This window comes from Lissotriton helveticus, chromosome 7 (genome assembly GCF_964261635.1).
Source record: "Lissotriton helveticus chromosome 7, aLisHel1.1, whole genome shotgun sequence".
Taxonomy (NCBI): domain Eukaryota; kingdom Metazoa; phylum Chordata; class Amphibia; order Caudata; family Salamandridae; genus Lissotriton; species Lissotriton helveticus.
Window position 1 is genome coordinate 599,950,451 of NC_136068.1, and position 144,179 is coordinate 600,094,629.

At 46.1% G+C, this 144,179-nt stretch overlaps 1 protein-coding gene across 1 annotated transcript; it reads right to left on the minus strand.

Annotated features, from left to right (window-relative positions):
• Nucleotides 1-8,879: 8,879 nt before the first annotated feature.
• Nucleotides 8,880-85,289, minus strand: ZNF346 (zinc finger protein 346). Its single transcript, XM_078652793.1, has 7 exons — nt 85,140-85,289; nt 84,554-84,657; nt 79,643-79,741; nt 53,845-53,992; nt 42,914-43,150; nt 41,616-41,709; nt 8,880-12,094 (listed from the first exon to the last, which is right to left on the minus strand). Exons 1-7 carry the CDS (start codon nt 85,189-85,191, stop codon nt 11,947-11,949), a joined length of 882 nt encoding a protein of 293 aa, XP_078508919.1. The 5' UTR covers nt 85,192-85,289; the 3' UTR covers nt 8,880-11,946.
• Between the last annotated feature and the right edge of the window lie 58,890 nt (nt 85,290-144,179).

Genomic DNA, 144,179 nt, shown 5'->3' on the forward strand with positions numbered 1-144,179 from the left:
GCTTTGCGACCACTAACCCAGGCCCGGTCTTCTGTCCAGCTGACGCCTGCTTAGACCCTTCGACGGTCGTCTTAGGGGCGAAGGCCTTAGGCACCACTTTCGGCGGCAGCGTGAACTGGATGGGCGCCGGCGACTTTTGAGGTTTAGCAGCCGGCGTCGATGGAGAAGTATCCTTCGGACCGACAGTGGAAGTTTTCTCATTAATTCGCTTCAACGACTCCGACACCTGCTTCGAGAAGGAGGCGGACCGCTGCGTCGACTTGACAGGTTCCTTCGATCCAACGCCAGGCGTGGACTCGAGGGTTGTAGCGCTTTTGGCCTTGTCCGTCCGACGTGTAGGATCGAGAACCTTCTGCGGTCCGAGTCCTTTGTCTGTGTCGACGCTCCTCGGCGCCGATTTTCTCGGGTCGACGTCCTTGACCTGTTTTTTGCTTGTTACAGTCTTTGGGTCGACACCCATTAGCGACCTCACCGGGTCGATGACACCTTTAAGCTTTTTCGGCGCCGATAGTTCAGAGGACTTCGAGCCGATCAACGCAATACGCACTTTTGGTTTCGATGCCGCCTCCAGTGCTTTCGATTGCGTAGACACCGATGCTTTCTCTTTCGGTTTCGATTCCCCAACTTGTGGCTCCTTAGAAGTGTCCGAAGCCGGGCCTTGAGGCGAGGCTGTGGAACCCATTATGAGATCTTGGGTAAGGCCATGTGGCGATCCCTCGACCTGAGCCTTAGTAAGTCTTTCGGCCCCCGTATCGACTGTTGGGCCTAGCTCCTCGCCTGAGCTATCTTCTCCGGCCCCAAAGACCACATCGTCGTCTCCTACCTAGTCGACGACGTTAGTAATATCGATCATCTCGACATCTGCGTCGTAGTTGGAGTCGTTCTCCGATGCAGGATCAGACTCTCGAACCTCCTGCTCTACTCCCTCATCCTCTTCGGTATCGCAAATGTTCACCGGGTCAGGTGCCGACTGCTGGGCCTCTTGGCGCGCTGCGCGCCGAAGTCGAATCGTCTTCTTGGATCGGAAACGAGAACAAGCCATACAGCTTGCTTCATCGTGATCCGGCGACAGGCACTTGTTGCACACCGGGTGGACGTCGATATGAGGATGTTTCGAGTTACTTACGGGACACCTCTTGAACGGGCTCCGTTCCATGATGTGTCGTCGATAAGCCTCTGGCGGTGACTGGGCCTTCAGCGCCGAGAAGTCACGTGACTCCTCAGGATGTTCGACTCGGGAACTGAGTTGAAACAGACTCGGGCACCGATCGCAAGACAATACCGACGATATACTAAAGGCCTTTTGGCCATAAAGAAAGTTTTATATATATTCGGAACTTGAGGGAACAAATATGCATCCGAACCCAATGGCGGAAAAAAACAATCTGGGGACGGAGTCGATACCCATGCGCACTGTAGTCCAGGGGAGGAGCCACCTATCTCGTGATACTTCGAAGACTCTTCCAGGACAACAATGTGCAATCATCCGGACCCAACACTAGGCGGCGATCTATGCAATAGATCTGAATTCAGCAGCCCACATGCCTCGAACCCTAGCATACCTCTGCATTACCTGTAAGCTCCCTATTGTTGCACTGGAATGTATTTGTCAACTGTGGACCAGGCAAGAACCAGGCAAGATGGCCGCCCGGTAGGAGCTCTCATCCGGAGCTCCTAGTGCTCGGGATCCCTCGTTTGGATTTATCCCGGATGGCACTCATCTTCTTGCGTGAAAAATAAATACGAGTAACTGGATTCCTACCGAGTAACTGGATTGGTTCTTAAAAGTAACTGGATTGGACAGCAACATCGAAAAAAGACACCTACCTTTGTCACTGGCGGACTTGCGACTATCACCGGAGCATCGGCAGAGCACGAGATAGCGGGGGAGAGCCACGGTGAATGCTGCGGGTGCTGGAGGCTGGTGGCGGCTGGGGACCGGGAGGCTGTGGGCGTCGGAGAGGCACTACTGTCTGGTGCACCGGCGCGGCCGTGGCTGCCTGCTGTGAAAGCCGATCACTGGCGGGCATAGGAGGATTGGTCATCTCATCCGCTCCGGTTCCCCCTGCTGACGTTTTGAGGACTGTCGGGACCATCGGCCGGGACGCCAGCCACTGACGGGCACTGTGGAGGTGTTGTAGGCGAGGCGGGCAGTCTGTGGTGGTTGAGGAGGTGCCCCAGCACAGTGGTGCGGAGCGGGACGACGGGGCCGATCCTCCTGCTGAAAGAGCCTGTTGGAAGACGACTAGCGCGACGGAGGCACTGGAGGATTGATCTCCGCACTAGAGCCTCGGTCTGAGCGGCTCACGACGGAGGTGTGTCTGGCCTCTCTCGACTGCACACCGGGAGCTGTGGAGGTGAGGGGCAGCTGGCGGGAGAGCTGGGCGATGGGTCGGCTGAACGTCACGAAGCCTGCACACAGAGAAGACGCCTAATAGCCCCCCCCCCCCAGGAAATGCCCAGGAAATGCGTTGAACAACTGGAAAGATCTATGTTAGCACTAACATCGGCTACCGCTATGTACCCCTCATCTGCACAAATATACCTTCTGCATTCTGACTTGAACAGCTTCAGTGCAGCTCGTCTCACTCGTTTTTGCCGATATGTAAACGCTGAAGATCGTATTTGCCCCTGAGGCTGGGTCTGCAGATCGCATGCCGAAGTGAACGCTGATAAAGGTATTTACTGTGCCCCACTCGTTTTTTGCTAGATAAGTCACATACTTATGCCCCATTCGTTTTCATTTTGAAAAGAAAAGAAAAAAAACTGTCTTTTGTTCAAAATGGCCGGGGCCATAAACTGAGCATTTAATGCCCTCCTGTACCCACGAGGCCCCTCAGCAGCTCCACTTAAGATAACAAAACTGAGATAAGACTCCCCATGGCATGCAAGATCCTGAGCCAGCCAGAATAGAATGTGAAACTGCTCTTCCCTCCTATGAAAACAGCAACAACTAAAAGAGGACTAATGATTCTATCCTCCCTACTTGGCGGCCATTTTTAGACTACTCTCTCTCTCATTGGCAGCCATCATGGACTAGTCTTTCTGGCTATCATTTACTATCGGTACCACAGACTTTACATAGCTCTGTATTGAAATCTTTGTGTGCTTAAGTGCCTGCCTCTTATTGCAGTGTTATATTACTATTGGTATTCTGCACTTTATGTAACCTGGTGTTCTTGATGTGCTTAAGTGTCAGCCTTTTACTGCAGTATTATATTACTATTGGTATTCTACACCTTATGTAACCTACACCCATTTTCACCTTTCCTCACCGACAGTGCACTGATTGCTACCTCATTTATGGGATTTAGTAACTCATTAGTAGTTTAGCCCTATTCTAGCCTGTATTTTATATGCGGCAAACTGCACATATCTCACCTCTATCCCCATCATCCACTGTCCGGTACCGCATTTATTTATTTACTTATTGGTTTTTCATTGTAAGCTACGTCACGATATTGCACTGATTATTACTACCTCATTCAATTCGCTCTGTCAGGCAAGCTGCGCCCAGCCACTTTCTAAGCCTAGACTACACTGCTGCTACCTTGTACACTCTGATATGTAACTTAGCTTCCACCTAATAGGCCTTACCTCGCATAGTTGGTCACACGGTGTAAGCTGACTGCTACCTTGTATATAGGATACATTTGGTAAGATGCTCCCACGCACTGGCTGTTCGGGGATCACACTGACTTCTACCTCTTATATCTTTGCCCACTCACTAGTGTCTTCCTTGGCCCTGTAACTAGCGGCTGACAGTTTGTACTATCGCCCTAGTTCATACACCTAACACCACAGCCTCTCTAAAATGGAGCTCAACGGCAAGCACACTTTTAGAATTAACTACCCCTCCACCCCTCTCTCCAAAAATGCCACTAAACGTTTTAAACACAACTTCTTGAGGTCGCACCCGGAAACACCCTTTGCTGACACCTACTTCTCATCGGGCAATGGAGCCCTGAATACTGATATCATCTTCCACACCTCACGCAGAGCCCAATGGAGAAAAACTTTCCTATCTCTACTCACAGTCTCCACCACCAGGAAAACAACCCATGGCTTAATTCTCACCATCACACCTTCCCACCTCTTCCCTGGCAGGTCTACCATTACAATCTACAATAACGGGATTGTCCTGATCCAATCCACGGACAAGAACATGGAAATACTAGACAACCTGTTCCCCAAGTTCAAAGAGCACCTCTCCAAGCTGCGGACCCACACCCAGAACTCCGCCAGCACTATCCCCCCTGACCTCGCAGCCACCACCTAATACACCTCTAACCCCAGCACCCCAGTAAATGGCCCACCTGCTGTTAACGCCCGCCACTCCCCAAGGACAGTCACAAATATCTCCACCGCACATACTAGCAGCCCCTCTAACATGACCCTTCTTATCCCCACCCACACCCCCTCCATCCCTCTCCCCCCGGACAGAACATCCCCCACCCACAACACACCACCATTTGAACAAGCCACCGCCCAAAGTTTATCCACCCCCCCCCTCCCATCCCCCCCTCGACAGACACCTCTCCCTCCCCATCTCCCTCTCCACTCCCACCCACGTGTCTCTCACACCCGACACAACAACTCCCACCCACAACACGCCTACATCTGCACACACCATCACTCGGAGTTTATCCACCCATCCACCCCATCCCCCCCACGGCAGACACCTCTCCCTTCCCTGCTCCCGCCCAACTCCCACTCACAACGCCATCCCCCTCCCAACACAAGATACAGAACAAACCTCCTCCCTTACCCTAGCACCCCCCTCTCTCCCACCTCCTATTCTTAGCCCTCACTACCCTCCTGTCTCCCCCACTGTCTTCAACCTTCACTCACTCTTCTACTCACCTGTACCATCTCCCACTGAAGTCACTACCTATGCTTCCCACTCACCGCCTGCCTCACCTTCACCACTCACACCCCTCGCCCACAAACACGTCCACACCTTGAATACCATCCCACTCATTAGCACCGCGGAACACCTCAGCAACCCTCCTGACCTGACTTTATCCACACTCCAAGTCAGAGGAAATTTTACAAATCAAAAAAGACGTCCACGCAATCAAAGACCTTCTCTCCTCACAGCCCAGTCTACCTCCCACCATCCCACTACCCTACAAACGACGCACCCTTCCTACATACACTCGCCCCCGACGACACCAGCAATGGTCTACTATCCCCGTTCGCAATAATTCCCACCGCCCCCGTCGTGTTCTCAGCCCCTTGGCGGACCACGACCTTTGCTCTCTCCTACGCTCTTATGGCCCAAGTCCGGTAAAAGACTTTTCCAATTTGCACATCCCCATACCCACAATTCCCACAAACCCTCTGAGGCTCCCAACACTCAACAACAGAGGCTCCGTCCCTACCAACCTCAGGAAAGTTTCCCTCACACTAGATAGCTCGACCACCCTTCTCTCTCCCAAACTCAATTGCATCCTACTAAACTGCAGATCGGCCCAGAGACATTCCACCGACATCGCGGATCTTGTCTCAAATAGGGAGCTAGACCTAGCCATTCTAACGGAAACGTGGCTCACTGAAGCCTCTACCCCGATTATGGACATACTAGTCCCCCCCCAATTATCACATCATTAGGCTGGACAGGTCTACTGGCAAGACGGGCGGGGGAATTGCATGCATTTTTAAGAGCAACCTCTCCGTTACTCAAGTCACCTCCCCCTCCCTTTCCTCCTGTGAACTCCTCTGCCTAGACATCACCAGTGAGGGCAAACAAGTCTGTACTTTACATCTCATCTATCACCCGCCTGGTGACAATCTCATATTCACCCAACAAGTCATGGACCTGATCACTTCCAATGCCGGTCGGCAGACCACTCAAGTCTACCTGGGTGACTTCAATCTCCACTGGAACGATCAGAAAGACACCGTGGTGAATAGTCTCAAAACTTTCCTCAATGCACTTGACCTCACCCAATTATGCGATAAACCAACACACGACAAAGGCGCGATACTCGATCTCATCATTGCCAAAGAGAACGCTATTCAACTGGAGGCGATTCTACCCTGCGATTGGTCAGATCACCACATTATCACCTTCTTTATCAACGAAACAGTTAAACCTAACCCTACTCAACCAATCAAATCCAAAACATGGAAAAGGGATCTGAAGAATCTTAACCCCTCCACCCTACCTCCCCACATCGGCAACCTCCTCCTTCCCCCTTCAGGTGCCTCAGATGTTCAATCACTGACTGACCACTACCTTGACTCTATGAATACAATAGTCAATGAAGTCGCCCCTCTGCAACTGAAGAGTCTCCACCAAAATTTCTAACCCCTGGTATGATGACAGACTCAATGACGAAAGGCGTAATATGCGAATGGCAGAGCGCACCTGGAGATCGGACCCTTCAGCACTGCATCTCAAAAAGCTTAAGAACAAGAGAAATGCCTACTTTAGGAAAATAAAGCGCACAAAGTCGGACTTCTTCAGCCGCCAGTTGGACCAAGCGAAGAATAGGCCAAGAAAGCTGTTCGAGCTAATCAAGACCCAAACAAAGGCACAACCCACACAATCAAATAGCACAACAAATGACACCCCACACTGTGAAGCCTTCTCTGCTTTCTTCAAACATAAGACTGACAACATAAGAAATGACCTCATCATGGATGTAAACCGATACTCCAACTACACCAGAATGGCAGACACTCAACCTAAAAACAAGGCATCCTGGCAGTACTTCGATACCTATTCGGAAGAAGCTATACACAAACTGCTCTGCACCTTGAAGCCCTCTAATCACCTCACAGACCCTCTACCTGCTAATGCTGTAAAAGACTTTATCCCCTTGCTCCTCCCTCTCTGGACCAAGATCATCAACAGCTCTTTGCAACAAGGACACATTCCAGACTCCCTTAAGGTGGGGCAAGTCACGCCTATACTCAAGAAACCTACAGCTGATCCGTCTGACCTAAACAACTATCGGCCCATCACCAATATCCCCACCCTGGCCAAATTGCTGGAGAAATGTGTCCAACTCCAACTAACAAAACACATTGATCAATTTGACCTCCTCATCAATCAGGCTTCAGAGCGAAACATAGCACGGAAACAGCTATGACACACATAATTGATGACGCCCTCCAAATTCTGGATCGCAATGAGTCCTGCCTCCTCATCCTTCTTGATCTCTCGTCAGCATTTGACACGGTCAAACATGAGAACTTGCTGGAGCTTCTAAGTACTAGAATGGGGCTATCGGGAACTGTTCTCAAATGGTTTTCGTCTTTCCTTCACAACCGGTCTCAGAGGTTCAAGATCGACAATGTACTATCTACACCTGTGCCTGCAGATCTAGGGGTTCCACAAGGATCCACCCTCTCCCCTACACTGTTCAACCTCGTTATGGAACCCCTCGCCACCTTGCTTCAAGCATCCAATGTTCAATTCCATATGTACGCTGATGACACACAACTCTACCTAAAGTTACAATCCCCGGAAGATATCAAACATCTGAATTCCACGCTTATTAACACCCAATCTTGGCTGGCTGATAATCACCTCAAACTAAATGCTCTGAAAACTGAGTTCCTACTCATCTCACCCCCGGCGAAAATCTCCACCACCCAAACCTGGCTCAACAACCTAACAGCACTCAATGTCCAACCTACCATCGTGGACTCGGCGAAATCCCTAGGCATCACACTCGACGCCAAGCTCGACATGCAGCAGCACGTCAGCAAAGCCACAAAAGCAGCTAATTTCCAAATTAACACGCTGAGGAAAATTAAACCCTTCCTCCCGGCCAAAGACTTCCAAACTGCTGTACAAGCTTTAGTCATCCCTCGAATAGACTACGGAATTGCGACCCTCAGCGGTCTCCCACTATCCACAACAGCACCATTAAGAGCCTCCCTGAACGCTGCCGCGAGACTCATTACTGGCTCTAGAAAGCATTCGCACATATCCCCAGACTTAAAGTCTCTAAAATGGCTGCCTTTTGAAGCCAGAATACAGCTAAAAATTGCAACTATGACACACGCGGCCGTGCACCACAAGGCACCCAACTACCTCGCTCAAAAGCGGTCTATATCAGGAGGTTCGAGATCCAATAGGAGTACAAAAAATCTACTCCTGAAACCTCGTAGATTCCGGAAAGTGAAAACTTTCAAACGCTCCTTCTCAGGAATGGCACCCAGGATCTGGAATGCGCTCCCTCCTGAAACCAGGCTAATCTCCTCCACTGCACTCTTCAAGAAAGAGGTGAAAACAATCCTTCTGGCCAAGATCTCCTGATCGCTACAGATGTTGGTTCAGAGACTCTGCATTGCTTTGTACCACTGCTCAGCCTATCCCCTGGCACTATACTCGACTTGTTGGGGGCACTACTATGATACTCTCTTACTACCGACCAAGATATGATACACGCTGGTTTACTGATCCACCTGTACACCGTTGTAGTGGGATCAATGACTTGTGCTGTTCTATATTACTTCCTTACCTGATTGTATATGTATTGGTTTTATGTATGTTTTTATTATCCATGTTATTGACTTTTATACTGTTCCCATTATCTCTGTTTACTCCTACTGCCCCTTCCCTGTCTTTGTGAAGCGCTCTGATATCTGTAAGGATCATGTTCGCGCTATATAAAACTTTGAATAAATAAATAAATAAATAAACTGATTTCAAATAGCCCAACTTTGATTCAAAGTTCAGTTTCTTAAGTGTCCTAAGTAGACTGCATACCAGTGTTTTCCTTTATCATTCTAACATGCTTTAATATGTACGGCACTCTCAATAGACAGTCATGTGAGCCGTCGTACACCGCCAAACCTTGCAATCGGTCGGCACATTTACCCCTCCCCCCCCCCCCCCAAATACACAAACCAAGAAGAAGTTTCTAAGAAAACAAAATGCTCTTTTATTCTCTAAAACAAAGCAAACTGTTTATACATTTGCAACACATGGGAAAGGTAAACAGCATCAAGCAGGCATACAGAAAGGAACCAATCCAGCGAATCAAATAGTGCATGTGATAGGCGGGAAGGGAGAAAACACAAACAGCATTACAGGTCAGGGCTTGCCTCTGCACCACAGCTCTGTTAACAGGAATAATGTTTTTATCCTTACCAGGAGGCAGAAGTTCTTGCCAAGACTGCCAAAGACTACAATAATTATTTAGGGCTCTGAACTTTCTTAGAAACCAAGGTAACGCTTTGGAGCAGGAGAGAATAGACCACCAGAACAAATCCCAGGCAGGTACTCTCAAATCAATGACTAATTTCCCTGGAATGACAAAGATGGAAAAGCAATCCGCCTTACAATAATGAAACATTTGAGACAGACGCCAAACTATCCTCGGTATGTGGTGGCCATGGATCCCATGACAGCATTGCCCACTCAACGTACGCTGGTTCAGCGAGCAACACTACAAAAAAGTGAATACCCTTTTTTCTCAACAGCCTTTGAGTAGAGCCTGAGGTAAAGCTAAACAGGAGTCTATGGAAGCAGAGAACAAGAAAGCTGTTTACACTACCTCCCAAACTGGAATCTCAACGGAGCAACTCGTGCTGATCTCTGCCTATCATACCATAGTTAAAGATGTAAAATCCATTGCACAATGATCCATGTAAATCCACAGAACTATACTACACCATGAAAGTAGTGGACATTCATGTTGCTCACCGCCCCAACGCAACGACAAATACCCATAAGCATGGTTTTCAAAGGTTGTAATCGTAACCCCTGTCTATGCCTGAACAAAATCACAATAAAAGAGCTAGAGCCTGAGAGAGCATGTCAAACATCCAGTACCTGGTCCTTGCTTCCCCTCCCACAAAAATAAAAGTCTAATTTGCCTAATATGCACAGACATCTGTTAGCATTAGGTGATGCTGGAATGGTTTCAATCTTGTGGAAGGACACTAAGTGGATACAAAAACCTAGAACAACCAAAAACAAACTGTACCTGCCAGCCGTCTTCAAACTTCTAAACCGAGGATCATTGTCATTAGTGAAACATTTTCTTTAAAATTCAATATCAAGCTTAGTCAACAGAAAATTCTGGAAAAAAATATCCGTTGCTATTTAATCTCCAGCACATAGCTTCTAACCAAAACACATTGAAAACAGAAGCATGCTGTCTTCACAGTCCTAACTAAACTGACCACTATACTCCGCATTTTCCATAAAGTACAATGAATTGGAAGTCTACATAGTTTGGAGGCACACGCTTGTCCGACACCCAAAATGTTCTCCCCAAAACCAATTCTTTTCCATCTTTGTACAACCGCTTGTTTAGAAACAGGAACTTTATTTAAAACTTCCACTGAGTGGAAGTCAGCTTAACCTCAAGTAGGAGCTGAAGCTGGTAAGTTACAGGCTTGCGCTCCTGACTGCGCTACCAGTCTGCAGATTGTACTAGCTCCAATCTATACGAGCCCTACACCCTGGGGTTTCCTCAGTTCATCACCAACACACTTTATAACAAGGTCATGGTCTAATCCTGGAAGTTACGAAAGTTATGGAAAGTTAGCGCCTTTGGAACACAACAGCCTAACATCCCTTCCTTCAGCAAGGAAGCATGAGGCACCCTCCACAAACAGACTGTAAGCATAGCCAAGTGTTTACACCCACAACTTCTACAGACAGAAGATAGCAAGTTCAAAGGGAACCTTTTGCTGCTGTCTGCACTCTGCTGTACCTTTCTCAACCCTACCATTTAAAAGGGCATAATTGCAGGCATGTGTTTCAATATTTCTTTTGTTGGGGTCCTTATGTCCATGCTGGTGGCGACAAGTGTTCATTTATAGTTCAACAATTTGGGGCATCAATTGTAAATGGTGCTTATGCTGAGCTGGGCTACACCAAGCACTTATTTTTTTATAAATAGTTGTTACTCCAGAAGCGCACAATGAGCAACTTCTTGATTTCAATACCGTTTCAATAGTTGGCATTAAGTGAGATTACATTTCATTCATGTTTTAATGAGCTTCCTTTTTTTGATAATTCTGTATTCCTGAAGTCTTTCACATTAAATGTATGTTTGCAAAGTAATGCAAACTTTTTTTATACAATAAATATGCATGTGTTTCACCCATAGGAGCACCAGCAAACGTCATATGTTTTTTCACTTTGCGTGAGATTCTCACATTACCTGTATCTGGTGCTGGACATTAAGACCTGATCCATGCTTGAATAGAAATTTGAAATTCTGCACCCAAGTGACAACAGTGGTCATATGGACATGAAATTTTTAAATGAGCATCAGGACTAGACGACAAAACTATGGCCTATTAACAGCTAAAAATGTAAACACATTGCAACATTATTATATGCCAACTACGGTACAAGAAAATCAATGGAAATGAAAATAAGTACACTATACCTCAAAAAGGTATTGTTCACCACCACCAGTGCCTCTGTAATGTTAAAACAGCACTACAATATACAAGGAATTCAAAATCACATCATCTTAGGCAGGACTGCTCACATGGCTGGACTGTTATATACCAAATTCTGGCTTCTCATACGAGCACATTCAAGCTTTACCCATGTTACACCAGAGCACTATTCTACAATGACTCATCCAAGTGCTATTGGCAATCAACAGCCTCAATAAAGGCGATGTAACTAGTGCTGGCTTGTTTGACAGGAAGAAGCTAGAATCTTCAGGCCAAAAGGTTACCCTTGTCAGGCAGACATGTGGTAGCCAAATGTTACAGAGAACGTGAAAGCAATAAACTGATCAGATGGGGTAAGCATATGTATGAAAAGATTACTCAGGTTGGGACAATCCAGCACTATTGGAGCCCTGAAATGAAGGAGATATTCAGACCTATCTGATCAATGTAACCAGAGAGGGTGGGGGTTGGGGGAGGGAGCATCTCTCAACAGGAACTGTCCATTGTGTGCCAACAATGGAAAGTCAGGGTTGTGCCTCTGACATCTCTGTAGGACTTGCTCTAGTAATCACGACTGTAGTAGCCATCATCCCCACGGACGTTTTCTGGTTGATAGGGATTCGGATACCATTTATCCGGAGGTCTCATTCTTTGAACTGGATCCCCGTGCTCCACGTAAGGAACTCCACTAGTCCTCTTGGCGTGTACACTGTGGAAAGATAGGAATAACATTAACAAAGGCCTGTGATTTTAACTAGAACCTTCTTTTATAACTATTATAGGGAAGTTTGTGAAGTACTGTTAAGGACATGGTACAAAGAAGCTGCATATTCATTAAAGTTTGCCATCAATACCCCATTTGCCCCCCCCCCCCACCCAATGCAAAATCAGCTACATTTGATATGCTTTCCAAGTGGCACTAACGAGTAAGAACCTTTTTTCCATACCTTCTTTAATATAATGAGCCTAGAACAAAGATACGTGCTTACAGGAAGCAGAGGGCTAAACATTTCACTACCAAGGTGTTTGAACACCCATGTGTCAGCAAAGAATCGGTGGTGGGTTGTTCAAACATGTACACCTCTTGGTGTGTTTGTACACTCATACCATCTATTTTCCCCTAGCACACACAGGGATAGGTTTCTGTGCAACCTCTGCTTCAATATCTACTTGCAGCTGATATAATAAATATACATTTTTTGCCAATAAATTTGCTTAATATTTTGTTGCATTTCTCACATGGTCACACTAGCCCTGGAACGCTAACGAAAGGATATGTGGGTCTTTCATATATTCTATGTATTTTGAACATCTAAATTCTAAGAGTTCCGGTCGCTGGATGCCAGACATCCTTCAAGAGAATGCATGGAACATGATCCAAACAAGATTTTCAGGCATTTTCCCCCTAAACATGGTGAACTCTTTGAGGTCTTACTCAATAAGAACATGCCTGCAAAGGTTTGACTCCCACATCTATGTTCCCTTGGGCCTTCTGAATTTGGGAGCACAAAAAGTGGAGGGTTTCAATGTGTTTGAGCAGGGATTCACCACTAGGCCACAGGGAATATTTATGATTTGGGGTGGGGCGCGGTGGTGGTCTGTACTATTAGCAGGGAGGGGGCGGGCTGGGCACAAAAGGACACATTAACACTCATGCATTCACTCATGCATCAATTCACTAAATTCACTTCCATATATTCAAGCATGAAACAAAAAAAAAACAACAACAAAAAAATTGCCTGTGCAGCTCTGCCTCGAAGATCCTACGAGGGTTGGGACTGCTGCCTTCCCTCATTGGCTGACTTTAGATCAGCCAGTTAGGGAAGGCAGCAGTCCCTCACATGTAACAGAGTGGGATGAGGCACTGAGACAGACGAGCCCCCCACCCACATCTGTGACGAGGTGTCAGATTGACACTCAGCCCTGGGCACTCAAGGGCTTAGAAGTGAAGCGCCCAGGTCCAAGGCAATCAGCGACACTCTCTCTCATCACGAGGGGGTGGGCCTCGAGGTGCTTTGCCAGGCAGGCTGAACAGGTCACGCCCAGAGGAGTTGACACTTCTTCATCCTGGCAAAGTTCAGCTCAGGTAGCCAGGAGTCTGTGCATTTAGCGCATTTTTAGCTCTTGGTTGCCTGACCTGAAAATAAAGTGTGTATCAGGCTGAGCTTTTCGCAGCCTGACAGACATGCTTTATAAAGGTCAAAAGGAAAGGTAAGGGGGGCATTGCCCCTCAGGACATTAAGAAGGGCTGGGGTTGGTGGGGTGGCTGGGTCGGGATTGCAGGCAAAGAAGCTTCCATGGAAGAGAACAGCAACATTTGATCCTGATATAGACCTGCAAACTTTATTCTTAAATTGACACCATGGGCTTAAGTTGGCAGCGCTTACATATCAGATCTTTATGGATTCATATTGACCTTTAAGCCGAGCCTGCCATTTTGCCCGAAAGCATACCACTCCAGAGTATGGTCTTGTCGATTTTGTTTTTAGCTTAGAGACGGAAACATCAGCGCAATAGCCACTTTTTGCTTCGCTCATTATTTATTTATTTATTTGAAGGTCTTATATAGCGCGAACAAGATCCTGCGGATATCAGAGCGCTTTACAATCAGTTAAGCTAGGTATACAAACGTGTAAATGTAGGCACATCAAGAATACAAAGCACATAGTACAAAAGTGAGGCATAAGGGTACAACATGAGAATGTTGAATTAGGTAGTGGTCAGCGTGCGTACCTAAAAAGCCTGGAGGCCCTTTGTCCAAGTGGATGGCAAAGGAAAGGGGGTGCTTGGTCAAAGAGATACCTTGGATTATGGGTAGGTGAGTTTTGCCATGAGGAACTCTTTCACTTCCTTTTTGAATGAAACAGTAGAGGAGTTTAGTCTGGTTTCTGGGGGCAGTGAGTTCCAAATCCTGGGCGCCATCCCAGAGAAGGTTTGTTTATATGTTTTCTTCCTGTTGAATCTGTGGGGTTTCAGTAGCAGGTTTTCAGCGTTTCTTGAAGCTCTTGATCCACCCGAGATCGTCAACTTCTGTGCGAGGTAGCTGGGTGCTTTGTGGTGTAGGGCCTTATGAGTCATGCATGCTATCTTTAGGTGAATTCTGTCTTCAAACGGAAGCCAGTTCAAGGCTTTTAAGTCTGGGGAAATATGAGAGCTTCTCTTTGAGCCAGTGATGAGTCTTGCTGCTGCATTTATAGTGGCTCTTAGGGGTGCGGTTGATGCTTTAGGGAGGCCACATAGGGAAACACTTCCGTACTCCACCCTCGGGATAACAAGCGCTTGAACTGCCAGATTAAAATCGTTAGCTGGCAAAAATGGTTTCAGCTTCCTCAACGTGTTGATCTGGAAGTGTGCTACTTTTATTGCATTACTAATGTGTTTTTGCATGGTAAGGTTGCGGTCAAGAGTTATTCCCAAGGATTTAGCAGAGTCTACAATGTTAGGTTTGACATTGAATGCAGTAATATATTTGACCAGGTCTTGCATCATGGGGACTTTGGCAGGTGGTGCAATAAGGAGGAATTCAGTTTTTTGAGCGTTCAATTTGAGATGGTTTTCTGCCAACCAAATCGGAGTGTTCCTGAGCGTTGTGTTGAGCACTGTAATGTCTTCTAAAGAGTGGATCTTGAGATAGAGTTGTGTGTCGTCCGGATACATGTGAAATTGGACGTTAGATGCATGAAGCAATTCCGTGAGGGGTTCCAGGAAGAGATTGAACGATGTTGGAGATAGGAGTCCCTCAAGGCTCCTCCCTAACGCGACTGGTATTGGATTAGAGAGAGTGTCGTTGACCTTGAATTTTTGCGTTCTGTTATGGAGGAAGGAGGTGAACCAGTTTAGAATAGATCCAGATATCCTAAAACAAAGAATGGGGCTATCTGTCAAGTTTTCATGTTTAACCGTATCAAAGGCTGAGGATAGGTCAAGCAGGATGAGAAGGCAAGCTCCGTTCTGATCTATGATCTGAAGCGCATCATCAATGATGTGTGTCATGGCTGTTTCGGTGCTATGACCTGCCCTGAAGCCTGATTGGTGTTTGTTAAGCAGGTCGAAGTGGTCGATATGCTTAATGAGTTGGAGATGAACGCATTTTTCCAGTAGTTTGGCCAAGGTAGGAATATTGGTGATAGGACGATAGTTGTTTAGGTCAGACGGGTCAGCTGAGGGTTTCTTTAGTATAGGAGAGACCTGTCCAATTTTGAGGGAGCCTGGGATACAGCCTTGTTGTAGAGAACTGTTAATATTTTGGTCCAAAGGCTCAAAAGCCATGGGGTCAAGTCTTTGACAGAATTTGCAGGGAGAGGGTCAGAGGAGTAATTGGACAGCTTTAGAGTGGTGAGAATCTTGTCTAAGGCTTCTTCGGAATAGGTATCGAAGGATGTCCATGCTGCGTTGCTTTTTAAGTGATGTTGAGGTAATTTGGTGTGATGCTGAAGGGGGTGTAAGTGCGATGTTCATCTGCGATCTGGCGTGGAGTACTAGGTCATTTAAAAGCTCCTTCGTGTTATCAGTTTTCTGTCTGAAGAAGTCAGAGAATTCTTCACAGTAGGGTTGCAAGCAAGCTGAGTTTTGAAGTTGTTGGGGAGCAACCTTAGTTTGGGTTTTGATGAGCTCAGAGTTTTTTTGGCCGATTTCGTGCCTGGTCTAGTTGGTGGCTAAAGAATTCCGCTTTAGTGCGCTTGATCTTTCTATAGTACGTGTTTCTTTTTCTCCTAAGAGACTTAAGGTGCAACGAAGATGGGACTCTTCTCCACATACGTTCATGAGATCTGACAGACCGTCTATCCTCGTTAAGAAGACCGTTGTACCAGGGCTTAGAATCTTTAGTGGAGACTCTTTAATTGTAAGGGGGCTACCTCATTAATTAACGAGGTCATAGAGTTGAAGTAGTGTTTGGTGAGATCATGTACGTCCAGGGAGCCTGCGAGGGGCAGAAGACGGTTAGAGCAGGCAGCGGGTAAAGTGTTGGGGTTAAGTTTTTTTGGTCTCTTTTCCAAATCTTTGGTTTTTTGGATTGAACTGAGTTCAATTGCAGAGTTTCATTGATAAAGAAGTTAATAATAAAATGGTCTGACGAGTCACAGGGTTGGATCGAAACAAACTGAATGGCGTCAGTTTTGGAGATTATTACATCCAGGATTGAACCTTTGTTGTGAGTGGGGGTGTTACAGATTTGGGAAAGGGTAACGACATTGAGGAACTGTTTAAGACTATTAACCACATCGTCATTGTGGTCATCCCAATGGAGATTGAAGTCGCCCAGGAATATTTGGGTATTCTCCCTTCCTGTGTTCGAGGAGATGATGTCCATGAGGTGTTCGGTGAAGATGAGATTGTCTCTAGGTGGATGGCAGATGATGTGTAGCAAACAATTTGATTTGCCATTACTGCTAAGGTTGAGGCATAAATATTCGCAAGAGCTGAAGACAGGGGATATGGCCCCGTTTACTGTAATATTGCTCCGATGTATGTAGGCGATACCACCACCTATCTTTTCGATCCTGTCTAGTCTCATGATGTCATAATTGGGGGTCACTAGGATGTCGAGGAGTGGGGTGGAGGATTCGGTTAGCCACGTTTCGGTTAATATAATCTAGTCAAGCTCTTGTGAGATGAGGTCAGCTATGTCTGCTGCGTGTCTAAAGGCAGATCTACAATTTAGGAGTATGCATTTGAGACGGGGAGTGGTGAGGGGGGAGGTGGGATCATGAGTGATAGGGACTCTTAGGTTATAATCGATGATGCCTCTCGTTTTGTGTGGCGGGCCTGTAAGGGTTGGGGGGATAGTAGGAATGTGCATCTGCGTAGGAATTAAGGTGTTCGAGAGTTTGGGATCGTATGAGTGAAGAAGAGAGAGGAGATTGCTCTCGGAGAGCGGGTTGATACTGTGTCACAGAGGGGTACTGTTTTGCAGCTGAGTAAGGTGGGTTTCGATAGTAGAGAAGGGAGGTTCCGGCCTTCACTAGCAATCAAAGTACTAGGAGGAGTTATGTGCCGGGATTGTTTTAGAAGCACATCCTTAAAAGATTGGAGTTCAATTTTGATTTGTAGTGCAATCATAATCTCATCCAGTCTAGGATCTGGTGCGCTGATAAATGAGGTTGGTGACTGGAGTGAATGTGGAAGGCTGCGTAGTGACTGGGTTGAGTGAGTGGTCGAGTGTGAGTAGGCGTAGTGTTGAATGAAGAGTTGTAATAAAGGGTGGATGAATTATGAGTGTGGATGGTGAGCTAGACATTTTGATGGGGGGGCTTTTGAGGGAGTGGAAGGGGGTGTTATTGCGGTAGATAGCCTTATATTAGGGGTGGATGACTGAGGTGTACATGTGGGAGGGAGAGTAGGGAGAGGGGTGAAAAGAGGTAATGGCGAGTTTTGAGAGTTGCAGAGGGGTGTCCTATTATGTGCCAGCAGATGACTGGGGAGGGAATGGGCGAGATGGGGTGAGGGGGAGTGATGTGAAACATTATGTGGCAAGGCAGAGGTTGTGGGAGAGATGATTCTAGGGGGGATGCGGTTAGAGGGGGCGGCAAGGATCTTGGTCTGAGGGGGATTCCATATCTAGCGGGTGGGTGTACGTTGCATTAGATGAGCTAAGCGGTGGGGGAATGCGTTAGGGGGAGTGAGGAGCGGAGCGGAGATCGAGGTCCAGAGGGGTTCCCTATCTTCAGATGATGCGAGATCTGAATCCAAAGAGTTGGGCGGCAGGATGAGTGTTTTGGAGGTATGAGGTGCGGAGTGTTGAGGAAGGGGTGGACTGGGTGGGGGTGAAGTATGAGTCAGGTATGGCTAGAAGATGGGGTACTGGTGGGATATGGTTATCCGCTAGGGTTGGAGATGTGGCATCTGATGTGCTGGAGATGAGGATCAATTGGGTAGGTGAGGGAAAATATCAGATTGGTATAGGTAGAGGATGGGGTGGTGGAGGGGCAGGGTTATCAGATGGGGTGGGAGATGTGGCATTAGGTGTGCTGGGGATGAGAGTCGATTGGGCAGGGGATTGGTGAGTGGCCACTCTTCTTTTAATGCTGGGGAAGATGTTGTATAGGAGATTGAGACTGCGATCCGTGGCTTGAATGAGGATAATACCGTTATTGTAAATGGTGATAGTTGCAGTGGCTTGGAAGAGCTGGGAAGGGATACAAATAATAAGCCCATGTGCGGTTTTCCTCGTGGAGGAGATGGACAGTGCATCTAAGAATGCCTTCCTTCATTGTGCTCTTCGTTCCGTGTGAAAAATTATGTCCATGGTGGTAATCCGGTTGTGCGGTGAGAAGTAAGGGTCAGCGAGGAGGGTTTTTCGGGTGACGTTTTATGAACTTGTGTTTAAATCGTTTGGCCGATTTTTTAGAGAGGGTGGGGGGGGGGGTAGATGATGATGTAGGTGTGAGCGCCAGAGAGCTCCATCTTAAACCCAGCTCACAGTGGAGTGATAGAAGTGACGCAAGGAGGGACGAAGGGAGGAAAGAGGGGGATTAGTGTAGTGTGGGTGGGGGAAGAGGAGTAGGGGTGGTCGGCGAGACTTGTGGAGATGGGGAGTATCCTGGTGGATGCCGGTAGGGTGGGTGAGGCAACAGGTGGCGGGCGTGTTGAGGCGTGCTAGGTGAGTAAAGAGGCTGAAAGGGGTAAGTGAGAAGTGGCGAGGGGAGAGGAGGTGTAAAGTAAGGTAAGTGAGGAGGACAGGGGAAGGGGTGGAAAGAGACCTGTACAGGAGGGGAGAGGTGTCCTGGTGAATGGGAGAATGGGGGGAGGGGGTGGGTAGCAGGTTGGGTTTGAGCTAAGTGTTGGTGCGTAATGTGCCAAGGAGTGTACAGGTGGGAAGGAAAGGTTAAGGTGGGAAGGCAAGGCTGGAGGGGGACGAGGCTTATTGAAAGAGTATGTTAGAAGGAATAATTGGAGGCATCTAGAGGGATGAATGAAGGGAAGGGTGGGATGAGGCTAGAAAGAGACTGAAGTGGAGAATAAAAAAGTAGTATGAGGAGGTGTAGGTGAGAGGACATTCTGATCTAAAGCGATAAATCAGAAAAAGCTGGGATAGCGGTCTAGATCTCCAAGGAAGAGGTAGCCTAAGATGGCCGACAAAAGGGGATGTCCAGATGTATAGTCCTTTGTTTGTGTTCTTGGGGAATGACTAGTTCTATAGTCCTTTGTTAGTGTTCTTACAAGGGTAAGGGATCCTGTGGTCCTATGTCTCTGTCACTTCCAATTGTGAGGGACAGTGGACTAACCGAGGAAGTCCTGTTTCAACCGTAGAAGGGAAGTTGTGGGAGAATAGTCCTCTTTCCATTTTGCAACTTGTAAACAGAGGGGAGGAAGTAACCGATAGGTGGCAATGACCAGAGGTTGGGGGAGATCTCTTATCTTGTTGTTTTATGTTTCGGCCATTTTGGGAGCGAACAAGAGAAAAAAGTTAACCCAACAGCAACTCCATAGAATATAGAAAAAGTACGAGTGCGTAGTATCAAGAATGATTGAGGTCAGTTGTTAGTTTATGAGGGCATTAGGTCGAGTGGATCGTTGAAGTACAGACCCTCTGTAGTGTTAGGCGTGTTTTGCCATGGGGTCATGAGCTCTGAGCAATCTATACTGTTCGAGGTAGAGGCAGCAATCGTAGTTAAGTGCCGAAACGAGAGGGGCAGGGGCACGAGATGCCTATTACAGTGCAGCATAAGGCGGCTTACTTGTGATCTTGCTGCAAGGCCCACGGGAGTCTGCTGCAGTCACGTCCCGAGAGGCTTTCCGACTAGTTTATCCTATCCGCCTCAGCTCAGCAGGGGACTTTAGTTGCGTCGTGCCGGTTGAGCAGGATCTTCCTGTGTGCTCTACTGCCCCTCAAGTGTTGGACTCCGCAGCGGAATCAATACACTTCTGCCTCCACAAAGGGGGAAACCGCCGCAAATCAGATTGGCGGAAGAAGAGCCTCTACGCCTGCGGGCATCCGGGGCTCGGCGGAGAGGAGCCTTATCGCCTGCAGTCATGCGAGGCTCGGCGGAAAGGAGCCTGATCGCCTGCAGCCATCCGGGGCTCAGCGAAGAGGAGCCTTAGCGCCTATGGTCATCCGGGGCTCACTGCCATATTTCACAGGCAGATCAGCAGACGGCAAGTGGGGGCCGCCAAGTGTCTGCTTTGCGGACCTGCCTGGTTCTCGTCCTGGGGGTCGCAGGGTGCTCCTGGACACGGCAGGGAGATTGGGTGCGAGCAAAATGCAGGATGCCAGAGGAGACCAGGGCAAGCTAAACCATTCTCCGACCTCCGGATCTTGGCACTCTTGTTACATTGTTACATTATAAATGACCCCCTTTAAAGTACTGAAAGCATTGAACCTACAAGGTCAATTTTACATGAAATGAAATGAAATAAAAAGAAACTTGCTAAAGCGCACTGCGACCAAGCGGCTTCCTGGCGCTGAGAACTGGGCCTGACTCTACGAAGAATCCAGAGGGACTAACAAGGGAATGCCTGGGAAAACAGAAACGTTTTCAGGGCTTTACGGAAGAAAGTATAGGTGGGGATAGAACGAATAGAGAGAGGAAGACTATTCCAGAACTGGGGAGCAAGAACAGAGAAGCGGGTGCCCCCAGTTCTGGATTTACGGAAGCGGGGAACTTGGAGGAGAGAAAGAGAGGAGGAGCGGAGGGTGCGGGTCGGAATGTATGGAGTGATCAAGGAAATAATGAAGAGGGGAGCTGAATGGGTGTAGGCCCGAAAGGCCAGGCAAGCCAATTTAAAGAAGGATCTGAAATGCACGGGGAGCCAATGGAGGGACTGGAGTACGGGCGTGATGTGAGAGAATTTGGGGAGACGAAGAATAAGGCGGGCTGCCTGATTTTGAATGGCCTGTAGACGTCGGGTTTCGTAAGCAGGTATGCCCACGTAGAGGCCGTTCCCATAGTCAAGGCGAGAGGTGATAAGGGCCATGACTATGGATTTAAGGGCATCCGTGGAGAAATACCGGGAGATTTTCCGGATGAGGCGAAGGGATAAGAAACAGGAGGATACGACGGAGCTGACTTGGGCATACATGGTGAGGTCATGACTGACCTTGATGCCCAAGGTTCGGACGGAGGAGACCGGTGAGGGAGGGGGACCTAAGGAAGGGGGCCAATGAGTCGGGGACCAAGGATTGGAGGAGCCGCCCGTGAGGACAAGCTCCGTCTTATCCGGATTGAGCTTTAGATGGTTAGTGCTCATCCATTCAGAAATGAAAACTAAGGTAGAACTAAGAAAAAGAGGGGAGTCCGAAGAGGTAGAGAGGTCAAAGACGAGCTGGAGGTCATCCGCGTAGTTATACACGGAGACCCCCTGCTCGCGGAGGGAAAGGATAAGAGGGTAGATATAAAGAATAAAGAGGAGAGGGGAGAGAGAAGAACCTTGGGGCACCCTGCACATGACTGAGCGGGGAGGAGCGGAAAAGCCCGCAAGATGGACCGCTTGGGACCTGCCTTGGAGGAAGGACGCTAGCCAAGAGTGTGCTGTGCCCCTGATGCCCGCTGCGCTGACACGGTCGAGAAGGATGGCATGGTCGACCGTGTCAAACGCAGCGGACAGGTCGAGGAGCACCAGAGCTTGGGGAAGATTGATGTCAGCTTTCCCCTTAAGTTCGTCCAGTACAGCGATGATCAGTCTCCGTGGAGTGTCCTGGTCGAAAGCCCGCCTGATGGGGGGCCAGGAGGCAGTTTTCCTCGACGTACGAAGACAGGCAAGATGTTACATGGCTTTCAAGGATCTTCCCCAAGTAAGGGAGAAGAGAGATAGGCCTGAAATTAGAGGGGAGAGAAGGGTCAAGTCCGGGTTTTTTTAAGAATCGGGAGAACCATGGCGGTTTTAAAAGAAGTAGGGACAGAACCCAGGGCCAGAGAGGTATTAAGCAGGGCGAGGGGGGGAGCAGGACAACTGGTGAAGAGAGCTTTAAGAATCCGTGCCGGAGCACAGTCAGCCGGGGAACCGGACTTGACTTTTGAAAGCAAGTTGAGAAAGCAGTCAGTGGAAATAGAAGGAAAGTGGTCCAATAAAGAAGGGGGCAGAGGAAGGGAAAGGAGAGCACAGGGTTGGCGAACCACAGGAATGTTAGCTTTTATGTTGGCAATCTTGTCAATGAAATACTCATTGAGTGAGGAACAGAGGGACTGAGTGGGGGCAGGACTAGTGCTCGTGCGATCAGAGGTGGCGAGATGATGGACGAGGGAAAACATTTCTCGGGATTTGTTGGCTGAGAGGGCAACTCTCTCCGTGAAGTAGTTGGTTTTGGCCGTCAAGATCACTTTTTTGTAGTTGTTAAGAAGGAGTTTGTATTTAGCCCGGAGAGTGGGGAAATAGTTTCGTCTCCAATGGCGTTCCGAACGCCTGAGATCGAGTTTAAGGTCGCTTAGATTGCCTTTCTTCCACTAGCTCACATCTGCATTTACTGTTGTATTAAGCTGTGATTTTATCACCTCTCTGAACAACTTATTCTAATGATTATATATAACGGAGTACATAAACCAACCTCTTGGCAACACAGAGTTTTGTTCTCTGTACTTACCCAAATTCTCACGCTGTTTTTGGGTTGCCATTTCTTAAATACATTTGAGGATGATGCTGCATGTTTTTTTCCTGATCTTGGTGATGATCCTTCGAATGAGGGGAGGTGGCAGAAAAGCACACGCAAATTCCCAATACCAGGCCATCAGAAAATGACACCCACCTTTACCAAGCCATCAGAAAATGCCACCCTCTGTTGCCATACCTGCTGGTATAGAACGGGCATCTCTTGTTCGCTTTGGAGGTAAAGAGTTCCCCATTCCTCTTGCATCAGTGGCATTATGCATGGTAGGCTGAGCTTAATTCTTCATGCCAATTACTTTAGCTAATCAAAAATCAGTGCAGTCCGTATCATTTTAAATTGGAAAAAAAGAGGTTGATGTTGGAAACTAGAGAACGTGCTTTCGAAAAATCTTTCATCTCTGTAATTTCAAATTATGCATATGATGCCTCCAACATCGGGGCATATCTTAATTTCTGTCACAAACTAAGACAAGCGGACCCCAATACATTAGAATCCCTAGTCTGGCAGGAAATAACCCAGAATAACCCAGGCGGAACATACGGCCGTCTCTTTAAAGACGCCATCCAGCAAATGTCAGCAAGTGATTTGTGGGCCCTGAATCCTAGTCAGACAGCATTCAAAATAGGGATCAAAAAGGGTGTGAGAATGACATCAAGTATCACCGACAAATCACTCTTTTTGAAACGCAGTCATGCCTGAGCCCTTGTAAACTCTTATAGACGGCTAGCCCCCGCCTCCTATCTGGCCTGCACATATTCACTCCATCTAAAACGCAGCCTTATCTCCATTAGAATGGGCGACTGGCGATTCCTGAAAGATCTACCCCCCTGGCGATGCACCGCAGAAGATTTAACTTGTAGAGGGTGTGGCAAAACAGCTGAAACTATGTCGCATGTGATCTGCCTGTGTCCAGTTTTTAACTCAGAACGCAGGCGGAGACTTAAACCAGAATGGAATAGGCTGGGTGTCAGGACCTGCAGGCAAGCTATCATGGTAGCCTTGAACCCGGAGAACACCTTGTTAAACATAAGACTCCTAAACTTCATTCTGCAAGCATACCGTAACTTCAATCAAAAGAGGCCCTGTTAAAGTCTCCCTCCCACTTGCCAACTCTTAGGGAGGCTAAAATAAAATGAGCTGTAGCCTCAGGAATGTCGGTTACTTCCTAAAAGCAGGATATCATCAATGCCGAGTAGAACATAAAAGGGTGGAAGAGACTACTTTCCCTGTACATTATGCTTCAAGCTATTCTATTTTATTTAAAGAGGCTTAAGAGAAGACCATTCCTGTTTTTATAAAGACTGTTAAATGACCATGCTTTTATTCTTCGCTGATTTTTATCTTGTGTATGGATACACAATGGGAATTTTGTAACTTTCTTTTAAAGATATATGGGCTATATCTAAATAAAGATATTTGATTTATGCATATGAATATTGTGGTGGAAAATGTATATCTTTTAGAGTCACTAGAAATTCTGTGGTTAGGAATTTTTCACGAAGGCAGTATCAAAGTGTTTGAATACACTTTGACATTCTCCTTTTGATCTCCTGAGCCAGTCAGCCCAATTATTGGTGATGCCAGGCAGATGGCCTACATACACTATGTAGTGCTGACCTTTATGTGAGGAATATCCCAGTTGCTAGAGGTGAGCCTCCTAATGGGGCGAGTGGCATTGTACCTCCCTGCTTTTTGAAAGAAAATGGAGGTGGTGTTGTCTATGCATAGGAGCACTGGTTCCTCCAAAGAAATAGCCAGAGGCCTTGTCTGACGGCCCAGAATTTTAGAAAAGTGATGTGCAGTTATGCTTCTTGGTCTATCCTGCTGTCCTTGGTATATCATTCCTGAAGATGGTAAACACAGCTGTTCACTGATGTACCTATTGTGATTACAAAAAGAACGCCCTTAAAAAGGAACTGAATAGTTTGAGAAAGTGCACCTCAAGGCCCACCAGAGGAGATGGATTTCTGAAGTAATGCTGTCTGGTCATCAAAAAAATCCAAGTTTTGCACCTACTGACTGTGCAATTTGTTCAGCAGTGGCAGGCAGCACAGTGATGAACGTTGTAGGCGAGTGGAATACAGAGGACATCTCTATATATGGCGCAAAGAGGCATACGGAAGGGCTTTACATACTTTTAGAATTGCCAAACTATTTATTGAAGTATCAGAGGCACTCCTCCGGAGACAAGGCGGTCAGTCTAATGGAAGAAAATGAAGTCAGGCTTCTCCACCGAAGCTAAAGGTAGCTCTCCAGCTACCTGCAAGTAGCTCTATTGTGAAAAGTTCAGTTTACGAAATTTTAGACTTTTGCTTGGCTGAATTAATAGAAGAATCCTAAAATTAAAATGCTTCCATCGGAGACAAAATGTGTGCATTTTCAGACCTCATAAGCGAGTTTGGAGCAAAGTGGTTACATTTCAAAATATATTTAACACGGATATTTATGTTTTGAATCATGTGGCGCTGGGTGAAACTTATTGCTAACATTATTAACCGCATCGATGCGGTACATTTTCCCGCTGTACGCGGCAATTTGAAAATTACCGCGTTACATGACGAGCTCAGCTCGTCATCAGCACACGGCAGGTAACGCTGATGACGAGCTGAGCTCGTCATCGGCATGGAAGGGGTTAACTTGACCTTGGTGCAACAGATTATAGCTAAGCATTACCCATGTATAGGAATTCCAAATTGACAAAGTCTTTTTTACACTTCTTATACCAAACCTACCTGATGTACTGAAGTGATCATTTTTGGCATCCCTGCACTGAGGTGAAACTGCCAGTAATTATGCATTGGGCGGCACAAATTTAATCTTGTTGGATGTGGTCATTGTTACAACACTGATGACATTAATAGCTCGGGATGATTTACATTGAGCACAGGTAGGTCTAATTACAGAAAAGGATGGAGACCCCTGATATAAGTAGACCAGGTGACAGAAGATTTATCACTGCTCAGAGTCAGTCCCACTTGCAAGATACCCGACGGAAGGCATCTGTGGCTCTCTTTGCCTAGATCAGACTTGCAAATGAGGAGTGAATCAAATAGTATAGAATACTTGAAATCTCAGAAAGTTTGTTGCAGCACTTTGAGCGATTTTTTAGTGCAGGTTTCAGTACAAAGGGTAGTAACTGAATTAATTACTAGAAGTAACCCCCAACCACAGAAACTTGGCAATTCTGTAGATGTGGTCGTGCAAGGCCAATGTCATTGAGAACTCTCCTTCCTGTAGAAACCAGAATCGGGGCCGCTCCTTGAAGGGTAACCAAAGATTATTTCCATTTCTAATCAAACCAGTTTTCACGCTGAAAACTGCACGGGACAAGGAAGCCAATGATAGAATTAAGGTAAAGATAAAGCTCCTGGTGTCCCTGATTATGTCTTACTGAAGGAGCAAACAGCAACAGTGTTCGCTCAATATCACCTTTGAATATGTGCTGCAATGCAGGATATGATAGCATTTGCTCTGGAAACAGTATTTTCTAATCCACTACATTGGCACACACAAATCTATCAAATGCCTTTTTTGGTGGGGGTTTGGAGGCAGGGAGGAGGGAAAGAGGAAGGTTGAAGCAAAGCACGTAAATAAAAACGGAACATAACCCAGAAACGACCTATCCTAAAGAAGTTTTGGTATAACAAAAAAATAGTTTACAAAAATATTTTGAGGAAAAAAAAAACAGGTTGGTGCATATGCCTGTGTTTGAAGATCCTACAAAAAAGCCGAAAAGAAGATCCAAGCGGTGTAGAGCTCCTACGGGGTCTTAATCAGTGTGCATTATTGCTTTTGCGAGAATATGCTTACAGGAACAACTTCTTTACCTTCTCTTAAACGTTACATACAGCATAATATACAAATCCAATTTAGTTTGCAAGTATCCAGGACACCATAAACAAAATTCTGATTTATACCTAACATTGATCGGCCTCGTTCAACTAAAACACAAACGGTACCCCTGGAAGGTCTTTGTGGTGAGCGTATGGCAATAGTATTGGGTAATATTCTTCCGCATAGTCTACGTATTTCCATTTTTTACTTTTGAGTCGGATTCCACATACTGCTTGATAGATGTTCTGCAGGTCATTCAGTCATACATTACATTTTTCATACAATGCCACCCGTGTCATTTTCTCCATTCAATATCAATCTTCGGTGAATCCCTCTGTTCACACAGTCTTTGGTGACAGTTTTAATGAAGGCAAAGATTTTCATAAAGCCACCTCGCCACAGGTGGTTTAATCTCTGGAACACCCTTAAAGGCTTGAATTCGAGCCACTTTAGGCTTCTTTGGAATGGTTTAATTAATGTGCCCAAAATATCCTCCTACCACTCATCACAATTACATATAGTATGACTGTCCTTTCCTCATCACATTTCCAACAAAAGAATCACAGCTTCACACAACACATTAGCTTAAAACCGCAACAGGCTTTGTTCTTGCTCACTCCAAACTGCTCTCTAACCTGCTAAAATGTCCTGCAATTCTCATCACCAACGAAACCAGCTTAACTGCATTGTTTCTCCATTTGGGTGAGCATGTAGGTATAGATTCAGCTTTAAAAACGTATGTGCTCTTCCCGCACCTGCCAAATGCGATCATTGGGGTATTCAGGCTTACCCCAGTGCCTTACAATTTATTAGTGCCAAACATTGCATCTACTGCTGCTCTGGTTCCCAGTAGAGCTTTCTCTATCTGAAAGCATTTTGGTAGGCTTTTTAGTGTTAAGATTGGGGCACAGTGAGCTAGGTGATGCACGAAATAGCAAACTTGCATGTCCCCTGCATGCACTTTCACATACCTTCAACCTTACAAGCCATGGCTTGACATAAACTCTTACAAATTTTTTAACAACCCCACCCCAAATTATCTTTTTGATGGCGCACAGTGGTATCTTTAACGGTAACATGGCAGATGGTTCAACTGTGGCATCAGCAACACATTAACAATAACAATTGGGATTCTTTCACCCATATTAATAAACTATATGTTGCTTCAGTTCTGTAGTTCCATGTACAATCCCCTATTCAGTTTCACTCCCAAGTACTGATTGCGCCATGTGACCCACCAAACTCATCTGTGAACAATCGCCTACTTATCCAGTGTGCCCATTAGTGGCAGCACTTTACACTTTATCCAACTGACTTTATTATCCGAAACGCAGGATGTCAACTGCGAAGATTTGGGCTTACCTTCCCACCCTTCAAGTCTTAACACTTATGTGGATTTTGTTCCTTATATTGAAGGCCAACATTTCCAAGGCAGGGAGTAGTAGTAGGAGCAGGTACCGAGACCAACCATGTCATGTGCCCATGCCAGCTGGAAAGAATCAGGCAATCTGCCTTAACATTCAACATGCCACTGGGTCTGGCACAATAGCTCAACTTTGGATATGGTCCCATTCGATTCCCATCAAAAGCTTTGTCTGTGTCCAATGACTCTGTTACTCTAGAAAACCCTATTCCTAAGCATCCATAACATAAGCTAGTTGTCTTTAGGACCATTCCTAAAATCAAAAATACCTGGCTTTCTGTACGTAAGCCTATTTTCTAACACTTAACTTCTGCATTTATTAAGGCACATTTGGTTCTGCCCAATCCAGCTAAGGGAATCCAGATATAATTGCCCTCTTTAATTCATTTTTCAGTCTGCGCCATCTGGTGCCTTTTAAACATCTTGGCCAGTATTTGCCCAATGTCGCCACAGATTTAATAAAATTAGCAAAGGAAGCCATCCACCCTCGAAACCCTGCATACACACCCCAGTCTATGGCAGCCTCCTTGATTTTATCGAATTATCCCTTCTCCTATGTTCTTGCTGAACCAACTAGCAGACCTTGGGTACCGTTTTTTCTTCTTTTTTCCAAAGTATTCAAGATTATCGTCTGGGACTTATGATCGGACATAGTGTCTCATTAAACCAGGACAACTGCCCCCGTATGGTGTCCTGCAAGTTACTATTTCACAACTTTCCTTCTCAGTGGGATCGCCACTGCTGCCTTCCTGGCCTTCAGTTGTCCCCCTAGAAACCTTGCCATCTTCTGCGCAAGCTGGAACGGCAGTTGCTTAATCTAACAGAGTGCACATTCTACTTGACTACTAAGTATATTCAGATCAAATGTTGTTACTGTTAACTCCGGTGGTATCTTGACTTTAGGACTTCTGTTACAGTCCTTGACCAAACTTTTTTTATTTTGGCAGATTTTATAAATCTTTCAACATACCACAAGGGCAGAGCCCAGCGAGCAAAATTCAATCGGAGTGCAGAATAGAGAGTCCTCGAGTACTGTATAACTCCCACCCCAAAAGTCTGCAGAACATAAGACCACGAGAAACACCCATTCCACCCACCCCCGTGAGCGCACCATACATACTTTGATAGCATTTTATATATAAACCAAAAGAATTCCCGCCCACATCTTAGCACCAAAACTTTACACACGTAATTCACCACGAGTCGTTCAATATGGTCCCTGGTACCAGTGAGACAGTAACACTTTAAGTGCTGCCGTCGGCCAACGGTCGTCACGGGCACTACCTCCCCAGTGCTGCGTGCGACCGCTGGACGTCCAGTTCAGCACTGGATAATGGAGAGCGCAGCACTGGGGAGGTCTATTTACGAAGCTCCCAAGGTGTTAAGGACAAATCAATACCACTATACTTGGCACACCTAGACCAGATCTTCCCATGCTTCTGGGGACACTCCCTCGCCTGGAACACAGCAACCTCCGCTGACATACACTTATCCAGGGCATTTTTCGAATTGGTTATACAGGGCGGTGACGTATCCTTCCAGTGCTGTGCTATGTCCCGCTTAGTCAGAGTGATCCCCAAGAACAATAGGTGTTTATACCTGTTCCACCGATGTTTTCTGTACTGTGTAGGAGAGCCAATCTAGGGTCTGTTGGGACAACCCCACCCCATGCACGACAACACATCAGACCAAAAGTGCTGCAATGCCCCGCTGCTCCCCACCGTGTGCAGGAACGAGAGACCCCTCTCGTCTGCGCCATTTCGGAGACAAATAGGGGACTGAATTGCCCCCATTTTCCAAAAGGCGGAGACGTGTGTAATATACCCTGTGGAGGTATTTAAATTGAATTAATCTGTATCTGGTGGAGACGGCAGCGTACCGAGGGCTAGCCAGCCCCCCCCCCCCCCAAGTCTCCCATCAGTAAGCGACATCCTAGTGGGTGGAACTCCGGCAGGGATTCTAGTCGCCGAATCAGGGGGGGTGAGTGCGTGATGAAGATGCAGACAGCGATGGAACTGTGATGTATGATGGTCAAAATCAACCTGCAGCCTTTGAAAGTATTGGAGGATTGTTCCCTGCATACTATTTCAGAGCGTGGATATACCGATATTTACAAACACAATTACAAACAATTGTAATTGTGTGAACCATACTATTTACACTCTATACCTCGTGATCATAGAGTCAAAATCACATATATGTCATCACTATACTTCCAGATATTCTGCACATTTCCCACTTGGACCTGAATAGGATAGACTGAAGTGTATGGCCTGGACTTCCACGTGTAACTATGCCCGAAATGTCCTTGATTCCATCCGCCTACAGTAGGAGGTGAATTACTATTGTGATTTAATAAATAGTATTTAAGGAGTAGTGTAGACATACAGGTTTGAAAGATGGAAGAGATGCGTAGTGGTAACTTGTAATGTAGTAAGATCGAGGGGAGATCAGTAACTGCTACGTGCTAAAAAATAGTGTTTGATCACATGTCAGTAAAGTGAAGAGACTGGGGGGTCTGATTTATGTGGTTGTAAACGGTGGCTTATATAAAAAAAAACTCTGGTCTATGTTTTGAATTAATCTATGAAGGCGTTGATGACATTTAGCGTTCTACAAATCATTGCTAATCAATTATTGTTGCCCTTTGAACTATTGTAGGACCCTGTAACATTAAGCTACACTTACTGACGTGTTTTATTGTTCAGGTGGTCCTAACGGTTCCAGTTTTAACTTATATGTTTGTGAGAGTTACAAAAAAAACTCAGTCTTGATAAAGATGGCAGTATAAAGTTCTCATCGAAACGAGGCGACCCTTAACAAAGGAACACAATCTGTGAAGAGACTGGGACCTTTGAGTGCTCATTATTTACATGGTATCGGGTCTCAGCCTTAGAATGAAGTAATCATGGATGTGGGCCATCCAATGACAGTTTTTGTCTCTTGTATGTACTCTCCCTTTTAAATGTTACATGTTTTTAATATGAAATTGTATGCAACTGATGTTTATGTAAACGATGTTCTGATCGAAACAGAATATAAATTGTCAAGCTTATGCTTTAACAAAACCCTGGATAAAATTGTTGAATAAAGTGATATATTTTTGTGAAACAATCGCTTTTGACTTCTAAGTGAGGGTTCTGGGCGTGTAGTCATACTGCTCCCCCAACGAACGATGGTAGTTTGAAAGAGTGTGAGCCTGGAGTTTAATAGGATATACAGTGAACAGTATTAGCCTCAGAGTTCTTTCCAAAGGAAACATTTTTGCTGACATGACAGTTCTGGAGCCTGTACAGTAGGTGCGGCAAAGTCCCCATCTTAAAAAATGTTATACGCCCAGGCGTCGCTGGGAGATGGCATTATATTGACCCCTAGACCCTCGCCCGCAATGATCAGTGGTGACGCCCAGGTTGGACTTCGCTGTTCACCATAAATAGGGAACAGTGTAGATTTGGATGGATTGGCACAGAGGTCTCCCCGAAGACTTGATGGATTTGGAGGACAAAAGGCCCAGAGGCCCAAGGGTCCGACATGAACAGGACGTCGGCAGGGTAAAGCGCAATCCTGTTAGAGTACTCGGGCGTCCAGTCTCCTTGATCAAACTCTTAATTTTAAACTCCGTACCACCAATCTTTCTCAGGTTCATCTCTGGGCCTCTGCGCATATCTTTACTAGCTTTATTCTGATTCTGGCCGTGGTCGCTACCTAAAGTAGAACGGTTTCCTGAACTCTATCTGCGCTACTCTCTATCAACTCTCAGCAACTGCAATAAGGTATTCGTTTTCTGGCCTTTTATTTCTTACTATATTCAACTTCCAAAGCCTTCACAATCTTTCGGCCATTCTCACTTCTAAGTTACTGGACAGAGATAGTTTAAGTCTCCACTTTCAAACCCAAATGAAGCGCTCTTCGACGCAACTGAGTTGAGTAGCAAGCTGAAACGTATTCTAGGAAATGCTCCATAATTGCAGGACTGGAAGGTGTGCTTACTGTTGCTAGGGTGAGCGAACCTTCGTCCTTTCACTAGGCCTAAAGGTATCAAAGCTTTAAGACCCTCAATGTCTTCATTTCATCCCATGTTTGGTCATCCCGATCGGTTACAATTCTGGGTTAATCAATAATCAAATCACGTCCAGCAGAGCTTATAAAATCTCCCTTTGTAGTCCAGCATACAATTCTGGCTCGTCTGCCATGGGAGCACAACGTTATCCAACTTATTTCTGAGCCCTGAACCTGCAGCACTACCATCGCAATCTTTTGGCATCTTTCTGGACCTTTACTATATGGCATGTCAATTTTTTTGCTGATGAACAGAGCCACCCCCCCCCCCCCCCAAACTACCAACTGATTGGCAAATATTGACGCACCTCCGAAGCCAACCCCTCAAGTTTACCTGCTTATTTTGTTTTTAGGGATCTCCTGAATGAGCTGTTTTGTAGCGGAGCAGTTTACCTGTTTTTTTTAGCATTAATAAAGCGTCCCAGTTAATTCACAATTAACAAAAACACATACACATTTTCAACTAAATCCTTTCTTTATGTCACTTTGATTTTCACAATTATCCTCCCCTCACCTTTTAATGAGTTCACTATTTACAGGGTCTAAATTTAGCACTCCCTCCATCGTAGATGAGAATCTTGCCAGTTTTACTTCTTCACTCAGATTGCTGGCATTGAGTTTTTTTCCAGTTATTTATTGGCCCCCACCACTTTTTTTGCAGGCACTTCAGAGCGTCACTATAATTTGTCTTTACTATTCCTGCTATGCCATGCTTCATTCCAAACGGTGTCGCCTCTGCTGTGTACTAACTCTTCAGCAAATCCTCAATTGGGTTATTATCTCCGTCAATGCCTCTCCCCTTTTTCCAACGTGGTACTCGTCCACTGAAAATCCCATCTTGCTACTCAACTTCCTTCCTTCCAGAGTGTTCCTTTGAGTCCTGCCTCACTGGCTGGTTGTCTAGTCAAGAGTCCTCACCCTGCCCTTGGCACCAATCGGCAGCAGCCTCCATTCCTGAGTGCCAGCTCACGTCCTGGCACCTACCTACCAATTTACGGCTGCAACCTGAAGATGGCGGTACCTTCCATCACAGAATGCCCCTGTTGTGCCATTTTCCTTACTGCTGCACTGCTTGCACACGGCAACCATCTACCAAGTGAGGTAACTCTATCCCCCAGGTCAATTACACAAGGCAACTCCCCACCACTCGATAAACATCTACAACTATTGTAGTCTCAGGCTAGACTGCAAATTGTTACTTGGTCTCCAAACCGGTAGCCCCATGGTCCTTCAAACTACTAGCTATCTTCTGTTTAACTGCTTTTTCTAGGTGTCACCAAACCTGTGAAGTTTATCTTTACAGAGCAACAAGAGGGTGGTCTACTTAGCAAACCTACATTTTAGACTTCCCTGCGTCCCTGCGTCGAGTTTATGATCCGGGGCTGAAGAACAAGTTACTTACCTTCGGTAACGCTTTTTCTGGTAGATACAATATCTGCCTGTGGATTCCTCACCTTGTGAATATCCCCTTGCGCCAGCAACATCTGGAAATTCTTTTTGTAGCTTCGCGCCTCCGTCACAGAGGCACGGCATCGCGCGCAACTCCGCTGACGTCACTGACACCATAATAGGCCCACGCCGGCGTGATGACATATGTTCCGCCCTTTTTTCCGTGCCTTCGAGGCACACGGACGGACCGATGAAAGCAGATATATACACAGTACACAAATGTCAAGATAACACCCAGTGTGAAACCAATGCAGGAAAACAAATTACAATAAACATTTCCTTTGACAAGTAAAATATATACATTACAGTAACTCAGGCATAGAAGAGTGGACAACGGGGAGGCAGGTGGGTCAGTGAGGAATCCACAGGCCGATATTGTATCTACAAGAAAAAGCGTTACCGAAGGTAAGTAACTTGTTCTTCTGATAGATACATCTGCCAGTGGATTCCTCACCTTGTGAATAGAGTCCCACAGCAGTCCCCACTCCCGGAGGAGGGTGTCCACTCTCCTATACCAGAAAGTCCTGGAGGACAGATCGCGCAAAGTGGCCCTCCCCCCTCACTTCGGTATCCAAGCAGTAATGCTTCGCGAAAGTGTGGAGGGAGGCCCAAGTCGCCGCTCTACAAATATCCTCAACAGGCACACCCCTAGACAAAGCAGATGTTGAAGACTTTGCTCTAGTAGAGTGAGCTCTTATACCCTCTGGAGGTTCCTTACACGCCAGGGCGTAGCAGATCTTAATGCAGAGGATAATCCATCTCGAGAGCGTGCGCTTGTGCACCGCCTTCCCCTTCTGCAGCCAGCAAATCCAACAAACAGCTGGTCACCCAACCTGAACTCACTGTCCAGGTAAAAGCTCACCGCCCTCTTAGGGTCCAAGCGGTGAAGTCTCTCCTCCTCTTTGGAAGGGTGAGGGGGAGGATAAAAGGAAGGGAGAGTAACGGACTGCCCCAGATGGAAAGGAGTTACCACCTTAGGAAGAAAAGCAGCCCTGGTCCCGAGAACCATTCTTTCAGCATGAATGGACAAATATGGGGGCTTTGAACTAAGAGCTTGAAGCTCACTTACCCTCCTTGCCGAGGTCATTGCCACTAGGAAAATAGTCTTAAAATACAAAAGTCTCAAGGGACACTTGTGTAAAGGTTCAAAAGGCGAACCCATCAAGAATGTAAGAACAAGGTTCAAGTCCCATTGAGGCACAATAAAAGATGTAGGAGGAAATTTATTGGTAAGGCCCTTAATGAATCGTAATACAATAGGAGATTTAAACAAAGAGGGCTGGTCCGGGAAACAAAGGAAAGCCGATAAGGCCGACAAATAACATTTGATAGTTGCCACCGCAAAACCCTGCCGGGCCAAAGAAAGTGCAAATTGAAGTATATTGGACAAACAAGCCCTTAAAGGGTCAATGGACTGCTCCCCACACCAAGCAACACATTTAGACCATCTATAAGAATAAATGGACTTGGTGGAGTCACGCCTGGCCGATAAGATGACATCCACCACATCGTGTGGGAGAGAAAAGGAAATCAGGTTGCCCTGCTCAATCTCCAGGCATGAAGGTGCAAGGTCTGGGGGTGGGGGTGTAGAACCTGCCCCTCCATCTGGAAGAGGAGATCTGCCCTGTGAGGGAGACAGAGCAGAGGGCACGAGGAGAGGTGGAGAAGATCTGTGTACCACACCCTTCTTGGCCAATCCGGGGTGATCAAAATAACTTGGGCCCGGTCTTGGCGAATCTTCCTCAGAACGCGATGAATCAAGGGTATGGGAGGAAACGCATAAAGGAGTGGAGTCCCAACTCAACTGAAACGCGTCCCCCGGGGCTCCCTGCATTGGAAACTGGAGACTGCAGAATGACGGGCAGTGAGCATTCTCGTGAGTGGCGAACAGGTCCACCCGAGAAGTTCCCCACGTCCGAAAGACGTGATGAACTACCTCTGGATGAAGCCTCCACTTGTGGTCGGCTGAAAACTGACGACAGACTGTCTGCACACACGTTCAGAACTCCGGCCAGATGATTTGCCATCAGACAAATCTGATGATCCTGAACCCAGGACCAGCGACGCAGAGCCTATCTGCAGAGACACTGCGACCCTACTCCTCCCTGCTTGTTGACATACCACATCGCAGTGGTGTTGTCCGTCAGGACCTGAACCGACCGACCGCGAAGGGAAGGGAGGAAGGCCTTGAGTGCCAGACGTATCGCCCGCAATCCCAGGAGGTGGATGTGAAGCAACCTTTCCTCTGGAGACCAAAGACCCTTGATCTCCAGATCCCCCTGATGAACACCCCACCCTAGAGTGGATGCATCCGTTATTACTGTGGCCACCGATGGAGGTAGTTGGAAGGGCTTTCCTTGTGACAGATTGCCTTCCACGCTCCACCAAGACAGACCCGCTGCCGTTTCTCTCGAGATCCTCACTGACTCCGAGATCTCCGCTGTGCTAATACCACTGCCTGCGGAGGCACCACTGGAGTGCCCTCATGTGCCAGCGTGCATGGCTGACCAACAGAATGCAAGAAGCCATCAGACCGAGCAGACGAAGGACCTTCAGGACTGGAACGACCGCTCCATTGTAAAATAAAGGAATCATTTCCTGTATGTCGCGAATCCTTTGAGGAGGAGGGAATGCACGACACACAGTAGTGTCCAGTACCGCACCTATGAACAGGTTGCGCTGGGAGGGCACCAGGTGAGATTTGGGTACATTTATCGAAAAACCCAACCTGTGCAACAACTGAGTGGTCTCTTGCAGATGATGGAGCACTATCTCTGGAGATTCTGCTTTGATCAGCCAATCGTCCAAATACGTGAATACCGGTATCCCCGATCTTCTGAGATGTGCAGCCACCACAGCCATCACCTTGGTGAAGACTTGAGGTGCAGAAGTAAGACCAAACGGAAGGACCGCAAACTGGTAGTGTTGCGATCCAACCGTGAAACGGAGATACTTCCTGTGCGACTTCAGGATGGGAATATGAAACGACACATCCTGTAAGTCGATTGACACCATCCAGTCCTCTTCCAGCAGCGCTTGAAGAACCTGTGCAAGGGTGAGCATCTTTAACTTCTCCTGCTTCAGGTAAAGATTCAAGATCCTGAGATCCAGGATTGGACGAAGTCTGCCATCCTTCTTGGGGATCAGAAAATACCGGGAGTAGCATCCCTGACCCCTCTCCTGCTCCGGAACCACCTCTATCGCACCCTTTCTGAACAGTGCCAGGACTTCTTCCTGCAGGAGCAGCAGGTGGTCCTCCGAACAATAACCCTAACAAGGAGGGTAATTTGGGGGAAATTCCCGAAAGGGAAGAGCATATCCATTCTCCACAAGATTGAGAACCCAATGATCTGATGTAATCAATTCCCAATCTCGCAGAAAATGGGTAAGCCGACCCCCCACTGGACCCACATGATCCGGAATGGCGGATCTAGGGCTGCTTTGCTGTGTTGGCAGGAGGCTGGGAAGAGGAGGGGGAGAAGGAGGCTTGGCGACCTCTAGGACGAGCTCTTTGTCTGCCCCTGTACGACTTGTACAGCGTATTTTGCTGCTGCTGCGGCTGTGATTGTTTGTAGGCCCGAAAGGAAGATCTGCCAAATCCTCTGAATTGCTTTCCAAAAGAGCCCCTGGTCTGAAGGCCCAAAGACTTTGCTGTCGCTCTGCTGTCTTTAAACCGCTCTAAAGCAGCGTCAGCTTTCTTCCCAAACAACCCTGACCCATCAAAGGGCAAATCCATCAACGTAGACTGAACATCCACAGAAAATTCTGAAGATTTCAACCACGCAGCTCTCCTAGTGGCCACTGAAGAGCCCATCACTCTCGCCACTGAATCAGCCGTGTCCAGCCCACTCTGGATTACCTGCCTTGCCGCAGCCTGAGTGTCAGAAATCACCTCCTGAAAATCCTTCCTATCGTTCTCAGGAATTTTAGGCACCAAATGTTTGACGGAATCCATCAAAGCATGGATGTATCTACCCATCAGGCAAGTTGCATTTGTAGACTTTAGCGCCATGCTGGCTGAGGAAAAGATTTTCTTTGCCGCCTGGTCTGGTTTCCTTGTTTCCTTTTCCCCAGGAACCTGTGGAAAAGCACCCGTAGACTTCTTTGAGCAGGCAGCCTGCACAACCAAACTCTCTGGCAGGGGGTGCGTCAACAAAAAGTCTGGGTCACCAGGTGCCACTCTATACCTTCTCGCAACAGCCCTTGAAACAGCAGGAGCTGTCAGAGGTTTTTTCCACGCCTCATAAACAGGCTCAGCCAAAGAGTCGTTAAATGGGAGCATTGGTTCAATAACAGAGGAAGGCGAGTGAAGGACCTTAGTTAGAATGTTAGACTTGTATTCAGCAGTAGGCAGAGTACTATTCAACAAGTCTGCAGCCTTCTTAATAACAACGTGATAAGGTTTTACATCCTTGGAAGGTACGTCGGATGCAGAGGCCAAATCCCACTCAGGAAACAGCTCAAGACCACTAGCCTCTCTCAGGTCATCAAAAGGATCCTCCGAATCCTGCAGTTCACCTTCCTCCAAATTTTCATCACAATACCTCTCCTTTTCCAGAAGCCTCTGTGCCTCACGCCTCGACCTCTCCTTCATAAACAAAGTCGACTGATCCGGGACCGACTCCACCGGAGCCGACGCCGAACTCTAAGTCGGAAGAGGCAGCTTAACCAGAGGACGAACTGGATTCGGCATCGAGGGTATCGGCGTCGATGGATTCGGCGTCGAAGGCTTCGGCGGCGCCGGAAAATGCCAATGCGGAGTTGGAGCCGGCATGAAAGGCGCAGGAGCATAAACCTGGGGGAAACCCAGATTAAATGCTAATGGACCCGTGGGACTAACTGGTGCACCAGAGGGGTATTCAGGAACTGAGTAGGATCTTGACCTGGAGCCGGAAAGGCTGGATAAAAGCCCCCAGGTTGCTCTTGAGGGAGCAGAGTCTTCTCGACCTCGGCCTCCACTTCAGGCTGGTGCACCGGGGTCGACGAACCCGCAGGTAACGAAGCCTCGCCCTCTCCTTCCTCTTCCTCTTCCTCTTCCTCATCACCTTCATCTTCATCTTCTTGACCAGAAGGATGGGATGGATTCGGAGAAGGATTCGGCAACTGCTTCGGTGACACAGGCGAATCCGCACGCGAAGCCTCACCCTCTGAGACCTGCACCTCCGAAGGGATGTATGACGGTACCACGCGTACTTTTACAACGCGTACCGTTACAACGCTACTTTTACCATGCAAGTCGTTACCACGACTTGCGTGGAGGGGCGCTGGATAGTACATTTTTTAATTTACTATTCCAACTCCAGTCCCCGTGGACTCTAGGGAAGGAGTTGGATAGTAAATTAAACAATTTACTATCCTGGAGCGCCCCCCAGCGCAAGTCGTGGTAACGACTTGCGTGGTAAAAGTAGCGTGGTAACGGTACCGCGTTGTAAAAAATGCGTGGTAACCGTTGTATACCCCTCCGAAGCCACCGCCTCCTTTCGAAGTAACTTCACCTGTGACTTCGGCCTTGAACTCAAGTCTCTCAGAGTGATGGCGAGTTTCATGACTCCTCTTATGCTTCTTCCTCGAAGACCTCGAAGCATGCGCCGAAGACTACTCCGAGTGCGACCTCGAACGCAGAGTTCGTGACCTCTAACTCTATCGTTTTTGCTTTTCAACTTCACTACGAGGAGTTTCGTCTCCCTCTCCCGGAGTGCCTTCGGAGTCATCTTTTTACAAGAAGGACAATTTTCGACGACATGATCGGAGCTCAAGCACCATACGCAGTACTCGTGTGGATCAGTGATAGACATCATCTTGCCACATTCTCCGCACGCTTTAAATCCAGTCTTCTTTGAAGACATCACGACAGAAGACAAAGAAAACACCAGTAGAAACACAAAGTAACAAAGTTACTATACAGCTACAGACGATCCCTTGAAAACAGTTAGCGTCGACGACGCGGAAAAAAGGGAACTGATGTCATCACGCCGGCATGGGCCTATTATGGTGTCGGTGACGTCAGCGGAGTCGCGCGCGATGCCGTGCCTCCGACGTCGTCCACGTCGGCGCGAAGCTACAAAAAGAATTTCCGAATGTTGCTGGCGCAAGGGGATATGCACAAGGTGAGGAATCCACTGGCAGATGTATCTATCAGAAAGGCCACGCTTTCCAGCCAAAAACCTCAGAGAGCAAGGTCTCCACAAAATTTTCTGGCTTAACGTCCTTAACTCAACAGCAGCAAAATGGATGTGACTTCTACTTCCCACTTTTATGCCCTAAACCTCGTACTACATCGTGTCCAAGGAATCCTGTAAACCTTCAGTTTCTCCTAATTGGTCATTTGTAGTTTCACATGCATGCACGATCCTCTCCCTGTAGCTGTAACAGCAAAAACGGCTTTATTTCTTGTGAATCCATCCAAAATTCTGCTACATCTGTTGCCAAAGTGTTTAAAGGATATGCAGCCTTTTTATTTCTTTGTTTAGATCAGACTTGTTGCTTCAGATAATGTGGTTCCTTAGCCCTGGCCTGCCATGTCTCCAGGGATGCCATCACCGGCCTTCCTCTCCCCTTCCTATATAGTTAATCTTTCTTTTCCATAGCTGCCCTCTGTAACCAAACCCTTCTACACTGCGTTCCAAATCAGTTTTTGCCTTCAAAATCCAAGAATGTAATGTAAAATGCATGGGTCTGGACTCACATTTCGGAACTGGAGAGAAAGGGAAGCAAGTCTCCCAGTAGGTTTTTTTTATGTATACATACATATAGTTATTTTACTGAAAGATTAAGTTTAGTCTTTTGCAAGCCATTGATTATTTTTATAATAAAACGTTCAATACTTTATATGATGCAAAACATGGGCTAGGACACTGCACATATTGCAAGGCAGAATTTATCATTTAATAAAATTCCATGATGGAGAACTCAGATTCTTTTTTTATTGAAGATGGCTTAATCACTTTATGGCGGAAGGTGTCTGGCACTAAAATAAAGTTGGTAGGATACAGAGAAAATGTGTATAAATGTGTGGGGGGAGCTTACAGTGAAACAGGTCACTGGTGTTCTAGTTATCTAAATATTATACCATCAAGAGGAGTGTTAATCAGATGGTTATTAGTACTATAAAATGAAGAGTAGTTTCTTGCCCACCCTCGGGCAGCATGTGGCGCATATTTCAGGATGCTTGTTTCCGGTCCAGGGAAGACATGGCTTGGCAGTTCGGGCTGGACTGTTCCCATATGGCACAGGGTCAGACTGATTTGCATATAGCCATGTCTGAACTGGGGTGGCTGAGTGGGCTAAAGAATGGTGATGGATTAAACCCAGATCAGTTGACTGGGGGTGAGTGTTTGATTTGCTCAAACGCTCAGTCCATCATCCCCTTTTGTTTCGCTTTGTTCGCCCTAAGTTGGCAGGGTATGCTCAGACGTGAGTCCCTTGCTCACTTGGCCACTGGATTCAAGATAGCCTGGCTGATGAGGATTATGAATCCGAAACCGGTCCCAGGATGCTTGTTTCCGGTCCAGGGAAGACATGGCTTGGCAGTTCGGGCTGGACTGTTCCCATATGGCACAGGGTCAGACTGATTTGCATATAGCCATGTCTGAACTGGTGTGGCTGAGTGGGCTAAAGAATGGTGATGGATTAAACCCAGATCAGTCGACTGTGGGTGAGTGTTTGATTTGTTCAAACGCTCCGTCCATCATCCCCTTTTGTTTCGCTCTGCATATTTCAAAGGGGCATTCTGTGATGGAAGTGAGTTGATTTGGCAGATGCATAGGTATGGGACAGCTTGAGAAAAAGTCTATGTAGTGCATGTACCATGGTCTCCATTAGACTATAGAAGGAAAGTAGTAGGCCTGTTTAAACAGAAGTGTTTGCTTGGGACCAGTGATTCCAGTACTGAAATAAAATGCAAATAAAACAAGTGTCACATACTTTGCCTTGTGCTTGCTTCCACTAATATGTGCCTGGTACTGCTCCGTCGAGTTGAGGGTAATGTTGCAGTCCTCACAAGGGTACGTCTTCTGATCTGAAAAACAGTCACTCATCAGAAGAAATCATAATGATTGCTCATCTCAGAACAATGTGTTAACTGGACAACATCCAAGGCACATGCCACAGAAGGCTGTGGCAGCAAGAAATGTGTCAAACAGCCTATTGCAGAAATGTACTAGGTGTGCCCTTGACTAGTTCAAATATGGCCAAAGCACTTGTTTTCAGTAGAGACACTATGGAACATGCTCAGACCCTGAGATTTCCCCAGAAATGAGAACACACATGAATAAACATCAGCAGTGAGCCAGATTACCAAGAACCCGGAAAGGTCAAACGCGACAACAGTTAACTGTCCAAGCAGGTTTTTCAAAAAAGGACATTTGTGCATCTATGGACAATGTGCACGATTCCTTTGCAACTGAATCAGAGTGCCCACCAACCAAATACAATAGAATTCAACTTTCCACTCAGCAAAGAACATGGAAAACCTTCTTCATGCTCGAGAATTAGGTGACTCATATAACCCCCCCAAAAAATCAAACAAGCAGTAAAAGCAGAAAGCAACAGCCTCATGAATAACACTGCCCACTATCGAGGACAGATATCAAATAACATAGAACATACCCATTTTTTCCTCATCCTAGACAACTGCAAAGAGCTACATATCACTACAGAAACATTTCACACATCTTTGACAGCATAGTTATTGGCCTCCAGCGGATGAAGCTCAGAATGGCAGGATGTAACAAGCAGGATAGATTCCATATTTTCACATCCACACAAAACAAGTCAAAAGCATTACCTCGAGTGGACCCAGAAGACATTCAATGAGACCAGAATGTACTATGTACCCAGGCAATTTATTGTGTACAGTTAACTCAAAATTAAAAGTGCCAAAAGTTCAAACGGAAATGGCAAAACAGCAGGTTTCAATCATGCATGGTCTACCAGTGGGGCATTGTAGACCCATTGCCTTCTGCAGCAGGTCTGTCAAGTTGTTGGCGCACAAAAATCAAAACATAATAATCCTTTGGAAAGCATAGACATATGTGCGCAATGTGGCAAAAGACCAAAAAGCATTGTGAAAAATAATTTAATGTCTGCCTCAAAACAGAGGCGCTCTTGGAGCCAAAACAAATCCCTGCCCTCAACCACACTGAAGGACATTTCAGTCAACTGTATGAAAAACCCAAACTAAAAGACATAGTAAACTTGCATCTAAATGACCACACACTTACTTCCAGATTGTACAGGAGGAGGGACTTGACTGGCAATAGCAGCAGCCACACTGGGTGGCAGCTGAAATCCCCCAGCCAGCTTGTTTTTGGACTCTTGCTTTTTATGCTTCTTGCCAGAGTAATGCTGTTGAGCCATCAGAGGGTTATTGAACGAAGCACTGCAGAGTGTACAATACTTCTCCGGATCTAAAGGGTTGTTAGATGAGCGAATTGGAGTCGTTGGTACTCGGGCCATGCCTAAGAAAATCAGAATTATAGTAAAGAAGGATCAGACATTCCTGTAAAGCAAACAGTTGTGACAGAACACAAGTAGAATGACGATATGGTCAGATTACCTTTTCTTTTTTAAACTGGGGTGAAGCCAAACTGCCTTGTGTACATAATAAAGCAAATTAGGTCACACATCAAAGGGCACCCCAGGTATAAGCCCCACAATGGCGAAATGTGTCTTCTAGCTAAAGGATTACGAGGATCAGGAATGTATGGTTGCACAGTACTTGATTATGGTAATGGGATACTTCAGCTGAGAAACAACCTACCACAGTGCAATCGTGGCTCAATAACTTTTAAAAAACTCTTCTCTAAAATTATTTTCACATGGTGTTGCAAGTCAATGGTTACCTTAAGACTTGGTATAACCTCCAACATTGTATCTTAGACTAACCTAGATTTTCAGGCCTCATTTATAAAGCGGATATTTGACTTTCTGACAAGGGATTTACGCACTATCAGACATGTGTTCTGGGAAGGCGATGTATAAAGCACAAACCGCCCCGAAAATCCCTTATGTACTGCAGTACAATAAGTGCATGTTAACATTTTTGAAAGAAAGTCAATTAAAGCTCTCTGGATTCCAGAATGTTAAAGATTAGAAAGACGGCTGTTCTTAGTAGTGCAACTTGCACTAGATCTCTGAAATGCTGCATCTTCAATTCAAACAAATCATATTACATTTCTGCAATAAAACTCCTGGACTCGATATTAAAATGCCTCAAAAATGTTCGGTCCTAGCAATGTGCAGGCCTGATCTGTAAGACATTCCAGTAACTAGCAAAGGACTTAAAGCCCACACTGAAACCGAATACCCACAGCTCAAATAGAACAGAAAAATTACCAAGAACAATACCTGTGAAACACCACATGCTCACACAGACCTGGTCACCTCTGATGTAGTCAAAAAAATACCAGTCCGCTGCCATCTCCACTAGGCCACACCAATGGCAAAATAGAAACACAACAAGCACAATAACATAGGATGTTGCCAGTCAATGCATCTTCACATCCACCAATAACTTTTAACAACTAAATAACTTTCATTGATCTTCACATCTACCAGAATCCCTGGTTAAAGAAGATGCGATGAATAACAAATAGGTAGTTCTGACTCTTCAGTCCCAAGAATGAGGTAGCCATTATTAATTATTGAGAACTTCTGTGCCCCAGCTGAAGACACTCGTGGAGGGAAACAGGGTTAGGACGTAGGCTAAAAGGGGGTAGGGTGATTGGGGCTTTGAGGCAGGAATACTAGGGAATAGCTTCCATCCATGCCATGAATATCTGAAGTTAGGTCATGTTTATTTATAGAGCACAACAGAGGCTGAAGATTCTTAGCATTAAATATAGAAGTAAGCGATATATACAACATAAAAAAACAAGCATTTGCAATGCAACGGTCTCAGCTTTAGTTAAGCTTAAGCAATTCTGTTTGTAATTAGGTGGCTTTTTAGCTTTGCTTTTATTAGTGTCTTTCAAGCTTTCACATACATAACATGCATATATGTATATGTATGCATGCATTTATATTCGTATTTATATATATATATATATATATATATATATATATATATATATACACACATACATATATATACACATACATATATACACATACATATATACACATACATATATATACACATACATATATATACACATTATATATATATATATATATATATATATATATATATATATATATATAAGCATATATATACACACATATATGCATATGTGTGGAGGTCTGGGGCAGAGAGAGAGAGGCGCAGAGAGAGAGGCGCAGAGAGAGAGAGAGAGGCGCAGAGAGAGAGAGAGGCGCAGAGAGAGAGAGAGAGAGGCGCAGAGAGAGAGAGAGAGAGGCGCAGAGAGAGAGAGAGAGAGGCGCAGAGAGAGAGAGAGGCGCAGAGAGAGAGAGAGAGGCGCAGAGAGAGAGGCGCAGAGAGAGTAGTAGAGTGAGAAGTAGATAGTAGAGAGCGAGTAGTAGTGAGTAGTAGAGAATGACGAGTGTAGGAGAGAGAGAGAGTGTAGGAGAGAGAGAGTGTAGGAGAGAGAGAGAGAGTAGGAGAGAGAGAGAGAGAGAGTAGGAGAGAGAGAGAGAGAGAGAGAGAGTAGGAGAGAGAGAGAGTAGGAGAGAGAGAGAGAGTAGGAGAGAGAGAGAGAGTAGGAGAGAGAGAGAGAGAGAGAGTAGGAGAGAGAGAGAGAGAGAGAGAGAGAGAGTAGGAGAGAGAGAGACAGAGTAGGAGAGAGAGAGAGAGAGTAGGAGAGAGAGAGTAGGAGAGAGAGAGACAGAGTAGGAGAGAGAGAGACAGAGTAGGAGAGAGAGAGAGAGTAGGAGAGAGAGAGAGAGAGTAGGGGAGAGAGTAGGGGAGAGAGTAGGGGAGAGAGTAGGGGAGAGAGTAGGGGAGAGAGTAGGGGAGAGAGTAGGGGAGAGAGTAGGGGAGAGAGTAGGGGAGAGAGTAGGGGAGAGAGTAGGGGAGAGAGTAGGGGAGAGAGTAGGGGAGAGAGTAGGGGAGAGAGTAGGGGAGAGAGTAGGGGAGAGAGTAGGGGAGAGAGTAGGGGAGAGAGTAGGGGAGAGAGTAGGGGAGAGAGTAGGGGAGAGAGTAGGGGAGAGAGTAGGGGAGAGAGTAGGGGAGAGAGTAGGGGAGAGAGTAGGGGAGAGAGTAGGGGAGAGAGTAGGGGAGAGAGTAGGGGAGAGAGTAGGGGAGAGAGTAGGAGAGAGAGTAGGAGAGGGGAGTAGTAGTAGAGAGAGAGGAGTAGTAGAGAGAGGAGTAGTAGAGAGAGGAGTAGAAGAGAGAGGAGTAGAAGAGAGAGGAGTAGAAGAGAGAGGAGTAGAAGAGAGAGGAGTAGAAGAGAGAGGAGTAGAAGAGAGAGGAGTAGAAGAGAGAGGAGTAGTAGAGAGAGGAGTAGAAGAGAGAGGAGTAGAAGAGAGGAGTAGTAGAGAGAGGAGTAGTAGAGAGAGGAGTAGTAGAGAGAGGAGTAGTAGAGAGAGGAGTAGTAGAGAGAGGAGGAGTAGAGAGAGGAGTAGTAGAGAGAGGAGTAGTAGAGAGAGGAGTAGTAGAGAGAGGAGTAGAAGAGAGAGGAGTAGTAGAGAGAGGAGTAGTAGAGAGAGGAGTAGTAGAGAGAGGAGTAGTAGAGAGAGGAGGAGTAGAGAGAGTAGTAGAGAAGCGTGGCTCAGTGGTTAGAGGCGGCAGACCTGGAAGCTGAGATCGGCCGTGGACCAGGTTTCGATTCCCCGCCTCGGCGGGTCTCGGGCTCAAAATTCCACGGACTCGATAATTCTCGTTCCGGTGCCTACTCGACTCACGGGGTCACACTCTGCGACTCTGGGCAATAGCTTGCTTAATCTCCACTACGGCCCCTCGCGGCGGGATGCCTGGCTTTCACCTTGTGGATACCCTGCCGGGGTATCTCAGAGGGGAATACCAGGACGGGTTCCCTAAGCAAGCGCTTAGATACTGTGTCGGTGATTTGCGCTATATAAATACATGTACATTTAGTAGAGAGAGGAGTAGTGAGTGAGTAAGAGAGAGAGAGAGTAAGAGAGAGAGTAAGAGAGAGAGAGAGAGAGTAAGAGAGAGAGTAAGAGAGAGAGTAAGAGAGAGAGTAAGAGAGAGAGTAAGAGAGAGAGAAAGAGAGAGAGAAAGAGAGAGAGAAAGAGAGAGAGTAAGAGAGAGAGTAAGAGAGAGAGTAAGAGAGAGAGTAAGAGGAGAGTAAGAGAGGAGAGTGAGAGTAGGAGAGAGAGTAGGAGAGAGAGTAGGAGAGAGAGTAGGAGAGAGAGTAGGAGAGAGAGTAGGAGAGAGAGTAGGAGAGAGAGTAGGAGAGAGAGTAGGAGAGAGAGTAGGAGAGAGAGTAGGAGAGAGAGTAGGAGAGAGAGTAGGAGAGAGAGTAGGAGAGAGAGTAGTAGAGAGAGTAGTAGAGAGAGTAGTAGAGAGAGTAGTAGAGAGAGTAGTAGTAGGGAGTAGTAGAGAGAGGAGGAGTAGGTAGAGAGGAGTAGTAGAGAGAGGAGTAGTAGAGAGAGGAGTAGTAGAGAGAGGAGTAGTAGAGAGAGGAGTAGTAGAGAGAGGAGTAGAGTGAGTAGTAGAGAGTGAGTAGTAGAGAGTGAGTAGTAGTGAGTGAGTAGTAGAGAGAGCGAGAGTGGAGAGAGTAGGAGAGTAGTAGAGAGTGAGTAGTAGAGTGCTGCTGAAGGCGCTGGGGTCACCCAGTACGTACCAAAGGCCCAGACCCCAGCAGCCGTCACCAATCCCAGAGTGGGCAGCCCAAGTATAGCCCTACAGACCCGTGACCGGAGGACAAGTGCGCGCTTCTCTTTCACCCCAGCTCAAGGCTTCAGTTTTTCAACCACTTTCTCTACCGAAAATAGTTTAGTTTCCAGTTTGCGTCATTTGGTACATTACAATCCTCCATGCACCCCGTGGAAGTGTGGGCACCCCACGCAGCTTCCTCAAACAGCAGAAGACCCCAGGCGGAGCTCGGAGTTACAGACATGAAACCATGAACGCAGGGGTCTGAGGTGAGGGGTCAGATTTGGAGTACCCCCGGCTCTGCCCGGTCGAGGGCACAAGGGATGCCCAGGGGCCATAAAACAATGGAAGCGACACCGGCTTGCATGCCGGACTCCCACCTGCACACGTTTGTGGCAACAGAACAAGAGAAGGTACAAAGGAACACCTAAGGAGCAATCAAGGACAACTCAACAGCAGCGAACATTAGACAAGGGGCACAGAGAACACGAACGAGAACCAACGATATTTGGTATAATTGCGGCACCCGCGCTTTACTTTTAAAATGTTACAAGTAAAGCGCGGGTGCCACGATTATACCAAAATGAAAGAAAGACAAAACATCCATTTCTTTCATTTTGGTATAATCGCGGCACCCGCTCTTTACTTGTAACATTTTAAAAGTAAAGCGCGGGTGCCGCGATACTAAAATTAAAGAAATTTCTCTTTTAGAGCCGTCCCACTCGGACGGGCTCGGCATGACTTGCTGCTGTGGTAAAAGCTTTATCTTCTTTATGGGGCGAAATAGATGGCCCCATAAAGAAGATAAGAAAGCTTTCACCACAGCAGTAACTCAAGGAACCCAGTCTGAAAGGGACGGGGCTAAAAGAGAAAGAAGAACGTCACTAAGACATCTTTTCCAATGGCTGGCCACCGTTTAGAATGAACGGTGATGCCAGCAAATGGAAAAGAGGGGCGGGGATTAACCTCGCTAGTGAAAAATACTCAATCATTAAATCTTGCCAGCTCGACTGCGCATGTCTGCACAGGCATCGCAGGCCGAGACCTAAAAACAACTAAAGATTGTGGTTTTGTATCTGGCGCTCACCACAGCCTTTTCATTTTCTGTATGTCTAGAAGAAAGATGCTAGACAGCCCAAGAGTGGTAAAAGTTATCTTTTTTGTTAATCTAGTAAAACTGAGGTTTTGGCACAGATTTCTTTTTGAACAATGGTCATAGCCTTAAACATGATCTTAGATCGAACATGGAACCCATGCAGAGATCCCAACCCAGTAGTAAATAATGTGGCTATGTCTCATTACCTTACAAATGTTTTAATGAATCAGAGCATGGAGTAATTTTATAAGAGCAACCAGATATACTGCATTGTATTAGCCTAACCTTGATCAAGCAATACATTAATATTAGAGATATGAAAATTAGGCGTTAGGAAAGGCAAGATCTTTAATAAAAAAATGTTTAGTTGAAGAAAATCATGTAGACAAGAGGTGTACACCCCAAGAAAGCTAGCCACATCTCTGGGGTGGGCTACCTGGTCTGTACAGCTAAGAAAGGTTTCTGCCGTTTTTTTAAAATGGCAGAATAGAGAGATCCGAGTAGAAAAGGTGACACACCCAAATCCCCCAGAAGTGGTCACCACAGAGGCTGAATAGATGCCGGGACTCGTAGCCAATTGGCCACATGCACCCACACCACTAGGATTTAAGGGGCACCCGAACCACAGTTCTGATGTGACTGAACAAAGGACACAGAAGAGACCAAAGTCTGCCAAAACAGGAGCTGCACAAACCAAAGGAATGATACTCTGCACCTGTGGCAACCCTCCTAGAACTGCAAGACTGACTCGTCTGGGACCCAAGACCGGTTCCCCCAGACAGAAGGACGCTTTGAGAGCCAAAGGCAACTCCAGCCTCCCATGAACTAGTGGCACTAGTCCCCTGCATACCGCAGGTAAACGCACCTTACTGGAACCAAAGAATAGCTGGCAAACAGCTAAAAGTAGATGGTCCACGGCAATTGAGGGAAAAGTAGTCCTGACCTCCACCAAGTTTCAGGCAGCTACTGTTTTCCCCAGGACCTCCTGATGTTGAAATAACGTCTCGCTGACCTAGCCGCTGCCACGGCTGGACGGTGTGCAGTCCGGCAACCAAAACTTTTACTCGATGCTCCAACTCAAAAGAACACCGCACACCTTCATCAGACGCCAGCTCGGACCTCAACTTTTTGCACCCGTTTCCTCACCGGCACTGTGTAAGCGGTAAAACCAGCCCCTGTGGCTCCCACTTCAGCACCACAGTCAGCCCGTACAACTCTGAACCGGGGTCTCTCAATTCAGGTAAAAATTCAACCGATTGTCGTGGCTTGCTCCTGGGCACGTATCGCCTTAACCCTCCTTGGGTTCCACGCAACTTGACCTGCAAGTGACTGGTTTGTCACTAGTGATTTTTCCCCATTGACAGCAATGCTAAAGTTTTGCAGTCCTGATTTGTTATTGCTTCTAACATCCACAACTCTAGTTGCAATTATCCGATTCACTTCGTCTTAGTGTCTAAATTTAAATAAAAATCAGCTTTATCTTTATAAATTGGCATTAGATTTCTTTTAAGTTCTGTCAATTACTTTTCATACATGTTGATACTCTGAAATGCTTAATACAGGTTTCTAGAGTAGAGCTTGACAGCTCTTTGCCTCTCTACCAGGAATGAACTTAGGATTTATTATGGTGTATCCAAGGACCATCTAAGGGGTATTGTGAATATTGGCAAGTGAAACCTAACCAGCATCCCATACTCCACCTTCCTACAAACTACCATTAGATTTCTGTCAGTCATGAAGGATTTAATCCAGTGTAAAACTTTACCTGAATCTCCAATGTAGAGAATAGAATGTTCTGATCAATGGTGTCAAAAGCTGCAGATGGATCTAATGGGGTCACCATTTTCATTTTCCAGTACCAACTTGGTTTCTTAGATAACCTAGGGCAGACAGTACTACTACTTTGTGTCTACTATAATTGAGCCAGGACATTTTTTTTTTCATTTGCTTACGTAAGGGAGAAAATTAAATTAGGCAAAATGGTTTTACAACACAATACGAAGAGTAGGAAAGATACCTTGAGAGAGTTGATATTGTTCAAAAAAATATTTTTCATCAGTCTTACTGAGACAATATCAGATGGGGAGCTGGAAGGGCTGCTATTCTGATGACTTTACAAATCTGTTAATTGGCGATGGACGAAAGTTAGTCATACAAGGTTTATATAAGACCAGATGTGCAGAGCCAACTAGGATATCCAGGTCTAGGCATACTCTCTGTAGTAACCAATTTTCTGACTATTGGAAATTTTGCTAAAAAAAAAAAAGGGGGGGGGACCATGTCATCACTCAATTGATTAGATGAAGAAAAAAATATGGGGGCAGTCTTGCAATTGAGAAGTGTGAAAAATTCACCCCAACGGAGTTAGGCACTGTACTGGACATTATGAAAGAGACTTGCTTGCCGTGCACAGCTTTTTACACACTGGGTTGAGCTAGTCTTCCAAATCCCTCTTTCCTTGACTTTTCTGCCCATACACTAGCAATGCCATGAATTGATTTGAGTGCCAGTCAATGGGTGAGTATGTTTCGTGGCTGGCTGGGGTAAAGAGAAGAGATTTAAAATTTCCTCAATGTTTTCAACCTGCTGTCCCATCATTCAATGAAGAAATTACATACATGCATTCCCTCAATATCCTATAAGAAGAGAAATATTCATATAAATGCACTACATAGATATACTTGGATATACTTCTATATCAAACTCTCACTTTAACAAGCTGCCCGAGCTGCAGAGGCTTCCAATCTGACGTTGTGTGGACAAGCTTAAACAGCTGTTCAGAACCAACGTAGAGGTCGCAGCTTACTTCATTGCTCCTGGGAGGATGCAAAAGTATTTCCCTAACTGGTGGGATGTTGCGGAGGATTTGATGCACTTACCTTTTGCACTGGGATTGTATATGTTGTCATTTTGTATGTAAAGGAAACAAATTGGTTTGGTTCGCTAATAGGTAACCAATTTTTGTTTTGAATAACGATTTAATGTGATGAGGCAATGTAGTTTTGAAATGCAAACAAGCCCATCATATTGCAATGAAAGCACTTCATAGCAAGCGGAAGGATGTTATCTAGCAGTTACCAGCATGAGGCAAGAGGAATACTGCTCTGGGTGAAGACAACCCCATTCTGAATTTTAAAGACTTGGTAACAACAAGTCTTTGTAGGAAAGTGCCCCTTTTTGACGTGGTCACCCCTACTTTTTGCTTGGTATCCAATCTGATTTCGACTACAGGTGCACTGGGTTCCTGCTAAACAGGTCCCCAGTGCCAGAATGCTTTCCAAAAACTGTGTCTTTGTACCCCCAATTGCCAATACCTTCAGCATCTCCTAGTAAATGGTTCTCCTGGTACCTAGGGCAAGGAGGCTAGAGAGTCCTTAAGGGCTGCAGCACAAATTGTGACACCTTAAAGGACCTCCCACCAAGCACATAGACTACCACTGCAGGCTGTGTGTCTTGGTGCAGACGAAAGTGACAACACAACCTGGCACACATCACTGTGCTGTGCGCTATGCATGCAGACACTACATGCAGTGTAGGTAAGTCACCCCTACAGCAGGCCTTACAGCCCTATGACAGAGTGCACTATACTACATGTGAGGGCATATCTGCAGGAGCAGATAGACATCTGTACTGGTTAGCTCTTTTGCGGTCAGTACAAGTGAACCGGGAAGACATTTTAAGTACATGTGCTGGACATTGATGAAAACGAGTTCCCCGGCTACAGGATGGCTTTACTGAAAACAGGGATGTTTGGTATTGTATGCCAGTGTCGGATTTATTAATACATGCACACAGAGAACACCTTAGAGGTGCCCCCTGAAAACCTACCATCTACTGGTGTGCTGACTCACTGGGGAACTTCAAAGAGTCCAACGCCTTTGGTATGCAAACCTGGCTTCCCCACAGGAGAGGATGCCCCCCCACCCCCCTTTGCCCAGAGCCCTTTGGCACCTGGACAGGTGGGGAAATTAGCTAGTCAGATAGGGGTCCACCCTCTCACTCTAGTGAAGGCGACTTTTCATAGTTCGCCATCTTGGTGAGGGCAAACTTAGGCTCTCTGGCCCACTTCCCACAGGAAGGGGTCATATACGGAGTGTGGTGTCCCCAAGAGGATAAGTAGCTCCTTGCCTACTACCCAATACTCCCCTAACACCCTTAAATTCAGTATTTAGGGGAGCCCCAGACACAAGGAAACAGATCCTGCTGACCTACGGACACTGCAGGGATGTGAAAGCAAAGGATGACCAAGGAGCCCCAGCATTGATGGCCTGTCTGATGTTACCACCGAATTTGCGCCAAAGTGATCTCGTCTTGCAGATGTTGTGTCTCCCAAAGTCTGGGAGCACTGCCTCCCTTTAACAAAGACCCAGGCCTCCTGTGGAACAGCTGAGCTGATCTCCGGCATCCTGCAGGCACCCTAAGAAGCACCGTGAGGAATTCCAACCCCCAATACCTGATGCCTCCCAAGCACCACTCCACATGAGCACCCCCCTTATGAATCGTGTGCATCTTTTATTGACTATTATGTGCATTTGCAGATATTCAACACTCCTCCCTGATAAGCCAAAAGCTGATCGACCACACCACCCCCTAGAAGACACAGTGGGATTGCTACAGCAAGCCTCTATCCATTAGTAAGGGAATACGAGGTGGACATCAATCCCGACATGGTGAATGACTGGCGCCACACAGCTTAAACCCTACCTTTTAGAGGTCATTCGACACACAATGAAAAAATCTTCAACAAAAAGTCAAAAAAAGTCAGTCGAAAAGAGACGGAGAGGTAGATCTTTTCAGGATAAGCGATAACTGGTGTGAAAAGAAAAGAATTGCCATCTACGCACCCGGATGGTGCCTATATAGGTGACCGCATTGCCATAACTGGTGCCAACGAGGCAGACGCCACACAGACCCACCCGTCTGACCACAGGTGTATTGCTCACGCAAAGGTTTCCAGTTCCAGTCTGATGCCCGGGAAATTCAAAGGTAAGGAAACTGCAGCTAGAAGTCTATCAGAGATACCTTTTTGATTGGCATAAAGAGCCAGCTTCAAACAGTCTTGCAGACAAAAACAAAGACAATGTCAGTATGCTCGAGAGGCATTTGGAGAAAAGCAAGATTAACACAAGCATATGTGCAGCTGAACAAACTCCTGAGCAGTCATAAGCAACTGATCACATCTTTCAACCAGAAATTGATGCCATGAAGAAAGGCCAATTTGTTAATGTAAGAGTCCCATATTTATTTTCCCCATGCCTTGTGGATAAGCCCCTAGAGCATACCAGTTTGCCTGTACATTGAGGACCAAGGCCACATACCTGTCACTGGAGGACCTTGCTCCTTCAGCCGGAGATTCTTCGAATGCGTTTTACCTTCATAATGCGAAGCAGCCACCACAGGAGCAGAAAAGGACATGTTGCAGATAGGGCAACACTTGTTCCGGTCTTCTGCACCATTGCTACTCGACTGGAGACGCAAATGGAATATGTTAAGAGTGGCTATTATCACAAAAATAAGATTTAAAATGCAATAAACTAAGAGGACTCTGATCATCTAAAGGCTGGGAAATAATATTTTTATCTAAGCAGGGAGATTATTTTTCCTAGATCTATACAAAGAACTACCATGATTTAACATGGCATAGCCACAGAATACACAAATGTGAAACACACAATGCAGTGTTAGTACAAATGTTTGGAATTGAGAAAGTTTTATAGGCAACACAAGCCACGTGTAAAGCAATCAGTTTATTGTTCAGGCCTACACGCCCCAACTGAAACAAAGGGGGTTTGGTAAGGCATTTGCAGCTTGAAAATCTGTAATAGTTGCAAAGATACAGCGCACAATGCCAACATTTAATCAAACATTGAACTTTAAGCCTATATAGATTTCAACCAGTACTTCAAGAGCTATAAACTTGTAGCCAAGTTGGCTTTATGGCTCGTTCAAATGTCAAGGCATGATAATATGACTAAAGAATATATGTCCAAAATTCAACTAAAATTAACCATGGTAAATAAAATTGCCTCCACTCCACAATGCCATTAACTTCACTGATGAAATAACTGGGAGTGCATTAGCATGTAGCTCATTACAATAGGCCATTGTAAGCAGTTTTGGGACTTCTTCAAACTTAACACTCCTCCTCAATTCACTCATCCAGATGATTGCTTAATCCTGGACATATGTAGTAACATCCTATATTCATGTACACTGCTCATCCTGCATTCTTGAAGGCACATACTTCATAAACATGCAGCCACGCAAACCACTCACCCTGTAATCATAGGCGCTTCCCTAAACCTGGGCACACAAACTCAATACCTGCACTCAGCCATAGGCACAGGGATGCTAAGGTGAAGAGTAAAGACATGGTCAACCCAATAAGATTGAGCCTGCCGCCACATTTCTTGGATCCTCTCAGCAAATCATAGTGCCTTTTCCTTTGAATGCTGCTGACACCTTAGATGAGGGATACTCTAATAAAATTGCAACTTATGCTCTATCACAACCTGTACTCAACAGGAGGGCCACATTAAATTCCCCTCTCAGAAGTGCTTTTTAAAGCTCTTCAATCACATAAGACGACCCAAGAACAGGGATTCTGCTGTGGGTGGGGGAGGGTACTAGCTAGACCCATGGGTATCAGAGCGCTTTACTGATACGGAGCCAGCATTTCAGGGAGAGGGTCAGTGAGTAGAATCGTAGTCCTTTTTCAGTCGAAATTTCTTCGAATGACAACTCCTCTTCCAGTGATTCACAGTACCTTGGCCATGATAGTCGTGATGTGCCTTTGCAAGCGCAATCTGTGCAGTGGAGAGCCAGTGGCTAGGTAGATTAGAGAGAGCAGGTATGTACCGCATCGAGTTCAGGCAAAAAGTACTCACTTGACAGCCTCCTAAATTAGTTAAACTACAAATTCCCCCATTCACAGCAGTTGATGGATGTATGTTCGATATTGCAAATTTGTACTGATTGACTGCATCTTTTTTCTGGATGAATGCTTTGAGGAAATTGAGCATCACACAAAGCTGTATGTCGAATGGTTTCCGAGGGAGCACAGAGGAACGCTGGTGGTAGGAGATGTGTAGGTTCTGGAACTTTCCCTCGCAGAAATGTGAGTAAAATGCGTTTCTTTAGCCAAGGTTTGAGGTTTGTAAGAGTTTCTGGGTTAAAGGAAGGAGAAAGGAAAAGAAAAACAAGCATTGGCATAGCCAATAGTTCTCGCCTTTGGGACCTTGTAAGTATTTAGCCATGCAGCACATTATCCTTGGTACTCTGCCGCCATGAATTGAAGAGCTATATAATTACTGTACACTGGGTGATGCAGTCCTTCACTACTGTGAAATTTTAGGTACAATTTCTTTGAAGCATTATTTCACTGTGTTTATTATGAAAGTTATTAACTTTGGCCAAATTTAGACTGTTAGAAAGTGTTACATGTATATAGCGCTTAATACCCTGGACGAGGCGTTTATATCAATTTGAGATCTATTTTGATTGGTCAGCACCGGCTGCCTCTTAAACTAAGCTATATTTTGTTAACCCAAAGACATGAGCAGTAAGAACTGCTGACTCTCATACCTCCACCGCCTAAGGCATTCGAGAGCAGAAATTTACATGAAAAAGTAAAAGACTGCAACAAACAATAAGTTTACAGAGTGTCTGTATAAATAGAAATGTTCTTTTCTTTAGGAGTTGCATGTACAAGTGCACAAAGAACATGGCAAACAGGGATAATTCAATTAGGTAAATAATGTTAAATAAATCATTTATGGTTAACTGAATTATAAACTTATGTATTTCAATAAGGAAAAGCAAGTATATTCCCTGCATTCAAAATGCGACCTAGCTATACAAACACTTTTTGTTGGGTTTGTTTTAAACACAAATGTGACGCAAACCTTTGAAGGTGGAATTTACAAAGCAAAGCAAATCCAGCTTTGCTTTGAATTGCAATCCAAAGTAAAGTAAAGCTGTGCAACAGGCTTCCAGGAGTTACTTTGAGTCAAAGGGGTATTCCATGGGAACGCATGGGCGCTCCCATGCAACCACTCATGGGTTTTGCTGCAAACCCCTATCTACAACGAAATGCAGAAAGGGATTTGCAAAAAAACAAACAAAAAAAAAACAAAACAGTACCTCCTGAACGCAGGCGTACCAATTGAAATATTTTCATTTCCCCTTGTTTTTCCCGCTTTGCAAGTTTGCTACATTGTGCAATACACTTTCAAAGTGGGAAACACACTAAAGCACAGTTTTTGCACTGGAAGGGACCCCTTCCAGTACAAAACCTAGGCTTCCCACAGTGCAGACACCCTAGCACTATGGTGAAGGGCTTCTGCCTTGGCTCACAGAAGCCAAAAGTGTGCCAATGCAGGAAGAGAGTAGAATACCATCACATTTTAGCAGATATGGCACTGTTCTGCTCTCCCTTTTAGGCTACGCAGTGGAGTAACTTTAATATGTGTTTTAAGTTGCATGACTTCTGTGTAAATGTGTGCCCTAATTGGTATGCAAAGATCTTATTTGTTGAAGTGCTGATGTTGTAGTATATAAGAACCTCTGCATTTCAAGTGGGATTACAAATCATAGTATTAATCTGCCCCTCACAGAGAGGCACCATCAATTTGAATACACGAAGATCGATGCAACATGCTTGCCCCTATACATCAGAGACATAATGCAGTTTGAGTAGATGAGGCATTTTAAAAAGACCGCAAATGTGACACATTATGTTCATGTGCAGAAGAGTGTGCCGCAACACATGGTGCAGCAGGCGACCCACTTCTCCTTGGTTGCACAGAGAAGACAGAAGCCTGATCAGGCAGTGAGTCAATGCGGAAGAGTAGGGTGGATGAAGCAGGCAGCAGGGGAGGACAGAAAACTAAAGAAAGAGTCCAGAGGACTATGCAGGCAGAGTACCCACATGGATGAACAGGGTGGATGAAGTACGCAGCAGGGGAGGACAGAACAATGAGCAGGGAGAGCCCATACGGATGAGCAGGGTGGCTGAAGCAGGCAGCAGAGAGTACGGATAACTGAGCAGGCACAGGGCCAGAGGGCTGAGTAGCCAGCGAGCCCACGCAGAAGAGAGAGTAGGGTGAATATAGCAGGCAGCATAGAGGACAGGAGCATGCACAGGCAGAGGAGTCAGAGGGCTGAGCAGGCAAAGTACATGTAAGGGTGGTTGAAGCAGGCAGCGGAGAGCACAGAAACCGGAGCAGGCAGAGAGGCCAGAGGGCTGAGCAGGCAGAGTACATGTAAGGGTGGATGAAGCAGGCAGCAGCGAGGACAGAAGCCAGAGCGGGCATGAGCACGGAGCAGCCTGAGAGCTTGGCTGCAGTGTGAGCAGGCAGAGAGCAAGGGACCACACTCACTGTCGCATGAATTAATTCTCTGCATCCAAGGGTAAACAGGCGTGGGGCACTTGTCCTCCTCCGGCTCCCTGAAGGGGCTCACGACCTGGGCGCAGTCCGGCTTGAAGTGCGGCAGGGGCTCGTCCAAGCTGGGCAGCGGGGCTCCTTGTCCCAGTAGAAGCCAGACGCCCGTACTCGCAGGCAGAAAGTCTGCAGGTTTGCACCGGCTGTCTGGTGGTAGACAGGGGCTATGAAGCCCTTCTCCTGCCCCCCGGCAGCCGCTTAGGTGGCCGGGAAGTGCCTGAGGGGGTCCCCATAGCCAGAGGAGGAGTAGACGGGGATCTGCCCCAGGAAGGACTCCTGCCCAGCTCGCAGAGACACCAGGAAGGAAGAGTTCACGAAGAAAGCACTCATCTGGATGACGGAGCGGTCTGCAGCTGCCTTTATGATTTGTTGTGTTTTATAGGGCAAGTGCTTCAACTATTAGTACTTTATCGGAGATTGGGTTTTAGCTGAAGGGGGGGTGGATGCCTGCCAGTGAGGGATAGAAGGAAACAAAGCCATCTGATCAGGAAGCTGACCAATAGCGAGAGCCCGAGCTTGCAAAACAGCACCCATGAGGTGAGCTGCAGGGCACTGGGGACCCCCTGCATCACACCAGCAACCTTTCTTGTACACACAACCAGAACCCCTCCTAACCAAATATGCATCCCTGCCACAGATAAATCTACAGCTTCCAGACTGGCACAGGGAAGGAAGGGGCTGCAGGAGTGGCTAAGTAAATGGGCTTGTCTGGAAAGTTGTGCACTTCCCAAATAAAACAAAATGAAAACCAACCAACGGGCTATAATATTCAAATAAGGTTTATTTATTGGTGCTCTGGTACCCAACATGTTTAAAACACTATATGTATTTATTTTTAACTTTCAAAAAGACATGTCATGGAAAAGATATGGAAAGCAGTCTTTAAAGAAACATGCTGTGTGCGACTCCTTCTGTGGGCTGAGAGACGAGATGGAATAGGGAAGGGAAGCCCGGCAGGAGAGCTGTGCTTATTAAAAAACAAGGGAGGGCGAGAGAGGCAGGGGAGCGAGAGTAGAGGAATGTCAACAAGTGCGTGCTGCCACGCTAATTAGAAACAGCTAGCGCCTGCACGCTGATGCTCAATCCCGCATATTGGATGCCAGCACAGGAAAGAGTGTTTCAAATTGTGCAGACAAGCTTCCAAAAGGTCATCTTCTAGTGCAGCACTTGAGCGCTGCGCTAGGCTCGACCTAAAAAGCCCCTGTACCTACACCACCCTGGACTATGCTGCTTGTCTACTTATCAGAAATGTCAGAGTTTCTAAGGATACACACATATACTATACATATATATATATATATATATATATATATATACATACATACATACACACACATACACACAGCATAGAAGAGTAGAACATTTATTACAAACACCATTTCTCTGACTGTTTGGCCTGTGTGCAAGATCAGACATTTTCTAAAATGCCCTATGAATTATGATAGTATGAGTAGCCCCAAATTCATGTTTACCAATAACCACTATTCCTAAACACAGTATATTGTGTACATTTCAGAAAAACGTAGGTTTCCTCGATAAGTTTTTAATTCATTAGATTTTATCTTATGAATAGATGTACAAGCATTGGCAAAGCTAATAGGTCCCGCCTATGTAAGAGCTGGTGGCTTGCCAACGTCTTATAGCCATGTTCTACAGCAGCATGGCTAAGTTATAAAAACCAGTGTCATTGTTTCTTATTCTTAAAGCAGGCGGGGCAACACAGACAACGAGAGGGTGGTGGCACGGAGAGAAGAGACAACACTAATGACGCATTAGGTGGAAAGAAAAATAGTACCTCAAACACAGCACCAGCTGTGGAAGGACCCTAATCAAGATGAAGCAATCAGGACTTGGTTCATGCTCCAGACAAAAGAAGATGAAGGGAAGCCTGCACTTTATGCGCAATTAAGGTAGCACATAAGTGACAAGCCCACGAATGGTAAGCAATGGGCAAGCTCCAAGTCCCTTGCAGAAAACAATCTATTGCAAGAGAGGCTTTCGGAGAATCTAAAAACTACGCATCGACACAAAGGGTCTATCGGACAGAAAGGTATTACTTTCGTAAACTTACCATATAACAAATAATATAAAGATGAAAAACATCCCCAACGTTATTTTTTTCAGCTCATTTTCATATTTCAATAATTAGTTTCTTTGGGAAAACCTTAAGAGATCTAAGCAAATAATTTGCTAAATTCAGAATGCGGTCTACTTTTAAAAAAAATATAATGCTTTCTGGATCACTCACATGGTTTCACACCAGTTTCCAGCACAAACCGAATGCAAGCACAAAAAGTAGGAGATTTTTTTTTTTTACTTAATCTTAAAAAGATTCTAAAAAATTGCTCATTTTTTTTTTTTTTTTTTACAGAAGTCAGCATGTTCTCATTAGAGGATAGATTATCCTAGAACTGCAAACATTTTGTTGATGCAGTGGGCATTTGGCAGCTAGCAACAACGACTGCTCAAACAACTTTGGAAGGTTTCACGGCTTTGATGCCAGCTTATGAAAAAGGCCTACACAACTGAGGGGACGCCTTCAGCAGCCCAGGGTGTAACAGCCTCAGGAGTACAGGTAGATCAGGTTGGAGGGGCGTTGTCCCGTGCTTGGAAATTGAGGCTGCGCAGAGGGACCTCGAATCGAGGATACACGAACTAAGCAGGACAATCGCAGACGTGGTCTTGAGCAGGGACTGTCACCGCCTTTCACACAGTCTAGTCTCACTTACCTATCCATCAGCGCGAGACAAAATGAGAACACAGAGTTCACTCATCTGCATGGCCCACGGCAAGGTTCAAAATGTAATAAAAATGCATTAAGGCCTCTCGGAATGAAAAGTGGAGGCTCGCAAAGGAGGGAAAGGGATTCCCCCTCCAAAGTTTGTAAATGCCACAAACCTTTGAGGGCGCAAAAGTAACACTAAAGGCATGACCGACAAACTGAGTCCGGGTCAAGGCCAGCAGGTAGCAATACAGGACTACTTTGTTAATTTAGAGAGGACAGGTGCCCACCAGTTAGAGACTGCTCAAGGAACATCTATCAGGCATGGAACACCTAATCTAGAATGTGCTCACTTATGAGAAGCAAAGCTGGCAAGCTGTGCCTTTTTTTACTGGCAGCTTTGCTTTTTGTAAGCAAGGACTACAAGTGCAAAGTGTGTGTAAGCACTACTTGCAGCTTTTCAAAACACAAATAAAAAAGCCATGGTCATTTACAATGCCAATAGCTCATACTCTTACAAATGCGAGACCTATTGCATTGCAAATGCTTGTTTTATCTAGTTTTGCAGCGCCCTACCAAAATGGGCTCAGCAAAAGGAGTCAACAATCTGGGATGAGTCGCCTGGAAGAGCAAATATCCAACAATAGCTGCGACCCTTGCAAAACTTTAGCTAAAAATTTGCCTCAACCCTTCTGTGAAGGAAGTTACTGTTATATCATCTGGGGCTAGTTTAAGTGAGTTGCACTCATGATAGAAACATTTTGCACCCTGTGTCCGCAAGACTGAAGCAGCGTGAAATGTCATTTTTAGTGGGGCCAAATGTTGTTAATGCACCGTTCAAGTTCTTCACTTGCTCACCACAAATGCAGGAGTAAAGTTACCCGTACACCACCTCTTCTCGGGCAGTTCTTTTCTCAGTAGGCAGTACATCTAATCCGAACTCTGAATGTGTTTGTGCATCCATGTATGCTTTCGGTACTTTTTCTGTGCCAGAATTATTTCCAGTGCAGAGGTAAAACGAAATAAAACTCTACAGGCTTCATCAGATTTTTTTTTTGATTTTTTTTTAAGAGATCCCGGTGTGAAGGTACCCCACCCAGCATTTCCATATGTGGTTATTCTAGAATGCAGTTATTACCCATTCCAATTTGTCTTCAGAAGAATGGGATAATCGATTCCTTTGAATTACCAATATGAAAATACAGCACCCATCATTTCCGTGTGCCCCAGGCTGCTGTGATCCTGCGATGCTGTATTACCTATTACATTTTGTCCCCTTGGGTTATGGTAGATCGGGTTCCTCTGAAATTCCAACGTGAAAATACCACTTCCAATATTTCCAGATGCCGCCAGATGCAGTAATTTTGGAGTGTTGTATTTCACATTATATGTCGTCTCCTTGATTCGTGGGATAATCAGTGTTTGTGCACCGATTTCACATGTTTCCTTCATCCTGGCCACATTACAAGTGTATTATGAACTAGTTATATGGGCTTAGTCTAGAATTATTACACATACTCGCTTTCTTTTGGTGTGATCTCTTTTGTATATCAAAGGGAAACACCCGCTGGTACCAGTAACAACGTGGCACGCTTTTATGAAGCCATCCACATGATGCCATCAGTGTCCTCAGATGTGTCCTTGGCAAAATATCTGTTGCCTGGTTTTCTTGGTCTGTTGTATGTCGCATAAACCTGCAATCAGGGGCCTGGTGCTGCTAACAGGTCAGGTGGTGAAATGCGATGAGGAGGCGTAAGGGGAGCTCGGGTGGCTTATTGACATGGGTGAAATGCAGTGAAGCATTGCAACACGCCTTCACAAACATACAACTAATTAAAACTCTTTCCTATTAATGTTCCCAGGCACAGCACAACAACTTTTTTCAAGGTGGAGCGTGTAGAAGCTTGGAGCACAGACAGGCGATGTGGAGCACATATGGAGGAAAGGCCCGGGGGGCTGTCACATGCTTTTAAGATATCTAACAGCTATTGTCCACTCTTCCCAACAGCACGCTTACCAGACCAGTTGAACCAGTCAGGCCCCACAGTAAACAGAGGTCGTGAAGTGATGGCTGCAACAGGACAGCTGAACATGCACCCAGATCAGATTACTGTAAAAACACCACTGAAGCCCAGGGGAGCTGTCCACACAGGCCGACTGGAGTACGCAATACAGTACTCCTGTGTACTCCTTTACATACGTTTACACGCCTTCGTCAATTTTGTCCTTATATATACACACACCAGCATGTTCAATGCAATAGGTCTCACCTTTACGCAAGACTGGTTGCATTGCATATGCTTGGCATCACGGACAACGGGAGGAGGGCGGGCGGAGAAGGCACAGACAATGGGAGGTGGGTGGAGAGACTGCACGGACAATGGGTGGGAGGGCGGGCTGGGGGAAGAAAGCACCAAAGCACGTCGTGCCTGCAGCAAGAGAAACTGCATAACAAAAGTAGTGCTCAGTGTCTAAATAACATGGACCCTGTAACAACCAAAGTAAAAGGGCCAGTCGCCATGGGAGGTGACAAATGGAGACAAAGCGGTTCTAAGGAGGAACTAACCAGCCTGTTTACAAATCAGAAGCCAGAATTTACGAAGGACACTGACACAGGCCAATGGCAAATATGGCCAGAGAGTGGGCAGAGCTTCCATTACATACTCCACTACAAAAAGTCTCCCCTATAGCATTGCATACGCTTTGACTCTAAGCTCGACCTAAAAAACTATCAAGTGTTTAGATAAAGTTACCACAGAAGATTATACAACATCTGCCCATCAGAAAATAGGGTCCCTGATTCTTTTAAAGGGGACATTATACACCCCATTTACAAGGCTCAGATGCCAACCCAGCCAGTTACAGAATGATTGCGTTACTCAATGACAAATATTTGCAGGTCTGCTACTTGCTGAATTGAATTCCGGGCAACGGAAGTTAACCCTACTCCTTTAAATCAAACAGGTTTTCGGGTTAGAATCAAGCACAACTGACAATCTTACAGCTTTAGCCTTGCTCACTGAAAAATACTTAAGAAAAACTGCTTTATACACCTGCTTTGCAAACCTGACCAAAGCATTCAACCTGGATAATAGGAGTCACCTGCGGCAAAACCTTGCGGCCTGGAGTATTCCACTGAATCTAGTGAGAAATGTAGCTTGGTCACCCTTAGAAGCAACAGAGGTTTAACACCCAGAACCCAAATAGAGAAAGGCGTTAAACAAGGGTGCGTCCTTCCACCCACTCTATTCAATCTATACCTAGAAGACATGAGTGTACAACTAGATTACATCCGCGAAAATTAGGCCAACAACTTACAACAGCATAATATGCCGTAGATATTGTCCAATTAAATTTATCAGACATAGGTTTACAAAACCCAATGTATTCTTAATTCCAATAGCGCACCTCCAACGAGTTTGTCATACACCTCGAGAAAGCAATGGTAGTTGTCTTCAGGAATAGGGTTATCCAGAAGAACAGTATAACACAAATAATCCTCGGGTCTAAAGGGCTGAAAAAACAGCGAACAGACTATAGAAAAGAAGTCTTGTTGTTAGTGTCTGAGTCCTTTAATTAGGACGAAATCCCATCACCCACCAAAGTGGAATGCTTCATCTTCTTGGATTCTCCTTCTGGCGGAGACACCTAGCCCTGCTAAGGGCTACAACTCCTGCACTGTGAGGGAGGAGCGCAGGGATGTTTTCAGAGTCCTACTTTTGTAAAAGATCTCCTAAAATCCTTGCGATGTGAAACAAGACAGGTTGGGTAATGGACGCAGTGCTAAGAAAGAATCTCAAGATGTGAGTGACATGATGTTAAAACTATTATGAATGTAAAAACGTTATTTATTCATTCCTAGCGTTGGGGTTAAAAACAGTTGATAGCAGTGTCATTTCTTTTTACTGCTTGTGACGGGTGGATCAGGTCACATGTGTCGGCCAATTGATCCAGTAAGGTGTCACAGCCTTCTTCAGGATCTATTAACACAAGTGCTACTGCGTGACAACAGTGAGAACAAGCATTTACAATGCAATGGTCTCGTCTTTGTTAAAGTTAGCTATTGGCATTGCAAATGGCAATAGCATTTTTTTAAAAACATAAATAAATGGTATTGTCATTTACAATGGCAATAGGTGAGCATTAGAGAGTAGTAGAGAGTATTAGCAGACAGAGCCACACACAGAGCCAGCCGCACGCACACACAGAGCCAGCCAAACACACACACACACAGAGCCAGCCAAACACACACACACAGAGCCAGCCAAACACACACACACAGAGCCAGCCAAACACACACACAGAGAGCCACACACACACACACACAGAGAGACACACACAGAGAGCCACACACACACACACAGAGAGCCACACACACAGAGCCACACACACACAGAGCCACACACACACACACACAGCCACACACACACACACACACAGAGCCACACACACACACACACAGAGCCAGAGCCACACACACACAGAGCCACACACACACAGAGCCACACACACAGAGAGCCACACACACAGAGAGCCACACACACAGAGAGCCACACACACACACACACAGAGAGCCACACACACAGAGAGCCACACACACAGAGAGCCACCCACACACACACAGAGAGCCACCCACACACACACACAGAGCCACCCACACACACACACAGAGCCACCCACACACACACACAGAGCCACCCACACACACACACAGAGCCACCCACACAGAGAGCCACACACACACACACACAGAGCCACACACACACACACAGAGAGCCACACACACACACAGAGAGCCACACACACACACAGAGAGCCACACACACACAGAGCCACACACACACACACAGAGACACACACACACACACACACACACACAGAGCCACACACACACACAGAGCCACACACACACACAGAGCCACACACACACACACAGAGCCACACACACACACAGAGCCACACACACACACAGAGCCACACACACACACAGAGCCACACACACACACAGAGCCACACACACACACAGAGCCACACACACACACAGAGCCACACACACACACAGAGCCACACACACACAGAGCCACACACACACACAGAGCCACACACACACACAGAGCCACACACACACACAGAGCCACACACACACACACAGAGCCACACACACACACAGAGCCACACACACACACAGAGCCACACACACACACAGAGCCCCACACACACACAGAGCCCCACACACACACAGAGCCCCACACACACACACACACACACACACAGAGAGAGCCACACACACACACACACAGAGAGAGCCACACACAGAGAGAGCCACACACACACAGAGAGAGCCACACACACACAGAGAGAGCCACACACACACACACACACACAGAGAGAGAGCCACACACACACACACACACAGCCACACACAGAGCCACACACACACACACACACAGCCACACACAGAGCCACACACACACACAGAGCCACACACTCACACAGAGCCACACACACACACACAGAGCCACACACACACAGAGCCACACACACACAGAGCCACACACACACAGAGCCACACACACACAGAGCCACACACACACACAGAGCCACACACACACACACAGAGCCACACACACACACACACACACACACAGAGCCACACACACACACACACACACAGAGCCACACACACAGCCACACACAGAGCCACACACACACACAGAGCCACACACACACAGAGCCACACACACACAGAGCCACACACACACAGAGCCACACACACACAGAGCCACACACACACACACAGAGAGCCACACACACACACACAGAGAGCCACACACACACACACACACAGAGAGCCACACACACACACACAGAGAGCCACACACACACACACACACACACACAGAGAGCCACACACACACACAGAGAGCCACACACACACACAGAGCCACACACACACACACAGAGCCACACACACACACACAGAGCCACACACACACACACACAGAGCCACACACACACACAGAGAGAGCCACACACACACACACAGAGAGAGCCACACACACACACAGAGAGCCACACACACACACAGAGAGCCACACACACACACAGAGAGCCACACACACACACAGAGAGCCACACACACACACACACAGAGAGCCACACACACACACACACAGAGCCACACACACAGAGCCACACACACACAGAGCCACACACACAGAGCCACACACACAGAGCCACACACACAGAGCCACACACACAGAGCCACACACACAGAGCCACACACACAGAGCCACACACACAGAGCCACACACACAGAGCCACACACACAGAGCCACACACACAGAGCCACACACACAGAGCCACACACACAGAGCCACACACACAGAGCCACACACACAGAGCCACACACACAGAGCCACACACACAGAGCCACACACACAGAGCCACACACACAGAGCCACACACACAGAGCCACACACACAGAGCCACACACACAGAGCCACACACACAGAGCCACACACACAGAGCCACACACACACGATATGAATGTCAGCAGCCCTACATGCCAAGAACAGATGGATACTGGTAAGTAGCATATTCGGTTCGAGGCATGTGGGCTGCTGAATTCATATCTTGTGCATAGAATACATAGCAGTCCCTCCATTAGCGGCGGCCGCCCGTGCCAGCTGCAGCAGTCTGAAAAAGAGTTTTGAGAACAGCCTGTCCTACAGCTGCCTGCTGTCTAGAGTGTACATCTACGCAGTAGTGTTTCGTAAATGTATGAATAGTGGACCATGTGGCTGCTCTACATATCTCTTCTAGTGGAATGTTCCCTAGGAAAGCCATGGATGCTCCTAACTTGCGTGTGGAGTGTGCACGTGGAGGGATCGTTAAAGTGCGTTTAGCTTTTTCATAGCAAATTTGTATACACTTAACGATCCATCTGGCTATTCCTGATTTTGAAATGGGGTTGCCTTTATGCTGTGGAGCGAAGGCGACGAACAGTTGTTTAGTTTTTCGGAAATCTTTAGTTCTGTCTATATAATACATGAGGGCCCTTTTCACATCTAATGTGTGTAGGCATCTCTCTGCAACATTTTCTGGATTTGGGTAGAAAACCGGCAGTTCTATAGTTTGGTTCATGTGGAACTGCGAAATCACCTTAGGCATAAAAGTGGGGTTTGTACGTAAAACAACTCTGTTTGGGTGAACTTTTATGAATGGCTCTTGAATGGTTAGCGCCTGGAGTTCAACTAACTCGTCTGAGTGAGGTAATGGCTACTAAGAAAGCCACTTTCCAGGTTAAAAATTGAATCTCTCAGGAATGTAGAGGTTCAAAGGGTGGCCCCATGAGTCTTGTGAGAACCAGGTTGAGGTTCCAGACTGGTGAAGGTGGAAGTCTTGGAGGGATTACTCTTTTGAGTCCCTCAAGAAAGGCTTTAATTGCAGGTACTCTGAATAGGGATAGATGCTGCCTGTTTTGCAGGTAGGCTGCTACTGCGGATAGATGTATGCGGATGGAACTTTAAGCCAGATTACATCTGTATAAATGCAGCAGATAACAAATAATGTTTTGAATAGATGCATCTAGTGGGTTAATGTCATTATTGTTGCAATATATGACAAACCTTTTCCATTTCGCCGCATAACATGCTCTAGTTGTGGGTCTTCTTGCCTCCTTTAAGATATTCATACAGTCTGGGGGCAAGTTGAGGTATCCAAATTCTAGGACCTCAGGAGCCAGATCGCCAGGTTGAGCTGTTGCGGATCTGGGTGCTGAATTTCGCCATGGCTCTGCATTAAACGTCTGGGTGTTAGTTGTAGCCTTTGATGAGGCACCACAGAAAGTTCCACGAGCAAGGTGTACCACGGTTGGCGTGCCCACGTTGGAGCAACCAGGATGAGTGTCAGAGTGTTGCCTCAGTTTGCGTGCCACTAGCGGAATCAATGGCGCTGGGGGAAAAGCGTACGCAAACCTGCCTGACCAGTTCATCCATATCGCATTGCCCTGTGACTGCGGATGTGGAAACCTGGCGGCGAAGCTTTGGCATTTTGCGTTTTCCCTTGTGGCGAATAGGTCCATCTCTGGATGACCCCATTGATAGAAGTACGGCTGGAGTACTGATGGATGTATCTCCCACTCGTGCATCTGGTGGCTGTGCCTGCTGAGCAGGTCCGCCATTTGGTTGTCCTTGCCTGGGAGGTGTTCCGCCATGAGGAAGATGTTCCTCTGAATGGCCCACTTCCACATGCTCTGAGCCAGGTGAGACAACTGTGGAGAGTGCGTTCTCCCTGCTTCTGTATGTAGTACATGGCAGTCATGTTGTCCGTCCGGATCAGCACGACTTTGTTGCACAGATGTACTTTGAAGGCTTTTAGTGCCATGAAGAGTGCCATCAGCTCTAGAAGGTTGATGTGCATCTTCTTCTGCTGTGTCGTCCATAGTCCCTGCACTGTGTAATGGAGTACATGAGCTCCCCATCCTTGGAGAGATGCGTCCGCTGTCAGTATAATTTGTGGCACAGGCTCCTGGAACGGTCGGCCCGTGCAAAGGTTTTGTGGATTCCACCAATGCAGAGAGTTGTATGCCCGACCGCTCACCAACACTAGGTCTTTTAACTGCCCTTGAGCCTGGTTCCACTGACGTGCGAAGCACTCCTGAAGCGGGCGCATATGTAGTCTCGCATGCGGGACTATGAAGATGCAGGAGGCCATCATGCCTATTAACTGCATGAACACTTTTGCCTGAAGCGAGTGATGAGGTCTGAACTTTTGTATCAGCAATTGCATGCTGTGTATCCGCACTGAATTTGGCTGCCAGAGTGTCTATCGTTGCGCCCAGGTACTGCCGTACGCGGGCGGGTTGAAGATGTGACTTGGGGTAATTCAGTGAGAATCCCAGATCGTGAAGGAGGTGAATGGTGTGGGACACGTGGCTGGCACACAGCTGGGCCGACTTTGCTTGAATAAGCCAGTCGTCCAGATAAGGGTAGACATGTATGTGCTGTCTCCTTAGGTGTGCCGCCACTGTCGCCAGACACTTGGTGAATTACTCTGGGTGCCGTCGTCACTCCGAAGGGGAGGACCTTGAACTGGTAGTGTTGATCCAGAATGGTGAACCGGAGATACTTTCTGTGGGAAGGGTGCATGGGAATGTGGAAGTACGCATCTCTGAGATCCAGTGTTGCGAGGAAATCTCCCTGACTTAAGAGCGGTAGGACTTGCTGTAAGGTGAGCATGTGAAAGTGCTCTGAAAAAATGTATTGGTTCAGAGGTCGTAGGTCGAGTATGGGCCTGAGAGACCCGTCCTTTCTTGGAATCAAGAAGTACAGAGGGTACACTCCTGTTCCTTGCTCCGCTAGAGGTACGAGCTCTATGGCTCCTTTTTGCAGCATACTGACGACCTCTTGCTGCAATAAGAGTAAGTGCTCTGCGGACATAGGACGGTGTCTTGGTGGAATGTTGGGTGGAGTGGCTGTAAGCTCTAGACAATACCCGTACTGTACAATATCTCGTACCCACCTGTCTGTGGTGATGGATTTCCATACAGACAGGAACTGTTGTAGTCTCCCCCCGACAGGTGTTAGATGGTCGGGGGGCAGTGACAAGGCGTCACTGTTTGGTATTGGCAGAGGATCTGGAGTTGTTGTTTCCTCTTCCTCTGCCCTTGATGTTATTTCCTCTATATCCACCCCTGGGGTTTTTATTGTAGGTGGATTGTGTACCTCCCTTGTTATACTGCGTTTGCTGGGTGTTTTGGCCCCTTGAGGGTCCCCGGTTATTGGAGCGACAAAAGGAACCACCCCGAAACTGCTGAGACTGCAGAGCTCCCATGGATTTTGCAGTTTCCGTGTCTTTGTTAATTTTTTCTAGGGTGGCATCAACTTCAGGGCCAAACAAGAAGTCAGTGGTAACTGGCTGATTAAGAATGGTGGTCTGTATTTCTGGTTTGAAACCAGAGATCCTCAACCAAGCATGTCACCTTAGCATGACGCTAGTGTTTATAGCCCTAGCTGCAGGGTTAGCTGTGTCTAGTGCACACTTGATGGAAGCGTTGGAGATTAGCTTCCCCTCCTGAACCAACAGCTCTGCTCCTTCCTTGAATTGTTCTGGGAGGTGCTGTAATAATGTCTCCAGAGTATCGTAGTGTGACCTATCATATCTGGCCAGAAGCGCCTGAGTATTAGCAATACGCCAGATGTTTGCAGCCTGTGCTGCCACTCTTTTGCCAGATGTTTCCAGTATCTTTGACTCCTTATCAGGCGGAGGCGCCTCTCCCGTTGTCTGCGAGTTCGCCCTCTTTCTTGCATTTGCAACCACCATAGAGTTCAAAGGCAATTGACCTTTAATATAGGTAGGATCCACGGGCGCCGGCCTATACTTCTTTTCTATCCTCGGGTTAACTATCCTTGCTCTAGTATTTTCTTTGAAAATGTCCTTGGCATGTTTAAGAACACCCATGAGCATTGGTAGTGTCTTTACTGTTCTTTCGGAAGTTGAGAAAGTGTCCACAAGGAAGTCCACTTCAACAGTATCACTATGAAGATCAACATCATGATTTAACGCAGCTCTTTCAATTAGAGCGTTGAAAGCTGTAGTGTCTTCAGTTGGTGATGTTTTGACATTGTAGACCGTAGTATCAGGGTCATTTTGCGTGTTGCCTGGGTCAGCAGGGTCTGCCCATGGGTGGTTCTGATCATCACGACCAGTGTCCATCATACCGTCATCATCATCATTGTCACATGCCCCTGAGTATGTAGGGGAAAAGGATTGAGGCTCTTGCTCATATGTGTGCAAGTGTTCGACCATCACTGGTGACCACCTCTTTTTCTTAAGAGGAATCCTGAAAGGCTCCATGGGTTTTTCCTGGGACTATTTTCCTTTTGTAGATAGACAGTCTCCCCGTTTCCGAGTCGATGAACTTCCTCGGTTCTCGATCCTCCGTCTCTTATGCAGGCCTGTGTGTCAATGCAGGTCTTTTTATGGGGTCAATGCTCTGTTTTGGCTCGAACATCTTCGGCCTCACTGGCGGTGGTAAACCAAATTTTATTGGCGCCGACGTAGCGGTGACCAACTTGGAAGTCGTGACTTTCTTCGGTCCCGCCGACAAAGCCTTGTCTCTGATTCTTTGAATCGACTCCCCGACGTGTAGGGCCATGTCTTGGGCCTTATGCGCCGTGGCTGCATCTGACTTGGAACCGACACTCGACTCCGGTCCGGTCATTGATCGAGGAGTGGAGCCCTGTCTCAATTCGAGCTGCGTAGCGGCTCTCTTCAGTGCCGACGTCTTCGACTCGATCTTCACCGTGGCCTTTGGCGCCCCGCTACTAGAGTCGAGGGCCTTCTGGAAGCTCCCCGCATCGAAGTCCCTTATTTGTTTCGTTGGCTCCGAGGGTTCTGAGGCCTTGGCGCCGATTAGAGCCAGTTGCACTTTCGGTTTCGACTGTGCTGGCTTTGGTTTCGTTTTCCTGAGATCAACCAAAGTTGGTTTCGAAACCGATGGCTCAATGATAATGTTCGAAGCCGGGCGTTGTTGCGGGGCTGTTGAACTCGAAGGTAGATCTTGGGTAAGGCCTTGTGGCGATCCCTCGACCTGAGCCGTATCGATATTATGTCCATCGGCCCCTGTATCGACGGTTGGGCCTAGCTCCTCTGAGCTATCTTCCTCGGCCCCAAGGGCCTGAACGTCGACGTCTCCTACCTCGTCGACGACTTCATAATTCTCCTCGTCTTCCAGATACTCCTCTTCATCGGCCTCATAGTCGGATCCATGCACGGATCCCTGCTCCAATGCCTCCTCTCGGTCCGGTATTTCGACGACTTCTTCGTCTCCGGTCCCGAAGATATTATCTGGTTCCGGCGCAGGCCTCTTCGATTGCAATCGAGCCGCGCGTCGGGTCCAAAGAGTCTTCTTTGATCTGAACCGGGCACAGGCCATACATTGGTCTTCATTGTGGTCCGGTGACAAGCATTTGTTGCACACAGGGTGGACGTCGTTGTGCGCATATTTAGCGTTACAAAGCGGACACCTTTTGAAAATGCCTCGACTCTCCATCGTCGATGAAACTCGACGCGAGAGGTAAATGAAGCCGTCAGATAGTCTATGTCCTGTAGATAAATGTTATCGATACCGATCGAAACGATACCGACGCTCGCGAAAGCCTTTTGGCTTTGAGAAAAAGTTTCCTAACTTGAGCTAAGATTTTAACATCCGAACCCAATGGCGGAAAAAAACAATCTGAGGATGGAGAGGATGCCCATGCGCACTGTAGTCCAGGGGAGGAGCCACCTATCCCGTGATACTTCGAAGACTTCTCCAGGACAACAATGTGCAATCATCCGGACCCAACACTAGGCGGCGATCTAATGCAATAGATATGAATTCAGCAGCCCACATGCCTCGAACACAGGCTTACCCTCCTGAAAAATGACATAATTGTAGGTGACACAGGGGCAGCAAAGATGGCGCCCACGACCTGACAACTCGCTGGGAATTTCCGGGAACTGGATTCCCTCCTTGTCCTCCTGTTATGGAACGGGAAGAGATGCAGGGAGAGTCTGGAAGTCCTGAAGCGTAGGTGGGGCGCAGGGGGATTGAAGTCCCCGATCTGGAGCTGTATTACTTCGCATCAGAACTGCAACATGCAACTGCATGGTTGGATACGGACCCCTCCTGGGAGCGGTCCTTGCTGGAAGGGACTTATGGGAGTGAGCAACTGGGAGCGCTGCTGTGGCAGGTGGGTGGGCGGCGAGATCACATCCCCCCACTGATATGATTGGTGGCCGCGATCTGGGATAGAGTGGAGAGACGACACGTCGGCAGCAAGCCATTCGCCCCTGACTTGGATCTATGGCTGCTGCCACCCTTTGCCCGGGTCATGTCCACCGATAAATGGATGGAGGGAGGCTGCCCTATGCTGGCTGATTTATATCCCAACGATACATTTCTCTCTTATCAGGAGGCGGTTATCGCCTTCGAGCTTGGGCCAGGGCAATTCCTTCAATACGCCAAACTAGTGGCGACTGCGTGGCAGCTGTGGCCCACGTTTCCGGAGGCCCCGGCACACACCCGTACTTTAGTCACTATGTTCGTGACTCACCTCTACAGGGCTCTGAGGGAGGATAAACGGCTACGGCCCTTGGCGATAGAGGATAAATGGCAGCGGGCGAGTCCGCAGGAGATCACTCCCCGTGAATGGGAAAAGATCCACGAAAGTGTGCGAAAGGTGTCAGTGAGCAACCGCTTTAAACAAATTCAATATAATATTATACATACGACCTACCTTTCCCCTAAACGTCTCCAGGTTATTGACAATACCAGGGATTTCCATTGCCCGCGATGCCGCAGCCCCCTGGCAGACTTTGTGCACATGTTATGGCCGTGCCCCACCCTTTAATCATACTGGGTGTCAGTTCTGGCGAGGGTGTCAGGATGGGTAATAGATTTGGACCCGCGCCCCTGCCTCCTGGGCTTGATCCCCCGAGACCCTAAAAGAAGGGTGAGCAGAAGGACGTCGTATGTCAATTCATTGGTTGTCCTCACAGGGGCAAAGACGCTGCAGAAGTGGAGGGCAGATCTGAGGGAATGGGCACTGGCAGAAGAGCACATGAGACATACAAGAAGGGATGGGAAGCTACCTGGGGCCCTACAGGCTTGGGGGGGGTAATGTTTCAGGAGTTGGTGCAACAGGATGCCCCGCTGACGCAAAATAGTCTGGAATTGATCACCTTGGGGCAGGGGGAGGCTCAGACCCAGGCTGTTGTGACACATGATGTTTGGGGGAGGGGGGGGGGGGGGAGAGAATCTATACAGTTCAGTAAGGTTTTACAGGACAATGCAACTACGTGAGGGGCAGCCAAGTGCCCCCCATCATCCTCGCTACTGTTCGGTAGTCGGCAGAGTGCTGGAAATGATACGAGGATTTATATGTACAGGGCAAACAAGATGTATGATTGTACCTTACCTGCTTTAATGTGCTGGAGATGTAAATTGAAAAAACATGACAAATAAAGTTTAAGAACAAAAAGTATTTCAGAATATATCAGTTTTGGACTTGGGCCTTCTGGCAGGTTCACCCCTGAACTTTTTGCCTTGAATTATAGTGATTTGTGGTCTTTGCGCACTTTGACACTGTGGCGCAGTGTAAAGTGCGTGCGCGTGTGAGATTGGCCTGCCCTCCCGTAGGAATGCATGGGGGATGTCTGTGTCCCTGGTAGTTCCTGATGCGTGAGGTGTGCATGCTCGAGTTTGGTATGTGCGAACTCGTGCGATTGAATGCTTCGCAACGATGTATGTGGCATGACTGTCTTGTGCGGAAATGCCACTTCTAGGAGTTGGCATATTAGTCTACAATATGCCTGGCGTGTGATTGGCTGGAGCTGGCTGGGATGCCAGGCTCCAGGAGTCTGTGTGGGTCTGCCCCGGTGGTGAGTAGGAGATTAGCATGCTGATGTGAGGGAGGGGCTGCACCTGTGTCCTGAATGGGGCTGGGCTTTCCCCCACACAATGCTGGCTCCGCCCCCTGTGGTGCGTCTAATGACCCTAGCCCTGCCAGTGAATAGAGAGGGTGGTTGAGCCCCTCAACAGTGCTCACAGACGAGCTGCGACTGGTTCTGCCCCCACCCTGCCCAAAGACAAAGGATTTGTCTGTATAAAAAGAGGCTGTGACCTCTTGAAAAATGTTCTTGTTCTCAACTTGAATCTGACCAGGGGCATGCTGCTGCTGGGGCCCGGGGGAAGGCTTGCCTCCCTGGGCCCTGCCCAGCCCCTGGACTCCTGAAGGACCTTGCTGGACTATGGACTTCCCTAAAGCGCCTGGGAGAGCTTGTTCTTTGTTCTAGCGCTGTGTCTTGCCCTTCTAGCGCCTGGGAGCGCTGGATTGACTACTAAGCGCTTGGGAGCGCTTCCTTTCTGCTACAGCGCGCTGAGAGCGCTTGGTTTGTCAAGCCGGTGCCCACCCGGCATTTCTTTTCACGCATTTTGCGTGAGGATCGGCACGGGAGCCCACTCCGCTATTTTGCCGATTTTCGCGATCGACAGCCGGTGCCCACCCGGCATTGCCCAGAGATTGGGAGCTCATCCCAGTTATCTCACTCGAGGGAGCCCACCCCTCGGTTAATTATCCTCTAACCTCTGAGTGTCTGAAGCGGGCCGCCGCGCTGCTCGCGGCGACCCGGAAGTGGTTGGCCGGCCAATTGCAGCGCGGCCCGGCCGAAGTCCCGCCCCTGCAGCCCGGGGAAGAAGAGAAGTCCTGCAGCCGGTGCATCCCCCGGGGCTCCCAGGAGTGAGGGAGAGCCCCGTGGTATCCGGCATGGAGCGGCAGAGCACAGAGTGTGGCCGGGACCCGAGTGGAGAGCCCCGCTGCCAGCCGCCTGACCGCCAGACCCGGTGAGTGTGTTAAGGGAGATGAATGGCGTCGGGGCACATTGCCGGTGCCCGCCCGTCCCCTCCAGAGCGAGACCCTCTGTGTAGAGAGGCCCGTGGGACCTCCGATGATGCAGAGTCCCCCGAGAGGGACTCCTGGTTTCACGAGCCCGAGAGGCTCCCCTGGGCACCAGTTGTTTCCGAGTCCCCCGGTAGGGACTCCAACGAAGGCCCCCACCTTGTGCTTGAGCCCTGAAAGGCTCCAACGACCCCGCATTTGAATTTACAAGCCCCGAGGCGCTCTTGAGTGCCCACATTGTGTTGCGAGCCCAGAGAGGCTCGTGGGGGGCATTTTGTCTGAAGAGCCCACGAGGCTCAAGGGGCCATATTTGTTTCTCGAGCCCTGAGAGGCTCCCCCCTTGGCATATTTGTTCTTGAGCCTAGAGAGGCTCCTACGTTGGCCCCATCATCCCCAGCACTTTGTGGGCAGCTGCTACGTTTAGGTTTTGGCGCAGTGGCGCAACCTGGACCCTGGACTTTTGATGTAAGTTCTGTGTTAATGTGATTTATGCGAAGTGTTCTTTGCCTTGTTCCTTACACCGCTGAACGTGTGTTGATGCGTCATGTGTTCCTTACACCGCTGAATGTAGGTTTCTGCATCATGTGTTTTCCTCCCCTACACCTCTGAATGTGTTGTGATGCATCATGGGTAATGTGCCTATGCCCCTACTTGTATTGTGATACTTAGGTTGTTCTTGCTAGTACAGGTGGTGCTAGTGAGGTCCTGGTTCCCTGCGTGACCTGTTCCTAAGGTGGTTAGGATTGCGTAGGTGGTACTTACCTGATTACCAGTAGTTACTGGTTGTGTGCTATTTTGTGATACAGTGATTTTCTGTTATGTTCCAAGTGATATTCCAAGGGCTTGATACTGAGCTCGCCCCCTGACCAGAGTCCCAGGACCAGTGGACTCTATTGTGCCTTCGCTGACAAATTGCTGGGACTTGTCTGATCTCCCTGTGCCACTGGGGCCTTGCTGAAGTGTGTCTCGCTCACTCCCCTCGGCAGCTCGTGCCGGACGCCCGTCCAAGCCTCGAGCCGCGCCGCTCTCCCCTGAGCCGCGCCGCTTCGCTGGGCCGCCCGCATCCTGCCTCCCCCTCCTCTTCTGAGCCGCACACATTGGTCGCCCCAGAGAAACGCTTGAAGCTAGCCGGTCGCCCGCTCAAGCCTACTAAGGAGACCACTCGCATTATCCTGCGCAACCAGGACGGAAGGTACTGTCCGATAGGCTCTATGTTTTAAGTTCTAGGCCTACAAGTATTGTATTGTTACTTCTAAAAGTGCTGATTCCTGACAGTGGTCCAGGTGGCCCTGTCTTGTACATATCCCCTGTAAATTCCGCCCATGCCTGTTGGCACATTGTAAAGTGTGTGTTTTTATCTAATGTGTTTTGGTGTAATACAAAGGCTATTTTTATATAACCTTGTGTGGAGTTTCCTTTGTGGTGGGTCCTGGGTGTTGTTGCTGGGGTGCGTGCGCAAATACTTAACTCACATTGCCTCCAAGTTTAGCCTTGCTGCTCGCACCACGTAACCTAGAGGTTGAGCAGGGGTTATCTTGGCGTGTAACTCCCTTGCCCTGACTTAGGAGCGGTGGTCTCTGACTGACTTTGGCGCAAGCCCTGGCCAGCCAGGGATCCCATTTCTAACAATCAGAATTAGGGACACAAATAAAGCACGGTTTTTGTTACGTCTGAAGTGCGTTAGAAACAAATGCTTTAATATGATCAAAATAAACCATACTATGTGATGCAGTTTCCACACATTTTCATTGGCGCTTTGCACAGATTAGTAAAACTTTGTCTGTGCAAATTTAAATGGTCCTTACAATTGAAAAGGTGTTGTCTGAAATGGCAGTGCGCTACGATACCATGCATACTCCGCTCTTCGCCACCGTGCTCCACTCGACCATGCTGCACTGTATGACGTGGAATTCAATACCACTGCGCTCTATGCAATAGTCTGGGGAAATCCCCTCTGCACCACTCCACACTATGCCACTCCAATACACAACCTTCTCTGCAACTCCACACAATTCTCCTTTACGCCACTAACTTTGAGCCATGCTGAACAGCAGCCATGCTGGTTTACAACATAGGTAAAACACAATGGCAAAGTAAATCGCTCTTGCATACGCGAGACCTATTGGCTTGGCCATTGCTTGTGATTTTATCATTACAATGGTTTTAACTAATCGCGCAAATAAAGATTTGAATTGTGTATTTGTTAAGAAGATGCCTTGCCTGTCATTTCCAGATGGACCAGGGCCAAGATTTAATAACATATTGTAGGTGCCAGTCTGTGGTGGCACTCACTAGCTAATGAACAGCTTGGAAAGCATCCCAAGTAATTACTAGTGGCCAACATTAACTGAAGCATCCCACTACTCACTTTTTTTGCACCTTCAAAGTGATAATGTCAGAATTGTGAGTCTCAGGATGTGTAGACCACAGTGATAAATGCATTTTAACTTCTCTGTCTGTGCTTGTTCTGAGAATTAATTTAAAATAGCGTATGGACTAAAAGTCAATCATCTTGTTTGGTGGATTTAAATTCTGTTGAGTAGCCAGGATGTTAGTTTGACACAGTACCGGTTAACCAGTCATCTGCATGAGCTCAAAGAAAGTTAGTCAACAGCTTTGCAGAACAGCCACCCATTCACTTGATGAAAGTGTGAAATTCCAATTTGAGAAAGAAAAAGTTGCCAATCTCCTTTTACAACTGAAAAAAACAGCAACATTGTATATGTAAGCATCAACAAAATGCTCAGTAGTTGTGTGTGACTGGCATATACAATACCATTCTGCACTGTAAAAGGGAGCAGGATGCACACCTAATATTCCTCATTTTCCAAATTTTAGCCTCTTTATCTAGATTTGCGTGCTGATTGTATAAAGTGCCATGCCCTGTCGGCACTGGAATTATGAACATCGCTGTAGTGAGGCTGGATAATGCCTCAAACAATCGCACTGCTGACTGTGCGGAATTCGCCAAAATATATTTGTTTGTTCAACCATGCTCGAAGTTCATCCAAATAATCCATCATATTCCATACTCTTTTTTTAATCTTCTTCTGAAGCATAAATTCATTTCAGGCAGCATTTATTTTTTAAAAAAGAAGTACCCAATGCATTTCGGGCTCAACGCCCTTCTTCGGGGGTCACTGCCATGGACGCTCAAAATACTCAAGTCTGGTTAAAAAATAAATGCTGCCTGAAATGAATTTATGCTTCAGTTCTGTTTATTTAAGAAGTCTGGATAGACGCAGAGTGAACAGTAAAAACTCGGAAATGGCATAGACACGCAGCATGTGGACTCGTGTGAAAATATTTGAGAAGAAGATTAAAAGAGTATGGAATATGATGGATTATTTGGATGAACTTCGAGCATGGTTGAACAAACAAATATATTTTGGCGAATTCCGCACAGTCAGCAGTGCGATTGTTTGAGGCATTATCCAGCCTCACTACAGCGATATACAATACCATTGCCAGCCCCCCTTCCTCCCCCCCCTAAAAAGAAGATTACCAGATCAATTGAGCCATCAATTTTTAGTTTTTTCGCCGATGATTCACCCTCCTGGAGCTGGGCCATATACCTTCGAGTTTTGTTTGCATGCTTCTTGCTCTGGAAAGAACAGATTACAGTCAGCTAATTAGAAACAGCAGTTGGGGAAAAAGCATCATTTTTATATCTATGAAGCATTCAACCACGTAAACACAGTCTAAAACAGCAAATTATTTTCCCATAGACATAATTTGGATAACGATTGTTTGCTTTGGCAGGAGAGTTGAAAATTGCTGATATGAGGGGGGGGGGGGGGGGGGGGGAGATATGGTGTACAAACCATGGGGACATTCTGTTAACTATATTGCTGCTATGATTTATAAAGTGCTGCACACAAGGAAGAGGGCCCTGTTGTAACCAACCCATATATTGTTTCCAAATTACAACAGTTATGACTTTTGAAACAGTAGTCAATGAAATCTCAGGACTGAATGTAGCAGTATACCGTGGACTGGCAATTTAGTGTTTGCATGTGCTCAAATGGCTTACAAAAGTTATTTGATAAAGCAATTGTTTGACAACAGGCCGCCTCAAATTGCTGTTGAAATGTGAAGATCATAAATAAGAGAATACATTGTTGATGCACGACTGATTTAATTAGAACACCCTGCTTCCAAAAGACAGAGGTCTTTAGCCTTCTGAAGTGTTTTATTTTGTGCATCAACCAACTCATACAGGAACTGGCACGGATATTACAAAGAGACACTTTGTGAAATAGTAACAGATAGCTAACTAAACAGCAATGCATCCCAATAGTCTTGGCACCTCACAGCTGAGCCACGTTTTAGAAGCACTTAAATATAATTGCAAATTAATATAAAACCAACAATCTCAACAGATTGCGTTAGCGACATTATTAATGAATCAATATAGCACTGTATGTGAGAGGTTACAAAGATGGCATGTGGTAGGGTGTGGAGTTAGGGTTACCCTATTTATTTTTTTATTTATTAAGTTTTATATAGCGCTCGCTAGACCCGTGGGTATCAGAGCACTTTACATACACAAAGGAAAAGAAAAAATTGCATGACATCGCTGTACACGAGGATGCATAAAGACAAAAGCAAAGACAATACTTATGTATCCAGCGAGAGGAGAAGGACGCAGGTGGCTGACAGTCAGAAACCCACCATCCTTGAAGATCAAAGTGAGCAGGGAGTCTAGTAAGTTATTGATGCCTGGGACGGCTGCCTTGGTCGGTAAAGTATTGGTCGAGAAGAAAGTTACACAATCCTTTTTGAAGCAAGAGAAGGATGGTTGCATCTGAGGTCGATCAGGTGTGCATTCCACATCCTGGGTACATTGCCAGGGAAGGACCGGTACTGGGTCGTTTTCTTTTTCACTTATGGAGGAATGAGCAGAAGTGAGTTGGTGCTTCTCAGAGTTCTGGATTACCCTGCTTCTACTAGTTTGCTGTTTAGGTAGTTTGGGGATTGAGTGTGAATGGGTCTTGTGAGTGATGCAGGCTAGTTTGAAAATACATAAACCTTCCATGTGAAGCCAGTTGAGTGGTTAGAGGGTTGGTGAGATGTGTTTAAATTTTAGTTATGAGTTGGGCGGCCATGTTAAGGACTGACCTTAGTGGGGCTAGGTGAGCTTTTGGTGACCCCGTTAGGATGGCGTTTCCATAGCCCAGTTTAGAAAGGACTAGGGATTGTACAATTGTCTTGAGATCATCTTGAGGAATGAAAGGTTTAATTTTCTTGAGATGTTTTAGGGAGTAAAGCACACAGTTTGCAGAGTTCTTTATGTGGTCCTTCATTGACAAGTTCTTGTTCAGGGTAATGCCTGTGACTTTACTGAGTCGGATAGGACAAGGGAGCAGTTTAGAGCATCCAGCTCCTTCAGCCAGACTGAATTGGTTGGTGGTTACTTTTAGGAGAGAACAGTACCGCGTTCAGTTTTAAGTGGTTTGCGTTAAACCAGGTTTGGATCTTGGTAAGAGTGACATGGAGGTGTCAGATGTCACGGGGTGATTTGATTTTGTAGTATATGTGTGTGTCATTAGCATATAGGTGGTAATGAAACCCTGCTTGTTTCAAAATAATTACAAGGGGTTCCATGAAGAGATTGAAGAGGGATGGTGATAGGATCCATCCTTGTGGGACTCCAAGTTTGACTTGTGTTGGTACAGAGAGGCGGGAGTTGATTTTAATCTGTTGTGAACGGTGCTGAAGGAAGGAAGTGAACCATTTTCGTACTGTGCCATTAGTGCCACATCGGCTCTTCAGAGCCTCAAGTAAAGCTCGATGGTTTACTTTACGGTGCCAAATGCTGCTAAGTCAATAAGGATGAGGAGGCAGGCAGTACCTTCATCTAAGGCACTGTAGATATCATCTGCAATATTGAGCATCACTGTTTTGGTGCTACAACCTTTCCCGAAACCCAGTACCTTAATCTAAGGCTCTGTGGATATCATCTGCAACCTTTTCCTGTAACCCAACTGAAAGGTGTCGAGGAGGTTGAAGTTGTCACTATGTTAAGTTATTGGAGAACGCATGTCTCAAAAGTTTTAGCTAGAAACGGAAGGTTGGAGATAGGTCTGAGGTTGTTGAGCTTGTTGGGGTCGGCCCCTGGTTTCTTGAGTAAGGGTGCAATTTGTCTTAGCTGAAGAGAGTCTGGGACACGACCTGATACGAGAGAGAGGAGTTGATTTTTGTCCAGACAGGGGCAATGATATGGTTGAGTTTTTTTTTTACTATTGTGGATGGGAGGGGGTCCGTAGTGTGGGAAGAAGGCTTTAAGCTTGCAAATATATTGGAGACTTCGATTTCCGACATGGGTTCGAAGTTCGACAAATTAGCGGCATTAGGAGTCGCTGAGCCAGCGCATGCGCTGCTCTGTGAGACATTTAGTATCGGGATTTTCAAAGTGCTGCCTGGTGGTCTAGCGCTTGAGTGCACACGTGCAGCCGTCATCTGCCTTTCCCCGCATCGCTCCCCATTACTTTCACTTTCGCGGCCGCGCAGCCATTGTTAGAAGATAGAAATCATATTCTCCAGGTGAGGGAAGTACCTCGGTTTGGATTTCCTCAAATAGCAACTGTGTTGAGTCTGTTCCTTCTGTCAGACCAGCCACCAGTCTATCAACATCTAGTATACTTAGTATACGTCACCACTTGATAAGGCTATGAATGTTAACCCCAACACTATTGTACTAGAATTAAGTCTTCTCTCGGTGCTCCGCTCGCGCTTTCCCTCAGAGCCCCACCCTCTCTTCTCCCTCTCAGTGACCCACTTTTCTTACTTTGGTCCCTCACCTCACACTGTGCCCCACTATCCCTCAGTGCCACTCTTAGTACGCCGCGCTCTAAGCATCTCTCCTCCCTCTTTAAATGATGTGTAATCCATGACTGACGCCCCAACTCCAAAGCCCACCAACTACGGGTAAGTTATTAGACCGGGATTTGTGGTGGAGGGTGAGCATTGAGACTGTATAAGACGGTGCATTGTCTTTGGTGAGATCATGTTATTTCTTGAAGTGACTTCCTGGTCAGAGGTGAATTATTTGATGTACTGTGAAATGTGTACCATGTCCTTTCATGAGAACTTATTGGTATATAAATGCACAGTATATTTTTATGTGAATACAGTATGCCTCTAATGACTGCCTTCTAACGGGTAATATTTATTCTTGGCAACACTTGTATGCTGATTGTTATTTCATAAAATAGAAATACTTCTGGATGCAGTGATATTTATCGAAGCAGGAAATAAACTATGTTAAAGTGGACGAGCATGAGGTTACAAAGTTGTAAACTGGCGATTTCTTCATTCCTAGCATTCTCAGATGAGGTTTATTTTATAGACTGCTGTAAAAAAAAAGTGTTTTGCACAAAGTTTTTTTAGCCGTCACCTTTGCAGCACATCAAGTTTCTACTTGTAGTAAGTTTCTCAAAGGGCCATCTCTGTGTCACTGACTGTTCATGCTTTTTGTTTCGCTGTTATTCATTGACCCCATGTCAAGTGTTCTTTAGACCTGACTCTTGGCAATATTGAAATTCCTTGATATATGCTTGTAAATGGTTGCCAAAGATTAAAGCAATTGCCCAGTTTTTCTTAGGAATATATGTGGTGTGTAATACAGACGTTTTCATAATTGTGGCAGATGGATAACTGAGGCGCATGGACAAAAATGGTTGCCCAGGTTCATACAGTTTTCAGGTTTGACTTTATGAATGTAATTTGCAATTTACTCTGTGGGCTTTGATGTGAGAAGTGGTATTGTGGGTTTTGCGATGAGCTGCCAGCGCCCTGTCTCAGGAATGAATTTTAGCTTCTACACAATGTCACTTCCGTGGCATCCTGTGTTTTCTTTAGTGCTTTTGTAGAGAAAAAATTCAGTCCTCACGGAAATCATTTGACTCAGGCAGTGCGTTCTGGACCAAGGCATAACAGGGTTCTTATTTTTGCACACCCCATTGTTACTGTGTTTTGCATGGGTTGCTTCATGACCTGCCGAGATTTGAACCTGTGACTATGAGGTCGAACACAGGCCCTTGCAGTGAATGCATTAGTCCACTGAGGGTCATATGTATCAACACATTTTCCCATAGACACAGAATGGGTGAAACCCTTTGATACATCTGGCCCTGAGCCACAGACCCATTTAGACTCTTTCACAAAGCAACACAGAAGAATATGAAACAGAAATTGTAAAAAAAGCGCGTTGCATTCAAACCCTGGGCACTGAGAAAACAATCCCCATCCTACCACTAGAGTAGTGCTGATAAACACGACCTCGCAAAATAGGTAAATTCGCAAGTATTTGTGCTTATAACTAAAGCCTTGTCCATTGGCACACGGCGAACAAGCTTTATGTAGAAACACAAATTAAATAACGATTATAGAATTTACATTTGATCTTCAGCACCTGATAGTGCGCAAGCTTCTGCGACTCAGAGATGAGAACGGCACTGCAAACTTTACACTGGGTATCGGTGAAAATATGACTGTTCTCCCGGATGAGGCGATGCACTAAAAAGACAAGACAACACAATAGAACGTTACAGGGCTTTGACCACCAAAGGAATTAGACGTCATTGATGAAAGATGCAATAGCCTTGCTTCTGCACGGAAAAATCTGATAGTGCAGGGTAAATACCAAAGCATGTCACTTGGATTAAAACAGTAGCCCTTAAAAGAGAATGGTTCAGACACCCCCACCCCCACCTTCACCCTAGCCACTCACATTCCCTGAATCAAGTAGCTTTTTTATCTTCTGGTACGTTAAAGAAGGCCACAATCTCTAATACAAACTCAATTTCTGTAAATGACCATCTCGAGTTGTCGACCTACCTGTGGTCCAGTACTCCCCACCTATGCAATAATTCTTCTACTTCTCCTTCAGGACACCACCTCTAAAGCTCCCATACACCCACCCTCCAAAGCTCGCGCACACCCATATCAACTTCACTCTACTTTAGGTCGTCGGCTTTTCCCTCCCTCCCTAGTCTCACCTTCCTCCTCGCCAACCGCCATATAAGGGTCAAGCTCCTCTTGTTCCGCCATTTTCTCCCTCTCAGTGCTTTCAGTCTGCGTTACACTCTGCAGCAGAGAACGGAGAGGAGACGCAAATCTAATTCTCGCGAGACTGAATTGCCTGACGTGAAAAGGAAGTAAAGCACGCAACGCATGCGCTGTACACTTTCTGCTCATTTTACCGTAGGTCGGAGTTTACTCATAGATAAGGTGCGCGGCCGTATCCCTCTTTCGAATTTGTTCTGGGTACTCAATGCGACCGCCGTGATGTTGTTCAGATTTTGCAAGAGCGATCGTTCGTTTCCCATCTCTCGTGTACTAGTTTTATCCATAGGCAATTACAAGAGACTGCTAACTGCCTGTTTCTAACATGGCTGCCAAAGGACAAAAAGCCGGATATGCGTTGCCTAGGTGATACTAATGACAGTCACAAGTACTTTTGAAAATTAAAAGACGTGTAGGTAGTGGTTTTCCCCCCAACATGTACGCTAGTAGCTGGCAGGAGAAGTTTTTAGGTCTCGCCTGTCGATGCGCATGCGCATCGAGCAAGGCGAGAGTATTGGGACTTATCCACTCTTTATCCACACTGCAAGGAATCGTGGCGATTCCTTGCAGTGCCCGTGACTTTTAAGCTCAATGCGCATGCGCATTGAGCTTAAAAGCGCGTGCACGTCCGTCTTTGTTTACCCGCTCCGCCCCCTCCCCTTCCCGCCGTGTCGCATTTCTCCTCCCCCCTCCCCTCTCTTCCCTCCGTCTTGTTTATTTTACCCGCTCCGCCCCCTCCCCTTCCCGCCGTGTCGCATTTCTCCTCCCCCCTCCCCTCTCTTCCCTCCGTCTTGTTGCCTATGGGCGGCTGTGCTGGCAAGCAGCGCTGCTTCCTCTCCTCTTTCTGTTGAAACAAACAGCAGGGAGGGGAGGCGTTTCCAGGGCCAGCTCACTCTCGCTCTCTTCGTCTTGTTAGGGTTTTCACCACCAGAATCAAGGAGTGACAAACCAGCCAGTATGTACATTTTCAATTCAGAACGCCACCTTTTTTATGCACACTGATTTACACAATATTTCTGCGCAGTGTCCCGTTATTATTTCAAGGCGCTACATTTGCTCGTGACAAACATCTCGCAAACCATTTCAGCGAGCAAAGACGCGCCTCGCGCTGCCTGCGTCTATGTGACAGCGCGAGACGCTTCTTAAAATAGAGCAGCGGTCGCTGAGCTCCGGTTCAAGCCCTCGTAAACTTTATTTTTTCAATGCAATACGTCTGTTCCAAAACAAGCAGGCCCTCGGCCCGCCGCTGCCGCTGCACACAGGCTCCGTTGTGCCGCCGCGGTGAATCACTCCTCCTGCAGGCGGCTGATCTCCTGGGGCTGGCGGGAGGCCAGGGCGGCTGCAGCTGGGCCTTGCTGTCTGTTCTCCAGGCCTGGGGGGCAGGAAGGCTTGGCGCTCACCAGCGCGCCCTGTTATGAATGCTGCCTGTACCCAATGTGCCCTCGTTCCTCGCCTGTGCCCGGACCCCGTCTTTTGCCTCTGGCTGTGGAGCGCTTCTCTCTGTTTCCACCTCGTTTCCCCGAGCGGGGGCCGCACCTGGTACCCCCTCCAGCCTCACACCCTTTACGCTTCCTGTCTAATGAACTGTGTTTCCATCACTGCTCTCTCTCCCTGCCAATGTCGCCTTTCTCTCCCATTGCCCTCTGTCTATGACCCTTCACCAGTCGCTGTCTCTTCTTCTCTGCCCGTCACCTCTGCAAGGGGGTCTCCTTTCTTCATGCCCTCCCGTCCTTTGTTGACATTGTCACTCTCAGCTCTCCTCACGCGCCCTCTCTCCTGAAGTGTCAGTAATCGCGGCCGCCGTTTCTCCCTCCCCTCACCTCTCTCCCTACTTCCCTCGATCTGTCTGTAACAGAGTCACTGCTCCTCCCACTCTCTCTCTCTGTCTGCCTGACGCCCTCTCGCCTATCCTCCTATCCTGCCATCTCTCTCACATCCTGACATCTCTCTCACATCCTGACATTTCTCTCACACTCTCTCCCATCCGGCCATCTCTCTCTCCCATCCTGCCATCTCTCTCCCTTCCTGACATCTCTCTCTCCCATCCTGCCATCTCTCTCTCATCCTGCCATTTCTCTCACACTCTCTCCCATCCTGGCTGCTCTCTCCCATCGGGCCACCACCCTCACCCTCACTCACCCTCACTCACTCACCCTCAACCCCTCACCCTCAACCCCTCAACCCCTCACCCCCTCACCCTCAACCCCTCACCCTCACCCCCTCACCCTCAACCCCTCACCCTCAACCCCTCACCCTCACTCACCCTCAACCCCTCACCCTCACTCACTCACCCTCAACCCCTCACCCTCACTCACTCACCCTCAACCCCTCACCCTCAACCCCTCACCCCCTCACCCTCAACCCCTCACCCTCAACCCCTCACCCTCAACCCCTCACTCACCCTCACTCACCCTCACTCTCACTCACTCTCACTCACCCTCACTCACCCTCACTCACCCTCACTCACCCTCACTCACCCTCAACCCCTCACTCACCCTCACTCATCCTCACTCACCCTCAACCCCTCACCCTCACCCTCACCCACCCTCAACCCCTCACCCTAACTCACACTCACCCTCACTCACCCTCACTCACCCTCACTCTCACTCACCCTCAACCCCTCACTCACCCTCAACCCCTCACTCACCCTCACTCACCCTCACCCACCCTCACCCTCACTCACCCTCAACCCCTCACCCTCACACAGTGCAATAGGTCTCGGAGCATTTGAGTTAGAGCTTTTAGAATTGTTTATGGCTTTTTTTTATTTGTAATTCTTTAGCATTGGCTACAGGAAACAAAAATGCTAAAGATTTACAAAAAAAACCCATAAACAATTCTAAAAGCACTAACTCTAATGCTGCGAGACCTATTGCATTTCCAATGCTTGTTTTGTTTGCATCGTGGTGCTTGTACAGTCGTAGTAACATTCTGTGGCGAAAAAGAGGAAGGATTTTATGGCAAGGTAGGTGTTGTAATTGATGTCATTTACAAGCTTGGTTGCAGAATGCTTGCCATCTTAGTGTCGTCCTATCGCCTTTCCCTTACGTCATATGGAATGTTCACACAGTATTTAGTGCACGTCACCTGACGTTCATGTCCTTACGTCAGCTGTTCATCCTCTTTATACCCTTTCCCTCCCTCTGCTGACGAGCCTTACTAATTCAATAAATACTTATTTCAAACTATCGACATTGGTGTTGTTATATTAACATCAGTGACACTTCAATGGCGATGAGGTACGGGATACGAAGTTGATGGAAAGGCCAGTTTCAGCGGAAGTTGATGTGGGAAGAAATTTTCGAGGACTTATAAAATTTTTATTCAGCCAAGTTGCTAAGTAAATTCTTTTACTTCGTATTGATTATTCACTAATTCTGCCCGCTTCGGGTTATTCCGCTTTATTGTAGCTGCAAGGGAGGATCAGATGTTACGCAAATTATTCTTATGTCGAGAGTCTAGTTCTTCTAAAGATTTAATTCAGGCAAGTTACTACGTATTATTGTCTAGGTCGGAATGAGCAATTTCTAATTTTCGTATACTTTCTGCGTGTCAATTCACGTCATAGTTGCTGTGGAAGGTAATGAGGCTGGAAGACCGTTAACGGCAGAACAATGAAAGCTCCGGTGTAACTTGTTTCTTCCGTCAGTCAACTGTCAAATTCCAACATCAGTATCAGCTGCAACTGACTTCACGTGACGTATTCGGCTTTGCCTATGCGTGCGCGCACGTAATTACGTTGCGTGACTCCATTTAGTTTCACACATTCAAAGTACGTTGCAATATTTTTAGGTCTTGGCCTGCAATCGCTGCACGTGCTCAGTCTCGCTGGCGAGAATTAATGACTCTGAGTATGTTTCAGTAGCCATGTGGTATTGGGTTTCAACAGAGCTACATACTCTGCAAAAACTCTCGATACCTCTAGCATGGAAGTTGGCACGGAAACTGAAAATGCAAAAGACAAGTTTATTAATACCCCATGGGGTGGTGGTACAATCCTACAGCACCCTTCGGCAATGCAAGAAGTATCACAACGAACATCGAACGCATGGCTTCTTTTATACAGTTTACAGGAATTTGAAAAGTAGGTGGTACACAATTTACACAACTTGGGTACATATAAGGGCATTTTTGGAACACAGCCAACTTGTGGGAGGAGTTTAGTACCACTGGTCAGTTTGGAGAACATTCCTAAGCAGTGACCGATCATTAACCTTGAAGGCTCGAATGCACATGCGCAAGCTTGACCATTACTAAAAATAGCCAGTTGCTGGGCAGACTAAATGGTCATCGGGAGAGAGAAAGGACAAAAGGGCATGCTGACCACGAGGCAGCGCATTCACTCAAAATGGAAGCCAGGAATACAAAATGGCCTCCGGAACATAGTCAAGCTAACAAAGGAAAGTTAGTGTAGCTGAAGCAAATGCTAACCCGATCGCCGTCAAATTACGACAGACGGCCCATTTAGCTGAAGCTACCTCATATCTGGAGTAATCAGAGTACTCATCATCAATATTAATTAGCATTATGTTCGTTATTTCTTTGCTGATAATTTGTTCATTTTTGGCAATAGCTCCCTTAGACGGAATGCAAGCAGTGATTCATACAGAGCATAGCGTAGGGCCTCATTGGATGCATAGGCAAAGGAAGAAGAGTATTCCAATAAAGATACAAGAAATAGTAGTTTCCAACCCCAGGTACTAAGCAAAGTCCAGAACCAATTTGAAAATGTCCATGTACCATTTTCGGGGTGAATTTCAGCAGCAATTTTGTGTAGCTTAGAGATGGCATCATATACAGAAGGCAAGTTGTCGGGGAGGTATACGCAGCAACTACTACCGATAATGCGACATGCACCCCCACGATCAGCTAATACTACATCTAGAACCATTCGGTTCTGAAGCGTCACAATTCTAGTAGTCTGGAGCTCCTCAGTTAAGTTCCCTAAAGCGGAGGCAGTTTGATTAGCAACAGCTTCCACAACACGTGTTAGCCGTCTTATTTTCCTACTATTTAAGGCTGCACCTACAAATGAAAACAGGCCTAAATTGAAATTAACATATTGCTGCAAAGAGGTATCGGTTTGGTCGATGTCATCAATATCTAATGTCCTTTTAACTCTATTCTATATAAAATCATGGTATAGCACAAAATCATTATGGTACATGGGCGGGGCAATGAACACAGGGGGTAATACAAAAGATATGTAACATGTTCCTAACCACCCAATAGGAAGGCGGTGGTAGCCCTTATTTCACAAATAAAGTAAGTATTTTGTGATGCTACAAAGGCAATACTATTTGGTGTGTCAAATGCTAGAGTAGTAGTACACTCGCTTCTCCCTACCGGAATAGTACCTTTATTTCTTACACATAGATCTGCTTTTGCTTCAAAAACCGTAATCACAAATAAACTAGAAATATTTACAGTTCTTTGATTAGAAAAAATACGAGGCGATGATACATTGTCCTGTTGATATTCTTCCCACTCGAATTTAGTTCCTTCTGTTTGTGGGTAACCATCCTTATCATTGTAACAAACTTTATTAAGTCGAAAAAGAAGTCCACCTTTTGTTGGCCATCTCAAAGTGAAGAGGAGAGTGTACCACGCATTGCAGGAACCATTATGAGAGAACGGAAGAGGAATAAGTGGAGTTCATCCTTTCTTTTGATGTCCAGGCAACATTCCACATACCCAACAGTTCGTAGTGTTTGTCATATTGTGGGTGTGGTGTAGAATTTGGATGAAACTGTTATTCAAATAAGTTTGTCTATGTCTCTCTTCATGATAAGGCAAAGTAAAATGAAAATGCTCAGATGGAACTAGAGTGGTAGGCAGCAAATATTCTCTCGCCGGGATCAGTCGTTCTACGATCCAAGCTATTACTGCTATTACCACTATTGTAGAAACAAAAATCACAGCACCAAGAACTCTCTTATTTCTCATTGTAAGGTGCCATAGTCTTAAAACAAAATAATCAAAATAAAGCTAAAAAAAAATGAGTGCTGAGCTCCGAGGTAGCCGCTGGTTTCTTCTCCGAGATTCAAGACGGGTGTCACTACACTGGGCAGAACTGACCCCCCCCTTGATATTCTTGGCTTCCGTTTTCACAAACCTCAGATCGGTAACTCAACCAGTCTCGCACAAAACAACTGCTTTTCTCGATCGCAAATTATACTTCGCTGCACCAGAAACAGTGTGGTCCGGGAAGGCTCCCTCTGATTCACTGGGCGTAGTGGCTGGGCTCTTTTCTGCATCCAAGATATCCCGATAATCAGACAGCACAGCAGGATTTACCAGATCTGGAGAAACACGGTGACAATGAGTGGAATGCACCCACCGCTTCTTGTTCGTAACCCGCACAGCTGTTCGGGTCGCAAGCAACACTTGTTCAGGGCCACGCCACCTCGGCTCTAGACTGCTGGACCTCTCAAACGATCGGACCATCACGTGGTCCCCAGGACAGAGGTCATGAGTCTCTCCGCTAGAGTTATCTGGGAGCGCTTCTCGAACCTGTTGATGAATAGAAAGTAAATCATTTGTTAATCGTGCCAAATAATCGTTCATCATTACACAAGGCACATCATGTATTAAGCGAGGCTTAGGAACTCCACAAATATTCATGGGCCTTCCAAACACCACTTTATAGGGTGTGAGGCCAGATCGGGAGTGTGGCACTGATCTAATAGACAGTAATGCTAAGGGCAAGGCATCCGGCCATTTCAAAGATGTGGATGCCACGATCTTTGCTAGCTTCAGCTTCAAAGTAGCATTATATCTCTCCACCAAACCTGCTGATTGCGGGTGAAACACAGCATGGAATTTTTGTTTTATCCCCAATCCTTTCAGGACGTACTCCACAATCTTCCCAACAAAGTGGGGACCATTGTTATTCCACAAAAATTTACAAACACCATATCTCGGAAAGTACTCCTTGAGTAACACCGTAGCTGCTGTCAACGCTGTATTGTCCATCGTGGGGTAGGCCTCTATCCATTTACTGATGGCACACACCACCACTAAGACATACTTAAGATTATTACAGCGTTCAAGCTGGATGTTATCCATCTGTAGTACTTCAAATGGTGCAGTCGGTGGAACGAACCCTCCTTTAGGAGTATAAGTCCCTTTGGCAGGATTGTACTGTAAGCATATCAAGCAGGTCTGCACTACTCTCTTAGCCGTGCTAGCAATCTCAGGATGCTCCCAAACTTGTGTAAGCAATTTAGTAATTGCAAGAGCTCCAACATGTGCCAGCCCATGTGTCATTTGAACCATTGCTTGCAAATAAGCGTCAGGCAATTTCCATCTCTCCATATCTTTACTGCGCCAACAGCCCTCATCATCCAACACTCCCTCTGTTGCCCAGCTTGCAAGTTCTGCTTCAGAAGCTGATTTCTGTATGTCTAATATTTCCTCTCTGGCGTCATGCCATCGCTCAGCCTGTGATTTCACCACATACATGGGAGAGACATTCTTTAACATTGCAGTCTCTCGCGCTGTACTGTCTGCAAAGGCATTTCCTTGTCCTATTTTATCTGTCACCTTTTTATGTGCACTGCATTTGACTATCGCTACTTTCTTTGGACATAATAGTGCATTCAGGAGATCATGTACTAATTCTCCATGCATGATTTGCGTTCCATGCGAAGTCAAAAACCCTTGTTCCTTCCAGAGTAGGCCAAAATCATGCACTACTCCAAAAGCATATCGACTATCAGTGTAAATATTCACACATAATCCAGCACTTAGCTCACATGCTTTAGTTAGAGCTATCAGTTCAGCTGCTTGGGCCGATTTCTGTGGTATTCGTGCTGTCTCTACCACCGTCTTAAGTGTCGTGATTGCATAGGCTGCAGAAGTCGTACCATCTGGCAACTTTAAACATGATCCATCAACCCACAGTTCCCCATCTACATCTGGAAGTGGCGTATCCTGTAAGTCAATACGGCCCTTTGTTTGTTCTTCAGTCAGAAAAACACAATCATGTTGTTCTTCCTTTTGGGGCTCAGAAACAGGATATGGCAATAAAGTTGCAGGGTTAAAAGTGGCGCACCTTTTTAGTGTAATATGTGGCGCCAACAGCGTTAGCTCGTATCCTGTTAAACAAGCGCTAGTTAGATGCTGTGTTTTCGTTTGGTTCAATAAGGCGTCTACCGCATGGGGTACTAACACCAACAATTTGTGTGACAAAACTATTGCCTCACTCTGTCGTATAGACACTGCTGTCGCTGCAACTGCTCGAAAGCACCCGGGTAATCATCGTGCTACAGGATCCAGTACTGCTGAAAAGTACGCACAAGGTCGCTGTTTATCTCCGTGTGTCTGCACTAAAACTGACAATGCGCACCCATCCTTCTCATGTACATATAATGTAAAGATCTTTGTATAATCTGGTGTACCTAACACTGGTGCAGAGCCAAGGGCCTGTCTCAATTGTTCAAAACATTCTGACATTCATCTGTCCATTCAAGAGGAATCGGTGTATTTTTGGACAACAACACTAACAAAGGTTTTATAATGTGTGAAAATCCTAATATCCACTGCCTACAAAAGGACGTCAGACCTATGAAAGCACGAACGTCTTTCGGAGTACAAGGGACTGGTGTGTCTAAAATTGCTTGAATTCGATCTGATGTCAATGCACGCCCCTCCTTAGACAGAAGATGACCGAGGTAGGTCACCTTCGGTTTACAATATTGCAATTTCTTTCTCGAAACCTTGTGATTATTCTTGGCAAGGAAAGAAAGCAGGGAGAGAGTACTCTCCTCACATTGTTCCTGTGTGTCTGCTTCTAACAAAATATCGTCAACATATTGAATAAGAGCCACTCCAGACTGTAGCTCAAAAGAATCAAGCTGTCTTTTCAAAGCCTGACTGTAAATACTAGGACTTTCTGTGTAGCCTTGAGGAACTCGACAAAACTATATGATCTGTTATTTAAAGTGAAGCTGAAGAGATACCGGCTATCAGGATGAATGGGGATTGAAAAGAAAGCATTTTTAAAGTCAATAACAGAGAAAATGGTGGCTGTGGGTGGGACCAAAGTAAGTAAAGTGGTAATATCGGACACCACGGGATATTGGGGCACCACTATCTTATTGACTTCCCTCAAATCAATAATGAAACGGTAAATTTTAGTGTCTGTATTTTGCTTTAGAATCGGAAGAATAGGGCTGTTGCAAACATTATAGGCAACTTCCTCCACCACTCCTACAGTAATCAAGTCATTTATGATATGTGTCAAAGCAACTTCACCTTCTCTAGGGATTTTATACTGCGGTACGCGAGGTAAAGGCACTCCCTTCTTTACAGTAATGTGTACGGGAGGGATAATCATCTGTCCTACATCGGTATCAGAAGTGGCCCATAAAGTACTTGGAAGGGAGGCTAACGCATCGGCTTCCTGAAGGAGGCACGATCTCTCAATGTCTGGGTAGTTCTCATTCAAAATAACTCGCACCCCTTCAGGGGCGCAGCGTATGGTGGCTCGAAAATATTTGAGCATATCAAGTCCCACAATATTATCTGGTGTATTTGGAGACAACAAAAATGGACATGGGGCAGTGAACTTATCAATGTGAAAGGGAAGGGGCTGAGACAATGGGCTAAGGGAAGGTGTTCCATCGAACCCTATTGATGTAATCGTTTAGCCAGACAGGGGAGTCCTTGGAACCAAGTGTTTGGACAGAGCGCTACGAGTAGCTCCCGTATCAACCAGAAACTGATCAGTAGAACCCAAAACATGCGCTGAAATATATGGACCCCTTTGATCTACTGGTACTTCAACCGATTCCATACCCCATCCTACGCAATCCTATGCATACGTATTATCCTGAGACTCAGAAGACTCACCCTCAGCTATCTGATACTGATTCCGTCGATCAAAAGTATTATAGTCAGCCTGACCACGACCCCTAGCTTCAACCCTACCACGATCATTCGCTCCACCCCTCGACCTGAATAACTATTCCGAAACCTTCCATTTCCTCGACCACGCTGATTACGCTGTTCTCGAAGCACCGGACAATCTGAAAGCAAGTGTCCAAACTGTTTACAGTACGCACACTGATCCTCAAAAATATCAGAGCGGGCAGAAGGCGGGCCATACGACCCACGTCTACCCCTATCATTTCCCCTCGGCTGTGTAGCGTAAACCTGAGCCAACATCACCTTCGTCTTCAAATCTTTCGCCTTTTTCTCACCACTTTCCTTAGCCTCCAATTCCTGTCGTTCATAATACTGAGCCATAGTTAATAACGGGGTAACGGGGGATTTTAATTTACACTGGGACAAACTCAACTGGGACTCACCCATGCGTCAGCTAGACACTTCAATGTCTGCCCTGGGTTTTAAACAGGTGGTGGATGTTCCAACACATGTAAAAGGCCACACTCTCGACCTCATGTGGACTACAGACGCTGCCCTAATATTTAGGGAGGCAGCGCCCTGTGCTTGGTCGGATCACCATTTGGTCTCGTGTGAGGTCCCCCTTAACAGTGGGGCTGTTTGCAGCCCACATGGGTCTAGAAAAACGCGGAAATGGGCTGAAGTCAATCTGCTGTCTTTGACCAAGGCTCATTTGGCACCTCCCCAGGCCTCTGAGTCGGACTGTAACCTGGACCGAGAATACTCCGACTAACGAGATGTATGACTCGAGCGATCGATCAGATAGCGCCAGTGAGAACACAGCAAATAAAGGGATCAGGGAAAGCTCCCTGGTTTACACCACTCTTAAGGGAAACCAAAACAAAGCTAAGGAGACTAGAAAGGTTGTGGAGGAAATCTAAGCAGGACGTAGATAGGAATATCTATAAGGCCTCTCTCCACCAATACAAAAAACTTATGATCCAAGCTAAAGCGGACTACCTTGAGTTGCGCCTAAGCAAGGCCACTAACATCCAGAAAGAAACCTTTAAAGTATTGGCCGAGCTGAGTAAAAAGCCGGACAATGCTAAGGCCCCTTTTGACTGCAACACCTTCCAGACCTACTTCCTGGAGAAGGTGAAGATCATTGTCCAAGAGATGGAGAGTGTGGCGGCAACAGGGACTGCGACCAGCCTAACATCTAAAAATGCGAATGACTGCTCCTTTGATGTGTTTCCAGAGATGGATGCACTAATTTTGGAACAACTGATGGGCAAAATTAAATCTGGCTCCCCAGCTGATCCGTGTCCACCTGAGATCTTTCGCATCGCGCGTCCCTTATTAGAGGAGTATATCATCTCTCTCCTCAATAGATCGCTAGGCATGGGATATCTGCCGAATGAACTTAAGGAGGCGCGGGTGAGACCTCTATTGAAAAAACTAGGGTCGGATCCTGCTGTGTTAAAAAACTACAGACCCATCTCCCAGCTTCCCTTTCTCTCAAAAATCCTTGAGCAGCACGTTCTTCAGTCCCTGTCCTGCTATCTGGAATCTCACCACCTACTCCATGATAGACAGGCAGGGTTTCGAGCCCACCACAGCACCGAGCTAGTGATGCTCTCGGTGCTGGATGATCTAAGAGGTCGAGCTGACTGTAAGAATGCGAGCGCCCTGATATTATTAGACCTATCAGCGGCGTTCGACACTGTCAGCCATGCTTTGCTCTTGGATAGATTGAAGAACTCTGGGATTAAGGGTCTGGCTTTTCAGTGGTTGGAATCCTTCCTTATAGGAAGGACCCAAAAGATACAACTGGGGGATGAAACATCAGAGGTGGGGTTCTTGGAGTGTGGGGTACCGCAGGGGTCTGCCCTGTCCCCGCTTCTATTTAACCTATACCTGCAACCACTGATTGCTTCGCTAGCTGCGATGAACTGTAAAGTTTTTAACTACGCTGATGACACGCAGCTACTGCTAAGTATAAATGACACCACGGAGGCACAACTCCAATCCCAGAACATCCTGAGGTTCACGGTGCAATGGATGACGGATAACCTTTTAAAAGTCAATCCTGACAAAACTGAGATCTTGGTTATCCCATCCACTTCTTCACCTTGGAGTGACCTTTACTGGCCTATGGAGTTGGGCCCTGCCCCAAAACCAAGCCTGGCTGTGAAAAGCTTAGGGATTAAACTGGATGCCGACCTGTCGATGGCTGCTCAGATCGCATCGGTGGTAGGCAGCTGTATTAATATCATTCGGCAACTGCGGAAGCTATCCCCTATCCTCTCAGAGTCCATGATGCGATCAATAGTGGCTGCCACCATCATTTCCAGAATCGACTACGGAAATGCTCTCTATCTTGGCTTACCGAAAACCCTTACCAACAGGCTCCAGGTTTTGATGAATGATGCTGCCCGTTTGATCTTTAGACTTCCCAGGAGGTCTAGAGCCACTCCCCTACTACAAAGCCTACATTGGCTTCCAATTAAAGAGAGAGTGGAATTTAAGAGCTTGTGTACAGCTCATAAGGCAATTTACGGTAAGGCTCCAGCCTATATCAAGGAGCGCCTACAGCTGTACTGTCCGACGAGATCACTTCGGTCCTCGGACTCGCAGCTGCTGACCTGCTCTCGCTATAGGCTAGCAACGAAGGGAGGGAGAGCCTTCTCAGTACTGGTTCCCCAGTTGTGGAACAGTCTGCCTGGAGGGCTGCGCGAGGAAGGAAACCTCCTAAGATTCCGAAAGAGCTTAAAAACGCTATTGTTTAGGAGAAGCCTGAGCATAGCATAACCGGAATGCTGCTCTTTGCTCTGACTTTGTTATGTTGTTGTCCTGTACCATCTTTTCCTGGCGCTTAGAGACCTGCAGGTGATTAGGCGCGGTATAAAATTAAAATAACAATAACAATAACAATAACAATAAAGAAGCAGGAGTTGCAGTGGTCCATGAACTTCCACTCGTCTTTAAACGCTTTGCAATCTCCGGTAGGAGATTAGCTACATACTTATCAACAAACAAATGCCTGCCCGTGTCATCTGTTAATGATTGCCCACTGTAATCATGAAACGCTTCTTCAAAGCGTGAAAAAAAGTCAGAGATTGATTCATCTAACTTCTGTTTACAAGAGGCCAACATCGTCCAATCAATCTTTTTATGGGGGACAATCGTTTTCAATTTATTCAAAATAGCCACCGGGAGATCTAAAATTAATTGGATGGCTTACATGCAGGTTCTTTATCCAAATCAGCTTGTACTAATTCCTTCCAATCTGCACCTAGAAGCGGTCGATCATCAAACTTACGAATCGCTCTCCACATATCAGGGGGCAATATTAACCCAAAGAAAAGATCAATGTCAACTAATGTCATGACACATGAAGAAATAGCTCCTTCCACCCCCTCCTAGAAAGCTGCCGGATTTTTGCGTGGGTCAGGTAAGGCTGTTTTAAGCGCCATAACATCCGCTCTATTCCAAGGAGTATAAACCCAATTATACACAAAATAACCCTTCGCATCCACAGACGACTTATCATCATCTGTAACTTGACCTTTAGGAGGGACATACAAAGGCGCAGCTGCTCGCATAGGCATAACATGAACTGTATCACTCTTATCTGCTCCAGAGATAGGACACTCCCTGGACCCAACCGTCGTTCCAGACGCAGGCGAACCTGATGTCTTTTTCAACGCCCCTAGTCTTAGCGTCTCGTCCCGTAGCTGAACCAAACGCCGGAAAAACTCATCTGCATCTGCGAGAACAAAAACACCTTTACGTAAATTTTCACAACCAACTGCTATATCTTTAGATTCTAACTCAGGTGAATACTTTCTAAACCGTTCAACAACTTCTTACCCAAAATGTTCCAGAAAATATATTTTCTCTTTATCAGACCACGTACGCATAGCCTCGTCAACCTGGGAAATAGGAATAAAATCAACATTAAGTTTACGAGCCATCCCGCGTAATTCCGCAGATTCAGCAACGCTAATCTTAGAACGAGTATCCTTCTGCTTATCCTTGTCCGCAGGTTCATCAGAATCCACATGGCCGTAGGCATAACATACGGAGGCGGGCAACGATCTAACAATGAAAAATCATCAGATTCGTTAGTAAGGACAGGATAAAGAGGGTGTCGAATAGGAAACTGACCATTAACTTGTAAATTACACTCTCGTAATTCCCTATCTTTCTGTTCCTGCAATTCTTTTTCCTGCAGCTGTAAACCTTTAACATGGGCAGCCTTTCGCTGCTCCTTGTCCGCCAAGGCTTGTTCAGGCTTCATTCGTTCACGCACCGCTTTCTCCCACATACGCACACAATCAAACATATCCCGTCTAGACCTGCGCTGAAACAAACACTGCTCCACATACTGAACCTTTCGTAAATCAAACGACCCATGTAGTGGCCATTGCAATTCAAGATCAGTTTTCGTATATTTATGCCATAATGTACTATACATAATAGGGGGGAGGCCAAATTTTATGTACATTTCACGATTAGGTGTTCCCTCTGGGGGAGCCGGCTGAGATTCATTTAATCGATAACTGGTACAGTTTCCAAGACAGCACATTCCTCGGAGCGTGCTAAAAACAGGCATGTCAAAAATACCACAAAAAAGTGATATTACATTAAATGGCACTTAAAATGTTTTTACACATAATGCGCCGTTCAAACAAATACAAAGTCAGAGAAATATCTGTACATGGCCCGCCTATGTGAGGTGCACTCCACATATAGTACAAATCATAGATCCATATGTTAGCTAACTCAAAACAAATTAAAAAAGCCACAGTAAGTGCCAGTAGACTACCTTACCAATCAAAAGCTTACCAAATATTCCAAATGTCCAGGTTCGAACTGCTAAGTTCTCAAATCGAATCGGCCAAACGGTCACTGCACGACAACCCAATGATCAGGATCTCAGTCAAGGACCGGCGCCACCTGGAAGGTCAGGTCGGAAGGAAAGGAAAAAACACTGTGGGTGCCAAGACTCGGGTCACTCGATGGCAGCGTACGCGTCCAGGGCGAGTTTCCAATCCTTCGTCGCGACCACTCCTTCGGGCAACCGAGTCGCCGATGAGTCCCTATTCAGGCGCCAATTTGTGGTATTGAGTTTCAACAGACCTACATACTCTGCAAAAACTCTCGATACCTCTAGAATGGAAGTTGGCACGGAAACTGAAAATGCAAAAGACAAGTTTATTAAGACCCCATGGGGTGGTGGTACAATCCTACAGCATCGGCAATGCAAGAAGTATCACAACGAACATCGAACGCATGGCTTCTTTTATACAGTTTACAGGAATTTGAAAAGTAGATGGTACACAATTTACACAACTTAGGTACATATAAGGGCATTTTTGGAACACAGCCAACTTGTGGGAGGAGTTTAGTACCACTGGTCAGTTTGGAGAACATTCCTAAGCAGTGACCGATCATTAACCTTGAAGGCTCGAATGCACATGCGCAAGCTTGACCATTACTAAAAATAGCCAGTTGCTGGGCAGACTAAATAGTCATCGGGAGAGAGAAAGGACAAAAGAGCATGCTGACCACGAGGCAGCTCATTCACTCAAAATGGAAGCCAGGAATAAAAAATGGCCTCCGGAACATAGTCAAGCTAACAAAGGAAAGTTCGTGTAGCTGAAGCAAATGCTAACCCGATCGCCGTCAAATTACCACAGCCAGGTTAAGCCCCGCCCCTCCTTTCCATTGGCTGGCGTCACCGTTCATGCTAAACGGTGGCCAGCCATTGGAAAAGAGCGTCCTGTGACGTACTCTTTTTCTCTTTTGAAGCCGTCCCACTTGGACCGGCTTCCTTGACTTACTGCTGTGGTAAAATCTTTCTTCCCTTCTTTATGGGGCCATCTGTTCGCCCATAAAGAAGATAAGAAACCTTATACGCCAGAAGGGCAGTCCGTCTAAGTGGGACGGCTCCAAAAGAGAAAAGTCTCTCTCTCCGCCGTCGGTTGGCTGCCACTAACTGCTTGTCTGCCTGCCTCCCTGCTCCCCCTCCCTTTTGAACATTACGTCTCTACCTTTTCCCTCCCTGATCCTTTCTCTCTGGCGTTTTTCTTTCACTTCCATCCTCTCCCAATGGCAAGCTCTCCTCCCAGGCTGGCAGGCACCTGAGGCGCAGCGCTGCCCATCCGCTCTCCGAAGGAAGGCAGTAGTTGCCGAGGCACAGAACGAAGCCTCATGGGAGGTCCGGCCGGTAGATATAGCCCGCAGTGTAGAGCAAGTCCGAGTTTAACTGTGAGACGGTCGAATTATCGAACGTGTAAGGCTCGTGGTAGGGCGGCAGTCAACCCAAATTGATTTCCATTAGTGTGTGCATCTGAGCCGGTGTGGGGCACACTGGGAGGAGCGGGCCTTCTCGGAAGGACTTGAGTACTCTGAACGAGAGACACATGATTTCACAGCAGTGCTGCCCGTGTACATGGATGTGGATGAATCTGTGTGTTTGCGTTCTTGTGTGTGTGTGTGAGAGAGACAGAATATTTTGTTTGTGTATGTGCATGTATATCTGTGTTGTGTGTGTGTGTTAGTCTTCCTGTGTGTGTGGTTGTGTCGATTGTATTCTACGACACGCGTGCTTGAACACCAGCCAAATGCAAGTTCATTACCTGAGATTTTTGAAAGAATGACAAATAAAAACTTGCAATAATAATAATAACTCGCCATCACGATCCTTCAGAGCTTGCAGAAAATAATTCAGACTGGCAGTAATTAGCATTGTGATGGCTGTCAGTTTACGGTTTTATTACAGTGGGATTAGCACCGCCTGGGTGAGAGCACTCAGCAAAGCGGTCCAAAAACATCAGTTCACGAATCACGTAGAATGCCCATTACAAAAGAACATAGGGCACAAAATATATAAATTGCCACCAGCGGTCCGAGAAAGTTTAATAGAAACTTTAAAGAATGGTTAAGGATTTACTAAATTATTGGCTTAAAAACCAACAAAAAAACATGCCCCTTAAACCACAAGATTACCCAAAAACGTCACCATACTTCTTCATAGTTAATGCCATGCCCGTGCCATGGCTGCCTGTTCATCCACCTTTTGGCACCTACATCCACCCACCCCCCCTATTCATCAGTCTTCTCACTCTCTACTACTCTCTACTCACTCACTACTACTCAATACTACTCACTCTCTAATCACTCTACTAATCACACTCTACTACTCACACTGAAAAAACCTTACTCCAACCCTTTACTATTTGCCTAAAGGCACTAGTGAAAAAACATTCAAAATGCAATAGGTCTCATCTTTATTACACTGAAAGCAATTCTGTTTGTAATCAGGTGGCTTTTTAGCTTTACTTTTATTAGTGTTTGTGAGACTTTCATGTACATAACATGCATATATATGCATATATATATATATATATATATATCCAAGAAGTCGTCAAAAAGAAAGCTCACGCTGTCAGTATCAAATGACGAAGAGCAGACCCATAAGTTGCTGGTGCAAAAAAGTGCTGTTTAATTAATTAGTGCCAGCGTGTCCGCCATGACACGTTTCGCCTCGAAAAGAGGCTTGATCACATGACATACTGCGAACCAAGAGGGCAGACTTTTGAAGTCACAGTGCAAAGTAGCAGATAGTAAACAGAGACAAAATACTGTGCAAAATCACGCATGGAATAAATAAATAAATATTATATCCAATAAGAAAGTAAGGGGCAATTAGCAGCAGCAATGTTGGGAACAGTATAAAACACAATTATTATATACAGACTAGCAGCCCGTCCCGACCTTGTCCGGGAGCAATCAGGCTTCCCCGCCCGCCCCGACATTGTCCAGCAGCCCGGGCCCCCACCCGCCCCGTCCCCCGCCTGCCCCAACCCCCGCCTGCCCCGACATTGTCCGTGGGTCCCCCGGAGCCTTACCTCAGCCGCCGCTCCTCCCCCGTGCTCCTCAGTTCACCGCTCTGCCGCTCGTCACCGCTACTCCCGCCTGTCCGCCGGTCCTCACCACCTGTCCGCCGCTCGTCACCGCTCCTCTCCCGTGCCATGTCCGCCGCTCCTGGACGCCGCTCCTCCCCGCGCTCCTGACGTCAGCACGCAGGTCGCGGCCGGCGCTACTTCGAAGGGACTACTTTTTTTTAAGGTACATTTTTTAAATAACGCATATTTTTATAGTTTATATAGCCTATGTCCTTCTGCACGCCCTGACGATTACAATGATGTATCGGGTGTGTGGATTGGCGCTGTGTTTCCCGAGTTTACCCGCCTCAAAGGTTCAAAGTTCTTGCTTTATAATAGTAGTATAGATTAAAACCAGGTCCAACAAATTTATGAAAGCCCAAATGGCCGACATCCAATTAAGATTATACCTTTCCTGGCTATGTTACTTAATGTATAGGGCTACCGAAATCGTCTATGTAGCCCTCCAATCTTCTGACCCAAGAACACAAAGGTACTGCACAATAAAGACATATATATTATTATGCCCCAAATTTACACGTAATCATGATGCACATTGTTAAAGCTACAATTTGCAACTCCCCTTAAAAAATAAAACCAATTTTATGCAGCCCTAGTGGGCCTAAATAATGGTTGTTAGCTGCCCTAAAGGTAAAAGTGCCGGATGTATGACGTTACAATGCATACTTTTACAACGCCTACCTTTACATCGCAAGTTTTACAACGCATACCATTACAACGCATAGTGCTTTTAGGCGCTGGATAGTGAATTGTTTAATTTACTATTCCAACTCCAGTCCCCGTGGATAGTAGGGAAGGTGTTGGATAGTACATTAAACCTATTCCCTACCCTAGAGTGCCCCCCAGCGCTATGTGCTGTAGTGGTTTGCGTTGTAAAAGTTGCATCGTAATGGTAGTGCGTTGTAAAGGATGTTTCCCAAAAGTGCCAAGTGTAATGTGCAAAGTGCAAGAAAATAGTGCAAAATGTGCAAATAATTCATGAGACAAACAGATCATAAAAACAAATATTACATGAGTACAAAAATCCTGACACAGCCACAGTTTGCTCGATCCTACTACCCGGACAGGCACATTCTATCTAGAAAAATCCTATATGCAGGTGTGAAGGTCCTCCCTGTCATTTAACCCATTGGGGTTCTTGGTATTAAGCTCCAATATATATCTTGTCTCCAGAAGACGGAGTTTGGCTTCTCGGTCACCTCCTCTTCTGGATGCAACTGCTGTGTCGATGACATAATATTGGAGCTGCCTAGGATCACTAGAATGTTTCATTTCAAAGTGCCTGGCAACCGGGTATGCCTGATCATGCCCAACAATCGCCCGTATGTGTTGGAGTATCCGCTTATGGACCGGCAGTCGGGTGCTACCCACATATCTGAGCCCACACGGACACTCCAACACATACACTGCATAGTCCGTCCTGCATGTTAACCTTTTGTTGATGGTAAAAGGTTCCTGCCTGAAGGGGCTGCTGTAGTGTGTCCTATTGCTCCCATAACGGCAGGCCTTGCATTGGGGACATGTTTTGAAGCCCTTACTGAGAGACAACCAAGTAGTAGATATTTTAGGCTCCAGGGTGTTTCTAACCAAAGCTTTAGCCATGGAAGGAGATCTACGAAAAGTTAAGGAAGGCTTGCTGGGCACTTTGTCACCAATTACTAGATCGCTTTGGACCAAGTTCCAATTCTTGTAAAGGATCCTTCTTAATTCCCCATGTTGGCGATTATATGTTAATATAATGCGCGAGGGTACCTTAGGAACTAGTTCTTCAGCTAGATCTACTCTTGCCTTAGGAATCCTCGCTTCCTGTCTAGTGACGGGCAAGGTGCATTTAATAGCCTTCATAGGACTATCGTTTGAATAACCCCTGGCTAGGAAGCGTTTCCTACTCTCCTCTTGGGCAACTGCACATTCTAAATCCGTGCTACAGATTCTTCTGATCCGGAGCATCTCCCCATAGGGAATGCTCCGGATCAGATGTGCTGGATGGTGACTGGCGGCATGTAAGACTGTGTTGCCAGTGGTGGGCAATATATATATATATATATATATATACATATGTATGTGTATGTGTATAAATATATATATATATATTCACATATTGACACATTCGAAACTTTGGTTATTAATGAGTTTAAAGATCTGGCCAAGAAAAAATGCTGGTTGAATGACAATTTGAGTAAATTGGAAAGATTAGCTATTAAGTCATTGGAATGTGACCTCTCAATTGTCATACGCCAATCGGACAAGGGGGGGAATGTGGTTTTAATGGATGTGGAAGATTATATCAAGGAGGGTATGAGACAATTGAATGTGAAAGATTGTTATGAAGTCTCTTCCCTACAGACAATTGAAAAGAGCAACAGTACTTATTATGAGATGTTAAATAACTGGCGTTTAAGTGGTGTCATTGAATGGGATGAATACGCTTTCCTATTGAACCGCAATCCTAAAATAGCAGTGTTGTACTTACTGCCCAAGCTACATAAGAACTCCAGCAACCCCCCGGGCAGGCCCATTGTATCTTCGATTGGTTCCCTTTTGGAGGGCACGTCGAGATACATTGATTTTTTTCTTCGACCTTTTGTTGAGAAAATTCCTTCCTATCTTAAAGATAGTAGAGATTTTATCAATAAACTCACTGACTTTGAATGGCATGACAACTACATACTCATCACACTTGATGTGTGTAGTCTTTACACATCAATTAGGCATCAGGATGGCATCAAGGCTTGTCGTAAATGTTTGAGCTCTAGATCAATCTCATACCTCAGTCATACTGAGATGATCATCCAAATGATGAGGTTTTGTTTGGAACAAAACTTTTTTGTCTTTAATGAGGTATATTATAGACAACGACAAGGGACAGCGATGGGAACTTGTTTTGCTCCCAGCTTCGCCAATCTTTTTATGGCGAGCTGGGAGCAGCAAGTAGAGAAGACTCACCAGATGTACCGCAGCCATGTGAAATTATGGCTGCGTTACATCGATGACCTGTTCATCATCTGGAAGGGTTCACAGAATGAGGCAGAGAGCTTCATTTGTGACCTAAACAAAAATGATTTGAACCTGACTTTGGAGGGCCAGATGAATACTCACACTATGGTGTTTCTTCACTTATGTGTCAAAGTATCTGGCAATAAGTTAACCACCAGCCTATATGGTAAGGAAACTGCGGGGAATACCTTATTGCATGCGGAGAGTGGACACCCAAAAGCCCTGATAAGAAGCATTCCTTTTGGTGAGTTCCTCCGGGCTCGGAGGAACTGCAGCACGGACCACGACTTTCTGATTGAAAGTAAGTGTATGAAAGAACGCTTCGCTGAAAGGGGATATAAATCCTCTGTTATTGAGGCAGCACTGAAAAAAGCTAGTGAAATAAGCCACTCTTCACTATTGGTGGCCAATAAAGACTCGAGACCAGCAAAAAATGATGTGATAAGACTTATATCAACTTATCACTCTAGATCGTGGCGGGTACAAAGCATTCTTAAACGCCATTGGAATATTCTCAAGATTGAACCTACCCTGAGCGATGCTTTAGGTGATAACCCCAATATGACCTTTAGGAAGGCCTACCCCTTAAAGGACAAACTGAGCAGGAATGAAGTGAGCACTAATACAGCAAGAGGCAGTGACATCCAAGGCTTCTATACCTGCATGAAATGCAAGGCATGCAGGTATAGTAACAACATCAAGAAAGTCTTCTTCCCGGTAGAAGCTGTAGAGAAAACCATCAGTAATCATCTCACATGCCTATCCGAATATTGTGTTTATGTGTTGATGTGCCCGTGTTCTAAGAAATACGTAGGGAGCACAATGTTCCCAGCAAAAAAACGTGTCCTGGAACACATGAGATCTATAGACAACAAAGACCAAACCTCACCTATTGCTCGTCACTTCGAAGAGCTGCACAAGAGTAATAGGAACTTGTTGAAGTTCTTCGTAATTGACAAGCTTCCGATCATGAAAAGAGGGGGTGACAAAATCCGGAAATTAAGACAAATGGAAAATAGATACATTCTGGAGCTAGATACCCTTATGCCCAGAGGTCTTAATTCTGAGGAAGAAATGAAATGGCACTTAGGGGATTGAGATCTAGGAGGAGGGTGTCCTACAAAAAGATCCCTGAGTTATTTTCCTATGCTGATGATTATGTCTTTTGTCAGGACTGTATAGTTTAGTTGATTTGTGTTAAGGCCCAATGTCAACCTTGTGCTTTCTGCTGTTTTTAAATTTGTGTTTCACTTTCTGTTTCACTAATATATAGACTCAGGACCCATTCAGGGCCTTATGGGGTGTATTTAGAATATAGTAATTCTGACTGGCCCACTTTTTTTGTGTTTTAACTGTAGGTAATGGAAGTGTAGCGGTGCTCAGGACGAAAACCCCACTGGGGTCATGATACTTGGATGATATCCTGTGGACTTGTTCTAGAAAATCTCACTTGAGAGTATATAATATGCACAGATAACACTATTTGTGATAGTATATGGAGTGTTGCCACGTATGCAAAATGTTGCTCACTGGAGAATTTAATATATTGTCAAATGAATTCAATTTGATTTAATGTGGCTACGATGCTCCACAAAATGCTATTATGCTGTTGCCTGCTGATTTAATAATTTTTTTGTCCACTAGAATATGTCAATTATTCTGTGCACCAATTCACTATATTGGAGAATATGTGATATGAAACCGGCTATGAAAATTTAATCAGTTAATTTGAATGTTATGCCCTCACTTAAGTGTAAGTAGTGCTTAATTGTAGTTTCTACAATGTTGTGAAACGGGCCATATGTAAAAACAACACCATACTCCACTCCAAGATGGCCACGACAATATGGGCTTGAGTCTTTTGTTTATGTTGACCACTTATCACGTGTAACGTTATTTATAGTTTGAGCACTGTTAAGGCGAGTGTTTCGCTGAAACGCGTTGGGTTTATTCCGTGTTTTGAAATCACGATGCTGCATTTGAGAAAATAAATTCATTTGGAATGCGCAAAATGGATTGGAAGTGATCGTTTTACTTTCGAGGAGAGTGCATTAGCGTAGCGGTGGCTACGCGCTGTGAACCACAATATATTCACATACATATATAAACATACATAAACATCTGCATATCTATATAAATACGAATATTAATGCATGCATACATATACATACATATACATGGTATGTACATAAACGTTTAAAAAAACACTAATAAAAGCAAAGGTAAAAGCGACCTAATTACAAACGGAATTGCTTAAGCTTAACTAAACAAATGCTTGTTTCAGTCAGTTACCAATCTTCACGCTATGGAGTATATCCTTTGAAATTATATGAAGGCATTTTTTCATATTTTGCAATTTCAATTAATTCTTCTTGTTCAAGATGTCAAATATTTAAAAAAGAAAAACGTAACAATTAATATACTAAAGAATTAAAGTACTTCAAGAAATAAATAATAAAAATACTAATTCTAAATTCTTCAAAATGGCTTCCTTTGTCAAAAAAGAGCAAGATTATTAGGTGATCGACACAATGGCAAATAATTCAAATATTAGTGCACCTGAGTGTTTTTAAGTGACCCTGGTAAACCTGTTATGAAATGGAAGAATTGGCTATGTGCTTTTGAGAACTACTTAGTGGCCATTGATGGAAAAAAGTTTGAACCAGAAAGAAAAAAAGCCATTATGTTTGGATTGTTGGGGGTCGCAGGTCAAGAGATTTTTGATAGTTTACCAGAGTATGAAGTACTTCCTGGGCAGTTCCTACCACTCAATGAGTATCAGGAAGCTATCAAGCGCTCGAAAAAGTAATTTGGAGAGTGGCCATACATTATGATTGGCAGACATCGTTTTGCCATGCGTAAACAATTAGAAACAGAAACAATTAAAGAATACATAGCTTGTTTACGTGTTCTTGCTACCAAATGTGAATTTAATGAAATGGTAGATATATATATATATCTAAGAGACCAGTTTGTTTTTTATTGTTTCGAGAAAAAGATACAAGAGAGGCTGTTGGTGTGCAGGAATCCATCGCTTCAGGAAGCTATAGACATTGCTAAAGGAACAGAACGACCACTTGAAAGCTCAAAAGAACTGTCATCTGAAAGAAACTCAAAGACTAATGTTTTTCTTTTATGCATGAGAAAAAGAAAAATAATATTAGTGATGAAAAAAGAAGCATGCAGAATACTATTTCAGAATCTAATTATTTTGTTTGTTTTAGGTGTGGTTCATAGGAATCATAAAGCAGATTTATCGGGATATCCGGCACAGGGGAAGAAATGCACTAAATGTTCAAAAGTAGGGCATTTTGCAAGTGTTTGTAAAAATGTCAAAACCAATCGCTTCCAGAGAGTTAAAGTTAGTAATGTTGATGATTTTGATGAAGAAATGTGTTCCAATTTAGTTCTGACAATTGATGATCCATGTAAATCCATCAAAGGCCCATTGGGAATTGCATACATTGGAAAAGTTGAGAATAAACATTATGGTGGAATATGGTTTGCCTAGTACAATTGTTTCAGACAAAAAATATTTAGAGTTCTAGCCACATAGAGATTTGCTTGTGTCTGATGTCAACCCAAAGGCATTTGGGGATTTTGACATTAACATGTTGGGCTATTTTGAAGATCAACTCAGTATTAAAGGAAGATTCATTACAACCAAAGTTTATGTAGCTGAAAGAGGTAGAAACATAGTAGGTTGAAAATAATATAATTCTTAAACCAGGTGCTGATGATCCTATTGTTTTAGATAAAGTTCTTGTTTCCTCCATTACCTTTTCTATTTCATATTCTTCTTTGGACAAAGTAGAATCTGTAGTGGATTAATATGAGGCACTGTTTGAAGACCTCATCGGGTGTGTCAAAGGATTTGAGCCTTCGATAAAGTTGAAGAAAAACATGATACCTGTCAAACATAAGCTGAGATCTGTTCCCTTATCTGTCAAAAATGAATTGAAAAAAGCACCTAACAAATTAGTTGAAGAAGGAGTTATAGAGCAGACTGACTCAGCAGAATGGGTTTCTGCTTTTGTTTTGATGAAAAAAAAATGGCGATATTCGTTTATGGACAGATTTGAGATCGTTAAATAAGAATATTTTGGTGGATTGTTATCCTTTGCCCAACATTCAGGAGATTTTGGCAGCCACAGCAGGATCCAAGTATTTTTCTTTAATAAATCTCCAGTTGGCATACCACCAGGTGAAACTATCTGAGGATTACGATTATACCACGTTTATCACTCCTTTGGGAGCCTGCAGATTTGTCAGGCTTCCATTCGGACTGGCATCATCAGCCAGTGTTTTCCAAAAGTTGATGGAAATCATTTTTAAAGGTGTAATCGGTGTACAGAAATTTCAGGATGATATACTCATTCACACCAGTACCATTGAAGAGCACAATAAAATTCTGGACATGGTTCTTCACAAATTAAATGAAAGAGGCACGACTGTCTCTAAAAGTAAATGTAAATTTCTCTAAACTGAAATAGAGTACTTAGGTCATATTCTAAGTGGTAATGGTATCAACCCTAAGTTGGATTTAGTCAAAGCTATTTCTGAAGCCCCAAAACCAGAAGACAAAGATTCACTTAGATCTGTCTTAGCTAATATTATTCACGCTTTATTGAAAAAAATCATTGATGAGCCGCTGCGCCAAAATTGTTGAGGAAGGACGCTGACACGAACGGGACTGCAAGTCCCAGGGGGCTTGGTTTTCGCCCACACCTGCACCTGATTTGGCCCTGAGGACAGGATTTAACGACTGGCCGATGCCGCTTCACGGGGCCACTGCGCCAAAATCGTTGAGAAAGGATGCTGACACGAATGGAACTGCAAGTCCCAGAGGGCTTGGTTTTCGCCCGCACCTGCGCCTGTTTAAGCCCGGAGGAGACCGGACCGGGCCCCCCCTCTAACCTCTAACTTCTAATCCATCGAAGGACAGCTTCCAGTCCTGTAAGTACTCATAGAGTGTTAATACCTTACTGTTTGCCATATTGTCTATACAATGACTGGGCGTGTTGGAAAGGGGAAGAAAGTAATGACGGGTGGCCATGTAGCTGGAACATTAGATCAATTTATCACGAGGGCCACGTCCGTCTTGGCTCATGAGATAGCCATAACAGAGCGTAGCCTCTCCCTGAATCCAGTTTTTGTGAAAAGATCTTCGCTAGGGGCCCTGATGAAGGCACATACACTAGAGCGGCGTGAGGGAAGGGCTCTCGCTGTTGGATCATCGAGCCAGACCATTAGCCAGACATCACAAGATCTGGGCAATATTCCCTTGGTTGGGACGATCGACACTTTACCAACAAATCGCAATAGCAGTATTGTTTCCTGTATTACGGAAGCCCCTAGTGCCCCTAGTGCCTACCTACAACCACGATTACAGGGGCACCCTCGGGGGCGGTTCCCAAGAGGAAGCGGGGAGGAGTAGTCCAGAGGGGAAAAATTCAAAGGTTGCAAAACTCAATAATAACAATGACCTGATTGTTGCGGGGACCACAGCTACTGAAGGCCCGCTGGAGACTTTACCAGTTATTAGTACCCTACATGTGGCTGACAACGTGAATTTGCTGCCTATGGCGCAAGAGAGCTTCCTGCTGAAAGTAGGTAGCCTTGGCTTATACTATCATCTTTGCAGCCCCTCCTAGAAAGATTATTGTCAATCGAGAATAGGCAAAAAAAAATTGAAGAACTATCCAGGTCCAGCTTGGAATCTATTAAGAATCAAATGGCGAACTGTGGCCAAGCCCAAACAAAGTATGGCCCCATGCCAATGAGGAAAACTGCAGCCGATATAATTACCACTGTTGGTCTAGAGGAACATCTAACTACGATTTGCAAGCCAGTTGCAAGCAAAGCGCAACTACAGTCGGGAGAGGGCCAGAGGAAAAATCCAAATGGAGTGCTAAAAGGGAATCCTAATGCTGAAGACCTAAAGACCATCCTCCCACATATCGATCTACCCCCCGAAAGCTCATCCTATGTTGCTGTTTTGGCTGGGGTCCCAGAACTAGAAAATGGTGGAACTGAATCTTATGTTTAGCTGAAAAACAAAACTATTCACTGGTTGAACAATAACAGACCTCTTCCGACAAATGTTCAATGTCAAATCTTATTTGTTAGAAAATTGGGATGGGTAGGACATAGACCCAAAGATTTAAAGGGGGACTGCATTATTATTAACTTTAAGGATAGTAGGGTGGTGGAAGATGTTTGTATGGGTTTTTCTAAAGCGTTCAGATCTACTATCCAGTCTCTGGATCTAAGCTATTTCTACCCTCCTCCAAATTATATTGCTAACCCGGGTCATCAAGGAAGACGTGGGGGATGGCAAGGCCAACCTGTTAGGCAGGGTTTCAGAAAAGGGGTGGGCAACAACTTATATCCACCAGGTGTCCCAGTAAGTAACAGATTTAGTTTACTAGTCCTTGTGGATTGACTGCCTCCTACTGATCCACCCACAGTGATAACGCCCAAGAGGCCGTGGAATACTATTAGCGAAATGGCAGACAGGGGGATAAACCGAGATCCTTTCAGTGAAGTAACAAGGCCCGTTGATAGTGAAAAAACATCCACAGCTAATGTAGATGTGGAGAATTTTGTTTCTGTAACGGATACAAACATTGTATATGTTGAAGCCAGATCACATCCTGAAACAGTAGTACACCCCCCTTTTTGTGTTGAGTCCCCTGGAGTGTTGGGTACTGATGGGTTGCAGGTAAATGGTGAGAGCGGTCTGAAATTGCAATCTGGTGGCCCTAGAATATTGTCTTGGAACATTACGGGCCTTGCGGCTAAACTTGATCTGCCGAACTGGGGAGATTATATTGACTCCCACGAGATCTGCCTTTTCCAAGAAACATGGGCCCTAATCCCCCTCTACAGAGTAGGGTATGTGGCGTATTGTGATCCAGCTGTTAAGGGCCCCAGAGGCAGACCATCGGGGGGGTCTATGTATATGGGTGGAAACCCACCTCGGGTGTGTGGTAAAAAGAGTAGACACCCATTCTTCTGATATCACCTGCATCCTCCTGACCCACAGAAACCTACCAAAACTGGTCATTATTAATGTTTATTCTCGGCCAGTCCAGCATGGAGGGACATCTTTGACACTAGACTCCCTAGTTAGTCTTCTCAACTCCCTCTCGGGTAATGTGTTTTTTTGATTGGTGGGGATTTTAATTGCCATTTTCAACCCCTCAATGGTTTTATGAAACCTATTACCAGTGATGAGGATGTAATTTGGTCAATTCCAGCGCCCAACACATTCCAGATTGGCGGATGGACCCCACTTGTTCTTCAAATGACCTGCCTTACCCTTACTTTCTCTCTGAGGACCTGTAATGGACGATTTCCGAGAGACAATCCAGGGCATCCCACGTTTGACAGATCAGGACAGGTATCCGTAATTGATTATGTTTTATCCAGCGTCGAAATTTGGCATAAAGTGTCAGATTTTAGTGTTGATCCACAAATTGAAAGTGACCATAATCCTTTGGTCTTATTGCTAGATTTTTGTATGACCGAAACAGATCAAGGCCCTGTAAACACCCCTAGAAACAATCTTGAAGTGATTGAGGGAGGGAGACGTATTCGCTGGGCCACAATAAATCAATCCCCAGAAACAATGTCAAAAATGTATAATAGTATTATCCCCCTCCATTAAAAGGCAAGCCTTGCATCTGGTAGCCAGGCTAATTTAGGACAAGGGGTTGACTTGGGAAAAATCCACCAGGAAATGGTTACAACCCTGGCGGATTTCTTTTATAGTAGTAGGATCCCCAAGTGTAATCACTGCAGTGATAAAAATCCCTGGTTTAGCAGGGGGTTCAAGGAAGCAAAGCGAACCCTGCTAGTATCCCTTAAGGGGGGTGACAGCTCATGTATTAGGGAAGCTAAGGCTGCTTTTAAGGAAATTCTTTTAAAAGCAAAATCAGAATGGGAAACAGACAGATGGCAGGCTATTAAGAGTGCCCTGGATTCAAAAGACGCTAGAGCCTTTTGGAACTTGATCCACACTGGAAAAATTGAGGGCAAGACTACCATTGAACCAAATATTGGTGAGGAAGCATGTCGCTTGCATTTAAAGGAGTTATACTCAAGTCTGCATATTGAATCGAGCGAGCCTGCGGTGTCCTGTCTCATCTCTGACCCTTTATGGGATATACCACCTTGTAATTTGGCTGAGGTATTATCAGCCTTAGCTAAGCTACAATTGAACAAAGCGCCAGGTCTAGATAGAATTCTCGGGGACCTGTACAGAAACGAACAGGTAGTGTGGGCTCCTTATCTTCAATCACTTTTTAATCCAATTCTCCATGGCCTCCCAGCTCCTTCCACGTGGGCTGGGGCAGAGATAATCCCAATCTACAAAGAAGGGTCCCCCATTGAACCAGCCAACTATAGGCCAATCAGCCTCATTGATGTATCCCAATTGTTTTTGCAAGGTTGCTATTAGAAAGATTACAGGAATGGATCCAAGACCACGATGTCCTTACCCCGTTGCAAGCAGGTTTCAGGGCTAAAACTTCTACTGTGGATCAGTTGTTTAGGCTCCAACTGATCCACTGGAAGTAGGTAGTTTTGGAAGGCGGGAGCCTGTACCTAACCTTCGTGGACTTGAAATCTGCATTTGATATGGTGGACCGTGACCAGCTATGGAGTATTTTGCTGGCCATGGGAGCACCACCATATCTTTGTTTTCAGCTTAAATGTCTCCACGAAGGTACATTTGCTAGAGTAAGGTATGGCAAGAATGGGCAACTGACAGCTCCGTTTCCCGTGGGCAGGGGGGTGAGGCAGGGTTGTGTGCTTGCGCAGACCCTTTTCTCCCTCTTTCTCAACGGGTTAATCGAAGATTTACTTGCCATCAAGGATATAGACTCCCCAAAACTGGCATCCTGCAAATTCCCCGCATTAATGTTTGCGGATGACACCCTGCTGCTCTTGAAATCAGCTATGGTATTGCAGCATGTGTTAAAGGAATTTAGCCAGTTCTGCAAAAAGAGGAACCTTGTTGTTAACATTAATAAAACCAAATATATGGTTTTTAACGCCAATTCCATTAACTGTCCGCACCCGATGATGGATGACAAACCCCTCGAAAGGGTTCCCATATTTGAATATTTGGGCCTCTCCTTGAACGATAAAATGGGGTGGGGCCCTCAAATCAATAAGGCTAACCTAAAGCTAAGTATTCTGAGTTGGAAATTTATCTCTCATGGATAAAAACTGTCTAGCGTTTACGGACGAGCAAATAGCCGCTATTTTAGCGGGACCTTCACTATTTCCTGACACATCCCTTCTAAACACTACAGCAAGAGAAGAATGGGAGAAACTTAGTAACCTGAAAAAGAAACAAGTTAGGGTTGCCCTACATGGGGCTCTTATGACTGAATATTATAGAGCCGGAGCAAGCCCTGCAAGTTTGATAGGATAGAGCCCAGAATCTTTTTAGACGACGCCAAGTTCAGACTCGACTGGAGCTACATTGCAAATAAATGCACACAAGACTGGCTCATACTCATTATTAGCACTGCACAGAGGCTTAGTGAGGAGCTGCTTAAGGAGATCTTAGAGTTGGAAGAGAGTATCAGAGGGACACTACTCTGACTGACACTAAAGAACATCTGAGTAGAATTCAGGAAGACCTTAATGAATACAAAACCTATATGATCAATCAGAAAGTGAAAGGCTTACAACGCAATCTAGAGAGATACACTCACGAATGGGCATTCCCTTATATTAACGAGAGCCATTACCAGCTTGGGCCAGACCAACAAAACCTTGGTAACTACCAGAGGGGTCGGGGTGCGAAACAACTGTCTAATCACACTCCTAAAAACTGGAATTTTGATAATACCTCCAGTGAGGAGGAAGAGGAAGGACCGCAGGGCTCCAGGGGTAGCAGAGTCAGATTTAATCAATCAAATTAACAGGAGCAGAGTAGTGACGATCTGGGGGCATTATTGAGTATTTTTTTAGGACGTGGTCAAAAGAACAACAGAGGGGGAGGCCAACCAGTGGGAGGACGAGGGAGAGGCAACCAACCCCAACAATAGCAGTCCTACTCCCCGAGAGTAACACGCAGTCGTGGGAGGAACCAATTGTGAACAACATTGTAGTAAATTTATCAGATCATATCCTCACCGAGAGTGAAGAACGTGTCTTAAACAAAGGCTTGGGATTTGTTCCCACTCCTACGCATGACACTTTCAGGTGCAGGGTAGAATTCCACGAAACCATTCGGAAAATCAAATTAAAGAAATTCTTTGCTAACAAAACCAGAGAAGATGTGGGCATGTACAACACCAATCTCAGGAAACCGTCTGCATTTTGTCCACCCTCTGCCACCTTGGGACCAGAAATTGCTGTCTTCGAATCTAAGGTATCGCAAGATATCATTAGGTTTGAGAGTGAGGGTAAGTCATTTAAACATAAGAACATGACACGCGAAGATTGGGAGGCTTTGAGAGGCCTACAGGAGAACTCTAGGCTAACCATAAAGCCCGCCGATAAAGGTGGGGCTGTAGTGGTGTTAAACTCGACCGATTATGATGAGGAAGAGAAAAGACTTCTTAATGTCTGGGCAAACTATCGCCCCATCAATTGTGATCCGGCCAAAGATCTACTAAAAACAATACGAGAGATGGTCAGAGTAGCCAAGGAAAACAAGTGGATCACGCTAAGGAGGAGGAGTTTCTGTGTAATAACAACTCCAGAACTCCAGCCTAAGTACCGAAAATTCACAAGCCGATACGTCCACCCCCGGGACGTCCTATCGTCTCGGGCATTCAATCTGTCCTGGAACCTCTTTTACAGTTTGCGGACTTTTTTCTCCGCGAGTCTGTGATCAACCAAAGATCGTTTGTAAGAGACACCACTGAGATTCTTAATATTATTGCTGACATGGAATTCGATGGTGAGGCTGAATTTTTGGTCACCATCGATATTAAGTCTCTCTACTCCTGTATCCCTCAGGACGCTACGCTGGTGGCAGCAGCTCGCGCCCTGAGGTCCCAGGAGTGGTTTTATGATGTTCCCCAAAGTTTTGTCATGCAATGTGTCGAGATAGCACTCACACAAAACTATTTCAGCTATGATGACCAATTATATTTACAAACAACAGGGACATCGATGGGCGCCACTATGGCGCCCAGCCTAGCATGCATCTATGTTGGTCAATTCAAAGAACATGTGGTAGACCATCCCACAAACCCCTTCCAGCGGCATCTCTGCCTCTGGAAGAGGTATATAGATGACATTCAGTGCATCTGGAAGGGCAGTGAGGTTGACCTTTTGGCATTTCTAAACTGGCTGAACACTCAAGATGTGAGCCTGAGATTTACATGGTCTTATAGCCATAACAAGGCCGTGTATCTAGACTTAGACATTGATGTGGTAAATGGTTGTCTTCAGACCAGTGTCCATCAGAAACCCACTGATCGTAATTCCCTTTTGCGATACGACTCATACCACCCCAGAGCCTTAAGGGACAACCTGTCGGTGGGGCAGTTCCTGAGGTATCGCAGGAACTGCTCCTCCACAGAGGGATACATTGAACAATCACAGCAGTTGGAGAAGAAATTAAAGGAAAAACACTATCCCAAAAAGATCATTAAGAACGCAAGAAAAAGGGCTTTAAATACACCTAGGAGTGCACTTCTGGAGAAAAGAAACCAGAGAAAAACAGGAATGTGTGCCAGTGGTGATGACGTCTGCTCAATAACAAAGAAGACCACCAGTGTCACACTGGCCTCGGGACGCGATTGGTTCCACTCACGATTCAGCAATTGTAATACCACAAATGTGGTATATAGACTGCAGTGTGTGTGTGGCTTATATTATATAGGCCTCACAACCAGGAAGATCAAAACGAGAATCCAAGAACATTTGAGCACCATAAGAGCTGGTAAATTAACAACTAAACTAGTGCAACACTGCCACAGTACTAAACACAACTTCACTTGGGTAGTACTTGAAACAGTGAAAGGACCCAATGTTGAGAAAACCCTGTTTTCTAAGGAAGCCCACTGGATTTTTAATGAGAAACCCGATCAAGTGGGGCTGAATGAATTTATCGAGTGGAATAAAGTGAAATAACCATCTTCTTTGTTCACTAACCAGCACTCGAGGAGCATGGGCTCCACTGCTACTGTCTCTGATAAGCAACATCGAGAATCGTTACCAATGAACTTATGAGCACCCCACGAAAATGCTTGTATTTGTTACTAAACACTTGTAAATAGATGCATTAAATACGTGAGGAAATACCAGTGTAATTAAAAAATTGGTTATGCACAGTAGCGATACTAAATAAGAGGGGTGTCACAGTAAGGTTTATCCCTTTGTTATAGTGTCAAGCTAAGGCAACGGAGTTCATATTATCACAGATGTAATATTAACAGTTTCCATAAGGTCACGGGCTTGCCTCTTCCCTCGCTTCGTAAATATAAATAAACACGCCACAAATATTTTTTTCAAAAAACACCTGTAATCGTGGGGGTTGTGCGGGCCGAAATAACAGGCGTGGAGGCCGTATATAGTGAGCAATGTCTTTGCAGTTTTTATTAAGGTACACAAGGTAGGATCTGGGCAGAAGTAGAAGCAGGGGGTAGAGATGAAGGTGGTCTTCCGGGTGGTCGTCGTAGGGTGAGTGAAGGTCCGGGTAGGGTCTTGCTGGACGCCTCGGGTTAAGGATGATCCTCTCTCTCTCTCTCTCTCTCTCTCTGCTGGTCCAGTGGTCCTCGGAGTCAAAGGGAGAGAGAACAGGGCGGTTAGTCCTCACACACTGGACTAGCAGTGGCCTGTTACCGACACCAGGATTGTGTTGAGGGCAAGACGAGAGTGTGGGAGGGGACGGTAGGGAGGAAGATGGGAGAGAATACAAGCGGGAAGGAGGAAGGTGTACAGGGTGAGGACTCCGGTGAGGGGATCAGTACTCTAAGTGATTCGGGTCGTGATATATACTTATATACAGTGCTCTCAGAGGTGCTATAAGGTGAGGGGTTACGCTATTCACAAAAATTTACAGGTCCGCCTGGGAGCCAGGAGACAGGGTACTCACATGCCCCGCCGTAACTCTCCTTTGAGTTACGGCCGCTCTCCAGCGTCCTCCACCGGACTCCACCAGTCCTCCGTCCAGATTTCGTCTTCTTCTCCTTCTTCGCCGTTCTGGGTCACCGGATCGCCGCCGTCCGTCTTCTGCCACGAGTCGGACTCTCTGACAACACCGCTGCGTGCTCTTCCGGCTTTTTCCTCTTCCGACGTCGGGTAGAGGGAGGGACTTCCGGGGTCACTCGGGAGTCCTTCCGGTTTCACCTCCTTCCGGTTTGGATCCTGTAATGAGGGAGAAACAAATGGAGTCCGGGTTGCCAGGGACGCCGCCGGAGCGGTCCGCGAGGCTCGGGACCTCAAGGGAAGCGACGGGTCACTCAAGGTAGGGACCGCTTTCCGTTCACATCCCCTTCCCCTAGCTGTCCTTCTTGTACGGGGTGCAGGAGTTACAGGGGGAGGGTATCGGGACAGGTAGTCGGCGTTGCCCTGTTCAACGCCTTTCCGGTGCAAAGTCTTGAATCTATAGGATTGAAGGGACAAGAACCAACGAAACACACGGTCGTTATGTCCTTTGTTGCGGGCCATCCATTCCAATGGAGCGTGATCGGTATACAGGACGAATTCACGTCCATCCAGATAGTAGCGGAGGCCGGACACCCAGTGGCGAGTGACTCTGTGTTCCAAGGCCTGCGAGTTAACTACTTGCCACTCCTTGACTTTTTTTTCCGACTTTCCCTTGTGGCTGCGCTGTGCTGTGCTGACATGGAAAACGTGGTAGCGAGACGGAGCAAGAACGAGCAAGTGAGACGCGGAGCTGCGGGTTGAAGAAAACGTGGCCCGCGATTGACTGAATTCCCCCGCCCCGGTATCTACACGGAGGTGGCCGAGGTGCAGAAGAGGACGCGACCCGCGTTCGCTCGATAAACCCCCCCCCCCCCCCGCATCTCCCCGGCGGGTGCCGAGTGATCAGCGAATGCGAGGGTGTGGAGAGCGGGCGTAGAGTGCACTTGTGCCTCGGCTGCATTGAGAAAAGAAAGCGCTGCTGCAGCCGAGGGTCCCGCCCGTCTCCCGCCCGGGTCCTTCGATTTTGTGTTAGCGGGTCAGGCAGGGGAAGGTAAACTAAACCCCTGGGAAGACGCTCGGTCCAGGGGCCTCTGTGAGGTCTGGATGGGCGTAAGCTGTAATCTGCCTTAGCAAACTGAATAACCAGGCAGTAAGTAAGGCAGTGACAAAGGCTGCTCTAAGAAGAATCCACGGTCAGCCAGTCTGCACAAAGGGAAGGTAAGTGGCTACAGATTTTTACTAAATACAGATTCATTCAATTTTGGACCAGCGTTTGTGTGGGAAAAACACAGACAATATAAGAAGAAGGGCGGGAGGAAAAGTCAAAGTGAGCTGTAGATTTCACTGTCGAACAGCGAAAGGCTATTCCTTGGTAAACCTACTGAATAGGCGTGAATCTTGGAATGGCACCAAGAAAGGCGAAGCCAAAGGAAAAATGTTTAGACCTATTGGACAAAGCTGATGAGCTCGACGTGACACCAGAAGTAGAAGGGCCCGAAGAGGGGGTAGCGAATTCCCCAGTGCTAAATGATAAAAGGGAGAGAAAAAAAATCGCTAAGAAACCCACCACTGGTAATAAACTACAAGGTTGTGAGAAAGATGGCGGGCTAGTGTCCAAATCAATAAAAGACTTTGTGGGGAAGCATTTTAGGAGAACACTCACACCGGGAGAAGGCCAAACCCTAGCCCACGAGATTAATAAGGAGCCAGTAAGTGTAGAGGAGGTCGTGGATGTTCTCGATTCCTCCCTTACACAGAGTGATCTAAGTAGCAGGATCCTGCCTACGGAACCAAGACTTTCTTCCTCGCCGCGGATTTTTTCCTCGTGGAAGGCAGAGGAGGAGGATCCGGTAGACATCGGGTCCAAAGATGTGGGCGACTGTTCTAATATATCAAATCCTGCGGCAAGAAATATACTTGATAAAAGCATGGATCGTGTAGAAAATCAAAGTCCAAAACCTTTAGACCCCTTAAACGAAATATTATAGAATGGCATGCTGGGCTTGGATATAACGACGTCACCATCTGCCTCAATGCTGGATATTATGCTGATGCTACAAAAAATGCTGCAAGGACTGCTAGAGGTTTCGGTGTTAAATAATACCCTGCTAAAGAATCATGAAATACAGTTTGAAAGAATGATAGCAGAACTACAGGGGATAAGGGGACAGATGCCTACAATGGTTAGAACAGTACACGATCCCCCAATAGATGTCCTTAGTGAAGGGAACATAGAGCCAATAGTGAAGGGCGGTTCCCAGAATGATGTTTACATTTCTAGATGGCCGATGTTGGTAAGGAGGCGGAGAGATTCTGCCTGGTGTAGACATCAGAATTTCAGGTATCCCCGTAAAAATCTATCTCATGTACAGGGAAGACAGAAGGCACCAAAAAAAGAGATGGGTAAGGAAATGCAGATTAGGGAAAGAATGAAAGAAAATGACAGGCGGAAAAACTATAAAGGAGAAAGAAGGGAAACAGGGAGGCATTCCGCCCCGGTAAGAGCTGCTGTAGAAGTAGCAAGGAAAAGGGAACCACAAAAAGACCAGCGTAAACCCACTGGGGAGGTGGAGAGGCTCAAAATCATTAGTAACGAGTTAGGAGGGAAAGCACCCCAAAGAAGCTTAGTAGTTGGAGGTGGTTTTGTAGACACACTCCCTAGAAAAAACGCACAGGTGGGAAGTGGAGATTGGGATCTAAAAACTTCAGACAAAAGCAATAATAAAAAAATGTGGATCTACTTTAAACCCAATGATCAAGTGATTGGAAGGAAAAAACAAAGAAAGGTAGTCCCACTAAATCGTTCCCAGCTCTTATTCTCGTTCGCAAAATGCCCTACCTTAAAAGAAATTGGTACAAAGGATTTGAAACAGGTAGGGTTTTGCAGTGACAACAATGGTGCTGAATATACAAAGGTCCTAGTCTACTCGGGGCTTGTTAAAGCAGCAATACAGAAAGCTGAAAAAGAAATCTTAAAAGAGGGTATAAGTATAGTTCCGGAAGAAGAAGTAGATGTAGGGAATCAGCGAGAGGGAGGTTTTCTCAGGTTCCACGCAGGTTTGGGGGAAAGACAGGTGAGGTGGGTAACTGGGGGGTGGGGGGAGAAGCCTAATATTACCATAGCTGTAGAGAATTCGAAGCCTAATAAAGATTGGGGTAACTGGGGCTTGGATAACAGTACTGGCTCTTGGGGACTGAATGAGTCAGGGTGTCTTAGTGAGATTGACTAGGTTACTGTGTTGCCGCATAGCCTGAAAATAATCTCATGGAATATAAACGGTTTGGGAGGACAAACAAAGGTGGATAGCCTAAACCAGGTTGCAAAGAATGTTGACATCATTTGTTTACAGGAGACATGGCTATGCAGCAACACCCAGGTAGTTGAAGGGTTTGTTCAAATTTACAAACCAGCCAGTAAAAAGAAAAAATTCGGACGCCCTTCGGGTGGTATTATGACCCTTGCCTCAACCAGGTTCGTGAAAGAGTCCAAACTAATTAGGTCACTATGTAAATGGTTGTTGGTTTGCAAGGTATGCCATCTTGGCGCTGAAGGTAAGGATGCCCATTTGATTATCATAAATGTATATATGCAATGGGGCTCCCAAAAAGAATATAATATAGAACTAGGGCTCTTCAAAAAGGATATAATTGATCTATTAGAAAAGTACGGGAAGGATAAATTGCTGATGATGGGAGACTTTAACCACAAATTAAATTTTGAAAGGTTGGATCACTGGTTTGAGAACATGTTGAATGCCTACAATATAGGATCAGCAGAATTTCCAACGTGTTTAACTTCCAATCAGGATGAAGCCCTTGGGAAGTTCTTGGGCTCGAAGGGTTTAATATGTTTAAATGGCAGGAAGGACCCTGATCGCCCAGCCACACAGACCTTTAGAGTAGGAAATCAACAATGCCCTATAGATTATATCTTTATTCAGGCCTGGAACTACGTACTGATAAATAAGTTCCGGGTAATTAAGCGTAGGGACAGTGATCATAATGCCCTGTTTTGTGAAGTTGTAGGTGGGTCAATAAGTACATGTGATAGGGCGATCTCTCAAAGTGTGGAATACCCTAAGCGCCTGACTACAAGATTGACGGAAGAGTATGTTGAGAAACTGGCATGCTTTCAACAAAATTTATTAAAGGATAATATCGAAGGTCGTCAGGTAGCATGGTATGAGGATATAATTGCACAGGCGGTGCAGTGTCTTAGAGTGTTTCTAAAGGATAAGAAACAGGCCTAGCAAAGGCAAGCCCAGGTGGTTTAACCCTGAATGTCAGAAGACAAAAAGTGCTATTCGGAAATTAGAGCGACATTAGAGGAATAGTTATGATCTGGGGAATTTGGAGCTCCTACTCAATCTGAAGAAAGAATACAAATCCTTAGTAAGGAAGCAGAAAAGGATTTTTAAAGAAGAATGTTGGGCAAACCTTTTAGAGACAATTGAAAACAAAAACATTAAAGGGTTCTGGAGGTTAATACAGGAAGCCGCAGGAAGGGCACCGGGAACAATGAGCTGCGTTGTGGAAGAGGCGGCATGGGTAAATGACTTAAGTAATCTGTATAAAGCTAGAAGGTCCTCGGAAATAGAGAAGAATAAATCAACTTGGACAGGGCGTGCAGAAGGGTTAAAATCGGATTTCTCGGTAGAGAAAGTAAAAGAAACTATTAAGAAGTTGAATCTATCACGTGCAGCAGGTCCCGATAATCTCCCCGCTGTCTTAATTAAAACCCAGATAGACTGGTGGGCAGAATTTTTATCTCATATGTTTGTAGCAATTCTGGACTCAGGCAACTTCCCCAAATCTTGGAGAGGGGCCATAATTAGACCCTTGCATAAAAAGGGGGAAAAGAAGGACCCGAAGAATTATAGGCTGATCAACTTACTGGACATTGGTGAAAAGGTCTTTTCAAAAATAATTCTTGGCAGTTTAAAGGAGTGGGTGGAGCGGAAGTCAATAGTTCCAATTGAGCAGGGTGGCTTTAAGGAAGGACACTCAACTATTGATCACTGCTTCGCATTGTGGGCTGTAGCGAGGAAGTCCATGGAGCTGCAGGGCAAATTGTTTTGCTGCTTTGTGGACTTTCGCGCAGCGTTTGATTTGGTGGATAGGGACTGTTTGTGGGAGACATTGAGAAATTATGAGGCCCCTGCTGACTTGTTGCAGGTAATCCAGGAACTGCACAGCCAAAATTGGGCACAGGTAATTAAAGACACCTCTGGTGGCCTTACACCGGAGATTACTATAAACAATGGCTTGAGGCAAGGCTGCGTTCTCGCCCCGCTTCTTTTTGCCATATTTTTAGCAGACCTGCCTCTCATCCTGGGCGCAGCCAGAGGTGCAAGCCCAAAAATAAATGGTAGGCATTTGTCCTGTTTACTGTATGCGGACGACCTTGTAATAATGGACCAAACAGAGGTGGGTCTGCAGAGAAAGTTAAATGTTTTTAATGAATATTGTACAGTAAAGCGACTTACAGTAAATATGGACAAAACAAAAGTTTTGTGCTTTGGGAAGAAAAGTACGAAGTTTAGCTGGTTTTTGGGCCAAACCAAATTGGATACTGTAAGTGAATATAAATACCTCGGAATATGGTTTACATGGTCCTTAAAGTGGGGCACCCATTTAGAGGCACAGAAATTAAAAGCACATTTAGCGGTGTGTGGGCTGAAAAGATTCAACCATAGTTATGGTGATATGTCTCACAAACCTCTTTTGACAGCCTTTAAGGCTATGATTCCCCCTCAACTCCAATATGGTGCGGAAGTACTCTGTATTGATGGCAAAAGCTCCTGGGATAAAGAGGAGGGGAAATGTTTAAAATCTTTATTGTCTCTCCCTAGTTCAGCAATGATCCAGGCAATTAGATTGGAAGTAGGCCTAACTGCATGGAATGTCCAGGTGCAGTTAAGTCTTCTCAGATTCTGGAATTGTTTGGGGCAGGGCGAAGTCACAAAGGTGTCACAATGGTGCATGATAGAAATTCAGACTAGTGAGTTAAAATGGGCCAAGGCAACAAGAAGAAAACTCCTAGCCATTTGTGACCACTTCAATGTGACTATTGACCCAAAGACACTTCAAATTAATGTAATAAAGAGTGTACTTAAAGTACAGGGTAAAGAAATTTCGAGGGCAACTGACCAAGAGTATTTGAGAAAGAAAGACTCTGTAAAATTTATGAGTACAGGTTGGGCGAAAGACTTAAGCTTTCCTTACATAGATTTACTACCTAATCGTTGGTTAAGAATAGAAGTACTTAAGTTAAGAATAGGTATTAACCCGGTTATTATAAATAGTGCAATAAAAGCAGTTTTAACGCATCCTGATGGCAAATGTGTCTGCAAGATAGGAACGAAATGTAATATTTTGCATATTTTATTGGATTGTTATATATTTTTAAACTTACGTAAACAGTTCCTTCGCCCGATATTTTTAAAATATGATGTTAAGGAGCGTTCACAAGCATGGGAGCTGTTGGTTGTCATGGAAAAATTAGATATTTCGATAGCTATCGGGAGATTTATACAGGGCGTTTATAAGTTCCCCGGCTGGCTGGAGGTTTAAAGCAGCTAACAGCTTTATAATCCAAAATTAATTTTATGTTTTATATTGTTTTAAACGAAGTTTTTAGGATAATATGACTTTTATTGTTAAGAATATGAAGTTGTGATATGTTGTTTTTATATGACAAAGTATGAACAGTGGTTTATAGATCAATGGTCTAAATAAACTTAAATTTTTGACTTGACTAGTAGCGGAGGCTTTCAATGGCCCATTTGATGGCCAACGCCTCTTTTTCTACCACCGCGTAGTTCATCTCCCTTGGAAACAGCTTTCGGCTTAGAAAAAGGATGGGCCGTTCGTCGCCGTTGTGGTCCCTCTAGGACAGAACAGCCCCCAGACCCTGATCTGAAGCATCGGTCTGAAGGATAAACGGCAGGTTATAGTCCGGTCTGATAAGCACAGGACCGGATAAGAAGGACTGTTTGAGGAGGTGGAAAGCACGTAACATCCGGGAGTGCGGGTGCTTCAGTACATCTTCGGTCTTTGTTGTCTTTTTCAAGAGATCAGTGAGTGGGGCCGCTGTCTGTGAAAAGCCAGGGATAAATCTCCTGTAATACCCCAAGAGACCAAGAAATGCACGTAGTTCTTTTCGTGTTTTTGGAAAGGGGATCGACTGGATGGCTGTGATTTTATTGTTCTGGGGACGGATCACTCCCTCACCTAACAGATAGCCCAGGTACTTGACCGTTTGGGCAGCAAGGGTGGTTTTTGCGGGGTTAATGCTGAACCCATAAGAACCCAGGGAGGAGATGACTTCTTGTAGGTGATACAGGTGTTGGGGCCAGTCATCGCTGTAGATGATTATATCATCCAAATAGGCTCCCGCGTACCGTGAATGTGGTTGTAGGACGTGATTCATGGCTCTTTGGAAAGTAGCGGGAGCACCGTGAAGGCCGAAGGGCATCATGGTGAACTGATATAGTCCATCGGGGGTAGAAAAGGCTGTCTTCTTCTTATCCTCTTCCTTCAAGGGGATCTGCCAGTACCCCTTACAGAGATCCAGCGTACTGATATACTTTGCCTTCCCTATCCGTTCAATCATCTCGTCAACACGAGGGAGGGGGTGCATATCGAAGGAGGAGATTTTATTCACCTCCCGAAAGTCAATGCGAAACCTGATAGAACCGTCCGGTTTTGGGACCAAGACAATGGGAGAGTTCCAACTACTGATGGACGGCTCTATAACCCCCAGGCGCATCATCTGTACTATCTCTTCTTGGATGACGGCTCTACGGGCTCCAGGGACTCGATAGGGTCGTTGACGTACCGTCTTTCCGGGTTCGGTTGTGATGGCATGTTCGATTACAGAGGTGCGACCCGGGTAGGAAGAGAAGATCTTTTGTAGTGATCTCAAGGATGACCGCAGTTCTTGTCTTAGGGTTTCGGGCAGATCCGGATCCATGCATACCTCATAGGTAGGCTGTCCGGTTTTCGGTTAAAAACGACTCTGACCGACAAAACCCTACTGGATGAAAATCAAGTGACCCGGTTTAAACCGAGTGTCACTGATTTTCATAGGTGTTGCACTGTTTGGCCACATGATGGAGCCAAAGCATTGCAACACAAAACTCACAACATCGTATGGCGGAATCTGCAGCTAGAGGCACGAAGAGCGACGTGAAAGAAAATCTTGGAGAGGAGCAGCAGCAGCGCGTGAGTACAGAGTCAGACTCGTGATCTAAGAGCACGCGGGTTGGAGTCTCCAAAGTACCGGGGTAGCAAAAGAGGCCGGCACCAGAGAGGGCTAGAGAAGGGGGCGCTACACATTTGAGCTCACATACACGGTAACTAGGGAAACGGTGAGAAGAGCTGTATTTCAGCTATCCCGAGCTCACTGACAGCCAGAGAAAGGCAGGCGAGGGGGGACGCTGCAGCCGCGAGCTCCCTGACTGCCCGGGGAGGGGCCAGGCATCCTCGAGAACAGTGACATGGCAGGCAGGACAGTTAGGGAGCGTACAGCGCTGCATCAAGTTAAAGGAAAAAGAAAAACGGATCTTAATCACTCTATCTCGTAGAGGAATAGCCAATGTATTTGTCACAAAATAGAACAGAAAATGTACTTCAGAAACATTCTGGCTGGCGCTGCCTGGGGCATCTAATGGAAACTGTGGTAGCGTGAGTGGCAGGAGAATGTTACAACACAGGGGACGTAGACTAACAGGCGCTCCGGGAGGGACAAGGGAATGGGGTTAACCTCTACATAATCCTGCCCAGGGAGACACCAGGCCTTCCTTGATGTTTAATAGGAACCTGAAGAGAAGGAGACGCTAACCATGCCAGTGGCTTGGAAGCACTCGCCATGAGTCCTTAAACTGCATCTGACTCCGCAACTACTCCCCTGCTCGCCACTTGTCTTTAACACCTATTCACTGATCGCAGCATGTGGCGGCAGAGCACTGCGCGCTCCAGGCGCTAGAATCCATTAAGCATGAGCGGGTTGCTGGTGGTCTGCTTGATTTCCCTGGCAATGTTATTGGGGTGCTTCCTCCTCTGTCTCATACCTCTAGCCATTAAACTCTCCGAGGTAAGCGCATTCATTCAACATGGAACATATTTAGGATTCCAGGAAGGCGGCCATTAACAGTTTGTTCTCTGCAGCCTTCAGATTTTATCAGCAGTGACCTGCCGAGGCTGGCAGTGTTTAAAATACCATTGTTCAACACCAGGATCCCTAAGTGGCCGCAATTAGATGTGGTGCAGAATCTACATATCAATTCAAGTGCTGGCCTATTTACAAAAAATGGCCCAGTTACTTAAACGCTCGCTGCTAACACCTGTGTGTGACGTGCAAGTCAGAGGGTGAAATTCCGGCATCCTTTTGATCCTTCTGAGGTCGTCAAGTTGATTACCATTACGGTGGGAAATTTGGGCTTATCTGACAAAAATGGTGCCTTAAAGGCCATTCACATCGCCAAGTGGGTGTGACCTTTTTACACTTCACTTTACACTTTTTATCACTCATCAGACGAATCACTGTGGAATCTTTAGCAAAGGGCTGTGGCCTGTAGCTGTACAAACCATCAGCCGAGAGGGGCGCCGCGGGAGGCCGTGCAGAGCAGATGGACCGCCCTGCTGTGTTTTTGATAGGAAAAGAGAGGTAACATTTGCAGCCAGGTCAAAGAGACAGTGTTCAGCTAAACAAATCGGTCTCAGAAGTGCATGGGCGCTGGAGCGATCCCTGCTGCCGGCGAGGCTGTATGTCACCGTAATGCCATGACTTTGTGTTTTTTTTTTCTTTATGAGAGGCAAAAAAAAGAAACAGGATCAGAAATCTGTAGCCCTGACATTATGCGTGCATTGTGACCAGATAAATCCCATTGGATAGCGTTATTCCACATATAATTTCTTCACTAGCATTTAGGTAGGCACTATCTACTGGGACAGGTGCAGGCACGTTTACAGAGCAATGCCTCACCATGGTTTGGAAAGAGGCATGGAGAAAGACACAGTGTGTAGTTAAAAGCATTTCAAAATGGGTTAAAGAAAACGGGAGCCAGAAAAGAAAGAGTATTTTGAAAGGTACAAGTTAATTTAAAAATAAGAAAGAACAAATAAAGTAAATGTGCAATTTAAAAAGTAATAAAGAAAATAAAAAAGCAAAACAAAGAAGCACAAGCATGAATAAAAAAGCAAAGTGTGTACAGTAACTGCAAAAAGATGACAGAAGGTGCAAAGGTAGGAAATTAAAAGACGTTTAAAAGTAAAACAAAATTGATCCAACAAATATTAGTATTATCATGTTCACTAGGCAAAGAGGTAAGCAGTGATACACTCTTTGGCAATTATTTGTGAGTGTGATAAGAACAGCTCACATGGGAAGCCAATGGATCTCTCACTACACATGCTCCCCTAACTCAATACCTGGTATTAGCACTCTCAATTTGAGGTACGAGGTGGAATGAAGGCCCGACATCCCTTGTATGTACACCCCCATTGGCCTGCCTGTGGTGGCCTGGCGCAGAGGTGTCAGGGGAAACCACTGCTTCTGGGCCGGTCCGGCACATGGGGAGCCGAGGTGTGACTGGCCCAAGGGCCAGAGCAACACCAGGCCCCCTGCCTGGCTCACATGGGGGAGAGGAGCTGTTGTGGTCTGCCGCACCCGAACCTGAGTACTTCACAGGTCTTTAAAAAGACCATTTACTTAACAAGGTTTCGTTGTTCGTTCATCCCTTCTTAGAGCCCCTACAGCTACACTCTGCTGATTTCGACTCTAGTTGCGCCTCTGGGAGCTATGTAAATATGTAAACTATGTAAAGTATATTTACTCACTCATGACCCTCTGTTGTACATTTAGACTCTGTATCATTTATCTCCTTGTACTTCTGCTCAGCTCCTGGAAGCAGCTTAGGGCCATATTCTCAAGGACTTATCGCCGATTTATCAGGACTTTAGCACGTCAAATGTGGCAATGGATTCATCACCCCATTCCAATGCTGGTGCAAACTGCCAACATTGCCAGTTTTTCAGTGATAGCTGCCGCAAAAAACATCACCACGATGAGAGCGGCAACTAATGCTAATGAAATGCAGAGTAGGCATACCCATCCAAAAATATAGGAAAACACCACTTCACGATATTGGAAAGGAAAGAGAAAGCGCAAATGACCCCAAGGACTCACTGAAGAATTATTGTATGGTGTACTACAATAAGTTTGACTTGTAAAAATGTATTTGGACCTCATGTACACTGTACATACAATGTCTATATACCATGCATCAATGAAGAAAGCAAGCAATAATAAAAGCAAAGTGTTCCATAAACACCGGTAAAACACTGTTTCAGTTGTTTTTTATGGCGCGAAAATGAGTAATCACTGAAAAGCACTGTTATTTTGAGGTATTGAAATCACTGGAAAACACTGAAAAAACACCACCAGAATTTACCAAAAATAGAAACTGAAAACAGGAAAGCCTACTCATAGGACAAAACTGATTCGGGTTCTGTACCAACCATTACAGGTAGAGGACCGACCCAGGCCTTCAGTAGGTTTACTAGGTAAATCTGGGAGACATGTCTGTTAGGGTCTGTTTCAACCTCGTAGGTGACCGGCGTTACTTGTCGAAGGACAGAAAACGGGCCCTGCCATTGGTCCAGTAACTTGTGATCCGAGGAAGGGATCAGGAGAAGAACAAGGTCACCGGGGCCAAAAGACCGTGGTTTGGTGCCTTTATCGTATTGGTGTTTTTGGCTGGTTTGTGCTGTTACCATGTTTTGCCTTACAATGTCTCGGATTTGCCCCAAATGCGTCTTGAGGTTTTCTACATACTCGGGGAGAGGCCGGGTTCGGTCCGGTTTGGCCTCCCAGACCTCTTTGGCCATATCCAACAGGGTCCGTGGGGGTCGCCCATATAATAGCTCATAGGGCGAGTATCCGTGCTGCTCTGTACCTTGCAGCGGATCGCAAACAATGCTAGGGGTAGCATTTCCTCCCACCTCCTGCTCTCAAGAGCCAACAACTTCTTCAGGGTAGTCTTTAGAGTAGCGTTGTATCGCTCAACCAGCCCATCCGTCTGGGGGTGGTAAGCCGAGGTCCTTATCTGCTTGATACCCAGTCTGGAACACACCTGTCTCATAAGGGTGAACACAAAGGGAGTCCCCTGGTCGGTCAGGATTTCTCTAGGGAAGCCCACCCTAGAGAAAATCGAGATCAGGGCTTTGGCTATGTTCTGGGTTGTGGGTTGTCTTAGGGGTACAGCTTCCGGAAAACGCGTGGCGTAATCTACCAGCACCAATGCGTATCGACACCCGCTTCTGGAGGGCAACAGGGGGCCTATGATGTCCATCCCTACTCTGCTAAAGGGTATGTCGATAAGGGGTAGAGGCTGTAGCGGTACTCTGGGAGGTCGATACCTGCTATTCTTTTGACACACCGGACATGCACGGCAGTACAGTTTTATTTGTTGGTATACGCCTGGCCAATAGAATTTGTCCAGGATGGCCTGTCCTGTCTTCTCGTCACTAAAGTGGCCTCCTAGCAGATGACTGTGGGCGAGGAACAACACCTTGTCCCTGAAGGGTCCCGGGATTATCAGCTGTGGTGTTTGTTGTGCCCCTCCCTTCCTGTATAAAAGGCCATTCTTTTTAAAGAAATAGGGACCTACGTGTAAAGGGTCTTCATTGTCCAGTGCCCGTCCCCAGGCGTCTTGGAGGACGGGATCCTCCTGTTGGGCAGCACGGAATTCCCTGTCGGTTTCCCAGGGGTGTTCTTCCACTCGGACCGGAAAGACAGTGGCATGGTTCCTCTTCTCTTTTTTCTTTTGGGTTTTAGTTTTGTGGGGTTTGTCTGGGACATCTTGACCGGGTTGATCATGTGGAAACGGGGCTTCCAACCACCACTTTTCTAGAGAGTCGGTGGTCTTATGGAGAAGACGGGGTAATCCAGGGTAGTCGCTTCCCAGTATTACTTGCTCTGGGAGGTTAGGAATAAGGCCCACGGTCAGTGTGGTACCCTGATCCGTAGGGTGTTGAACCTGAACCCGGGCAGTGGGGTATAGTTTGGTGTCGCCATGAACACACTGGATGGCGACCGTACCGGTCACTGGTCCCACCGGGTTTGGCATCTCCTGTGGACGGAGTACACTTTGTCTGCAGCCCGTATCTGCAAGGGCTAGAATAGGGTGTCTGTCGATCCGTACCGGGCAGTGGAATCTAGGAGGGTTCGGTTCCGCAGCAATGCATACAAAGTTCCGGGCGAGGCCCACCTCCATTGGTTCGTCTCTCTGGGGACACACTCGGGCGATGTGTCCATATCCCCCACAGTGATAGCACTGAGGACCGGGTGGGGGTGCCCTTGTCGTAACAGGATACGGGAACAAAGGGAGTGGCTCCGGTTTCTTAGGTTGGGGAGGTCTCGGTGGTCGGGTCAGGTTGTGTGACTGGGGCCGGTGAGAATGTTCCTCCTTGGGCCTCTGAAAGTCTTGGGCGCGGCTGTAGGCGCTGGCGATCTCTACCGCGCTATCCAATGTGAGAGGGGCGTGTTGGAGAACCCATTTTTGGGTAGAAGGATGCAGTGAAGCAAGAAACTGCTCCAAATAAATTTTGGAGAGGATATCTTCCTTTGTGGCGGAGGCAGATCGCAACCAGCGGTCTGCCAGATCCCGGATGCGGAAGGACAATGCTCTTGGTGTTTCTTGTGGTCCTTCTTTTGCTTGGCGTAGCTTCACCCTGTAGGTCTCATCGTCTATGCCTAGACGCTCCAGGATACAGGTTTTGATGTCTGCATACGGCGTTTGGCCTTGTACATTGGCCTGTTGGTACGCAGCCTGTAGTTCGCCGGTAAGCAGTGGACCTAGATAGTGTCCCCAGCGATCAGGGGGCCAGGCAGCGGCTTGGGCCAACCGTTCAAAATTAGTAAAAAAGAAGTCCGGGTCTTCTCCCGGGACGTACTTTTGAAGAACCACGGAGGGGAGGGAGGTGACAGGTCTTTGGTGGCCTAGTACATCCGTGAGTTTACCCATGGCTTGGTCCTGGGCCGCCCCTTGCCCCTTCAATACGTCATGCAACTGGCCTCGGTCGTCCTCTGCGGTCTTGAGGAACTGCTCCATCATCTTCCCCAGCTGTTCCTGGGTCTCGGCAAGCTTCTTTACCGCGGCCTCCATGCTTCCGGGCAATCCCACTTCTGACACCAACTGTAATCGTGGGAGTTGTGCGGGCCGAAATAACAGGCGTGGAGGCCGTATATAGTGAGCAATGTCTTTGCAGTTTTTATTAAGGTACACAAGGTAGGATCTGGACAGAAGTAGAAGCAGGGGGTAGAGATGAAGGTGGTCTTCCGGGTGGTCGTCGTAGGGTGAGTGAAGGTCCGGGTAGGGTCTTGCTGGACGCCTCGGGGTTAAGGATGATCCTCTCTCTCTCTCTCTCTCTCTGCTGGTCCGGTGGTCCTCGGAGTCAAAGGGAGAGAGAACAGGGCGGTTAGTCCTCACACACAGGACTAGCAGTGGCCTGTTACGGACACCAGGATTGTGTTGAGGGCAAGACGAGAGTGTGGGAGGGGACGGTAGGGAGGAAGATGGGAGAGAATACAAGCGGGAAGGAGGAAGGTGTACAGGGTGAGGACTCCGGTGAGGGGATCAGTACTCTAAGTGATTCGGGTCGTGATATATACTTATATACAGTGCTCTCAGAGGTGCTATACGGTGAGGGGTTACGCTATTCACAAAAATTTACAGGTCCGCCTGGGAGCCAGGAGACAGGGTACTCACATGCCCCGCCGTAACTCTCCTTTGAGTTACAGCCGCTCTCCAGCGTCCTCCACCGGACTCCACCAGTCCTCCGTCCAGATTTCATCTTCTTCTCCTTCTTCGCCGTTCTGGGTCACCGGATCCCCGCCGTCCGTCTTCTGCCACGAGTCGGACTCTCTGACAACACCGCTGCGTGCTCTTCCGGCTTTTTCCTCTTCCGACGTCGGGTAGAGGGAGGGACTTTCGGGGTCACTCGGGAGTCCTTCCGGTTTCACCTCCTTCCGGTTTGGATCCTGTAATGAGGGAGAAACAAATGGAGTCCGGGTTGCCAGGGACGCCGCCGGAGCGGTCCGCGAGGCTCGGGACCTCGAGGGAAGCGACGGGGCACTCAAGGTAGGGACCGCTTTCCGTTCACAACACCATAAAAAACAACATTAATTTTCCCGATAGTGTTCCCCAAAGGAATATGGGGCTTTCCATCATTGGATATTAGCAGTTGACTCATTGTTTATCCCATTTCAAGATGGCGGACAAGATCTCGCGATACTACGCGAGGAGCAATGTTAGGTGTTAGATAAACGAAGGAAGGGGCGAGTACAGGACGCAGAGGGAAACAACATGCTCCGTGTTGCCTGGGCGGTAAGGAGGGGGCTCTCCGGTAACAGGGAACGCTTGGTATAACTCTAACTAGTATGATGTAGCACGCTTGGATCGGAACGATGTACAAGGGATGACACTAACACAGATCGATAAAGTTGTGCAATGTGGTCCGATTTAAAATCAATGTCTTTCGGGGACTGTAAACTGGCGGAGATGACTGATTGTAAATGAATCCTATATGTGGGTTGTTGACTGGCAGGGACGCCGGGGCTTATGTTGGCCAGGATACTCGAGTATAACAGCTTACTCAGGGTTTTCTTACCCACAAATACGAGCAACGATAGGAACACAGTTTAGCCCACTAAAAGGGTTTCACGAAAGGAAACTTCTTTACGAACTCGCAGCTGGTAGGCCACAACATGGCTTTTTGAGGGTAAATATGCTAAAAAGTGTACAACTTGATTTTTAATAAGCTACATAGAGATACACTTCTAAAGTAAGAACTATAATAATACACTGTGTCGATGTGTTCTTCTTCTTTTTGTATTTTGTTGACAGTTTTTTAGATGGTTGTGTCCAACACATGGTGCAGTGGCAAACAATAAATGGCCCTGATGAATCTGCGCTAAATCTATAAGCAGAGAAACGGTGCACAGACATAATATCGACTCCAAAATATCGTTTGGACAGAATATCGAGGAAAAAATATCGTTTGGACAAAATATCGACTGGACAGAATATCGACAGCCAAAATATCGTTTTTAAGGTAAGTGCAGTAATATCGACTGTAAATAATATAGAAAGTGAAAATATGTAAGTATATACTATAGATAGTAAAATAAATTGTTTTTATTTTTAGGGTTCAGGGTCAGTTTTGGGTTTTTGGGTAAAGGGGTATTTTTAGGGTTCAGAGTCAGTTTTGGGTTTTTGGGTAAAGGGGTATTTTTAGGGTTCAGGGTCAGTTTTCAGTTTTTGGGTAAAGGGGTATTTTTAGGGTTCAGGGTCAGTTTTCAGTTTTTGGGTAAAGGGGTATTTTTAGGGTTCAGGGTCAGTTTTCAGTTTTTGGGTAAAGGGGTATTTTTAGGGTTCAGGGTCAGTTTTCAGTTTTTGGGTAAAGGGGTATTTTTAGGGTTCAGGGTCAGTTTTCAGTTTTTGGGTAAAGGGGTATTTTTAGGGTTCAGGGTCAGTTTTCAGTTTTTGGGTAAAGGGGTATTTTTAGGGTTCAGAGTCAGTTTTCAGTTTTTGGGTAAAGGGGTATTTTTAGGGTTCAGGGTCAGTTTTCAGTTTTTGGGTATTATTTTATTATATTTTATTACTATATATATATGTTTAATAAATATGAAATAAAAAAATATTTATTTAACTTTCATTAATTATTTAATTATTATAAGTTAATTTATGTAATTTTAAGTATATTTTAGTAATTAATTATTAATATTAATTTAATTTAACACTGTTTTTAGTAAATACGATATTTTTTACAACTATATTTTTGTAAACGATATTTTGTACTCGATATTTTTGTACTTACCTGTTTGTACATACAAACTCGATATTTTTGCTGTAGATATTTTTTCCTCGATATTTTGGGTAGTCGATATTTTGGTAGTCGATATTCTTTCAGTGATCCCAGAGAAACATGTTGGCATCTAACAGTGGTATGCATACATAGCAACCTTTACTGTTTTTTAACTTGAGTGGGTTCACTGAGCAAAAGAATAAAGTTGTTGCGCATTGAGTGAATCCGTCCAATCTTAACTCATTTTTTCCACACTGTGAGGTGTGACATATTTATACATTTCTGCACTTCACTTTCTGCACTTGTTCTATTACTTTATCTCTTTCGTTGGACACTTCTTCTGTTCAGAGCGTAATGACTGCCAATGATGATAACAATGGACTCAACTGGTGAGTACCTATCAGTGGTCCGCTTGGTGGTACGTCCGTGAGGTGTCATTGCGCTCGCTTCACTTTTTGCACTTTGAGGTGTGTATGATTGGGATTGCAACAGTTGAGAGTGCGTAGTTTATGATTCCATCATACACTAAAAAACTGTCAACAAAGTGTGAGAAAAAGTTTTTAAGGTATATATATATAAATGAATACTACGTAATGGAGTACAAGGAGGGTTATGTAGAAGACTACAAACCTCTAAATAAGACAATAGTGCGGGGATACGACAGATTATGATCTCCGCAGTCTTAGGACCCTGGTCTTTTTGTGTATTAACGTAAAGCTAACCCAGGCTGCTGGGGGAATTTTAAAAGTCCAGAAGAGTTGTGCTTCAAAGGTTGTAAGCCCACCGCTTGAAATTTACAAAGTGCAAGCTAGGTCAGCATCCCTTTATGGGGCAGAACTTTGGGGGCATAGTTCATCAAATGCTCTCACACTAACTGAAAATAATTTTATTAGACAAATTCTGACCCTTCCAAAAAATACCCCATTAGTACCACTAAGGATGGATTTGAATATCCCCCCGATAGCGGACCTCATTTCCTCACGTCCGCTGCTCTATTGGCGACAACTGTGGAGCACTCCCGAGTTGGGCTGTTATAGGGAGGAATTAAAAGAGGTAAGGACAACACTGGGGGCTTGGTGACATACCCTGGCTATCCTTTGTAATGCATTCTTTCCGTGCAATTGGAAGGGAGGACCTTTGGACTAGTCCAGAAGAATCCTACCCAACCATTTCTAAAAAAACCTTGGCAACTTCTCTGAAAGAGTATAACTTGATCGCTATTCTGCAATCAGCCAATCCTACGAGTTTAACGCATGGGCTCCTGGGTTTTAAGTTCCACTATGAATTTGAGTGGGTATTGGACTCTATTCAACCGTTACTAGCAAAGAAATTGTTCTTGCAATTTAGGTATGGGACACTCCTGCTTTATGCGATAACAAATAAGTGGGCGAGTGCAACCCACCACCTATGCCCCGGATGCCATGTGGAGGAAGAAACGATAGTTCATGTAATGTTCTTCTGCGTGGCATACAAACAGGCTAGGCTTAAATGGGTTATCCAACTTTGTAGAAATCTGGGTATTAGTAACTATCGCAAATTCTTTAGGATCTAAGATCTGATACTAACCCAGTTTATGTTGTTGCAATTTCGAACTTTATTTTTGCTATGTGGTCAATACGAAGGAATTTGTTAAAATCTGACTAGACTACAAGTAACTTCTAGTCCTTTTCCCGCCTGTTTTATTGAGTAATTCTGTAATTACCAGGCCAGTAGGTTGGTATTAGAGGTAAATTTACGAGAGTGACAGCAGTATATACCAGCAGGCTGGTAGCTCGACCTTGGGCTTTTAGATTTTTAAGATTTTTTTAAATTTAAATTATATTTTTATTGTATGTTTTAATTCATGAAATTCCCATAATGACGATTTTCTATTTTCCATCACTGTAGTGGCACTATTATTAATATATGTTATGTCCTAATGCTTCCTATGATCTTGTATTCTTATCTAGCATGGATCTCGTTTTTAAATTGTTGTTGTAAATTTATAATGTGCTTTTATGGTTGTAATAGCCGAAATAAAGTTATTTGAATGAAATGAATGAAAATTACAGCAATATTGTCGAACCTTTGCGAGTGTTATTACGTAAAGGCAAAACATTTGTTTGGACTAGTAGTCAGGATCTCGCCTTTGCGAATCTCTAAAATGCTATTGTTGAAGCACCAATGTTAAAACCATATGATTCTGAAGGTACCAATATTGTAACGGTAGATGCTAGCTCAGTTGGTATTGGAGCCATCTTTACACAAAAGGTACATGGAAATTCACACACAGTTGATTTTATTTCAAGAAGATTGCATGAATCTGAAAAACATTATAGCACAATAGAGAGAGAGGTGCTTGCTTGTGTCTGGGCAGTAGGAAAGCTCAAAATGTACTTGTGGGGCAAACAATTTGAATTAATAACAGATCCCAAACCTCTAACCTTTATGATGGATAGTGTAGGCAGCGGAAATGGTAAAGCCTCTGCCAGGTTAGTTAGACTGTTGGCAAAGCTTCAAGAGTTAAATTTTTCTATAAAACATATTTCAGGTAAAAACAGTGTGAGAGCAGATTTTTTGTCACGTTTACCTTTGAATACTTCAGAACCAAAAATAGAAGAAGACACAGATTGTGTTGTATCTTATATAGTTGATTTTAAAGAAATTGAACAAGTTTGTAATGGTTCAGAATGGTTAAAGTTGATTAACGATGACCCTGTTCTTATTAAAGTTAAAGAATATATATTAAGCAAGTGGCCACCCATAAGAAACGTACCATCTGATCTCAAAATATTTGTTCAAGTTGCTGATGAACTCTGTATAGAAAAAGGATTTCTTTTACGAGGAGATCTTTTGATTCCTCCAAACAAAATTAGGAAGAAGTTGATTGAATTGGCACATAACAGTAATTTGAGTTCCACCATGACAAAAAAGATGTTTAAAAAATACTATTGGTGGCTAGGATTGGATTCCAATATTAATTTGTTAGTTGAGAAATGTGTAGTTTGCTTAAAGTCAGACAAGCACTGGAAACCAAGAGTACAGGAAATGCAATTAATTCAAATTCCCTATACCTCTTGGAACAAAGTTGCCATAGATTTCGCTGGTCCATTCAACATTTGAGAATATGATTCAACATTTTTAATAGTTTTAAGTGATTTTTATAGTAAATGGATTTATGTTGCATTTGTATTAACCATAGACTCTTAATTCGGTAATAGAATTTTTGGAAAAGTGTTTTTCAGTTGAAGGACCACGTATTTTAGTTTCGGACAATGGGAAACAACTCACTTCTGAGAGAATGGTAACATTTTTAAAACGATGTGGCATCCAGCAAGAATAAACTCCTTTTTATTCTCCAAAATCCAATGGTCAAGTTGAAAGAGTCAATTGTTTCTTAAAAGAAGGGATACAACTTGCCATCGCCTCAGATTTTCCTGTGAAAGCATTCACTCAGGAAAGAGTCAACGCATAAAAAATACACTCAACAATGTAACTGGACATTCTCCATTTTTAGGTTGAGGACCGAAGGCTGCGCTTGCGCAGTCTCCGGGAGGAGATTTAATGTTTTGGAGTATGGGGGCTTGAACCCGCCTCTCTCCTCCATTGGCTGGCTCCCTAAACGGAGGCCAGCCATTGGAGGAGACGGCCGTCACTCCTTTAAAGCCCCGTCTCTTTCGGATTCGGGGGCGTGTTTTTTTGCGTTCTTTCGACTGTGACGTCACCCGTCACTCAGAACGCCAAAACACGCCCCCGATTCCTAAATTTTCGGAGCTTTGCGTCCGCCATTTTTTTCCCTGTTTGTGCCGTTTTTCTTGTTTTACAGGTCTCCAGGAATTACTGGCAGTCCGTATGAGCAGATGAAAATAATTTGGGCCGTGCTGTGTTGATCTATTGAACTGTGCAAATAACACCGGCCCATTGCTTTTCAATGGTGACACTTTGCTGTGTTTTGTGGACACGTCACACAAGACAAGCACAAAAGGCGGCGTTGCATTGTAAACGGAACACAGTCGCTGCTGCCCGAAACCTCTGTTTGGGTCATGTCGGGGTGAGCGATGCGACTGCTATGTAATTATCACGCCCCTAGTTAAGCAGAATGTATATTTAACGAAAATTACACAGTTAACATACGTCATTCCAGGGGGCGCTGACACCTGCGGTGATATAAGGCTAGTTAGGGCCAACTGAGTCATCAATTCTTCTCAGGTCTGTAAATGACCATTAAATTGGGTAATGGCGATATATAATATATATCGGTGGTTTAAAAACGGCAGAAGTGCGCCATGAAGCAACGAGGCATTCGGTACACGCTGGCAGTACTATCTTCGTGCCACAGCGAGGGCCACCGGGGGTATGTGTACCTGGGATGCTACCAGCCACGTCACACATCAAAGGCTCTATTTCCAGGGTGCAGTCGAGCGCGTGCACTCGGGGCCACTTACTGGGCGGGCGCTCCTTTTTCTAATGCTAATCTATGTGGGGTGAGATGGCTTGAGAATGTAACACTGGTTGCAGTACTGAGACACGCACAAAAGTGTTAAATGCAAATATATATGTATCTGCGTATAAATGTGGGTTAATGGCTCAGAGTGACAGTAAACTAATGAAGTACAGGAAATACGGGGAGGCGAAACCACCGAGGAAATATACACAAGCATGTAGATGTAAAATTGGAATCACACGATTGTTAAAACAACCAGCTGCTAGCTAAAATCTAAAAAAAAAGTTAGTAAAACCGTGAATAAAACTCTGCGAAAACAGTTAATAAGAAACCCTCAAATATAAAACACCTGACAACACCAAAATAATAGAATATAAAAACTGAACGCATAGGCGCGGGCCAAATAATTCACTTGAAAAAACTAAACACGGGAACTGTACCAGCGCTAACAGGTCAGAGCCACAGCAAGCACCAAACCCGAAGCTTTGGTGCTTGCGTCTCTCAGACTGACCGGTGCCCAGAGGGCAGTAGCGCGTGGCTAACCTTGGACACTGGTGCTTGAGGCTCCCGTGACTGGCCAGTGCCCAGAGCCATGTTTAGTCCCTCCCTCCAAGGGCACTGAATGACCAGACACCGGTCCCGGCCAGTCACTGGGAAGAGCGCGTCCCGTGATGACGTCAACGCTCCTCTCTACTGCGCGGCAAAGACCACAGAACTATCACATTTGCGGTTATTCAGATGAGAAGGCGTCTCTGTTTAATTCAATATAGCCTATACGAGGCAAAGAAATGCATTGCACAGTGGTTAGGTTAACAAACCCTCTGTAGAAGCACATTAATTTATTTTAGGAAGTCGGTGGCCGTGCAATTTTTTCTTCCATGAGTTCATGAGTAGTACCCCACTCGCCCCCATTCTAAAGCTCACTGCACTTAATTCCTCGAATAATCGTCACACTATTGAACTGAATATATTTAACAGAACACACTTCCTGAATTTTGCACTTTTTTATTATGGAATTCGCTCAAATGAATGTTGGTAGAGTACCGTTGACCTTTTCAGCAAGAAAATGTTAAAAAGTTATCACTCAGATATGAAGGCTCACCCTCTCCCTTAGTTGCGCATTTCCTCGATAGTAGTTGTCCCCGTTTGCCTGTCTTTAACGGCTCCTCGTTATTCCTTACCCTGTTCTTTTGTGAATTCCAACCCTGCTTTCTTTCAGTATGTAACTCTTGAGGTTTTTTGTTTCTCCCTATCTCTTAATGTATTGCGTGTTTAGCCTCGTCAAGGGCCCCTTTCCCTTTTCCGTTTTCAATATGTGTCTTTTCTAGACTCGCCCGTCTTTTCATCCGTTGTGCTTCCAACCTGTTTTAGTGCCTGTTCCTCGGAGGTGTTTCGGTATTTCTCTTGTTTCTTGCCTTTCTGCGTTTTCTCTATGTGGTTTTCTTTTGTTCTGCTGTGTTTCAGACTCTTCGTCTGCTGAATGGTCACGGTTTTCGTCTGTCTGCGCGTCTCTCCCTGTACTGCGTTTTCAGTATTTCTGTGTCTCTTTCTCTGCAGGTTTCAGTCTGTTGCTGTGTCTCTTCTTGTACAGTGTGTCTGGTCTGCCGTGGCTGTTTGTCTGTAGTGGTTTCAGTCTGGTCACCCTCTCCCCTGTTTTAGTACGTTAGCGTCTCTGTCGTTCCTCTATTTCTCATTCGACTATCTCCGTCCCTTCCACTGCTGTGATTTCAGACTGCCTCTCGCTTTCCTGTTTTTTTATATGTGTGTCTCTTCCTCCTCACCTCTTCTACTCTTTCATTCTGTTGTGTGTCTCTTCCCCGTTGTGCTCGTGTCCCCCCACCCCGCTGTTCCTCGTTGTGCTAGTGCCCCCCCACCCCGCTGTTCCTCGTTGTGCTCGTGGCCCCCCCGGCCCCCTGACCCTCATTGTGCTCATGGCCCCCCCGCCCCCCTGACCCTCGTTTTGCTCGTGGCCCCCCGCCCCCCTGACCCTCGTTGTGCTCGTGCCCCCCACCCCTGACGCTCGTTGCGCTCATTTTCTGACCCCCCGCCCCCCTGTTGCTCGCTGTGCTCATGCCACCCCCCCCCCCCCCCTGACTCTACAGGCGACCCAGGAAGGTAGCGTGGGGACACAAGATCACAACTTGACTGTTGACCAACATTAACTTTAAATCCCAGCCTACCTTTTTTGTTTTTGGAAAAAAGTACTTTTAAGGACACAGGTGTACTTAACACTACACAAATCAATGACAAATACAGAGTGATGCCCCTGATCTCAACTCACTGTGGGGGCTAAAACCTGTCCCTCCTCTTCATGTTTCTGTCACCCGGGTCACCCTGTCTAAGATTGTCCCCAGCCAGCTTTGGTAGAGCACGAATGAGGCTCAGGTGCAAATTACGTTTCCCACAAATAAAATGTGCAGTCAGTTTGTTGTCCACTCTAGTTCTTACCCGTCGCTTGATTGGACAGAAAAACAGTCTTTAGTCCTCGCACTCACCTCAGTGTTTTCAGAGAGGCTTCTGACCGCAGATGGTGGCCGGTGGTATTCATATGCTGCCTCAGCAATGGACACCATTGACGTCATGCAAAGCTCGTGTCTTCACTGAGCGTAGCTGCCTTGGACTGTCAGGATGGTACTCAGTGGCTTCTGCTGCTACGAGGCTGGCTTCCTCAGGAGTCGGAGCCCGCTTCCGAGCCAACGAAAACACAAGCTAACGCAGCTGCAGCCTGACCCAGGCCGATGCACATAGCGAGGCAGATGGAGCCCCAGCCTGGGCCGACACAAACAGCAGGTAGCGCTGCCCCTCCCCGGGCCAATACACAGGGCAAGGCAGATGCAACCCACCTTAAGCCAATGCACACGGCAGGCAGTTAAAGCCAGATATAGACCAATAAACAAGGCAAGGTACATGCTGGCTGCGTTGGGCCAATGTACAGATATATGTACTCTTTCATGGTTCTCACGGGGAGCCGAGCTGTGCTTGCTTCCTTGCCCCCTGGCTGTGCTTGCTTCCCTGCCCCATGGCTCCTGGCTGTGCTTGCTTCCCTGCCCCCTGGCTGTGCTGGCTTCCCTGCCCCCTGGCTGTGCTTGCTTCCCTGTCCCCTGGCTGTGCTTGCTCCCCCGCCCCCTGGCTGTGCTTGCTTCCCTGCCACCTGGCTGTGCTTGCTTCCCTGCCACCTGGATGTGCTTGCTTCCCTGCCCCCTGGCTGTGCTTGCTTCCCTGGCTGTGCTTGCTTCCCTGGCTGTGCTTGCTTCCCTGGCTGTGCTTGCTTCCCTGCCCCCTGACTGTGCTTGCTTCCCTGGCTGTGGTTGCTCCCCTGCCCCATGGCTGTGCTTGCTCCCCTGCCCCCTCTCTTTGCTTGCTTCCCTGCCCCCTCTCTGTGCTTGCTTCCCTGCCCCCTCGCTGTGCTTGCTCTCCTGTGTGTGTGTGTGGCTCTGGGTGTGTGTGTGGCTCTGGGTGTGTGTGGGGGCTCTATGTGTGTGTGTGTGTGTGTGTGTGTGTTCTATGTGTGTGGGGGCTCTATGTGTGTGTGTGGGCTCTGTGTGTGTGGGGGGGCTCTGTGTGTGTGTGTGTGTCTCTCTCTGTGTGTGGGGGGGGTCTCTCTGTGTGTGTAGGGGCTCTGTGTGTATGGGGGGGCTCTGTGTGTGGGGCGGCTCTGTGTGTGTAGGGGGGGCTCTGTGTGTGTGTGTGGGGGGCTTTGTGTGTTAGGCTCTGTGTGTGTGTGTGTGTGT

Bases quoted from the DNA above. Each gene is read 5' to 3' on its own strand.
- ZNF346 (XM_078652793.1), bottom strand. From the start codon at position 85,191: ATGGCGGAACAAGAGGAGCTTGACCCTTATATGGCGGTTGGCGAGGAG. The intron at 79,742-84,553 runs GTGCTGAAGATC...TGTTCTTTCCAG, and splicing joins AGAAGCTTGCGCACTATCAG to AGCAAGAAGCATGCAAACAA. The intron at 53,993-79,642 runs GTAATCTTCTTT...TTGCGTCTCCAG, and splicing joins TTGATGGCTCAATTGATCTG to TCGAGTAGCAATGGTGCAGA.